The 103208-nt window shown below is 41.0% G+C and overlaps 1 protein-coding gene across 1 annotated transcript; it reads left to right on the top strand.

Annotated features, from left to right (window-relative positions):
* The first annotated feature begins 31905 nt into the window (after window positions 1-31905).
* On the top strand, window positions 31906-84640 carry TUBGCP3 (tubulin gamma complex component 3). The gene is made up of 22 exons (XM_068136758.1): window positions 31906-32098; window positions 42555-42662; window positions 44485-44552; window positions 49600-49677; window positions 50288-50505; window positions 51717-51889; window positions 54810-54928; window positions 58604-58729; window positions 62204-62272; window positions 66381-66513; window positions 67982-68148; window positions 69836-69946; window positions 70343-70451; window positions 75065-75254; window positions 76550-76685; window positions 77417-77485; window positions 78256-78391; window positions 81116-81204; window positions 81339-81470; window positions 81839-81979; window positions 82506-82622; window positions 83534-84640. The coding sequence occupies exons 1-22, from the start codon at window positions 32023-32025 to the stop codon at window positions 83690-83692; spliced, it is 2724 nt and encodes a 907-aa protein (XP_067992859.1). The 5' UTR covers window positions 31906-32022; the 3' UTR covers window positions 83693-84640.
* The last annotated feature ends 18568 nt before the right edge of the window (window positions 84641-103208 follow it).

Raw genomic sequence — 103208 nt, 5'->3', positions numbered from 1 at the left:
GCTGAGGGAGCTGGGATTGTTTAGCCTGGAGAAGAGGAGGCTCAGGGGTGACCTTATTGCCCTCTACAACTACCTGAAGGGTGGTTGTAGCCAGGAGGGAGTTGGCCTCTTCTCCCAGGCAACCAGCACCAGAACAAGGGGACACAGTCTCAAGCTGCGCCAGGGGAGGTTCAGACTCGAGGTGAGGAGGAAGTTCTTCACCGAGCGAGTCATTCGGCATTGGAATGGGTTGCCCAGGGAGGTGGTTGAGTCATCGACCCTGGAGGCGTTCAAGGGGAGATTGGACGTGGCACTTGGTGCCATGGTCTAGTCATGGGGTCTGCGGTGTCAGGTTGGACTCGATGATCCTCGAGGTCCTTTCCAACCTAAGTGATACTGTGATACTGTGATACTGTGATACCAATAAGTGTTTATCCAAAAAGACATGTTATGAGTGTTTATTTAGCATGCAAAGACTAGGAAAATATACCAGAAATTGCAATGGCTTCCTAAAATATGGGGGTGGGGGTGGGGGGGGGTGTACCATTTGCCGTAGAACATCTCTATGAGGCACAGAAAATATTTTCACTTCACTTGCTAAAGGAAACTGAGCACAAACATCCATAGTGCATTTCATGTGTCATCCTATGTCTTGATTTTAGCTCAGACTTCCCATATTATTTAAATGCAAGCATACAGCATGGCGTGAAATCTAGGCATGAGGTCTAATTTGCTCTAAGTGTCTTCATTGTAAGAATCTCCAACTGAACAAAGTGTCTGAACTCCTACTATAGTCAACGGAGAGCTGCTAGTCAGTGTAGGCAGGGAGCTCCGGGAGTCTTTTAGCTGACCAAATATGTTTCCTTCAGGATGAGATAAATTCTCCTCTACATGCTTTTGACTGACCTGACAAATCTTGGTTTTGACACCTAGATCATCCATATTGAAATATCACATTAATACTTTTTTTTTTTTTTTTTGCTGGAGAACATTAATTTAATACACTAACATGAGAAAAAGAAACAAAGCTTGAACTGGCTGTTAACTCTTTACTTCATTTTTAATTGAACAAGGAATCATTTTGGATTCTACCATTTTATTAAGGAGCTCTGAACTGTCAAAAAGAAAATACTGGGTAAAGGAGAGGGAAGAGAGGCAGAATTGTTGGCAGTTTCCGTTTTATTTCTACTGGAAAAATATCTTTTATATTGAACTTAAACAGAAGACTATTAGGATATACCTGAAATTTTAGAAGACATTGAGAAAGGTGGAATTACTGATTTGTTCTTAGTGATGTGTGATTTTACTACTTATCTGAACAAGTCTGGAAATGTATTTTAATGAGCTTAAATACTTAAAGCATTTCTAGTTCCTTCATTTCAAAAAGGGTATTAGAAAAGACCTAGAGAAGAGTGGCAAGATTGATCCGACAAGCCGAAGGGGCTGTGAAAACAGAGTAGGACGCCTCAGCTTGTGTGACAGATGACTGAGTAGTACATTTTTTTTAAATATCATGCTTGAAACCAATAATTTTATTCTTATCTTCTCATGATACAAGAGCCAGGTGACAGCAGATGACACTACCCAGCAGTGAGTTCAAAGCACGCCTTTTCACAAGGTGTATATTTTAACAAAGGAAATCATCATCACAGGCTGATGCAGAGACCAAAAGTTTAGATTTAAAAACTGATTCAAGAAGGATTTTAAAAGCATATGAAAATAATGGAAGAAAAATCATCAAGATCTGCTAAACAAAAAGATGCAAGTAAGAGGTACCTAACCTTACCTTACCACTGACATACAAAGTACCTAAGACTCAGATTAGAAGAAGTATAGGGTAGGACACTTGACATACGTTGCTGTGTGCACCACAGTGTTTGCATCAAAGATTTTGATTGAGTTTAAATTGACTAAAACATTGTGTTCCGTTTGTAATGCTTTCAGTACAATATAATTAGAAGAGACAGATGAGTGTTACATTCTTTATGCCCCTGAGTAAAGGTGCTAACTTTGCTCAATCTAGATAAAATAAGCAACATATTGTATCCTGGTTGTAACATAGGTAGACAGAAAGAGGGTATGCCCCTGTCTTAGGATGGGAGGGGCATGGAAAGATGCCTGTGAATGGAATGTGTGAATTCAGTGCAGAAGAGCACGACATGGGTGGTTTGTAAAGTTTATTTTGTATGCATTGTATAATGCAAGGCAGATGTAAAAAAGTTTCATGCTCTTAAATATGCAGCAATGTGGAGAGAGATTTTGGAAGTGATTTATTTGTGTTATTTTACACAATTTCTGTTCTCTACTGTAGTATAGTGACTTAGGGGCCTGCCTTGTTCTGTTTTGCCAGCTGTCTCTTGTTGGCCTTTCTGGATCCTACCTTTCCCTTCCAGGTGTGTGTTCCTGCCCCCAAACTGCCCCACAGCCTCCATTCTTTTCCCTTGACGCCCCCACATGGTTGTTCTACTGCTATTATTCCCAATGCCTCACCCACTGAAGCTGCTGCTGTGGTGGTGGCAGATTCTCCTGGGGAGTGACCAGCACTGGCCAAACCTGACCCCTTCACACCTCTGTTTCCTACCCCTTAGTTGTAGTGGCTAATTGACCTGAGTAGGCTCATGACTGACTGCGCAAAGCTTGTCAGCACACTGAACTCAGTGCATGCCCTAATCAATGATGACATGGTACTCAGAAACAACCAACACAGCTTGAAGCTGGTCCTGAGGTCACCTGGAGCATTACTGCAGGGAAAGCAGGTGGACAGTACCTGCTCATTAGAGGGTCTGACATACCTTGTTTTCTCAGCTGGCAACTGGGAGCTATTTTTCTCCCCCTCCTCCATTCTCCCTTTCCCCAGAAGTAGCATTCAACATGAGAGCTACTGTATGCCTTCAGCTGCCCCTGCTCACAACACTTTGTGCGTGTGAATCTGTCTCAGCATCCTCTATGGAACAAACTTAAACTTTAGTTTAAGGGCATTTTAGATCAACAATCTTACAGTCTGTCTTCGGTAAATACATTTAATAATGTATTAATGTCCTAATTATTGAGAGGTCTTCAACCACTCATAATATTTGGGTCTTTTTCCTGCACCTTTACATAAATGCATCTCTACTCTCCCAATCAAGTCTAGTTGATTTTTGTAGAAGAGGAAATATTGTCTTCTCTTAGCACTAGCACACAGAGTTCCCAGTCTTCAGCTACAGAAGACAAAGATGTGAAAACTATGATTTCCTGGGTTGTTTGCCTGGCTAGAACTAGAAGACCAAGTCTATCATATTTGCTCTGGCATTATCTTGGAAGGGGCTAAATCCCAAAGAGGTATGATCCTTCAGAGTAAGTTCAGGTTAAATTAATTTTCAAAGTAACTGTGCTGTTAGCATTAATTTTTCTGTTTATGTCAGAAGTCAGTAGATATTTAGATTACCAGCAATATGGTTTAAAATAAGTTTAATGTGATAGAAGCTCTATAATATGCATAACACGGTATTGCTATAGACTCTTGGACCAAAGCATCTGGATTTTATCTGCTATATTAATCACAAATGTTATTTTTTGTAGAGAACATTTATATTGTTGATAAAGGAATGTGTAATCTGGGCCACTGTAATGGCTGAGACCAACCATGTTACAGATGGATGAGTTTATTTTTCTAACATTTGAGAAGGATTATATTTGAGCTATGGTATGTAACAGAGTAGGAAATAATCTCATCTACTATTATGTAATGTACAATTACTTTTGTATCTAATATAAAATATAGTTCTCCATTAAAGTCAGGACAGTCCTGTACTATCAAATATAAGCAGACACTTGAGAAAGTGGTGTTTTTTTAAGGACAAATAAACATAGTTATTTTGAATCTTGTTTTTAACAAGATAAAAAGATCAATTTCCTCATCCATGATAGCAAGCTGGTATTATTTTTCTTTTATGTGATATACTTTTTAAAACCCATACCCATTAAACAGATTCTAAATCCAACCGAATGAATGAAAACTGCAACAAAATTAATAACTCAGGAAAATCATTTAAGTTTTTGTCCTGTGCAGCTCATATGCCGCTGCCTAGCATGAATAATATTCTACAGACATCTGTAGCAGTTTTTAAAAAGAAAAAAAGAACTCTAGGAATGATGACAGGTATGCCAAAGTGGTGAAATTAGTGGAGTCTGACAATTCATTTTATGTAATAATACAATGACAGGTGACTATTTGACTATGCTTTTTCACTGAGTGCTCATTTTACTTGTAATTTATTATGAATCTCCAGTCAAGTGTTTAAGTTAGAGTAGTATATAGAGCAGCCTTTAGAATATTGCTCTGCTGTAACTGTATTTTGAGGAGAATTCTTTTATCTTACATTTTATTTCATGCTAAATGCCAGTCTGTTCTGTGGTATTTTATCTGCTCTTTGCTACTTTAGCCTTTTTCCTAGTTTTAGCCTTTTTCCTAATATTCACCTTCTTTCCCCATGTAGCATCAAGATACATGTTCTGTATCACTGAGCTGCATATGATCATACAGATTTATGATCTACATATTGATTACAGATCAAATAGCTTTAAGTTATTGTCCTGACTCCACTTTATGATATGCCTCTGCCCTGGTGTCGTAGTTTGGGCTGGGTGCCCTCTGCTACAGGGGTGTTTCCTGTGTCCAGAAGTCCAGCCCAGTGGGTGGACACAGGAAGTTAGGTTATTTCCTACCATGATCCCTTGCCCCACTATAAGTTTCACGGCGGAATCTGGCACTTCCTCTTTCCTTCCTCTCCGCCACCTGGTAACTGGGGGAGAGATCTCCCGCCCATGGCCCTGCTTAGGCCCAAGGCCACGGGGGGGATGGGCAGTCTCAGATCTGGCCAGCTGAGACTAGCCTAGCAGTGGGGGGGGGAAGGAGGAGCCCTGGGGCTTTTGGGGTTTTGGGTGCACCCTCAGGTGGGGATGGGATCTCTCTGGGTCTGTTTTGGAGTTCTTCTTGTCACTGCGTTTCTAGTTCCCTGCACACACTCGCTGTTCTCTGTTTAAACTTTCCATCACTTTTGCAATCTGTTTGTCTGAGTCATCATTTCTGCGCGTGGTAGGGAGGGGTTTTGCCCCAACCCATTACGCCTGGTTAGTGCTCCTTCGTGATATTTCATGGCAACTTTTATTTCTTTGCCCCGAGAAACTCTTCAAATCTTGTTTAGCTTAAAGACTAATACAATTGAAGAATATTTCTTTGTAACTCCTACAGACAAGGCTGAGCCACCCTGGAATTGCACTAACTGTAATCAAATCATAGAGTCAAAGAAACATTTGGGTTGGAAAAGACCCTTAAGATCATTCAGTCTGTTAACCCAACACTATCAAGCCCAACACTAAACTGTGTCCCTAAGCACCATATCTACACACAGGGGACTTGGACTAGATGATCTTTCGAGGTGCCTTCCAGCCCCTAACATTCTGCGATTCTGTAATTCTGTGATTAACATAATATGGTTCTCTTTTCCCCATTTGCACATTTTCCCTGTTTAGTATATGAATCAGTATGTGCTGATTTGACAAGTTGTTTCATCATGTTTAACAGTGGTATTAAATAAGATAATTCAGGAAATGCACTTGTACTGGTGTTAAGGTAAGTTAACCTTAGATGCACACAAGTCTATGGGGCTGAATGGGCTACACCCAAGGGTGCTGAAGGAGTTGGCAGATGTGCTCGCCAAGCCACTTTGCATTATTTACCTGAAGTCCTGGCTAACCTGATCTCCTTCTGTGACTAGATGACCAAACTGTTGGATGAGGGAAAGGCTGTGGATATTGGCAACCTAGACTTTGGAGAAGCCTTCAACACTGTTTCCCACAGAATTCTCATGGACAAACTGTTTGCTTGTGGCTTGGGTGAGCACACACTCTGCTGGATAAAGCACTGGCTGGGTGAAGGGGCCCAAAGTCAATGGGGTTAAGAGTTAAATCCAGCTGGTGACCCGTCACAAGTGGTGTTCTTCAGGGCTCAGTGTTGGGACCACTTCTGTTTAACATCTTTATTGATGACCTTGATGAACACACAGAGTGTGTCATCAGTGAGTTTGCAGATGACACCAAGTTTGGTGGGAGTGTTAATCTTCCTGAGGGTAGGGGGGCTCTGCAGAGGGACTTGGATAGATTGGATCAAAAAGCCAATGTTAATGGGATGAGCTTCAACAAGGCCAAATGCCAGGTGCTTCACTTGGGTCACAAAAACTCCATGCAACACTACAAGCCTGGGACAGTGTGTCTGGCAAGCTGTCTGGCAGAAAGGGACCTGGGGGTTCTAATTGACAAGTGGATGAATATGAGCCAGCAATGTGCCCAGGTGGCCAAGAAAGCAAATGGCATCCTGCCTTGTCTTAGAAATAGTGCCTGGCAGGACTAGGGAGGTGATTGTCCCTTCGTACTCAGCACTGGTGAGGCCACACCTCGAGTATTGTGTTTTGTTTTGGGCACCTCAGTACGATAGAGATATGGAGGTGCTGGAGAGAGTGCAGAGGAGGCAAATGAAACTGGTGAAGGGCCTGGAGAATAAATCTTATGAAGAGTGACTGAAGGAGCTGGGGCTGTTTAGTTTGAAAAAGAGGCTGAGGGTAGATCCTCATTGCTCTCTGCAGCTACCTGAAAGGACATTGTGGAGGGGTTGGTGCTGGTAATTTGCAATAGAACAAGGGGGAATGGTCCCAAACTGCAATAGGGTAGGTTTAGACTGGACATTAGGAAATTATTTTTCACAGAAAGAGTGGTCAGGCATTGGAATGTGCTGCCCAGGGAGGAGGTTAAATCACCAACCCTGGATGTGTTTAAAAGTACTTTAAATGTGGTGCTTGGGGATATGGTTTAGGGGTGAGCTTTGTAGAGTAGGGTTCTTGGCTGGACTTGGTGATCCTGAGGGTACAAAAGTAGAAAAATTTTGTTACTTAGCTTTCCATCCTTCAATGTAAAAATCTAAAATCTCTGCTAGATTATCATATAGGAAGAACTGTGTAAGACATGTTACATATTTTTTTTCTATATTTTGACCATAAAATAAAGCTTTCTTACTGATAGGCTTTGTTCTGTGTATTTTCAGGCTGAGGTAAAAATTTCTGATTAAAGTGTGTGCGAGTGGCCAGAGCAGGAAGGAATACATATTTCAGAAGAGGACTTAACATGTCTTCTTCCAAAACATATGAAAGAGATACATGTTCCTTCAAAAATCCTATCATCATAGTAACGGGAAGACATTCAGAATTAATTTAATGCAAAATCTTTCTTACTAGTTTTAGACTTGTAGCAGCTGGAGCAGGACATTTTCATTTTATATGAGCAATTCTCATTCTAAAGGAATGGAATGTGGATCGGTGTTCCATATTAAGAGATGGTTCTGCCATGGCTCATTTTTTCCATGAATGATAAATACATGTCACCCCTGGCAGTTAAGAAATCCTAGAGAGACTTGAGACCTGAGACTTGAGCAAAGATTCTTCTGTTGGCAGTTTGCAGATGCAAGCATGGCATATTGTAAATACACAAGCATTTTCACAGTGTACTCTATTAATTCTCTAAGTTAGAGATCGTCTGTTCATCATCTGTCCAAAACAGATTTATTGGGATGGGCCAAAGTACTTTTAAGTTCTTTATTCTCTCCTCCCAGGCTACCCCGTTAGCACTATCGGCCTTCATTATAATGGTGAAAAAAAAAACCTCTATAATGTTATTCCCATCATGACAGATGAAATCTATCCATACAATGCCTTGCTTTTTCAAAACAATCTAAATTTTGTTCAAGCCCAGTGATGCTTCTCCCAGTCTTTTCTTAGCTCTGACAAGACAAAAGCATGACTACAGTTTATCAGCTGAGCAGTGTGTAAGGAATACCAGAAATTCAATCTTTAATTGAATTGTGTGGTGCTTTCATAATGCTGGGGAGGAATGGGGTGTGTTTATGACCATTCTAAGGCTGTTTTCTAAAGGGTTCCCAGCAATGTATAATTCAGAATCAGTTTTGCAAGCATTGTCACTGTCCTTGGAGTAACTACAGTGTTCTACCAGTGACTGGTAGCTAAGCAGTACTATCTGGGAGCAGCAAGGGCTGGACTACACAGAAGAAACATCTGTAGGGGCCAGAATGGAGGTGGAGACTCCAGGACACATGAGGTGTCCTTACAGGAGGAAAAGGTCACAGCAGAATTTTAACCAAACAGAATGACCTGTATCTGTCCTTTGCATAAATGAGAAAAACTGTACTGAAGTCCCATATGTAGTTGATTCAGGGTTAAATGTAGAATGTGAAATGCAATGAGGTAGAGTTCCAGCAGCATGAAAAATTAGAATAGACTTATGTGATATGTACCCAGAGTCTTTATGGTGGCAGGTATACATTCCTAGGAAAATGGCCAAGGACTTTGTAAGAACGGCTCTGACCTATGCAAAGCAGATGAGAACCTCTTCCTAGCAGTAAATAAACTTGCTTATTTTGTGTGTGTCATCAAAACTTGTTTCTCAGTGCCCTCTAGTTAAAGTACTTTTAACCCTCTATCCTTACTCTTGTCTACTTCTCCTTCTAGTGAAATACAAGTGTGTATATATAAGTAATTGCTTCAAGTATATATAAGTAATTCCTTCTGAGATTTTATCTGCAATGATACTGCTATTGGTCAGCTTTTTGCTTTTTCTCATGCATGCACACAACTGATCTTCAGAACATGATGATTTCAGATCATAAAATGACATTTCACCTATGTTATTCAGCACAGCAGTCCGAAAATTCATATGAGAATGCATTTCTAGTTATGTTGAATGCTGAGATAGTTATGCTATGTGTTATCATGCAAGTCAGAAGAAAGGGTTGCGAAAAACAAAAGACTCCTCTTGTGCGTTTAGATTTCTGAGAAACTATTTTTAGCCAATCCACTATTTTTGTATACTGATGTAGATAAAAGGTTAACAATACTTTGGCTGCAGAGATTAAGGGTAAAGACCTTGTGATGGAGAAGCTGATGATGGTATGAAAGGATATATTCTCCAACTCAAGACTGGCACAAAGAGACAGTATGTTACAAAAGATAACTAAAGTGTTCCTTTCATTCCTGTTTGCTTCTCCAGTTGGAAGCCAGGGTTGGTTTGCAGCCAGAAATTCTTTGCCTGCAGGGCAGTGAGTATGTTTTGTCTTGGAAAAAAACTATAGGAAAATGTATTACTTAAAATTCTTGAAAATGGTAATAAATTATTGTAACTGCTCTTTGAAGTTTTTTTTTGTCCTGGTCACATCACAAACAACAGAACGTTGCTGCAGAAATGCATACCTGGCAAATTGTCCAAATGTACAGCAAGCTTGTTGAATGTAAAGGAAATTTGCTGTCAGAGTCCCTGACTGTATCAAGTTTGGGACATGACCACCAGTTAGCCTGTGGGAAGCATGAGAGTTGCTGCTGGAGCTCGCTGTGATAATGCCTGTGCTGTCCAGATTTGCGATCTCTACTGAGATGCATGTAGCTGTTTGTCAGCACATATCGTGATACATACTCTGCCTTGAAAAATTCTGTTAGCAGGCAGCTGATCCGCATGCTTGCTACAACAGCTTCTCTGGCCAGAGAGAAGCTTTTGCTTGCAAGTAGCTGATAGAAGGATATAATCAGTGATTACTTGCAACAGAGAGCACAGCAGTCCACTGTCAAACTGTAATGGGGAAAGAAGATGGTATTTCTGAAGAGAAACAAAGTATTATATGGTGATTGTTCTCACAGGTTTAAAAAAATAAAGCAAATCAAAGTACAAATGCTGGTGGTGTTGCCTTTGACTGTTTTGGGTTTTTTTCCAGTTAGCATTAAGCTACATCTTTTAAGAAATGTATAGGAAATATAATTACAATGTTGTTAAAAGCTATTACAGGTTTTGCTTTGTGCATCACCCTGGTGAAAATCTGGTTCTACCCCTCCTAATAGGCAGTTTATGATTAAAGGCTCAGGGTATGAAAATAATGCATCATTTTTCAAAAGTACTTGGTAAATCAGGTATCACAGGGAGTCAGATAGCAAGTATAAACTGGAGTCTCCCCCTGTGTGTTACAGTCTGGGCTCTGTCAGAAGCATGTGCCCCAAACCTGGAACTCTGAATTCAGATACCATTGAATGTGAGCAGATTATGGTAAGACAGTTAAATAGTTTCTGCTTCTCTCTGTCTGTTCTATTTCTTTCCTGAAAGCTTATATTTCCATGATAAGGAAAGTAAAGAGCCTAAAAGTGCCTTTAAAATTGCATGGGCTAAAGACAGCTGAGGTGTCTATGTTCCGTTGTGAAATGTGTGTCACTAGACAAAAGCAAGGAAGCAAATGAAAACCAAACAAGGTCTGAACAGCCTTTATTATTAAAACTCCTGCTGAACTTCTGCAAATTGATAGCAGGAAAGAACATATTTTACATGAAGAAATGCTGTAGAGTATCAGTGAGGAGAATGTGACTGTGAATGACAGTGGGAGTGGTTTTATTTCATCCAACTTTGAAATACGAGAACAGTATAGACTGCTGAAAGCAACTCTAGCAATGCAATATCCAGTGTCAGGAGAACAAAATCCTTTTGTTTCCTGACCTTGGCCTCATCAAACAAACCAAGAGAAAAGTGTTACTGAGCTGGAGGAATCTGTTTACTACAAAGAATACTGAGGTGTTATGATGGCATCTTACAGCACAAAAGATGTTGGAAAAGAATAGATCTCTTCTGGAAAAGAGAAGCAGGAACAATGCACAGATGACAGGAAAGTCCATGGAAAATGAACTTGCATGAACTACAAAGTATAAACTGTCAATAATTTTGATTCCTTTATTTACCTGAGACCTGTACCTGATAATGATCTCATAGAATCAATAAGGTTGGAAAAGACTTCAAAGATCATCAAGTCCAACATGTCACCCAGCACCTCATGACTACTAAACCATGGCTTCATGTGCCATGTCCAGTCCCCTCTTGAACACCTCCAGGGAAGGTGACTCCACCACCTCCCTGGGCAGCCCATTCCAATGGCCAATCACTCCTTCTGTGAAGAACTTTATCCCTACTTCCAGCCTAAATCTCCCCCAGCTCAGCTTGAGACTGTGTCCTCTTGTTCTGGTGCTGGTTGCCTGGGAGAAGAGACCAACCCCCACCTGTCTACAACCTCCCTTCAGGTAGTTGCAGACAGCAATAAGGTCTGCCCTGAGCCTCCTCTTCTCCAGGCTAAACAATCACAACTCCTTCAGCCTCTCCTCATAGGGCTTGTGCTCAAGGCCTCTCACCAGCCTCCTTGCCCGTCTCTAGACACGTTCAAGTGTCTCAATGTCCTTCTTAAACTGAGGGGCCCAGAACTGGACACAGTACTCAAGGTGTGGCCTAACCAGTGCTAAGTACAGGGTGTGGTAGTTTGGCCCACCAGCATTAACAGAAACTTGGCTTACTCAGTCAGGGAAAGTAAATGGAAGCTATATTTATAAGCAATAACTACACTCTACAATGCAATGCAATGAATATGTACAAATATACAGTATTTACAGTATTATACAGGTATTTACAGGCAGAAAACAACACAGAAACCCCCCTGAATGGGAGGGAACTGTCCTGCTTCCCCCCAATCTTCCCCCCCTTTTCATCTAATTAAAAGAAAAGAGAAAGAAGTTAGGAGAGCTGTTAGCTTAAAACATCATTAGAGGTTAGTGTTCTTATCTCAAGGTCATTAGATAAGATCCTTTCCAGTGAAGCAGCCAGCCAGAAGAAAGGGAAAGGGTAAAGAATGAAGTGCAATGTGAGATTGCTAAGGGTCCCCTTCATACCGCTGCCCATGGAAATTCATTTAGAATCTCTTGTTTTCCTTTTTACATCCAACTGTGGATTTGTTTGTATTTATCCACTCTTCTGCTCAAAAACCTGCAGCTAACTTTTAAAGGCATGGCCTAAAACTGCCACACAGGGGCACAATGACTTCCCTGCTTCTGCTGGCCACAGTATTTCTCATGCAGGCCAGGATGCTATTGGTCTTCTTGGCCACCTGGGCACACTGCTGGCTCATGTTCAGCCAGATGTCAACCAGTACCCCCAGGTCCCTTTCTGTCTGGCTGCTCTTCAGCCACTCCAACCCCAGCCTTTAGCTCTGCATGGGGTTGTTGTGACCAAAGTGAAGAACCCGGCACTTGGACTTGTTGAATGTCATCCTGTTGGACTCTGCCCATCTGTCCAGTCGGTCAAGGTCCCACTGGAGAGCCCTTCTACCGTCTAACAGATCAACACCTGCTCCCAACTTGGTGGTGTCTGCAAATTTACTGATGATGGACTCAATCCCCTCATCCAGATCAGCAATAAAAATATTGAACAGGTCAAGGCCCAGAACTGATCCCTGGGGGACACCACTAGTGACTGGCTGCCAGCTGGATGTGGCACCATTCACCACTACTCTCTGGGCATGGCCCTCCAGCCAGTTCCTAACCCAGCACAGAGTGCTGCTGTCCAAGCTACGAGCTGACAGTTTGGCCAGGAGTTTGCTGTGGGGAGCAGTGTCAAAGGCCTTGCTGAAGTCCAGGTAGACTACATCCACAGCCTTCCCCACATTCACCAGGCAGGTCACCTAATCATGGAAGGAGATCAGGTTGGTCAGGCAGGACCTGCCCTTCCTAAAGCCATGCTGGCTGGGTCTGATCCCTTGGCCATCCTTCAGGTGCACAGTGATTGGCCTCAAGATGGTCTGCTCCGTAATTTTCCCTGGCACTGAGGTCAGGCTGACTGGCCTGGAGTTTCCAGGTTCCTCCATCTGGCCCTTCTTGTGGATGGGGATCCCATTGGCCAGTTTCCAGTTGTCTGGGACCTCTCCAGTGAGCCAGGACTGGTGGAAAATGATGGAGAGCGGCTTGGCCAGCTCATCTGCCAGCTCTCTCAGCACGCCAGGATGGATCCCATCTGGTCCCATGGACTTGTGAGTATCCAAGTGGCTCAGCAAGTCCCGAAATAATTCCTTGTGGATTTCAGGGGCTCTATACTGCTCCCGGACCCCATTAACCAGTTCAGGAGGACAGTTATCCTGAAGTCCTCCTGCCTTACTGTTGAAAGTTGAGGCAAAGAAGGTATTTAGAACCTCAGCCTTTTCCTCATCTTCAGTTACAATGTTCCCCTCCAGGTCCAATAAAGAGTGGAAGTTTTCTTGCCCCTCTTTTTAGCATTAGTATATTTATAAAAATGCTTTTTATTGTCTTTCACAGAAGTGGCCAGCTTGAGTTCCAACTGGGCTTTTGCCTCTCTAATTTTTCTCCTACATGATCTAACAACATCCTAAAACATATCACGAGTTGCCTCCTCCCTTTCCAAAGGTGATACACTCTCTTATTTTTTCCCTTAACTCCTTCAAGAGCTGCTTGCCCATCCAGGCTGGTCACCTTCCCCATTGGCTCATCTTTCGGCACGTGGGAACTGCCAGTTCCTGTGCCTTCAAGAGCTCCTGTTTGAAGTAGGTCCAACCATCCTGGACCCCTTGGTTCTTAAGGGCTGCTGCCCAGGGTACTCTCCAAATTAGTTGCTTGAACAAGCTGAAATTTGCCCTCTGGAAGTCCAAAGTCAAGTTTCTGTCACTGCTCCTCCCTATTTCCCTGCATATTGAAAACTCTACTATCTCATGGCCACTGCACCCTAGACAGCCTCCCACCAGCCCTTCTTTATTTGTGAACAGCAGGTCAAGCAGAGCCTGACCCCTGGTAGGCTCACTTAACAGCTGCATCAGGAAGCTGTCCTCTATATGCTCTAAGAACCTTCTGGACTGCCTCCTCTTTGCTGAGTTAAGTTCCCAGCAGATATCTGGCAGGTTAAAGTCACCCACACGGACAAGATCTGATGATCTTGAGATAGCCTTCAGTTGCTTATAGAATATTTCATCTGCCTCCTCATCCTGGTTGGGTGGTCTATAACAGACTCCAATCAGGATGTCAGTTTTATTAGGCCTCCCTCTGATTTTAACCCACAGGCACTCAATCCTTTCATTCTCAACCTCAAGTTCTGTGGTATCAAGAGATTCCCTAATATACAGGGCCACCCTTCCTCCTCTTCTCCCTCACCTCTCTCTCCTAAAGAGCTTGTAACCACCCAGTGCAGCACTCCAATCATGTGAATTGTCCCACCATGTTTCTGTAATGGCAATTATATCATAGTTTTCCTGTTGGACCAAGACTTCCAATTCCTCTTGCTTGTTACCCATACTGTGTGTATTGGTGTACATGCAAATCAGCTGGGCTGCTGATTTCACCACTGATTCTAGTTTATGTCCCTCTGTCTCCTCTCCAGAGAGACTGGTTTCCTCACCCACCCCCTTCAGACCTAATTTAAAGCCAGTTATGCTGGCATAAGATGTTTTGAAGATTGATTAATGGACATGTGGATTTAATTCTGTTTGACATGTTCCAGTTAAATATGCTTCTGACTTCGAAAATATATGATGTGGTTGAGTGAATAATGGTGAAATATACCTGTCCAAAATTAATGTTAATTTTCTATAGGGTAAGGTTAATGAGACTAACTGTTGCTTAGTGCTTTTCTGCAGTGAGCTCTGGAAGCTCCAGATTATCCTCCTATAGTATCAAAGACTTTAATATTGCTGCTTTATACTGCCTACCAAACAAGCTTTAGTATATGAATATTCTTATACTCTATATGTAATTTATCATCTAAGCTATGTACTTTGCCTCTTGACTGAATGGTACACTTTCAAAAAAGGAAAAAATAGAGAGCATCATACATAATGCATATTCATATTAGATTTCTGTATTAATTTCCTTCTTTGCATGAAACTTACAGATCAGTGTAACAGCAGCCAACTGAATTTTCTGCTTTTATTTAAAATCTCTTCTATTATTAGTAAAACTATAAATATATTTACTTCAGTACACTCCTGCACATCCTATTCCAATGTATTTTCAAGACATTTCCACAATTGTATTCGTGTTTCTAAGAAGTATGTACAAAAGGTACTTCTGGCTTATATCTTTGCCTTTAGCATGAAAAAAATCTATAAATTCCAACATGGAACTCCATCATCTGAATGCAATGATGCACTTTGACCTTTTATAGACCCATTTTGTCCTGTGGATGAGTTACACCAAAAAATCACCAACTTCAACAAAACACAGACAATAAATCATACGACCCTTCTTTACACCTGCAGAAAAGAGTTGGGTAAGCAGGTGAGTCCTGTAGGGTGTCCTGAAGGTTATCATCTCAATCTTGGGCTCCTGTGCACCAGAGCAGTGAAAGCAGGTGCCCTGCATACCTCATCTTGGTCAGTCTAATATGACATTGTGCTTTTCTAATTTGACATAGTTCCTTTGACGTGTCTGACACTGTCATGTCTTCTCCTGCAGTAAAAAAAAAGGAAAAGTGAAACATTTATTATCTATAGCACCCCTGAATATCCCCAAAGGGCTGGGACTCGATGCGGTCATAGGCTCAAGGGACAAACCCGGTCTAAGCAATATATAATTTTATCAGGCATCTAAGGAAACAGATGTAGGAGATATACAGTTTTATATTTTCTATAGATAGATCTGGCTTTTGCAAACCCTTTCTTAGTGTCTAAAATTGAACATCCTCTATTTAAATTCTGAATGTTATTGTGTCTCCTGGCCAGCACTGATGTCACAAACTGAGATCTCAGATACCTCCTAAAATGGCACTGACAGTTTTTTGGATTCTGAGCAAATTTTAATCCTTCAAATTTTATTTTTGTGCTCATTCTCTTTTCATAACCTGTTCTCCTCCCCCAGTGCTGTAGAGTCCTGTTAGTCTCGATTATATGTGTCAAAAGAACAAAATGGCAGATGAGACTGCTATGTATTTAATGCCTTTGGGGAGAAAAAGAATGCAAGGGAATGCAGAGCTCATGTGTGGTCCTACAGCAGTCAAACCCTCCGAAGCATGGGAAGCTAGGGAGAGTCAAACAGAACAGCTCAAAGAACCACACTTCTGGTACAAGAAATCTCACTATTCTCTCATGAGTTTATGAAGCATTCAATCTGATATTTTGTAAATCAGAGATTTTGCTCAGAAGGCTGGGAAAGATTTGAAAGACAAGGCATATGAAGAGGGATGCCATCATATCCCTGTTTATCCCATGATGGGAGGTAACACATTAGATGGGCACTAACAATACATAAACTGGATCATAGTTATATTGACTTTTTGAAGCTGTAATTCAATGTAATCTATGTACTCATTTACAGAGACACTGAGAGTAACACAGTTTGTACAATGATCTGCTTTGTCCCCAGGAGTCGTTTCATTGTTTAGTCATCAGCACAAAATCTGCCTTTTCCCGTGAAAGCAGTGATTTGGCTGGTGCGACAGGGTAATGAGAACCCTGATCAGGCTGTACACGTGGAAAACCTTTTCCTCTTCTAATATGTTCTTCTCCAACTTTCAAAGCAGTCTCACAGTCAACAGAACTTTTGCTGGTTTTCAATCTGCTCTGCCTGGCTAGCTTCACTCAGTGGGAGAAAAGCAAAGGACACTTAGCTTCCGGGCCAGTCATGAAGGGATGACATGTACTCCTCCCTTAGAAGACCGAGAGCTGAAAGGAAAGAAAAATATCTACATGTGTTGGGTTTTTTTAATAACAGCTGGGATAATTAAGTGTGAACCTGCAAAGCTAAACTGCTGCCGCTGTGGTTTGCCCAAGCAGAAGCATAAAAGCTTTGGAAAGAGCCCATGCCCTGGGGTATGAGTAGGGAGCTTAGTTTGGACAAGTCTGAACTCTCTCTAGAATAGGCAACAAACAGCAGCGGCCTCAAACCAGGAATGTGTGGTGAACAGTTGATGCATCCTGTAACAGCAAGGAAATACTGAGTAGCCTTCTGCCACGTGAGTCTGCTTAAAAAAAAAAATAAAAAATAATCACAAAAATCACAGAATGTTAGGGGTTGGAAGGGCCTGCAAGAGATCATCTAGTCCAACCCCCCTACTGGAACAGAATCACCTATACCACGTCACACAGGAACACATCCAGACGGGTTTTGAATATCTCCAGAGAGGGCGACTCCACAATCCCCCTGGGCAGCCTGTTCCAGTGTTCCATTTTTCCTCCTGTTTCCATGGAACTTCCTATGCCTCAACTTCTACCCATTGCCCCTTGTCCTTGTCCCTTGTCATTGGTCATCACTGAGAAGAGCCTGGCTCCATCCTCTTGGCACTCACCCTCTACATATTTATAAACATGAATGAGGTCACCCCTCAGCCTCCTCTTCTCCAGGCTAAAGAGCTCCAGCTCCCTCAGCCTCTCCTCACAAGGATGATGTTCCACTCCCTTAATCATTTTGTGGCTCTGTGCTGGACTCTTTCAAGCAGTTCCCTGTCCTTCTGAGGCACCCAGAAATAGACACAATATTCAAGATGAAGTCTCACCAGGGCAGAGTAGAGGGGGAGGAGAACCCCTCTTGACCTACTAACCACACCTCTTCTAATACAGCCTAGAATTGGCATTGGCCTTCTTGGTCACAAGAGCACACTGCTGGCTCACAGTCAACCTTCCATCCACTAGGACCCCCAGGTCCTTTTCCCCACCGGAAGGGTCATGGAGACTTTCTCAACTAAGCAGTACATGCTCTTCTCTTCATCTCTGCTGATCTGCAACAGCTGCTTGAGATAAATGACAAAGTCACTGATGGTGGTCACCGGCTGGACAGTATCACTGAGCTAACGCCCCTGTGTTTGGTGGAGGTTCCCTGTGCTGCCGTCAGAGGTGCCCCACCAGCCACAGGTGTGTCACCGACTGCTACGTTTTCTTCGCCTTCTGCAGTGCCACCTGGCGTCCCTTCCTTGAATGGTCATGAATTTCAAACTTTCAAGGCCCCTCTGATCTTGAGTGTGTGGATCTTTTGAAGGCACAAAAGATCGACCTTCTCGGACCTTGGGATACAAGCACCATTTCCTTCTGTTATTGAAGAGGCACTACTAGCGATTTCCAGTGTTTGAGGGAAAAGCACACGGTTTTGCTCCTTTTTGACAGCCAGATAACATCATCTGGGTATTTCAAATAAACCTGCTTTCAGGTTCTTATGCCATCCCCCTTACAACAACATTTTCTAATATTAACATTACAGATTTTACTGTTTCATGCTTTTAAGCAGCAGTTTGTAACACAGCTTACAGTAAGTTGCTTTGTCAAGCAGAAAAAAAGATTTTGGTGCAGACACGAGCTCTGATGTGGTTTAGAGTTTTCTGTTTCCTACAGCAGGAGAATATCACATTCAGATCCTTGCGCTTGTTTTACCGAATGTCACGTCTCAGTGTTTGTGTTTTACTTGTCCCATTTTTCTCGCTGCTCTGGTATTCTTGTGTTCTCAGGTTGCAGTTGTTCAGCTACATCTTCTGAAGCTAGTCTGGATAGAAATATAATCTGGAAAGCTCATCAGGAGAGCCCTCTCCCAACAATCTATAACTTCTTCTTATCATGCAGCCAAATAGTCCCATGTTTTTAGTAAACTACATTACAGAAGACACCAGAAATCAAGTTTGCTGATTATTTGGTTTTGCCATAATTTTCACCTGAAAATTGTAGTTTAAAAAATATTAGCTTTCTCTAGACAAATTTGCCTGTTTCCAAACAATTATTCATTTGTCCTTTAAATGTAATAGGTGATTAAAATGAGAGAAAAATTATGATTAGCAGATGCAACCAGACGATATTAGCTGAGTCAGTACTTATTAACATAGGAAGTTTTCTTATTACATTACTTTTTTTCAAACTGCCCCCTCAGATCTTCTTTCCACAATCTTGCAAGAAAATATGTGAAGTCTGTCATCTGGAGTTACAGTCACATTGACATATAATACCTAAACTCACTTCTAACAAGAATAAGCTTCCAAGTTCTCAACTCCATGCTGGAACAAGCCCTGGGTGCACCTCCTCCTATGTACGTAATACTGTGGTACATCACGAAGGAATAGGTCCCTTCTCCTACATGCCTAACATTTTAAAGAGGCAACACCAGTGCAACACAGGTAATAAATGTGGGCTAGATGAATGCAGTGGTGCTGTTGTATTGTCTTTGTTGAAGAATTGCTATAGCTCCATATAACATAGGGCCTTACATAATAAGACCAAATGGAAACTGAGAACCCTGAGCCAAGGATGAATGGGTGGCAGTACTCCTGCCTAACATATGCAGGGTACTCTATAATTACACGGCCGCAAACTTTCTTCTTTTCTCAACAGCTTCAGATACTGTGAAATCCTCCCACAATAAGCATGACTACCTTTCTTTCAGGCAAACATAACTAGGCAAGTGGTGCCCACAACTGCATTTAGATGCTTTACATTATATTAGACAATTCAGGAGACTTTCTGATTTCCAGCTAACACTGATTTATCAAGTATTAGCTCATGTGAGGTTTGTTGTGGAAATTCTTTCCCCATGCAGTAAAGTAGACTCTGCTGGAATTACTCAGTGTAATGTTTTCCATCTTAGCTGATAAACAGCCCTGTCTGGCTTGTATTGTGTTTCTGTACAGCAGAGGAAGCAACTGAGAAATGAAATGAAATGAACCTGCATGGTATCCTGGACCAGACTCTGTTTTTTTCTGATTATTTGATCACATATTTACTTGTTTCATAGTGTCTGTATAATGCAGGACAATAGTCCTTGTTATTCAGTTCAGCAAATCTCCTTTGTTCAAATTACCAGCAACTCAGTTTGGAGAAAAGATATTTCTAAACAAGATTATTAGAAGACTTTTACACAAAGCTTATGCCACTGTTTTTATGAACTTCCTCATAAAGTAATAACTGTAATAATAATTCAGTGAATTCCAATCTCCATAAGAAAAATTATTCTTTTAAAATTATTAGGAATGTGGTGTTCAGGGTGTTTTTCTTATGCTGAGGATAATAAAAGGGGGTTCTGACTTTTAAAGTGCTTTTAGCATTAGAAAGATAATGACTTTTTAAATGTATTTATTTTTTTATTCAGGTTTAGGAAACCTGAACAATCTGTTCATAACAAATGTATGTTGCTGGTATGCCTTCCAGAGATGTGCCAAGTACATATCCCTGTCTCTAAATAGAAAAGAGTCAAAGAATAATTGCAGTATTTAAAAACACTGAAAGCATTCTAAGTAGGAAGGAAATGTGGTTAGAGTATATGAAAAAGAGTATATATGGGTGATACTCCTGGGGTGGGTAGATATTTCCTTTATAACTTTGGACAGAAATATTTCATTTATGCCTGCTCACATTTCCATATTTTGCTCTGTATAAAATGGGAATGCTAACCCTTTTCTGCCTCAGACAATACTGAAAATGTTTTTCCAGCGATGGACATTCAGAGATGGAAGGTGTTATCTGACTGCTGTTATAAATGGAAACAGAATATGTCTATGTAGGCTCTCAGTTAAGAGCTATTCTAATCATACAGATGAAACCTGAGAAATAGAGTCAACAAACCTCACTCTCAAAGGCTCCAGTTACTATCTGATTGTATCTCTCATGTATTTATGTCTGTTTCTGGGAGCCTGACTCTCCTAGAATATGATTTTAACTGCTACAGATTTTCAGGAGAGAGGAAGTGCTGAGATCAGTTTCTAATCCAGCAGCTATTACATTCAAGAAATCTTTGAACAATATAACATGATAGAAACTACCTACAGAAAAAAAATACCCTGACACAGGACAAAGGAACTTTCCTGCAGTTCAGAACCAAACATGATTATCCTGCTAAATCATACACCTAAGAACTGTCAAGTTTTTGTAACTCCAGTGCTGCTCTTTTTGTCTCTAGCCTCACTGTTGCTACCAGTTCAACAGTGGCAATAATAAGCTGTACTTTGAAATTCTATAGTATCCTCTGATCTGTGCAGCTGGGACCATGTAATGTAGACTTGGATACATAGAGGCATTTACGAGCATAAACCCCACCAATTTTCTAACAGCCATGGGGTCATCCCTTTGTAAATTCTGACCCTAATAATCACTTTGTTAAACAGATTTATTGCACTTCTTAATAGAATATGGTAGCTTTTAAACTTGGCACAGCAAAAGGATTCACTAGTTAAATGGAGGAAGCAGACAACAATACTATATTCACAAATTTCAGTACAGGGGATATTAATCATCAGGCTAGAATGTGGCAGGCAGGAACACTAGGAATTGTTCTTATTCTCTTAGGGCTATGGATTGGAGTTTGTGTATGTATTTCCTTATAAATATATTGTAATATACAAAGACTCCTCCTAATGCTGTGAACAAAGTCAGTAATATTCAAGAACTGTACAGGAAAAAAATCGTGGACTTTGGGAGATGGACGATCAGCTTCACGAATAAGAATCACAGTATCACAGTATCACAGTATCACTTAGGTTGGAAAGGACCTCGAGGATCATCGAGTCCAACCTATCAACACAGACCCCATGACTAGACCATGGCACTAAGTGTCACGTCCAATCTCCCCTTGAACGCCTCCAGGGTCGATGACTCAACCACCTCCCTGGGCAACCCGTTCCAATGACGAATGACTCGCTCGGTGAAGAACTTCCTCCTCACCTCGAGTCTAAACCTCCCCTGGCGCAGCTTGAGACTCTGTCCCCTTGTTCTGGTGCTGGTTGCCTGGGAGAAGAGACCAACCTCTTCCTGGCTACAACCACCTTTCAGGTAGTTGTAGAGGGCAATGAGGTCACCCCTGAGCCTCCTCTTCTCCAGGCTAAACAATCCCAGCTAAATCCCAGCTAAAGTGAACAGCAATTTTTCTGTCAATATTTATAGGAAGACTAAGCTCAAGATGTATTCTGCAAGCGATATTGTTGCCTTGAAAGTCACTTTTGTCTGGAAGTATGGTGCATACTGTTACAAAGTGACTAACAGCTATACTCAAAATAAACCTGCATGGAAGAAAATGAAAATGTGTGTCTCTATTTTTAAACTCGTTTAGCCTATACATTTAACACCACTAGAGATAGAGCAGGTTTTTTTGTTTTTTTTTTGCTTTTTGAGTAGTTTGTTCAGTGGAAAGCAAAAAAGAGCATCAGAAAAACTCTCACTGAGAGAACAGAACAATCAATAAACACTTTAAAAACCATTACAGGGTGAAATCTTCAGACTGACCCCTTAAAGAGTAGACTGTCAGAAAACTGCATAATACAGCTAGTCCAAATGCAATCACAAGATGACATTTGCTTATCGGTTTATGAATATTTTTGGCATTTAAAACAAAAGCATGGAAAGACTCAGCTCCTCCTTTGCCAACTGGTTGCTGTCTCTTCTCCCCTGGGATGTAAAACCCCAAATCTTAATCTTCAAGCTTGCAGCTCACACAGATGTCAGAATTTCTATTGGGATGAGAAATATGTACCTATAGATGACGGAGATTGGAGTCAATACAGCTGACCAATATGATCGAGTATTGTTCCTTTATTGTTCCAGTATTGCAGGCCTATGGTGTGAGTATAGCACAGTAAAGTAAAGCATAGAAGAAGAAGAGATAGGAAAGGCAGAAGTGTGTAGCAAGGGAACTTCTACAACTTATATAAACTCGGAGAGCCTTGTTGGCATGGCTTCATTGGTTCCCCATGAGTGACCACACATCACAATATTACAGATTATTGGTCCAACTACTAATGACACAATGAGGCTGTTGATGCAGGTGCATGTCCTGCTGTCCCAAGATAACTTTCTATGTTTATAGCTACCAGTGTCCTGTTTTAGTTACATGCTGCAGGCACAGCACTGTTTTGCCACACTGCTAGCTGGCTCTGCACTTATGCTGAGCATGACCTACCACCATGTCAGGCTCTAGGCCTGCACTGGCAGATTGCTCACACTGCTCGTCACTGGCATTGCCACATGTACCTGGGGAAAAAAGTAAAAAAATAGAAGAGCAATACAAAATGTTTGTTTTTAAATTAAAAATCTCTGACCTTCTTGCTTTACAGTAAAGTAGCTAAAACAACACACACACACACAAAAAAAAGCCCAAAACTCCAGTTACATTGTCATTCCTCCCTGCACACTACTGCAATGATTTGTAGAACTTTGGTATTGACTTATACTACATTTGATGAATTACTTTTGCTTAGTGATACTATCACATTTCTAGAAATAATCTTACAAATACATTAGTGCATCTTTTTTTTAACTGATCTGCTACATACCATTTTTGTGTCTTGATAGTTCACCACTCTCCCCTTTTTCTAGGGTTGCAAAAGATCAAAAGCCTTTGCTCTCAAGTACTGAACCGAGATACACAGTCAAAACTCCTACTGAAAAACTGATGTTGTATACAAGATGAAACATATTAATTTAGTTTTGGTGCAGAGCTTCGTTCTCCAGGATCCTTTCCAAAATTATTGCTTTGTTTTTTAAAATTAAATAGTTGTTACAGTGTGGCTTTAAGTTTCAACAATATTTTGACAGCATTTTGAGGGATTTTGAAAAAACTGAAGCAGTCTTGCAAAACTTTATGGTAGAAGATGATTGACAGATGCCTAAACATGAGCCAGCAGTGTGCCCAGGTGGCCAAGAAGGCCAATGGCATCCTGGCCTGCATCAAGAATAGTGTGGCCAGCAGGAGCAGGGAAGTCATTGTGCCCCTGTACTCTGCATTGGTTAGTCCACATCTTGAGTATTGTGTCCGGTTCTGGGCCCCTCAGTTTAAGAAGGCCATCGAGACACTTGAATGTGTCCAGAGAAGGGCAACAAGGCTGGTGAGAGGCCTTGAGCACAAGCCCTATGAGGAGAGGCTGAGGGAGCTGGGATTGTTTAGCCTGGAGAAGAGGAGGCTCAGGGGAGACCTTCTTGCTGTCTGCAACTACCTGAAGGGTGGTCATAGCCAGGAAGGAGTTGGTCTCTTCTCTCAAGCAACCAGCACCAGAGCAAGAGGACACAGTCTCAAGCTGTGCCAGGGGAAGTTTAGGCTCGAGGTGAGGAGAAAGTTCTTCACTGAGAGAGTCGTTCGTCACTGGAATGGGCTGCCCGGGGAGGTGGTGGAGTCACCATCCCTGGAGGTGTTCAAGAGGGGATTGGACGTGGTACTTGGTGCCATGGTTTAGTCATGGGGTCTGTGGTAACAGGTTGGACTTGATGATCTTTGAGGTCTCTTCCAACCTTGGTGATTCTGTGATTCTGTGATGTTATTTCTTTACTGTAGCACCATGCATGTTACATGACTGAGATATTACAGTATTTTAGAAAATGTTGCAGGAACACAGAAAATGCCTGGTAGTTTTATTAAGCTTATTGGAATGCCTGTTTGTTGTCTGGTGTTATATTATTCATTAGAATCTAATGCTGCCCACTCCTGTGTGATCAATAAAATTTAATAATGAGTGGGTTTGAACAAGCATGTGTCTGTATATTTTCATATTGGAAAGAAATTCTGGACTAATAAAAATTAAGCTTACCAGATACTGGAGGCATCACTAGCATAAAAAAAAAAAAAGACGGCTGTTCCGAGAAGTAAAACATTAGTACTACTTGCCCTTAAATATCTTAAATTATAGTTTCTGGCATATCTCAAGTATTTAAAAACTAAGGTTTCATTCTTGATACACATGCCAATTCGACAGACTTTCTGTAGGTATATGGTATTACGGCACTCACTTTAGGCTTCTCAGTCAACAGAAAAACAACTTCAACTAAGAGTTTAGGAAAGTGGTAGTAGTAGTATGAAAGCTACAGGAAGTAGGCTGCAATGCAGAACTAACGCACTCAAGAGGGTTAAACTGTTTGGATCAAATTCTCTCTTCATTTGAGCCCTGCTTGTGCACAGAGATCAAGTCACAGCACCTCATCCTAAAACACAGGGCTTTCCAAAAATTAGATCTGAGGGCACCTTTAACCTTTTAGTACTGCTGACTCAGCACAGCAGGACTATAGACCATTACAGTGTTGCCTGCGTGGAAAATATATCCTCTAAAGCCAGGTGGTGCTGGAGCCAGAAGAGACCCATCTCTTGCTCCTTCTGCTGGTATTGACAACACCCCAGACACACACTTCCTAGGCCATATTAGGAGGATGGCTCCCAGGACACTTTTCTGTCCCTCTCCTTTTTGCTAGTCCACTTCATGGAGATACATCTCAGTCTACTTCACAAAATTGGTACTGGCCACTGTTATCTGTAAAAATGTAGGAGGATGGAATAGATGAAACTCTGAAATACAGAAGGCTGAAAGAGATATTGGAGCTGGCTGGGTAAGCCCTTCCTCTAACTATACTCATAAGTCCTGAATATCTTGTAAAGGTGTCAACAGAATACCATATCCTTCCACATATGAGCCCAACTCAACCAACAAGATTAATGGTCACCGGGTGCTGAGAGAGCTGGCAGGTGATCTGGCCAAGCCGCCTTCCATCATTTTCCACCAGTGCTGGCTCACTGGAGAGGTCCCAGACAACTGGAAACTGGCCAATGTGATGCCCATCCACAAGAAGAGCCGGTTGGATGAGCCCGGGAATTACAGACCTGTCAGCCTGACCTCAGTGCCAGGCAAGATTGTGGAACAGGTCATCTTGAGTGCAATCACACAGCACTTACAGGATGGCCAAGAGATCAGGCCCAGCCAGCATGGATTTAGGAAGGGCAAGTCCTGCCTCACCAACCTGATCTCCTTCTGTGATCAGGTGACCCACCTGGTGGATGTGGGGAGGGCTGTGGATGTAGTCTACCTGGATTTCATCAAGGCCTTTGACACCATCCCCCACAGCAAACTCCTGGCCAAGCTGTCACCCCATGGCTTGGACAGCAGCACTCTGTGCTGGGTTAGGAACTGGCTGGAGGGCCGAGCCCAGAGAGTGGTGGTGAATGGTGCCTCATCCAGCTGGCAGCCAGTCACCAGTGTTGTCCCCCAGGGATCAGTGCTGGGCCCCATCCTGTTCAATATTTTTATTGATGGATGAGGGCATTGAGTCCATCATCAGTAAGTTTGCAGATGACACCAAGCTGGGTGCAGGAATTGATCTGTTAGAGGGTAGAAGAGCTCTGCAGAGGGAGCTTGACAGGCTGGACAGATGGGCAGACTCCAATGGCATGAGATTTAATACATCCAAGTGCTGAGTTCTGCACATTGGCCACAACAACCCCATGCAGTGCTACAGGCTGGGGTCAGAGTGGCTGAAGAGCAGCCAGGCAGAAAGGGACCTGGGGGTGCTGGTTGTTAGTGTGCCTAGCAGTGTGCCCAGGTGGCCTTCTTGGCATCCTGGCCTGCATCAGGAATAGTGTGGCCAGCAGGAGCAGGGAGGTCATTCTGCCCCTGCACTCAGCACTGGTTAGGCCATGCCTTGACTACTGTGTCCAGTTCTGGGCCCCTCAGTTTAGGAAGGATGTTGACTTGCTGGAATGTGTCCAGAGAAGGGACACAAAGCTGGTGAGGGGTTTGGAGCACAAGCCCTATGAAGAAAGGCTGAAGGAGCTGGCTTAGCCTGGAGAAGAGGAAGCTTGGGGAAGGCCTTATTGCTCTTTACAACCACCTAAAGGGAGGTTGTAGACAGGTGGGGATTGGTCTCTTTTTCCAGGCAACCAGCACCAGAACAAGAGGACACAGTCTCAAGCTGTGCCATGGGGGGTTTAGGCTGGATGTTAGGAAGAAGTTCTTCACAAAAAGAGTGATTGGGCATTGGTATGGGCTGCCCAGGTAGGTGGTGGAGTCACCATCACTGGAGGTGTTTAGGAAGAGACTTAATGGTATGCTTGGTGCCATGGTTTAGTTGATTAGATAGTGTTGGATGATAGGTTGGTCTCGATTATCTCAAAGGTCTCTTCCAACCTGGTTAATTCTATTCTATTCTATTCTATTCTATTCTATTCTATTCTATTCTATTCTATCATCTCATGACACTATAAACACTGATCATGAGAGCTCTTCGGGATCTCAGTGGGTTGAGTTTCCATATCTCCCTCTGACTGTCCATTGGTAAAAGCGTCAAAGGGAAAACCAGCCAGCTTGTATTAAATTGGTGAGGGGGATCACAGTCTGTCTGCAAAAACCAATGAAGACCACCCACTTCAAATAAGCTGATTAAGGGAAATGTGAGTATTCACAATCTCTAGGATTTTTCAAAAATTCTCAAATCCCTTATCATCTGTAGACCACCAACACTTTCATTGTAGGTTAACCTCTACACCTGCATATAGTTCTGTGTGTTTGAGAGATTTTCTTATGCTTAGCAAGTTCTCTTAAAATCTTATAGGAATCACTATATCTGCTACAACTGGTTATTGATTTTTACTGATTACTTTATAAGTAACCATTATACATTTAAGTTGTTATTGTTTTAAATTGCTGGTATCCCTTCAAGTCACTGCTATCCCTTTAAACTGCTGCTACTTCAAGTTCACATAATTGCTGCTATCCCTTTAAATTACCTCTGTCCCTTTAAAACCTGCTGCTACTTGAAGTTCACATGAAATAGTCTCTGAAGTCCCAGTCTCCTTTTAGGCAGAAAGCTGTTGATGAAGACTGGGACTAGGAGCACATCTAACCTTTTTCTCTGAAGGAGTCTGGAGGGCAAGGGAGTCTAGTCTGAACCTCGTGACCAAATGGGTGGGCACTCCTTATCCCTTTTACCCTCAAGATTTTCTTATTACTTTCTCTCTATGCTTAGTCTTGGTATTGGTTGTGGGACATGAAAAAGAAAAAGAGTTGTTTGCCACAGTGAAATGATGGAGATGTCAGCATGATGCTCTAATGATTTTGGTACATCCCACCACCAGCCAGAAGTATTTGAGGTATTGTAAGTTACTGTCTGTACTGTGTTTGGCTGGGGTAGAGCTTGTATGGGGCTATGTTCTCAATTTGTGTTAGAAACAATGTTGATAGTTCAGGGGTGTTTTAGTTATGGCTGAGCAGGGCTTACACAGAATCAAGGCCTTTCTGCTTCTTACACCACCCCACCAGCAAGTAGCTGGGGGTGCACAACAAGCCAGGAGGGAACACAGATAGGAATGTTGACCCCAGCTGACCAAAGGAATATTCCATACCAAATGATGTCAAGCTCAGGATGTAACACTGAGGGAAAAAGGAAAGGAGGGGACATCTGGGGTTACATAATTTTCCTTCCAAGTAAGCATTTTGTGTGATGGAGCCTTGCATTCCTAGAGATGGCTGAACACCTGGGGTCAGTGATCACACTGGATGAGAGTGAGTGAGCAGCTGTGTGGGGCTCAAATTGCTTGCTGCGGTTAACCCATGACACCATCACATTATTTAGAGCATGTGTTTAACTATGCTAAACCTGCATGAGCCAGCAGTGTGCCCAGGTGGCCAAGAAGGCCAGTGGCATCCTGGCCTGCATCAGGAACAGTGTGGCCAGCAGGAGCAGGGAGGTCATTCTGCCCCTGTACTCAGCACTGATTAGGCCACACCTGGAGTACTGTGTCCAGTTCTGGGCCCCTCAATTTAAGAAGGACATTGAGACTCTTGACCATGTCCAGAGAAGGGCAATGAGGCTGGTGAGAGGCCTTGAGCACAAGCCCTATGAGGGAGCTGGGATTGTTTAGCCTGGAAAAGAGGAGGCTCTTGCTGTCTACAACTAACTGAAGGGTGGTTGTGGCCAGGAGGGGGTTGGTCTCTTCTCCCAGGCAACCAGCACCAGAAGAAGAGGACACAGTCTCAAGCTGCGCCAGGGAAAGTTTAAGCTTGAGGTGAGGAGAAAGTTCTTCACAGAGAGAGTTGTTAGGCATTGGAATGGGCTGCCCACGGAGGTAGTGGAGTCATCATCCCTGGAGGTGTTCAACAGGGGATTGGATGTGGCACTTGGTGCCATGGTCTAGTATTCATAAGGTCTTGGGTGACAGGTTGGACTTGATGATCTTTGAGGTCTTTTCCAACCTTATTGATTCTATGTTTCTAACTGATGGATTTTATGCATTACAAAAAATCCAAATAGGAATCTTTTCTTCTTGCTTTTCAAAAATGAAATAAATTCAGACAAGATTCTGCATGTCCATAAAAATGTGGCTATCTTAACCTGATCAGTATGATCATAGCTGTACTGGAGTTTGTAGAGCCACAATAACCAGCATATACTAGCAACCTGACTTATCAGAATTACCATATTTTAGACAAGATTATAGGATTATTATATTTTTTTTTTCATTAAGAAAAAAGCAAGGAGTTCTGTGAGCAGCAGAACTAATGAAGCCATGGTTTAGTAGTCATGAGGTGGGTGACAGGTTGGACTTGATGATCTTTGAGGTCTTTTCCAACCTTGTTGATTCTATGATACTATGATTCTTAGTTTCCTCTGTTTTCCAGCAACTGACATGTCTCCTGTCTATCTCTGACTACTTTCCACATTATTTCAAGAGTTCTCTGTCCCTTATACCTTCAGTTTCTGCATCATCTCTCTACCAGGCTGGGCAAAAGGTAGCTGATACTGTAGCTGTTCCAGAACAAGGTGTATACACATAGCCGTCCAGGGTGTACCTACCAATCATTTGGCTTGCTAACCTGGACTCCTGGCCACTGAATTCCATACACTTTTTATTAAGTTAATATCCATAAGAAATCAATCCCTCTACAAAATTTGTTTTGAAATGGTGAAGAGATTAAATAGCCTTGAGGTGGAACTGACACACAGGACAACTACAGAAGCCTCATTACCCTAGGAAAATTGGCTAGAAAATAAAGAATATATCCACAGTAATGTAACATAATGGTTAGCTATTGCAGGACTTCAGAAGCATAACGTAAGATGTGGTTTTGCTGATGTTGAAAAGCTTAGATTGGTTGCTGGCATGCACACAGGAGCGAGCCCATTTTAATGTCATAATGTCATGTTCTTTTTGTGCCGCTACACAATGTATTCTGGTTTCAGCGTGATGACAAAACTGTGATAGGTAAAAAGGCCAGCATGACCAGAAAGAATTGGTAATATCCACAGTAACAGCGTATTTGTGAGTGATTGAATTCCTTTGGAATATATAGATTTTGTAAAGGAAAAACACTTGCTCATATTATTGCCAAAGTTTGTTTGTTTGTTTTTTCCATGTGAACAACAATATTTGCTACCTGATAGATTAAGACCTTCCCCATCTGAAGTGATCATCAGCGGCTCTTTACAGGACAATGATTGTGATAGCTTCCAGTAAAGAAGGCAACAGATTCTTCTGTTGCTTGGTATGAAAAAAGTCAGACTATCTTTTAAGTCTTTCAGAATTAGTAAAGATGCAGCTTCCAACCTCCACTTATTCACATAAGATTCTGAAGATTCTGATAACTTTATTAATTTGAAGTTCTACCTTAATTTTCAAAAGAGACTAAAGAAAACATCACTAAGATTTTAATATATAATGACTATGATGGTTCTACTACAATATTCCAAATAACAAAACCCCACACACCCTCAATGACCTTCAGTTTTTGGCTCGCCATCATGATTAGCTTCTATCAGTAATGCGACATTGTTTACATCTATAATGTTCCCATTGTATGTATGTGTCTGTGGAGGTGCTGTTGCCCAGGGAGGTGGAGGAAGCCCCATCCCTGGAATATAAGGCCAGACCGGATGGGGCTCTGAGCAACCTCATCTAGGTGTCCCTGCCCATGGCATGGGGGTTGGAACTGCATGATCTTTGAGGTTCAGAATTAACCAGGTTGGAAAAGACCTTTGAGATCATTGAGTCCAACCTATCACCCAACACCATCTAATCAACTAAACCATGGCACTAAGCGCCTTATCCAGTCTCTTTTTAAACACCTCCAGTGACGGTGACCACTACCTCCATGGGCAGCACATTCCAATGGCCAATCACTCTTTCTGTGAAGAACTTTCACCCCACCTCCAGCCTAAACCTCCCCTGGTGCAGCTTGAGACTGCGTCCTCTTGTTCTGACACAGGTTGCCTAGGAGAAGAGACCAACCCCCACCTGACTACAACCTCCCTTCAGGTTTCGTCAGGTTCCTTCCAACCCTGACAAGTCTGTGAACGTATATACACAAAATCCTGGCCATGCAGAGATAATGAAGCAAACAAGGGCTGCCAGAAAGAAGTGTGTTGCACGTCATGAATTTGCCTACAAGCAGTAGTGCACTAGGCCCACCTAGCTGCTACATTGTTTCAAAACACCTGCCCAGGGTACTGGGCAGTGGTGGGTTAGAAAGAGCTCCAGCAGAACAGGGAGAACACTTGTTCCTTAATTACGTGTTTGGGGAAGGAACCAACCATGAATTTACTGAGTAAATTAAATGGAAGACAGATATCTGGGGAAAGTTGGTGACTGTGTTAGAGGGTGACCAGGGAGGAGCAGGTAACCACAGGCCAGCCACAAGCATGCTGCCTCCACACCTCACTCTGTCAGTCAGCCAGAGGCCAAAACCTCTCGAGACCGGGGCTGCCCAGCCCTGAAGCCCGCAGTGCAGGGAAGATTCAGCTTGAGGATCTTTTCCCAGATCCATACCGATTTCTAACTACTTTGTATAGAAAAGTTACCAACATGCTTCGACTCCCTGACACAGTCAATTACAGCCCGTGCAGCCATACCACAGATGCATATTACTTGTTCTTCTTTGAGGAGGAATGAGTCCCCCCGTTTTTGAGGGATGGGTGAGAAGGTGTGGGGTTTGTTTGTTTTTAATGGAAAGCTGTTGCAGGATGCAAATTATCTATTTCAGTTTGGGGAAATCTGGGGGACATTCGTGGGCAGGGCTGACATGCATCTCCGGCCTCGCAGCTGTGGCCGAGGTCTGGTCACCCTAACATTCCATCGGGACGTGGGCCTACCAGGATGTGCTACGCCCGACAAGAGGCAGAGCCGCAGGGTGGCGGTGCCTGAAGCGGAACCTCTGCGCAGGGATGGCGGCGCGGCGGAGGGTGTTCGCCGCGGCGCGCTCCGATGCCGTCCCGCGCGCAGGGGCATTGTGGGTGCTGAGCTGCCGCCGCTGCGGCTTTCGGCGGGTTGTTAAAATGGCGCCTTAGGCGGCGCGCGGCGGTAACGGTCGGGGCGGGAGGTGTTGCCAGGTCATTGGGCTGCTGCGTGGGGCGTGCTTCCTCTCTTCCCTTCTCCTGTCATCTCGCTGTGCCTCCGGCTCTGCCCGTCGCTCCCCGCCAACACCATCCCTGCCTTTTGGGCGGCGATGGCGACCCCGGACCAAAAATCGCCCAACGTTTTGCTGCAGAACCTCTGCTGCCGCATCCTGGGCAAAAGCGAAGGTAAAGGCTTTCTCCTGCCATTTCCTCCACAGACAGCAGTTTGATCTCGCAGGTGGAGGGGGTTGTGTGGTGTCGGGCAGAAGGGGCGAGGAGGGCGCGCCACCCTAGGGGGGCTGTCTCAGTGGGGCGAGGGGTTGCCGGGGAGGAGTGGCCCCAGTAGAGAAGTGCCGACCCCGCCGGATCGGCTGCCAAGGGCGTCCCCTTCGCCCCCTCGCCGGCGATTGTGTTTCCGCCCGCCCCGGCGGGACTTGAGGCGCGGGGCTTTGCATGGGGGCCGGCAGCCTGGGCGATCCACCCTGGCCTTCCAAGCAGCTTTGCTGCCGGCTGGGCATGGCAGCAGTCCGGTCGAGCCAGCGCCGCGGGCAGCCGGGGAGCCCTGCGGCGGGAGAAATGCTTCGTGTCCTACTCCGCCCCCGGACAGCCTCGCCGGCTGATTACCGTGCTTCCGTCATGTGGGGAGTGGGGCACCTCCCCAGGGGTGTTTGGGGCAAAAGGTAGCTCCTGTACCCGCTCAGCAGTCTCCGCCTTTCTCCGGTGTCTGATCCAGTCCAGCCATTGACATCTGCTAGGTCCTCTGCATCTTGATTCTGCTGTGATCCTCCAAGCAAGGGGAGGAATCTCTTGCCTGTTTGCATAAGTTTCTATTTGTTGCAGTCAAGGCAAAGACTGTTTTTAGTAAGCAGTTGGAGGATGGGAAAGAAGAGATGGATCTGCTAAGTCTCCTTTTAAAGTTTCTCTGTTTATAAGCATTGCTCATGAGACATTTACACTCTGGGTATTCTCATACCTGTTTTCTAGTATGAGAAATGGCTTTCTTCCTCCTTAGTAGCCATTGTAAATGTTTCATGTGTTCTTCTTCCACCTTGTTGTCTTCTGACAAGTCACTCCTGGTTATGTTTAGGTATTTTCATGGTAGTAACTAATAATTCAAAGTATTGTTCTATTGTAAACAATTGGGTTTAAAATGATGAAAACATGGCCTGGATGTGAATTACTGCTATCTTAGAAGTCTAGAAAATGAATGATAAGGTGCACATATATTTGTTCTCTCTCTTTCCCAAACTTTGTTTCTATCTATTGGAGGTTGCACCTCATAATCTCACACACCATTCTTGTCTCTATTTGGAAAGGTATGCATTTAATGGATGAACTATTCCATGGATAAGGAACTGGATGGATGGCCACATCCAGAGAGTTGCAGTCAATGTCTCAATGTCAAAACAGAGATCAGTAACAAGTGGTGTCTCTCTGGAAGCTGTACTGGAACTGATGGTGCTCTGTATGTTCATTAATGACATAGACAGTGGGATGGAGTGCATTCTTAGCAGCTTTGCAGATGACAGCAAACTGATCAGTGCAGCTGATCTGCGTGAGGGAAGAGCTGCCATCCAGAAGGGACTTCAGATGGCCTGAGGAGTGAGCTCATGGCAACCTCATGAGTTTCAACAGGGCAAACTGCAAGGTCCTGCACCTGGATTGGGGCAACCCCCAGTATCAGTACAGACTGGGGAATGAATAGATTGGGAGCGGCTTTGGGGAGGACAGGGTGGTGCTGGAAAACTGGAAGTGTGCTGTTAGTGTACTCTGGCTGCTCAGAAAGCCAACTGTATCCTGAAGTCCACAAAAAGAAATTTGACCTGGAGAGTGAAGAAATTGGTTCTTCCCCGTTACTCCGCTTTGATGAGATTCTGTATGGAATGTCCAGTTTGGGGTCCAGTACAAGAAAGATAGTGCCCTCTTAGGGCAGGTACCAGAGGAGTACCATGAAAATTACCATAGGACTGGAACACCTCTCTTATGAATATGTACTGAGAGAGTTGGAATTCCTTATCTTGGAGAATAAGGCTCCAGGGAGACATTATTGCATCCTTTCAGTACTTAAAGAGGGTTTATGATAGTGACAGACTAAACATTTTAGCAAGGCTTGAAGTGGCAAGACAAGGGGCTGTGGCTTTAAGTTATGAGAGGTTTAAGTTTAGATTGGACATAAAAATATTTTTACAAGGACAATAGTGAGGTGCTGGTATGGATTGCCTAGAAAAGTTGTGGATGCCCTCTCCCTGGGAGTGTTCTGGCTAGGCTGGATGGGACTTTGAGCAACCTGATCCAGTGAAATTATTTATTCCTTGTAGCTGATCAAAATCTGCATATTACACCACTACAGGTTCTTCTTGCCTGTATATTCCCTGGGTTTGCAGTTTTTAATGTTTGTTCTACTTGGATATGTTCCTTTTTTGCACCTGTGTTTTATTATGTTTGTGGGGAAACTGGCTTCAGAAGGAGATGAAGTATTCAATTTATATAATGTCTGTGTCATAAAGTGCACTTAAAGCTAATGTGGGACGAGTGGTATTACTCTGCATCTATGTCTGCATTCTGCAATCCCATTTCTGAACTCCTTCATAAACCCAGCAGACAACAAGCTTTATCAGAAATTCTTCTGCGGCCTGTGATGGCTGTAGAAGGCCTTCATCTTCCCCACTTGTTAAAGATTTATGTTTAAATGAATTTGTGCTGTGATGGAATGTGACTGCAGAGGCTCCTAGTGAAGGAGCTGTCCCCTCTCTTTTCCCCTTCTTTGGAGACCATCCACAAAGTGGATGACTTGCTTTGTTTCCAAAATCAGTCAGCTGCATAGGCCTAGTTATGGTGGGGCTTTTGTGGTGGTGTTTTTTTTTCCCCAATCAGTTCTGCCTCTGCTCAGCAAGGTCTGCTGAGTTATGTAGAACAACTCTATTTAAAATAAAAGAAAATAAAAATTTAAAGGTGTACCTCAACTATTTATTTATTTTTTTTTAACAGTAAGGGGCGGTCCAGTGCTTTTGCCACTTCTCAAGTAAGGGCTTAAAGCTGCTTTCCAATGGTGCTGTGTGCCCAGTCACCTGCAGTTACTTGGGAATCTCTACAGTTGGAGCCATTGCTGACTTTTCCTACATCCTGTCCTCACAGTGTCTAGGAAATAGTGTACTAGTTTTATTTTAACAATCTTTCTCTGTTTATCCATGCTATCCACCTCACTTTTACACCAGTACCCAATCTTGCAGGGAGCTTGACTGCATGTACAGTAATTTCTGTGAGCTTTTCTCTTACTTGTGGACCTCAGCAGCTATACAGAGTTGCATTCCCTTCTAAACAGAGAGTTTAATTGTTCTGACAAAAAGCTGCTTGTTCTTAGCTATCTTTCACAAACTTGTTGGATAATATTAGATACTAGCATAGTATCTACTGGAATAGTATACTGCTGTGCAAGCTTGTCAAGTTTTAAGAACTCTTAGTGCTTGCAATGGAATCAGATAGTATTGCTGTAAATATTCAAACTGTGTCTGTTTGCCTTTGAATCCCAAAAAGTTTTTTTGTGTGCCAGAGTACTTCTGGAGATGTGCATGTTCTCAAAAGTATTTCAGTCTTCAGAGAATATTTTGCTACCTGAAGCCTTAATTTAATCTCTGTGATGTCAGTGACAGTTTTGTTATTGATGTTTACTGTTTGTTTTTTTAAAAGCTCTGAACTATTGGATTAAATATTACAGTATGGTGGGGTGTGTGTTTGAAAACATGGAGTTAATTCAGAAGGTTGTATGGAGAGGTTTTTTTATATCTGCTAATAACAGAAGCAAATGCAAGTTGACGAGTTAGGCAAAAATTCAGTGGAGATTCCGTGATCAAGTTGCTGATAGTCCAGTGAGGCATTCCTCAAATCTGCTTGTGGTATATGTGAGAAGGTTCTCAAGTTCTACATCTTTCAGGTTTAGTTTCACAAAAGTGGCACATTAGGTGTTTAGCAAACACTTTGTTACAAGAAAAAAAAAAATGCTTTTACTTCAGCATGTGTTAGATGGCAGCAACTGTATCTGAATAGTTTACACAGTTGTTGTTAGCCAGACAATGTCATCCCTGGAGCATTGAATGCGGTTGAGAATGTCATTGTTCTGGAATAATTTTCCATCTGCCCTTAAGCAAAACTGTTGTGAAGGATGATGGACAACTGACAGGAAGAAGAGATAGTAGAGACAGTTTGCTAATCAAAGAATGCTAGGGGTTGGATGGGACTTCCAGAGATTGAATTCAACCCCCCCTGAAAAGCAGGATAACTTAGCGCATGTCACGTGGGTCCAGGTGGGTTTCGAAGATCTCTAGAGAAGGAGACTACACTCTCTGGGTAGCCAATAATCTCTCCAGTCTTGCAAGAGAGAAAGTGATTACTCTTTGGTTATGGTAGGCTTTCTTTGGAATTGTCCCGTAGTTTGGAAAGTATGCTGACAGACAAACTAAGATAACCAAATCTGTGATTTTCAGGAAACAAGGTTTCTCAAAATCACAGACATCAATGTTTGGAAATGGTTTCAATTACTGCTTAGGTTTTCAGGACTTTCATTTTTTGTAGTGTCTGGAAACTTCAATAGACCTATAGCCAATGGTGTTGGAATAACTGTGTAAGACTGAAAAGTAAATATCAGTTCACTTCCTGTATGTATGGGTAATGGTAAAGCTTCTTTTTTTGGGGAAAAAAAAAATATTAAAGAAATTGCTGAATTTTAGCATTTCCTGTGCTGCTACCTGCCTGTTGAAGTAGTTCAGTTTTAATACTGCGTTGTTTGTAGAAAAGTTTGTCTGGGTGGAGTATAGATATTTGAATTATTAGTATATTGTTCTGCTCGAAGGGGAGGGTTTAGATTGGCTGGTTTTTTTAGTGATTCACAAGTCCTATTTCTTTGTCTAGCTGTATACCTGCTCACCAGTATCATTAATTGTATGTGTACATTACTGAAGGGCTGTAGTCTGAGGGGGAGTGTCTGTTGCTCTCTGCATTCACTGCTCTGATCAGACCTCTAGAAAAAAGAAGTTGTGATCAGTTATTTCCCTTCCCTCCTCCCCTTCACCCCACAGCCAGCTGCATCAATTCCATGCATCAGATGATGTTGAGCTTGCTGTTACATAATACTTTTAAAAGAAGAAGGATGCACACACATGTAGATAGATAGCTGGGTACTTGATGCCCATCTGCTCTTTCAGTGATTGTTTTTTGAGACGGGGAGCAATTAAATGTGTCAATTAGTTACAACCTATGTGGATCATTATTTTACTGACAGGTATCCATATTAAGTTGTTTAATCCCTTCAGGCACTGAAATTATTTTACAGACTCATAGGAAATTATCTGCTGAAGAAATTCCTGCAGTGGGGAGTTTTCCTTATAAAAGAGATGCTGGGCTTCATATGAATAAAACATGAAAATCTGCATAAAATTTAATGTAAAAGCAGTCTTGCTACAATGCTATTCAATTGCCAGTGTAAATCCATATGTTTAAAGAGCAGATAACTATTCCATATTATTAGTAGTGTAACAGGTTTAATAATCAGATTTTTTTGGATGGAATTCTAGTCTTTCAACTAGAGATCATTCTCAGATACCTTGTTGTGGCAGTGCAGAAAGGACTATACTATGTTTCTGTCCTTTAAGCATGCTGTGGTTGGTGTTTTTATAGATGGTTATTAAAAAAACCCCAACCCAAACCCCTGCTGCTTACTATTAATAGTGTATCTGCTGTGTTTTTTGGCTAAACTGAGGACTGACATTTAAATTTTTAAGATTTATGTCCAGAAACTTATACTTTTGTGTCTTTGTCTCTCAGTCTTGTCATCATTATTTTCTTGTACTGCAGAACTAGATCAGAAAACACATGAATGACAGTCTGTGATTTTCTTCAATTATTTTGAGATAAATCCATCTTCCAATATTAACCAAGAAAACCCCACCCAAACTTGTGGCAGTGTCTTTCTGAGTCAGTTCTGGAGAAATTGAATTCCAGGTTGTTCCTAGAGATCCTGTACACCTCTCTGCTGGATTTTGCAATTATCTCATCAGGTAAATAAAGACAATAAACCCACTTGATTTTTCATTGTGTGGATCTTCGTTCATTTGAATTTAATCTAAACCCTTAAAACCACAGGGAGCAAAAGAGAGGAAATGTAGCACTTTTGAAACACTGATATGAAACATTCTGTTCATAAATCAAAGAGTATTTTAAAAATAACACAGTAAATGCAGCATTGCTTACAGGGAAAAACTGCATTACCATTCAGGGTACCTAAATAAAATGTGATGGTCTGATTGTTAATTTCTTCTCCAAGCTTACTGATGATTGCAGTATAGATAGATGATAGTGTATACTGAGAAGTTAGTAGAAGCAGCTGAATGAGTAGTGCTCCGTTGTCCAGGCATAGGAGAATTTTTTTTTCATCAACTAAATTTTTTTTCTTGTTCAACACTCTTACTAAGTTAAACGTGCTACAGTGCACTGCAAGGTCACAAATATAGAGGAAGCAAGTTCATTAGCTGAAGTTAAATGCCTTGTCCTGTGCATTTGACCTCATTGAAAGGTGGTTGTAGCCAGGAAGGAGGTTGCTCTCTTCTCCCAGGCAACCAGCACCAGAACAAGGGGACACAGTCTCAAACTGCGCCAGGGGAAGTTTAGACTCGAGGTGAGGAGAAAGTCCTTCACCGAGCGAGTTATTCGTCATTGGAACGGGCTGCCCAGGGAGGTGGTGGAGTCACCATCACTTGAAGTGTTTAAGAGGAGATTGGGCGTGGCACTTGGTGCCATGGTTTAGTAATCCTGAGGTCTGTGTTGATAGGTTGGACTCGATGATCCTCGAGGTCTCTTCCAACCTTAGTTACACTGTGATACTGTGCATTGCAAGTCTTTTCTGGAAACCCCCTGCATTCCTCATCTGCAATAATGCCTGCTTGTTTTCATTCCCTGTAGGTTTCTCTTCCCTCATCTTCAGGTTGCTGTTCCTTTGTGCTCACTGGCTCCAGTCTGGGGCAGGAAGCAGTACCTGATATTTCTCATTCTGCACATGCAGATCAGAGGGAATACCGAATCACTGAACTTTCCCTGCAGCCTCTCCCTCAGGGAGAGTTGTTTGCATGTTTATTGTACAAGTCCCCATTTCTATGAAACCTATTAAACTTAATATTTCTAAGACCTCTATCTAATTAATCAAAACAAAAACCAGAAGGACAGACACGTGATCCCTGAGGGAAAGGGTGATGCAGGTGGGCATAGAAGTTAATTTCAGAACATGATTTTCTTCATAGAAAGCAGGGGGAAGTTTTTGTGCCTTTGTAAGTCTGTATGTGTGTTTAATTGCTTCTTTTTACATGTTGCTATTTTCTGTAACTTGTGTTGAATTAGCTGACTGGAGACCCATTCTCTTCTGCTTTTTAGTGGCTAATCAGTGAGGGTATTTGTTATTTAACCTAGAAATTTGTCATAACTGGTACCTTGATCCTTCTCCTGACCGTAGCCCACACTAGATGCTTCACCTAGAACTCTTTCAGCAATTTTGTTTTTAATTTGTAGCCCATGTTAAGGCACTATAACAAACATGCCAAAAATATGTTGGAATTAGTAGGAAGGCCTGGTGCTTGTCTAACTGCTGCTAGGTACACAGTTGAGGTTTAATGAAAGACTGTTAATTGTTTGGGATAACTTAGTGTCAGTATTTAACTTTGATTGGCTTGTAGAATACTTTTGGAAATCTTGAGTTGTTCTTTAATGACATGCATTAAGAATTACTCAGAAACATTTACTTATAGTTAATTCTTCCCACTTGTTTCATTGGTTCCGTTTAAGCTGTCAATAGCTGATCTATGAAATTATTTTATATTTGTATTTTGAAGTCCTTATTGCAAATGAAGGGTTGCTTAGTCTAACAGTAGAACTCTTATTTATGAAAGGCATTTAAGCCATGCAGATTTATGATCATATAGTAGTCTGGATATTGGCATTTTCTTCCATGAAAGTACGATACCCTTGCTCTTTTTGCAGGCCATTCATGTCAAATACTGTTAAATGTTAATGATTCTCTCTGAGAATATTTTTGTCCTGATCATGTGGAGTACTGCTTCATGTGAACTGGTTACAGGTGGTTTACAGGTGTAGTAGATCAGAACTAATGGGTGGTGTTCTTTTGACAGTCTCCCACAGCATCCTTGCAGCTAAACTGCAAGTGTGGTCTGGATGACTGGGTTGGGAGGTGGATTGTGAACTGGTTGAAGGAACAAAGTCAGAGAGTGTGGTCAGTGGGACAGAGTCTAGTTGGAGGCCTGTATCTAGTGGAATCCCTTGGGTCAGTACTGGGACCAGTACTAGTCAATATATTCATTGACAACCTGGATTAGGGCACAGAGTGCTCTGTCAGCAGGTTTGCTGATGACACAAAACTGAGTGGAGTGGCTGACACACCAGAGGGTTGTGCTGCCATTCAGCCAGCCTCAAGACAGGCTGGAGAGTTGGGCAAGAAGAAATTAAATGAAACGCAACAACGGCAAGTGTAGAATCTTGCACCTGGGAGAACAACCCCACATACCAGTATAGGTTGGGGACTGACCTGTTGGAGAGCAGTGAAGGGGAAAAGGACATGGGGGTCCTAGTGGATGGAAGGTTGGTCATGACCCAGTAATTGTTTCTTGTGGCCAGGAAGGCCAATGCCATTCTGGGGTGTATTAGAAGTGGTGTGGTTAGTAGGTCAAGTGGGATTTTCCTCTCCCCTCTACTCTGCCCTGGTGAGATCACATCTGGAATATTGTGTCCAGTTCCGCGTGCCTCAGAAGGACAGGGAACCGGTTGAAAGAGTCCAGCACAGAGCTACAAAATGATTAAGGGAGTGGAACATCTTCCTTATGAGGAAAGACTGAGGGAGCTGGGGCTCTTTAGGTTGGAGAAGAGGAGGCTGAGGGGTGACTTCATTCACGTTTATAAACATGTAAAGGGTGAGTGCCAAGGCTCTTTTCAGTCATGCCTAATGGCAGGATAAGGGGCAATGGGTAGAAGTTGAGGCATAGGAAGTTCCATGGAAACAGGAGGAAAAATGTTTTCACTGTGACTAATGGAACACTAGAACAGGCTGCCCAGAGGGGTTGTGGAGCCTTCCTCTGGAGATACTCAAAACCTGCCTGGATGTATTCCTGTGTGATGTGGTATACGTGATCATGCTTTGGCAGGGGCTTGGACTAGATGATCTCTTGAGGTCCCTTCCTGCCCTTAACAATCTGATTCTGTGATATCAAAAGACAATAAAATACAAGCATTTGGAAAGCATATTCTTATTCCAGATTTTTTTCTTTCAATGAATTTTCATGCATTCCATCAGCAGTTGACTACTAGTATCTCCTAGGTGTGTGTTGTTTTTTTTTTTTCCAGTTGTAAATATTGATTCAAGAGATGATTCAATGTTTAAAATAGTTCTGCTATAGTGGCCATTTCCTTGCTCCATTTTTGTGTTGGTCTTGTATGTATTTGTCCAGGCCAGCATGCTATTTTTGATTGGCTGAACCATCGACTGCATTACTGTACAACTTCCTGTGAAAGTTGACTCCTTAACTAAAACTGGAAGTGTCTGATGTATTTCCACACACATATTTGTTACATACAGAATAGAGCTAATATGCAGAATTGCTTAAATGTTTGGGTTTTTTTCTGAAGTCAGGAAGTGTAAGGATTCAAGTAGCTGACATGATACATTTGCACTTACTTTTGCTTATATTCCTTAGGTTCCTTATGCATCTTTCCCTTTATGTTATTACTATATGAGGAGTAGAAATTTATCTGACACTTCGTAAGGACACTTGACTCATTTGTAGAGTTATAGTTTGATTTGATGGATTTTCAGATCAATAAGTGGGGACATGACTGTGCTATGGAGGCATTAATACTGAGCTGGCCCTGTCAGTGTTAGCAGACTGTTAATCTTCCCAAAAAGCAGTGATCCTTGCACTAAACTGGTGCTGTTCAGCAACAATATTAAAAATAGAATTATTGTATGAGGAAGGAGCAGTGGAGTGAGGTCATTCGCTTGTGACCTCTACAGTAGTGTCTAATGTTAGGCATTGGGATATGATGCCAGTACCTCTGAGCTAGCTTTGAACTTAAATGGTGAAACTATATATGCTATTTTACAAACCAAATCAGACCAAACCTGAAACCAACACACAAACTGGTAAAGCCAGTGTTGTAGAGATCTGAGTAAAGATCCACAGGTTGTTAGTCCAGTTTGGGTGCCTGGTGAACATAGCTGCATTGTTCCTATGTGTGAGCTGGTGCATGTGACTTTGTACCAAGTCCCACAGCACTTCAGACTCTGAGGAGAAGCAAAGTCAGCTGATGTGTGCTAATGCTCTCTCATGACTGGGTAGGCCTAAGTGTCTCTTCTGTCAGCAGAGGCTTATTCACAAATGTAAGCGCACTTATTTTATGGAGTGTATACACGTGAGTGTGTTTAATGTATGCCGCTGATAAGCTCATGGGTAAACTTAATTGCTGTCTGGTTAGATATATGTCTAGGAATTACAGTATAACCTTTTCCAATGAAAACGGTTCTATGATTATCAGATCTAAGCCAGGTACATGTATGCTGGATTCAGTTTAACCAAGTTTTCCTTTTTTCTTTCAGCTGATGCAGCCCAACAGTTTCAGTATGCAGTGAGAGTTATTGGAAGCAACTTTGCTCCCACTGTTGAACGGGATGAATTTCTTGTAGCAGAGAAAATCAAGAAAGAACGTAGGTGCATGTTTGTTTCTTTCTTAGAAATAGGAATGCAAGTTCTTCAAGAAGTTATTTGATCAGTTTATTCTTCTGAAAATGGGACAACTCTGCCTCACAGTTAGTTACCTAATCTGTTGTTAATGCTCATGCCCTGAAAATCTCATGGTGAAGATTCCATTAGTTCCCTAGTTGGTATTCTTGTGTGTCTATTTGTATTCACAGCTCAGATTTTTCAGAATTCTCAGCTTATACTTCCCTTGCTGCTGTTTACTTTGTATCTTAGCCACCATGAAAATAAAGAACAATTAATGTTGTACTTCCTTCACCTCAATAGCACTCAAACTTAATGAATTCATAGTTCTTTTTAGAAGACTGATATTTTTGTGATGTGCACTTTTGAAATATAACTTTGGCACAGTTAATTTCATGAGCACCTGTGTAAAATCTGCTGAATGAGTATCCAGGGACTTGATGGAATTTCTTGTGATTTACCTGGTATTTCTTGCCTTCAGTTTCTCTACAAGTTTTCTGCAACACCTTCTCAAAATCAAAACATTAGACCATGAACAGTGTAAGTTATGTTGCAGCTGCATTTCGTTGTGCTCTGCTGCCATGTTAAGTGTTGCACTGTGTGAAACCGGTGGGGATGTGATGCATTCTTCTTGGAAATCCAGATACTGCTTTCAGCAGTTGGTTTCCTGTATGGTAGAATGTCCAGAAACAGTTACCTGAAGTATAATAATTAAATTAAGGCTTTATGTTTGAGCTTTGACTATTCAGTCAGGAAAATTAAATCAGGGTACTTTGAAGTCAGTGGTTGTAACCGTTTTAAAATACATGTGTATTTTTCACTTACACAGAGCTTCCATGACACAATTTCTCTAGATGCATCTCCAAAACACTGGAATCTGCAATAATACACTTTCTGTGTGATGAATTTCTACATGCTTTGAGTACTATCAGACAGCACAGCATGTATTATTTGGGCCCGTTGCCAGGAGTTCTGAAGAGTGCCATCTCCCTCATCTTCCTTCTTTCCAGCTTCTACTTGTACAATGATATTAATGATCATGTAACAAGCGACTGGATATATCCTTCTAACTTTACAGTTATTTGGAGTTACCGTGCAGGAAGTGACTTACTTGGCAAAATATACCTAACTATGGCTTTTGATGCCAATTAACATTTCTAATATTTAACAGCAATGGATTTTATCATCAAGGTTTCTTCAGATTTTGCTAATTTTTTTTTCTTTTCTTTAAACATGGCTTTTTCAGATGCAACATGCCTTTTCTGAGGAAGTCTGAAAGCTTGAAGATGCTTTTCCTCTGATCTTCTGTAGTTTAACTGACAGTGACTGAGACTGGCACTTTTCTTAATGTGTAGAAGTTGTGTGGCCTTGGAATTCTGCTTGGCTTTGAGCAAGTGGCAGTACTGCTTTCATTTTTTTTGCTTTTTATTGCCTAAGATAGGAATAATTATTTGAAGTTTTGTGAAGGGCTTTATAATATTCATTAACCCATATCTACTTTCACTTATGTTTTAATTCCCTAAACCTACAGAATGACAGACTAGACTTAAAAAAGGCACTTATTTAGAAGGTGTATGTTTTGATTGCTCTAAGAAAAACAGGTACTTACATTTTGCCACTTCTGATGTGAGAATATTCAGGGCTGGAATGTAGATAATGAGAGCAGGCAAAATGATATGTGTAAATAGAGTGAAATAAGCATTATTAAGCTTTCTTCAGTATGTTTTTCAATCTATCACAGATATACAATTGCAGACATGACTATTACATTTCTTTCAATTTTTTTCTTTCTTTTTTTTTTAATAGTTGTGCGACAGAGGAGGGAAGCAGATGCTGCTTTGTTTACAGAACTCTACAGAAAACTCAGTTCACAGGTAGTGTAATAAATACATAAGGAGTAAGGAAACTAAAAGCACACATATGCATCCTTCTGATGTGATGCTTTGTTTTGGGGAGCACTCAGATCATTAACAATATTTTTACTGAGTGTATCAATCAATACTGTAATAGATTGCCTAAGAAAGTTGTGTAGTCTCCATCTTTGGAGACAGTCAAAACCTGACAGGGCAACCTTCTGTAGATGGCTGTCGTAGTTTGGGCTGGGTGTCCTCTGCTACAGGGGTGTTTCCTGTGTCCAGAATTCCAGCCCAGAGGGTGGACACAGGAAATTAGGTTATTTCCTACCATGATCCCTTGCACCACTATAAGTTTCACGGTGGGGTCTGGCACTGGCTCTTTCCTTCCTCTCCGCCACCTGGTAACTGGGGGAGATCTCCCGGCCATGGGCCTGGTTAGGCCCAAGGCCACGGGGGGATGGGCAGTCTCAGATCTGGCCATCTGAGACTAGCCTAGCAGTGTGGTGGGGGGGGGGTAGGAAGGAGGAGCCCTGGGGGTTTTGGGTGCACCCTCAGATGGGGATGGGATCTCTCTGGGTCTGTTTTGGGGTTTCTTCTTGTCACTGTGTTTCTAATTTTCTGCATGCACTCACTATTCTATTTAAACTTTCCATCACTTTTGCAATCTGTTTGAGTCGTTATTTCTGCACGTGGTAGGGAGGGGGTTTGCCCCAACCCATTACAATGGCCCTGGTTTGAGAAGAAGGGTTGGATTAAATGATCTTGTAATATTTTTGTTTTCACAAATATCAATCTTCAGTTACTTTGGGGGTTGCTGAGTTACTTTGGCAGCTGCTCACTATTAATTACAAATTAACTTGTAAATCAGAAGAGAATTTTTAGTTTGAGTCCAATTACAGAAAGGGCAGTTCATATTAAGGAAGGAATAGAAGTGTTCATGTTGTATGTAGAACTGCTGAATTTTCTTGTCATTTCTTTTACAGCAATGCCTTATGAGTATACTGAATCTTATTAGTCTAAGGTTCAAACAGTCCTCACACTTCTGAATTTTTAATGTTGAATCTTTGCTGACTTGGATGGTTCTGCTAACACCAGTGTTAGTCAAGGAATACTGCATATTGATGCTCTGACAAAAGATATTGGTGTTTAGAAAACCCATGTTGCAGGATGGTGGATCAGATGAAAGGGAAGAAAGATGCAAGGATAGAAATTTAGTTGAGGTAGATGAAAAATGATAGCTGCTAATTTGCTCTGGATTCTCCATGAGACTATTTAGAAGGTAGAATTACATAGAATAAACCAGGTTGGAAGAGACCTTCAAGATCATCACATCCAACCCATCAACCAATCCAACCCACCTAAACAACTAACCCATGGCACCAAGCACCCCATCAAGTCTCCTCCTGAACACCTCCAATGACGGCGACTCCACCACCTTCCCGGGCAGCCCATTCCAATGGGCAATCACTCTCTCTGTATAGAGCTTCCTCCTAACATCCAACCTAAACCTCCCCTGGCACAGCCTGAGACTGTGTCGTCTTGTTCTGGTACAGGCTGCCTGGGAGGAGAGACCATCATCCACCCGTCTACAACCTCCCTTCAGGTAGTTGTAGAGAGTAATAATGTCACCCCTGAGTCTCCTCTTCTCCAGGCTAAGCAAGCCCAGCTCCCTCAGTCTTTCCTCATAGGGCTTGTGTTCCAAACCCCTCACCAACTTTGTTGCCCTTCTCTGGAAATGCTCCAGCAAGTCAACCTCCTTCCTAAACTGAGGGGCCCAGAACTGGACACAGTACTTGAGGTGTGGCCTAACCAGTGCAGTGTACAGGGGCAGAATGACCTCCCTGCTCCTGCTGGCCACACTGTTCTTGATGCAGACCAGGATGCCATTGGCCCTCTTGGCTGCCTGGGCACACTGCAGGCTCATGTTCAGCCTACCATTGACCAGTACCAGTATTGGTGAGCAGTATTAAAATAAGATTCACAGGTGTCATTTGCACATTTTTGACAACAAAAATTAATATAGAAGACTGTTTTTGATGTAATAAAAAATTTGCCCTTGTTTTGCTCTTTGTGTTTGGGATAAATGTGTTTTTCTCTGTTCTACTTCTTCATTTATGTGCAGAGCACGGCTGAGTTTTACAGCATAATACAGATTTTCAAGATTTAATACATGTGATTCTGTGGGTTGTGTGACTAGCCAGAGCTTGATACTGCCCCTCTTCTCATCTGTGTTTCCCAATTAATTTGTTAGAGCTTGGAGCTAAAGCCACTCTTCTTTTTTTCCTTACCCTGTGGATTTTTTTCATTGGTTTGTACAGTGAAGGAAGTGTCACTGCTGGTTTGCAGACACCTGTTCTGATGACCTCAGCCATTGGTTTCATCCTCTTCTCGCACGTATTACACTACGTGATCTTGCTTTTTTAATACAGACCTTTTTTGGTATTACTTTCTTATGTGCTCTCCTCACATACCACTGCTTTTGGCAGGCAACATAGCTGCAGAGCATGATGACTGTAAACTTTGGAAAAAAAAAATGCTTTATCTGTGTTCATATCTGTTTGGTTATTCTACTGAGTGTAATTCAAACATATCGATTATATCCTCACATTTTGTGGCTTGCTCAAATGCTTGAGGTTCTCTTAACCTTTATTTTTGCCTGTACTAACATCTTGTGTACATGAAATGGTATCATCTGAATGCTGCCTTCTTTTAAAATTCACACTACCAATTAATTAATCTGCTGATGGTCCACTAATGGTGGACCATCACTTTTTTTCCATGAGCTTAGGGAAGGGCACAGGAGAAATATGTGTTTTCTGAATCTAGGAGGCTTTTTATTCCTCCAGCAATTCTCTTGAAAGCAACTAGGAGAAGGAGAAAAGCTTGTGTGAATCTGTTTTTAACTTCATTTCATCCATTACTCTGAAGGGAAAAGGAGGTTAGTGCTTATTTTAGTGGCAGCTTGCCAGTTGCGTATACCATGCTTTGCTTTTTGAGGCACCTGGACATACTCTATTCTGGCCAGCAAAAGAAGCAGTAATGTTTCTGTTCCTTCTTTCAGTTGTTAAGGGATTGCTGGATTAGTTGTGTCGTGGAAAGGAAAGGCCGTGCCTTCTCCCCCCAGTGAGTAGAGGGAAAGAAAATTGAAGGGAAAGGGGAAAAAAAAACCTCACAGCTGAATTAGCAAAGCAGTGGGTGCTGTATATTTACAAAGTGATATAGGATATGCAGGGGAATATACAGAATTTACAATATTTACAATATATACAAAAATATACAATAAAGTAGCACAGTAATGAGAGTTCCCCCCCTCTGCTGAGGGGGTTCCCCACCTCTGCTCCCCCTTCTCTCCCCCTTTCCCCAGAGAGGGTTAGAAAGAGAGAAAAGAGAAAAAAGAGCAGTGATTAATTAGAAGCAGTTAGGCCGTTACGTGTTAGAAAGTTCTTATCTCTTCCCAAGGCTGAGTCTGGCCAAAAGCCCAGAAGCAGTGAGCTGCTGCCACCGAAGGAGGGGGAAGACAGACTGACCAGAAAAGTGCAGGAATGCCCAGGATACTCTGCTGCACTCCCAGTTCAGAAGGTGCTTCCTCCCAATCTACCAATGAAATTAGTTTAGATCCGTCTTCGTTTACAAACATCTGACCACCATATTCCCTTTCTTAAAGGGACAGCCTCAAACGGTCACAAGTTGTTTGCAAGAGATGCAGTGCCTCTACTTTTTGCTTGCTGTTGAGATCAAAGCAGAAGTTAATAGACCTCTACATAACAAAATAGAATGTCTCCTTCTACTCTTATATAGCAATGTCATAGGTTTGGTTACTGGGCTTTGTCCTGTGACCAAAATTCTTATATAACATATGCACACAAACCACATAATTTACAGAGAGACAGGAAAAAATAGAAAAAGGAGAGAATCAAGACATGTTAAAAAAAGAGAATTTCAAAGTGACCTTTATAAAGTGTTTATAGCAAGACTGATAGCACTAAATTGCAGTGCTTCATAAGGAATGGAATCTTTGTTGAATCTTGGTGTGACTAAAGTTTCCTTTACATTCAACATTGCTTAGTATTCCAGACTATATCCTGATTGCTGTTGTGATGGAACATGTATGAGTTTCTGTGACTTGAGTCACCGTCCCTGGAGGTGTTCAAGAGGGGATTGGATGTGGCACTTGGTGCCATGGTCTAGGCATGAGGTCTGTGGTGACAGGTTGGACTCAATGATCTTTGAGGTCTCTTCCTACCTTAGTGATACTGTGATAATGTCCATTATAAGGTTCTGTGTCCCTGACTGATTCAGGTGTGCTAGTGTTGCAGAACTGCAGAGTAACATTTCTAGAAATACACACTTACCTAAACCAAAACATTTTAGCCTTTCCCATGGCTTTGCTCTTCAAAGTGTTATTTTTTTTCAACTTGGATTTTAGCATTGTTCTGTCTCCTACTGGTCAGCTTTCTACTGCAGTCTACAGCTTCTGCATGTTATTCTAACTATCTGTATGTCTGTCTATTTCTTAGAGACTATATTCCTTAAGTTTCATGTTAGTAGTGTCTCTATCTTAAGCTGTGAAAATTCTGGTAGCTTTCTTAAATGGCATTTAAAGTGATAGAAATTAAAATCCTCAATGTTTTGAAGCCTCCCTGTAAGGGAGAAGGAAATGGAAAGTGCAGAGAGAGATTTTGCTTAAAAATGTACCAAGAGATTTCTTTCTTTATCTTTAGACTAGAATAGCATCTGTGATGTTTTAAGCGGTGAGAGTGTGTGGGAATGCTGGTAAAAGTTAAACTGGATAAACCTCATGATAGCTATGAATTTTAAATTGAATGTACTTAGTTATTTCAGAGCAGATGAGAGTTCTTGGCTTGAACACAATGGAGAAAAATGAATAAAATACAAAGGCTGAACTGTATATAACCAGTTTGCTCAAGAATGTGACTTTGAGTTGATCTTTTTGTGTGGAAAAATGGTTTATACGTGTGCATGTTAGTATACTGGATGATTAAAAGAATATATTATTATCAAAAGAAGCCAAACTCATTTCAGTTTGTCTTCATCTTTTTTAAAGGGCATTTTGAAAAACAAATGGTCCATACTCTACCTCCTGCTTACCCTTAGTGAAGACCCACGTAAACAGTCTAACAAGGTAGGTGAGGAGACCTGTATTACTTCTGAGAAACAGTAAATGTGCCAAATATTTCAGATGTCAGTGAGAATCACTATCCTGACTTAAACAGTGCTTCAGGTTGTATTCTTGGTGTTTGTGTGTGAGGATGAAAGGAAGGGCACATTCAGTGCAATATCTGTGCTCTTTTTCTCTGATTTTTTTGTTTTGTTTGGTATTGAGTAAATAAAAATGTGAGGTGTCTGACATTTGTAGCTGAAGTTGTGACTTTATTAGATGGGTGGCTTTTTTGTTTGCTTTTTGCTCGATGGTTTAATGTTTGCTCATGTATTAATGAGTTTTAAATGGAATACGGAGAGCAAAATTAATTCTTTAGTTGAGGCTTTGCTGGCACCAAAGTGCTTTTTGCAGCTATTGCTAAAGACAATTCACAGGCAAAAGTAAGCTATATTGATAAAAGTACTTGTGCTTGCTGTGGGGGACTTCCTTTGTTTATTATTATTATTTTTTGCAGTCTTAGCAACAAATTTTTCTTTTCATAAATGTGGTCTTCAGTTATTACACTTCAGTTAGCTAAGCAGCTTGCAAATATTTTCTGTATTCATCCCTTATTAAATCCTTTCTTCTTCAGGTATCCAGTTATGCCACGCTTTTTGCTCAAGCTTTGCCACGGGATGCTCACTCAACCCCTTACTACTATGCCAGGCCTCAAAGCCTTCCACTGAATTACCAAGACCGCAGTGCTCAGTCTGCCCAGAGTTCAGGTGGCGTGGGGAGCAGCGGAATCAGCAGCGTCAGCCTGTATGCTCTGAATGGGCCAACACCAACTCCACAATCACTCCTTCCAGGGTAAAATAAAATGTTTTAACTTACAGATAGGTTTGGAGAAGACTGGAGAAGGAAGCCAAAAACTAATTAAGGGGTTGGAGTATCTGATATGGTAGAAGGCTGTTAGACCTGGGGCTGTTCAACATGGAGAAGCAAAGACTCTGTGGATCTTAACTGTGGTTATACCTGACCAGGGCAGTAGAAAAGACTAACCCAGCCTTTTCTTGGTAATACTCAGGGAGATAATTAGCAAAACTCAGAAGACTGGAAATTACAGTTAAACATAAGAGGAAAAAGCTTATTTTGCAGGGGGGTGGTGTGTGTGTTTGAGGGCAGGGGGGATGTGGGATGTTGTGAAACACTGAAATGAGTTGTCCGGAGAGTTTGTGTAGTCTCCATGCTTGGAAATATTCTAAATGTGACTGGAAAATACACAAGGTAACTTTATCTAGTTGGCCCTGGTTTGTGCAGGAGGGTTAGAGGAGGTGATCTCCAGAGGTCACTTCCCACCTTAAATGTTATACAATTGTTATATAGCATAGTAAGGTATGCCAATGAGGTTATTCCGTATAGCTGCTTGATTAAAAATATCAGCAGAACTTACCCTGTCCCTGCCATATTCTTGGTCTGACCTGTTTAGACTGTTCCATTTTATAGCAATTTCACTCTTCAGTCCTGTAGCTGAAGTCTCTTTTGTGAGAAGGTTTGATAAGTTTGAGACAAAGGGAAATCGGAGCTTGTCTACATGCTCCCTTCTTGATCACATCTTCAGGCACTTGATAAACAAGCAGGAAAGTGAACTTTTCTCCTCTTCCTCTGTTTTCTTTGGCATATAACTACAATTTTAAGTAGAAACAAACCTGAATATTTATTGTTTATTATGAATGTTTATTATTATTACTATTATTGTTGTTGGTTTAGAATCCATTTCAGTATATCTACATAGCTCACTGTATAGAAAGTCAATCTTTGGTATAAAATAATTTGCCAAATTTTTATCTCTTTCCTTTTCTATACCTTATTGAGTTTTTTTAAAGGGTAGGCTTAGAGGAAGCAATAAATCGCTTTTCTGTTATGCAGCCTTTTTAAGGTTCCTTTACTTTCAAAAAACAACCACAAACAAAACCTCCACAGAAATCCAAATTGAAGCTTGGCGTTTTTCGAAGTTTGCTTACAGGTGATGAGCATAGATACAGTGGTTTTGAAGATGTTTCTTCCTTTTGTCCTTTTAGACAATCCTATCAAGCTCCAGGCGCTGGAGAATGTCTCCGTCAGCAGTTAGGCTCGCGTCTTGCATGGACCCTCACTGCAAGCCAGCCTTCTTTGCAAAGCACTACCTCAAAAGGCTTTTCAAATGCTGTCTCCCGTGGTGTGCCAAGGTCAAGACGAGAAGCGGACACAAGTGGTGAGCAAAGATGTATTTGTTAAAGATAACTTTTTAGAGTTATCTATATCCTCCATTGTTTTTAAATGACTGTGAAATCGATTTATAGCATATTGAATTTCTTGGGGAGTGTTTTGCTAGAGTGTATTTGATAGGAAGATAAAAGCATATGTGCAAGACCACATTTGGCCACAATTTCTTTGTCTGGTTGTTAATTTGGCTTTACAGTGATTGGTTTGGTAATATGTTCTGGTCCTCTTAAAACACTGACTTGAAGTGTTTGTCAGAATCAAGTGACTGTCTCTTGTGAGTAATGATCACTCTTCTGATGATCAGAAGATGCTACTGCTTTTAGAAAGTCAGGACTGCTCAAGGAATAGAACTTGTTGGAATAGATTCATCCACTTATGATTTGTTCTTTCAAAGCTTGGAAATGTGCACTGGAATGTAGAGCTCTTAAAACATATTTTTTTCTTCATATTATCACACTATTTACAGTGGTTATATTTAGAGTAATTGACAAAATATTGTTAGTAAATAAAAAAAGGTAAACACTACTAATTTATTTCTTCAAGTGGCTATAAGCTTCACAATGATACCTAGGGGATCTATTCTGAATTAACACAAGTGTAACTTAAGGAGAAATTGTTTAACAGATAATCTTTGTGGCAATTGTTCAAGTTGCAGCTCATTCTAGTTTTACAGTAAAAGTGGGAGATTTCTGAATAAGAGAACTGGTGTCAGATGTTGTCATCCTGCAGTGCTCTTATTGTCTGGCAAAGAAAGATATGTGGAATTTTATGCTTGTGTTTTGCTTGTTTGGTTTGTTTTTTAGTAATTCCTGTATAAAGAAGCATGGATAGTTAGAAGATAAACTATAGTCTGTCTGCCAGCATCTTTCTGAGTAACAGTGTGCAAAGCAACAGGTTACAGACCAAAGAGAATTTCACTGGTCTATCTGAGGGACATCACTGCTACACATATAAGGCAGTATTATCAAGGGTGTTGTATGGTTGCTATTAATACCTGCTGTATTATTTACTAATTAAAGAAACTTGCACTTGAATCTTTACCATTTCACTAAGCATTCCTAAAAGGGGCTCACTATTCCCATGAACATGTTAGTATTATTAAGGGAGACTGAGGTTTAAACAGCCTATTGAGGTAATGGCTACTTTTGTCAAAATAAGATGATAAAATTTTTTTGGTTGCTTTTATTTTGGGAAAGTGGATTGTTGAGGAGGTAGAGTGACAGGAGTGAGAGTGCTGTCAAATTTGGAAGAAGCATATTGTAGCCTTTACATTTCTACATTAGTCATTGTTAAAATAGTTTTATTCTGGACATCTTAAATGAAGTTAAAGCAGATAGTGCTGTTTTTCCCAGAAAAAGAGGATGTAGTTGCAGTTGCCTGCACAACATTTTCAGTCTTCTGTTCCCTTCAAATCAATAAATATCAGAAATCTTAAATATAATCTAACCTCAGTCCAGAGACACATGCCAGAAGCAAACTGTATGTTGCAATAGCAAAAGCTTCACTAAATCAAATGTGTATCTATCTTCAGAAACAATATTTACACTTTACTGTTTACCTGCTCTGTAGCTGTTGTGCAGTTGATGGTGATTGAAAGCCAATATTAAACAAGCAGCTCTTCCTTCTGAATTAACTCTTTTGTTTTTCTAGCTGAATGTAGAAGAGGTTATTTTCTAAGTCTTCTTTAACAACTTAGTCATAGATGCATAGCATTGTTTGAGTTGAAAGGCACCCTAATGGTCATCCAGTTCCAACTCCCCTGCCATGAGCAGGGACACATTCTACTGGACCAGTTTGCATAAGCATCCAGCATGGCCTTGAACACTTCTAGGGTGGAAGCATCAGTGACCTCCCTGAGCAACCTGTTCCAGTGTCTCGCCACCCTTACTGTAAAGAGTTTCTATCTAATATTCTGTTTAAATCTGCCCTTCTCAAGCTTAAAACTGTTGTCTCTTGTCCTGTCACAAGCAGCCCTTGTTAAAAATTGCTTCCCAGCTTTTTTGTAGGCCCCCTTCACATACTGCTAGAAGGCTGCTATAAGGTCTCCCTGCAGCCGTCTCATCTCCAGTCTGAACAGCTCCAGCTTTCTCAGCCTGTGCCCATGGGGAGGTGCTCCAGCTCTCTGATCATCTTTGTGGCCCTCCTCTGGACCCACTCCAGCAATTCTGTGTCGTATTTATGCTGGGGGCACCAGAACTGGATGCAGTACTGCAGGTGGTGTCTTAGGAGAGCAGAGCAGAGTGGGAGAATCATTTCCCTAAGCCGTTTTTGAAGAACGGTAAAGTTGTTACAGTGCTTGCCTTGGAAGTTGCACTGATCACTGAATCAGAAAAGATAACTAGGACTAGCTGAAGTATCATAGTATCATTCAGGGTTGGAAGGGACCACAAGGATCATCTAGTTCCAACCCCCCTGCCATGGGCAGGGACACCCCACACTAGATCAGGCTGGCCAGAGCCTCGTCCAGCCTGGTCTTAAACACCCCCAGGGACGGGGCCTCGACCACCTCCCTGGACAACCCATTCCAGGGTTTCACCACTCTCATGGTGAAGAACCTCCTCCTCACATCTAGCCTGAATCTCCCCATCTCCAGCTTCATCCCATTCCCCCTAGTCCTGTCACTACCTGAGATCCTGTGTTGCTTAAAACATAAGATGGCCAGTGCCATACAAGCTTACCTGCTCTGAGAGAATTCCAGGTATCGGTAAAGGCATGTAAGGTGAATTCTTAGCTTTTCTGACAAGTTGTTAAGAGGACTTAAAACATTTCTTTACAGATTATAAACACGGGCTTTTTTTTTTTTAATCTTGGCTTCTAAACAGTTTTTTGAAGTTGTAATCCAAACTTACTGTCCTAACAAATCTAAATATTCTTGTGCTTGATTTTTTTTTCTTTTCTTTTCTTTCTAGGATCTGTTGAAATAACTGAAGCAAACCTTGTAAGAGATGTTTTGTATGTCTTCCAGGGAATAGATGGCAAAAACATCAAAATGTGCAATTCTGAAAATTGCTATAAAGTGGAGGGAAAGGTACTGTATGGTCACTTGTATTTCATATGTGAGCAGAGGGGAAATACAGCCATGAAAGTCATGTTGAAAAATAATAGTATCATCATAGATATGGATAGACTCTCAGCTATTAAGCCAGTACAAAGACTCCTAAATTATGGCTTAATTTGAGAGGTTTTATCATAATTTTTCTTCCACAGTATATAAGGATGAATATAAAGCAAGTACAGATTTTTGACCTCAATTTGACTGGACAAATTTAAAAGCCTGAGATGTGGAATGGAAGCTTGATGCTATGATCTTGATTACAGTTCATAAGTGATCAGATGGGATCATGCATATTACCCAAATAAGCACTGATGATAAAGATGGAGAAAGTGCTTTCAACTCCTGTTGTTGGTAGAAAATCCAGTTGATGTGGATTTGAAGAAAGTTCTCAAAAAGGGGTAGAGGAACAAGAGAGAGATCTTGCATGAAAGTAGTGAGGTGTTAAGCATATTTCCAATTAGGGAAAAAAAGCCAAGGGTGAGATTGAGTCAGCTAAGCAAAGAACAACAACAATAAAAAAAAAAGCACTAAATGCTTTAGCAGTATTCAGGCAGTGCTGCATCACAGCTCAGTTTCAGCTTCCTAATTGGTTTTCATGTTTTTGTTTAAATGGAAAGGCAATGCTTCAGATTTTCACTTGTATTAAGAACTTTTTAGGGCTATGCCATATTAACCTAATGGTAGGGAATTGATTTTAGGCCAGTTCCTTTGTCAAGAGCACAAATTTTGCTATTTTTATGTAGCAGACGATATGTAGTTCTCCCTGTTACTTTACAGTGACGTTTAGCACTGTCTAGTGGAGAAAAAAAAATGAAAAACATCAACATAGTTAAATCACTTAAATCTTAATCAGATTCTTAAAGATGTCATTTTCTGTACCTGTAGATATTGCAAAGTTTGTAATTCCTCAAGACCTGCACTGAGTTAATTATGCTCCATATATAAAGTTAGATTATATATGGCAAAAGGATGATAGTGTAATCGATTTTTCTGGAGGAACATGGAGAAAACTTGCAAAATCGGCACCTGTGGTGGTTTAGGCTGGGTGCTGGCCCAGATGCCACTGCACAGATCACACCTGGGAGGTCCCAAGGGGTGGGCCCACCCCAGGGGGTGGTACAGGAAACCAGGTATTCCATTTCCCATAACGCCCTACTCCCCTATAATAAATCAGCACAGGGTCTTCTCTTCCTCTTTCGTGCCCTGCTGCTGCCTAGGTAAAATGGCATGAGCTGCCTCCCTTGGGCCTGCCCAGGCCCAAGGCTGGGTTGGGGGGGGGGGGGGGAGAAAGAACCCTGGCGGGGGTTGGGTGTACCCCCAGGTGGGGATGGGATGTTCTTGGGTATGTTCTGGGATCTCTCTCTTTTGTCACAGTGCTTGTGGTTCTCTGTAAAACTTTCATTGTTGTTTTTTTCTTGTTTTTCTATTTAAACTTTCTATCCCTTTTGCAATCTGTGTGAGTCGTTATTTCTGCCTGTGGTGGGACGGGGGGGTCTGCCCCAACCCATTACAGCACCACAGGTTTAATTATTTTTCTGTGTAGCTTTCATATCAAATAGGCTAGTTGGAGGTGAAGAACTTTCAGTTTGAGTTCCTAATTCAGTTAACACAGGGAGTTTAATTATTCAGGTGGTTTGCAGTCAGTGATGCTCTTTCCTGAGAACTTTGTATCTTCATTTATTTTAGTGAAGTCTGTTGTCTTACATCCTTCTTCCTTATTGGAAGAGCTACTTCTAATGAGGTGCAGGACTCAGTGAAGAGGAAATTATTTGACTGACTAGAGCTGCAGCTGTAACTTTTTCTGATGAATAGAGAGGACCAAGAACATACCTCTTTTAGTTGTGGTGACTGCATGTTAGGCAAAATAGTAGTCAAAGCATTTTTCCTCAGCTATGGAGGAAAATGTAATTGTAAACAGTCTGTTTTTTTTTCCAGAAAGTAAGACTTTCCATGCTGTTACTCTTGCCTGAACGTTTCTTAATGTCAGTGTTAAGTCTGTTGGTGATATTCAGCACTGTATAAGCTAGCAGCTTCTGACTGGGTCTAGGAGATACAAATATCATGACACTAAACCAATTTTGCTTGTTCCTTGTTTGAGTCAAATGAATGTGTGTTGTACTGTCATTGCAGTCTTCTTAATAGTTCATATGTTGTCTTTTTGATTTTTAGCTGCAGATAGAGTTTCTAACTCTTAAATTATGCTTGTTTGGTCTAGAATTTATCCTATAGAAGTTATTCAAGAAGTTAAAGCTGTGACTCTATATCTAAATGAGGACCATGGGCAGAATTCTGGTCTTAAAACTAAGTGCTGCTACCAGGTTCAAACCCACATTGCTGTGGTTAATACTCTGTAGTTGATTATTATTTTTCCTTAGAAAATGCCTGTAGTGCTAACTAAAAAGCTTAATGAATGAGCTGGATTTCCAGTTTTCTCAGTCTGTTTAGCTTCTTAGAGCACTTCCTTACTTTGGATTGTTAGGGGACAGTCTCAAGCTGCACCAGGGTAGGTTTAGGCTGGATGTTAGGAAGAAATTCTTCATAGAGAGTGATTGCCCATTGGAATGGGCTGCCCGGGGAGGTGGTGGAGTCACTATCACTGGAGGTGTTTAGGAGGAGACTTGATGGGGTGCTTGGTTGCATGGGTTAGTTGATTAGATGGTGTTGGATGATGGGTTAGACACAATGATCTCGAAGGTCTGGTCTATTCTAGTCTAGTCTAGTCTATTCTATCTAAGTTAAAATTGTTTATAGAGGTGAGATAGTCTCAGTCACTGTGGTCAAAAGTCAGTATCTGTCTCTTGGCTTAGTGTATTAGTCAGTAAGATTATTTGGTTGGGTTTTGTGCATTGTGGTTTTTCCAATTTTAAAAACTTGATAGTGTTTTTGAGTAGTGTGACAAAATGTGGTAGAAGCAAATCTCATGTAGGAGCAAGAGGAAGGAGTGTCCTACATGTTGGTAATTTAAAGGAAAAAGTGTGATGATTCAGATTAAAACATTAATAGGAGTTTAATTAGGATGTGGGAACTGGGGCAGGCTTGCAGAGTGAAGTAAGAGAAGTAGAAGCAGAGTAGCAGCAGATGATTAAATAGTTTATAAAAGCTGTTACTGCTGGATTAAACTTAAACTTGGAATTTAGATTCTCCATGTTAGGTTTTTCATGTCTAGTTTGACATTGGGTTGTTTCACATGTAGTAATAACTACTTTCTTTAGGTTTCTTCATTAGTTTGTCATTGACTGCACTTGTAGAGCTCTTAATACTTTTAGTCCCGTTGTTTATCAGGGTAAGATGAAGTGTGGTTATACATCATAAAACTTCAGAATTCTTCCTCTTTTCTGAAAATCTACTGCCAAAATTGCCTAATGTAAAAGCAGTGTATGAATACTGCTACATTAAGATTTCCAGAAGTGAAGGTCACAAAGTTGCCAGTAATTTGTTTCTGCTGTCTTTTCACCACTTGTGCATATAAATTTATGCTAATTACATGGTTTTCTTATTTTTTTCTTTTAGCACAATCTCTGCTGTGGAATGTGAAATAATTTTCTGAACTGATTTGTTTTATGAGATGGAGGGGCTTTTGTGACGAAACAAGTATTGGCATGGTAGATTTGACTTCATTGTGAGTTATTGTTTCTGCTAAATTTGTAGGTGAGCTTGTCCAAATCTCTCAGGGATACTACAAGCAGACTTGCAGAATTGGGATGGCTACATAATAAAATAAGAAAGTACACAGACCAGAGGAGTTTGGATCGTGCATTTGGCCTTGTGGGACAGGTTGGTCAACTGAAGAATTGATTTTGCTACAACATTTTGGTCTTTTTTCCTTAGAAACTGCTGAGTAAATGCAGTCCTTTGGAGCTTGGATAATTCATTCTGTGATTTGCTCCTTTTATAGACTGCCTCTTTTGGTATGGGTTGTAGTCTGAAGGCAAGGGAAAGGCATTTGCTCTTGCTGATTATAAGTTGTCCTGTTATTTGTAGCTGGAATGCCTCATGCATAGATTCCTTTTCTCTTAAAAAAAAAAAGATAAACATTTCTTAAGTACTCATGCAGGTTTACAAACAAAAACATTGTCTAAATTCTATGGTGGCATCCCTGAGCTAATTCATCTCCAGTTTGTTAATGAGCTATGCAGGAGACACTCATCAGCGAATGTTGATGTTCATGTGTTAACACTACGCTGCCTTACATAAAATGCAAATAGCCCATTATCTTTTGCCCTTTCTTTTGAATACGGCATCAAAAGAATATTAATTTTTGTTTTTATAGGTTTCATCATCATGGTTTGTAGTCTGCAGTAACTTCACAGCTGCTGTAATACCCAAAAGCACATTTACAGCTAAAGCATTCCCGTTTCCTCTCACTTGCTCCCTCTGTAAAACTGGATATTATCCCTTCTGAGTCAACAGAAATGTTATTCTTGCCTCTAGCCATAACATCCTACCTAATCTGCCAAGAAATTGAAGTGCTTCTCCCTTCAATCTAATTTTTCTTAAGAGGTCAGTAGAGACACTGTAGTGCTTCCTATTTTTCTAATGTTTTATTCTGTTCCCTTCTGTCTCCTATTCTAAGTAACCCTTCTAGTTACGTAATTATTATTCTAGTGATCCAATGCTAATTTCCATGTTTTATATGGTAGTGCTACTGTATATGCATTTTCTTCAGATTCTCCCCCTTATATCTGGGTGAACTTTCTTTTACCTTACCTAGTAACTTCCTCCTTGTACTTATTTTTACTGTTTCTGGCTTTAATCTTCAAGTTTCCAGCAAGGGGAGAACTTTAGTTCTTCAGTGAATTTAAATGTGCAATATTTTAGCTACCACATACAGGCTTCAAATGATTTGCAGAATGCTGTGTAGTTAACTAGCTTAATCTGCATCTCTCTAATGCTGTTAGTTTTGCTTGAGGCACACTTAAATGTATTTCTAGGACATAAATGTGGAGATAAAAACATTCTGCTCCTGCTGTCAGTATCTGAGGAAAAAGAGTATATACTGTTGCTCTTCAAGGCTTTTATAGCTGACAATTTCAGGTGCTGTACACTGTGCAATTTAGAATTTAGCACAAGAATATATTGTGCATTATAAAGCATCTTTTGCTTACTGCTTTCAAAGAATGCTTGTGTAAAGCACATGTAAGATAAGATGTTTTTACCTCTTTTATTATGATTCTGGTGACTGGGTTTGCCATGCAAAATGTCAGATATTGACAATTATTAGGAGTAACGATGTAAGAATATAATATACTTTAACATTGTTTTTTTCTGCCTTTGCTGCTTAGTATCTAATTATTACTTTGTCCTTAGAAAGCAAAAAGAATAATCAGCAATTAAATAGAACTTATATTTTGACATTTTGCCCATTTAGAGCCAGTTGAGATAGTGGGCTTTTAGGTTTTTTTCCTCTTGAGCTGCATTTTTTCTTTCCTGAATTCTCTTCTACTGCACACCAAGTGACAATTCTAGGACAGTGTCCAGTTTTCTGTAACAGTTTGGGAAACAAAAATCTGTAGTTCATGAAGCAAGAATTGGCAAGGGCTGTGAATTTTAACACCTAATGCTCCTGTGAAAGGTTGATGGCCAGTTAGATTCTAAACCCTTTTGTCTTCTAAAGTCAGTGACTGTTGTTCTCACTTTTTGAGTAGCTGTATAGTGCCTTCGAATGTTTTCTTGGAGGCTCTACTCTGCCCTCTATCTTGACAAGTGCAACTTTACTAGGTTCAAAAATATACTGAAGAAGCAAGTGAGAAGAAATGAAAAGGGGAGCTGCATAGGGGATTCTTTTTGCCCTTCAGTTTCCTCTGGAATAAAATTAATCTCAAATTTCTTTCTAATTTATAATGCAGCATTGAAAAAAGCAACCCTCTTTCTTGATAAAAGATAAAATGGCAGGATTAATGTTGTTAGTTTTTATTTTTTCTCTTTGGTCTTTTTAGCCTCCTAGCAGGTTGGCCTCTTAACAGGAAAGATTTATTTTCTCCATGTGCATGTAGTAATGATTGCTTCCTTGTACATACTCTAGTGGATAAATTTTTTACTTTGAGATCCTGGGTTCTTTTTGTGAGATTTTCCTTATCTTTTCCGAATAGATTTTGACTGTCACAATTATAAAGGACCTGAGGGGAATCTCCTGGGGGATCCCCATTTTAAAAAGTCCATTTAAAAAAAATATGTCAAGATCATTAGCTGAGAATTGGTTAAGAAATCAGCTCTGAAGAACTTGTGTGTCTGTATGGAAATAGTCTTCAAACTAAACAATTTTATAAAAACACCAAATATTTGAAGTCCAGAATCTTTAACTCTGTCCCAAATTAATGAGCCATATAGTAGATTTGATTTAGAAAGTATATTGCAGGATATTTTCAGTCTGTATGTTAGGTTAAGAAAATCGCAAAACTCCAGTAGCCCAAACTGTGGAAAACTCTCCATTACTAAACAAATGTCCTTTCAGGAATTGTTTTTAAAATCTGCATTTATGCATTTATTTTTAAACCTCCCAAAGCAGCTGTGCTTAGAGTTGTTTTACACAGTAGAGAATCTTTACTTTGGTTCAGGCCTGCCTGGTAACATCTGCACATTTTGCAGATATTTTCTCTTTTTTTGAGGATATATTTAGCATTCATCATTCCATCTGTGTCAAGTGAAGAATCACGTATGCCTGTCAACTGTGAAAAAGCAAACATTTGAAGTACTTGATCCAGTATCACCTACTTGGAAGTATTTTTTTATGAGCATTGTGTTTTCTTGGTAGTGTTCTGCAGTCTATAGGACTGTAAATATAATGATGATTGCCTAACTTCTGTGCTCTGTTATTAGAGGCTTTCTTGAACTTGAAATCCCAGTAATTGACTACATGCTCTATTTTATATCATTTACTAAAGAAAATTTCTTTTGGATCATGTTATGACTTGCACATCCCCATAGTCATTGTTGACGTCTTTATTGAGAGTTAAGCTTATCATAGTTTCTGTTTCATGCTGTCTTAATTCTATCACCATGAATTAAAGTCACTTGACAGTGTGTATGTATTCTTGGAAAAGGTTTGTGCATCTCTTAGGGAAGCACTGAAATGTTGGCCACTTTTCTAAGAGTTGCCTTTTGTGCTGAAACTTGTAGCTTGATTCCTTTTAGGAAATTACTAACTTCACAGTGTGGTGATAGGGTATGAGTTGTTTGAGGTTGAACAGAAAGTTTTTTTTTTTTTTTTTCCTGATTTCCTCCCCCCCCTTTTTTCTTTTTCTCTTACAGAGTTTTTGTGCAGCCTTACATCAGGAACTTAAAGAATACTACCGACTTCTGTCTGTGTTACATTCTCAGGTAAGCTAAGTGGTTCTTATTTCAGTTTCTTATTTTGCTTTACATTATCTCTTAAAGGTTATACCTTGGTATCCTGTTAGAAAGAAAAGGATGTACCACAGTTTTTATTCATTTCTCTGTAATTTGTACTACATTTCTTACTCTTGGATGTGTGTAACAATATTGTTCTCCACTGTTGTTTGATGCATTACATAAGGAACATAATGCATCCTTTTTGTCAGTTTCATCTTACGTGATGTCTTGATCATTCAAATCCCAAACAGCATGACACATCTTTGAAAGAAGGGGGGGGAAAAAAAATCTTTCTGTACTTCAAGCATTGCATGGTTCAGCAACTAGTTACAACACTTCCAAGTTCTTGTTCTGTCTGGGGCAGTATGTGTGTTTTCCTTGTTCCTTCTGTTGTATTGAGTAAGATGTTTCAGTGTTTTGTTATTTTTCTGTCATGTAGAGACAAACTCAGTACCAATAATCTTGAAGCCTGTCCACAAATCTTTATGGGTACATGCACCAAGAAAATAAAAATTAGATTATTTTTTTTTCTTCTCAGGTTTTTGGGGTGTTTTGGTTGCATTTGTGGTGTTGTGTTTGGTTTTTGTTTGTGGGGATTTTTTTGTTTGCTTGATTTGGTGTTTTTTTTTTTTTTTTCCAAATGGGAGTTTGAAGCAGTTCATTATTTGTGATTGAGAAAAGTTTATTTTGGGAATTGACCTAAAGTTAAATGAAAATGTTGTTTAAAATTCCAACTTAAAAAAAAATAAATCTGTAGTTTAAGTTGCAGATTCTGTAAATGTTTTCAAAGCATCTATTCCTTTTGACTCAGTTGCAGTTCTTTAACTTTATTAACTTTTGGACTGCCTGTCATGTGTACTTTTTACTTGTGTGGTGTCTTTTTTTTTTTTACTGGCTTACTATTCAGTTAGAATTTTAATAATTATTTCCTGCTCTGTCCAAAATATCTTAGTTCTCTCGATTTGCTGGGGCTTTGATTTATTCTAACTTCTAAAACTTCTCAACCATGAAAATATTTATGATTTCTTTGAAATGGAGCTCTCTCTGCCTTTGACTGTTGCAATAAACCTTTCACAAAGAGATGAGTCTGGTGGGAGGGGAAGTTCTGACATCACTTACTTTGACTCTGCATTTGCTTTTGTGGTGGGTTGACCCTGGCCAGTGGCCAAACACCCACCCAGCCTCTTGCCTACCCCTGTCTGTAGGAATGGAAAGAAAATAGAAGGAAGGCAAAAAGAGAAGTCAATCAAGTCAGTGACCGTTTAATAGGGAAAGCAAAAGCTGTGTGTGCAAGCAAAGCAAATTAAGGAATTCGTTCACTACTTCCTATAAACAGGCAGATGCCCAGACACTTCCTGGCTGCAGAGCCTCAGCACACTTAACCCTTGCTTTGGAAGATAGACTTCATCACCAAAAATGTCTCCCCTTCCTCTTCTATTCCCTGAGCTTTTCTTCCTGAGAGAAGCTTTTTGTCCTCCTTATGTTCAGAAATGGTTTCTAGAATTCGTTGCTGTGTCACCATCCCAGAGAATGAGTCGAGTCTCATTATATGTAGTTCTTCAGATATTCCTTCTTGAAGGAGTGACACTTGCTTTTCCTGGTTGTCAGGAACACCCTCTGATTGTCATGAACTGCAAACATAATCAAACCTTAAAGTGGCACCAGTTGCCTCAGCACTATTGAGTGCATCCCATCAGGTCTCATAGACTTTGGTATACCTAGCTTGTCCCTAACTTAATCTTTCTCCACTCGGAGTAAGTCTCTCTTATTACAGATGTTCCGTATGATTTCAGGTGAGGTCTGGTATTCCCAACAGCAAGTCATAACAAAACCCACAAGGGACAGAAATCATAAAGTACTTCAGCCTTTTCCATTTTTCCTCTAGCAAGTAGTTGGACCCATATTTTTCTTGCTGCTCTTAATGTTCCTTGCCAGATTCATTTCCAGTGGTAGAGTGCATGAGTGTATTGAGCTCATCGATTAAATTCGTTCTGGTAGGGAACAGTCAGTATGTTGCCTGTAATGTAAAGGTTTGTTGTGCTAACAGATTACAGTCTCTGGGAATGTTCCTCTGCACCTCACTGAAGGGGATCCCAGAGGCATGTTGTGTTTAGATTTTTTTTCAAGAAGCTCCTGGCAAAATTCTCCTCAAAGGCTGAAAGAAAGGAGTGGAGGAGAGATTTTTCTTGTGATTTAGAGGTTGGGAAGCATAAGGTCACACTGCTGGCTGGATGAGGATCATTAGGTGCTGGCACTGGTTGTAGTTGATGATCTGGAGAAGGTAAGGCAGAGTGGTATAAAACAGAAGAGTAGCCAACTTTAAAAATTAGTTTCCTTAGGATGTCATGGCAAAAAGCTCAAAAATGGGATTATACAAAGTTGTAGAAGGTAGATTTGTAGATGCCATTAGAGGAGCTGAGCGAGGACGCATCCTCTGACATTCTGAATTCTACAAATGAGCTGCAAGGAACCTGAGTGGGATAGACTGCAGAGGGATGGTCAACTTTGCTTGCTCTTGTACAGCACTACTAGAGCAGGGTTTTGTCAGTATGGCCTTTCTCACGTTCATAACTGATGGAGCAGAGATCTTTGGTCAGTCAGCATTCTCAGGACTTGTACCAGATTATCCTAGAGCTGAGCTTGGGGGCTTGTTAATTTTATTTTTAAAAGTGATGGGGGGGAAATATTCTTGTTTTGAAAGACATTTTCTTTACAAAAGGGTACATTTCACTTACTTGAAAACATGTAGAAAATTGTGTCTTGAAATCTAGTGCATGCTGCATTCTTGTAATTGGGAGACCATAGAATGCGCTGGGTTGGAAGGAACCTTTAGAGATCATCTAGTCCAACCCTTCTGCAGTCAACAGGGGCATCCCCAACTAGATCAGGTTAGATCAGATCATACAGGCTGCCAGTTCAGGAGTAGTTAGCTGCAGTTCCTGTTAGCAGTTCAGGAACAGTAGTACACAGTAAGAATCTCATTAAAGGATTCTCTGCTGTCTTTCTATAACTTTATATTAGGTCTTCACAGTGCTCCCCAAATGTGTTTCTGCCTCTGAGTCATCCTGACTGTACTGTGTAAAATTTCATAAGCTTTTCAGGTCTTTTCCTTGCAGCCTTTTTGAAAATCAACTTCTGTGAAGAAGTTCTAAGTTTATGATTTCTTCCCTAAAGACAAAGGATAGTTCTTGTTCATACATCTCTCATTATTACCAATTTCTGACCTGAACAAACATGAACCCAGGACCATCCTGAAGCTAATGAATATAACTGACTTCAAGGCTGAGCTTGACATGGATGACAGTAGTCTTCAATTTAACTGCAACATATGGAAGCACAGAGTGGGATTTGTTGTCACATACAGGAATCAGAGCATTTTTTTCTAAGAATTTATCTCCTTGGGCTGCTCTAGGAAGTTGCTTTTGTATTCTTAGGTTGTGTTCTTGTCCTGCTTACCACATCTGTACTTGTGCAAGCTAGGCATTTGCAACTCAGATGCAAATATTTGGCTTTCATTTTCCATGTGATGGATTCTTCTTGTCACAGCTTTTAATGTGTTGTGGTGGGCTTTTTTTCCCAATGGTAGCAACTCCTTAATCTTACTATATAGATAACTTAAGTTATGATGGCTTTGGAAGGAAGCCATTAGACAGAATCTGTCCCATGTTGAACTAAAGTTGACTGTGCAGTGATAAAAATTTTGCCTCCTACATCCTTCTTTTCCTTTAGATGTTTTTCTTTACTCCATTCTGACCATCTCTTTGGCTAGTATTTACTGTTTTTCAGGATCTCTGCTCCCTTCTACTTTGCTCTTCCCTCCTCCTGTGACTGTCACCTTGGCTTCCTTTAACTTTCTTGGTCTTTGTGCTGTGTCTACTTCTGCTTGTCTCTGTCCTTTAACTTGAGCTTGATTCTCTATTTCTGCTTGTGTGGCTCTTGGATTTTGACCTAGTGATTTCATGAGAGAAAACATAATGCTTTGTATTTCAAGTGTATTAGTAAAAAGTTAACTTCAGAACAAGAACTATGAAAGAACACTTCTTCAGTTTTGCCAGGTGTGTTCCTTGATATGTCTTTCTGTTTCTGATTTGGTCAGTTGCAATTGGAAGATGATCAGGGCGTGAATCTGGGACTTGAGAGTAGTCTAACGCTTCGCCGCCTTCTAGTCTGGACGTACGATCCTAAAATAAGGCTAAAGACCCTTGCAGCACTTGTTGATCACTGTCAAGGTCTGTTTAACATTAATTTAATATTTCTGGGGAAGTTACGTAATTTTCAGTGGTTCTGCATGCCAAAAGTGGATTCAATAATATTACTGTTACTTCTTTTTAGAAAATTAAGCTAATCCAGAGGGTTCTTTCTCTTTTAGTTTAAGCGAATCTAAGGAATCGTAGTGCTCTTCTTGCTTTTTTAAAAAGCTAGAATCTGCTTATGAAATTCTCCATTTTTTTAGCATGCACTTTTCATGTTTTCAGTTACTCAATTTTAGTCATTTTTCAGAGAATGCTACACTGGTAAAAACCCCACTAATACATTATGGAATGGTTGGCTTGTTCTCTTCACTATGTAAAGTATACTGTTCCTCTCTGTATGGTGGCATATCGGAGTCATTTGTCACTTGTCTGCAAATTCACATGGAACTGCAAAACTTTACAAATCTGCAAATAGCACATGGCTGTCTTGGCAATCCACAAGAAAATTCCCAGGAGTGCTGTTGGTGTAGACCAAAACTTTGGCCAGTAACTTAGGCTGTACTTCTCCCTGAGGGTACTTCAGCTTTGCTGTCTTTGAAAATAAACGGAGATTGTGCTCCTCTGGGAAGTGCATCTTCAGAATAGCTTACATCATCTCTTTTATCTTGACTGTTGGAATTGGTAATGATTTTGAAAAAATGTGTGCTTGCTTTTAAGACATTCTTAAAATTTTTGAGTGCTACAGCCTGTGCTGCAAGGAACCTTGAAACTGTGCAGCATAACAGCAAAACAATTACTAGCTCTGGGTGGGGTTTTGTTTGGTTTTGGGGGTATTTTTGGTCGGTTGGTTTTTGGCAACCTCTTCAGTTGCAAGACAACAGGAGGTAAGACTTAAAGGGGGAACTGTAACCAAGAGGCAGGAAAGATGAAGTTTTGTTAACTCTGTTAACATTAGAATATGTAGTTTTGCTGCATTTTAGAGCTGCTGTGCAGCAAGCTCTGAGACACACATGACTAATCAACTCACTGCAGCCACACAAAGTTTAGGTAATAGGAGGCTCAGTGGTGACCTCATTGCCCTCTACAACTACCTGAAGGGTGGTTGTAGCCGGGAAGGGGTTGGTCTCTTTTCCCGGGCAACCAGCACCAGAACAGGGGGACACAGTCTCGGGCTGCACCAGGGGAGATTTAGACTCGAGGTGAGGAGAAAGTTCTTCACTGAGCGAGTTGTTCGTCATTGGAATGGGCTGCCCAGGGAGGTGGTGGAGTCACCGTCCCTGGAGGCGTTCAAGAGGGGATTGGACGTGGCACTTGGTGCCATGGTCTAGTCATGGGGTCTGTGTTGATAGGTTGGACTCGATGATCCTCGAGGTCTCTTCCAATCTTAGTTATACTGTGATACTGTGACTAGCTAAAATTAATGCTTGCTGAATTTAAATGTTTGTATTTTTTTTTTTTTTTCCTTCATACATTTTTGTTCCTCTTCCCTATTGGAATCTTACAGGGAGAAAAGGTGGTGAGCTAGCCTCGGCAGTTCATGCCTATACTAAAACAGGAGATCCCTACATGAGATCTCTGGTTCAACACATTCTTGGTCTGGTGTCCCATCCTGTGCTCAATTTCCTGTATCGCTGGATTTATGATGGAGAGCTGGAGGACACATACCACGAGGTAATGTGTCTGATAGGATAAATATTTTATCTCTGTTCATTTGGTTTGTGGGAGTATAATTTCTGGGAAGCTCAGAGGAGAATTTGAGAAGCAGGTTGTGATGGAAATGTAAAACATGTGAGTAAGTAATACATACGGTAACAACAAGAAATATGACTCTCTGTGGACTCAGTGTGATGTGTGAAGATTGCAGTGCTGCAGTATGTTGTCTTCAGTGACTTGTATCCTGGGTCTGTTAAGTAGAGGCAGAATGATGGACTAACGCTAACTGCTTGTTTCTGAAGAGAGATGGAAGTCATCTCTCTATCTTGTCTTGCTTATGAAGAGTTCTTTGTAACTGTTTAGAATGCAAGCCTTATATTTCAAATAATGGTCAGATTATTGTACTCTGATGACGTAGTGTTATCCTCGATTTCATAAATGACTTCAGTTTGTCGAACTGGGTACAAGAGATGTATGGTTCCAGAGTTCCTCTAGAAACTCCACAGAGTTATCTGTTGTGACTTCTGTAATGGCAAGTTCTAGTAACTGTCCTTTTTCTTAGAGATGTTTTAATGCTTTTTTAAGCTCTCTCAAATATTTTTTTTGTCTCCAATCAGTACAGTCTTATTAAACTGGCATTTTAATTTTATTCTTTTTGGTTCCGAGAACCTGAAGAGACACACCTGAGTAACTTAACTTGAGACTGAAATATACTGTCTGATTTCTGATACTCTCTGGGTCAAATTAAAATGAACACACATGTTACCCACAGCTGATCTTTGTCAGCATTAGTAGACTTGTGTGGAGTCTGTTGAATCTATATGACTAGAAGTGTAAAACAGACTTCACTTTTTTCCTCGGGTATTGGAGATGTTGGGAGTTTGGGGTTTTGTTTAATACATTCTCTTTCATCCCTTAAAAAAAAGGTACGTGTGCACTCCATGTTCTTAATACTGAAATTCCCTGTTGGATGTGATATACTGAAAGTTAACATTTTCATACTACAGACATGGTCTTTGACCAAATGTAATTGGAAATGGTATTTGGAGTCAGAGAAAAAAATTTCTTGACCCAAAAATGGCTATCTTGGCTAAGAGGATGAGGACAGAGCACAGAATCTACCCACAAAGCATTTTAACAAGACTTAGTGTAGTTTTAGTTCCTTGTGAATGAAATTACTCTGTGTGGAGTTGAGACCTTTGTATTTAATCACCAGTTCAGTTGTATGATTTCTTGGTTTTTTTGGTTGCTTGCTTGCTTTTTTTGTATTTTTTTTTCCCCCTTACAGTTCAGTATCTGTTAAAACAGGAGGAATTCCAAAGGGGCATGAGTAAAATAGAAGCAAATGAGTAAAATAACGGCAAATTATACTTATATTCTGAACTTTATCTCCTACCCTAACTGTATAAATAATTGCTGGAAAATGCTGTATACTTCTATATTTCATAGTGAATGTTTTACAGATGGTAGACTTTGCCCTGAGGTAGGTAAAGTTTCATAATGTACAGAGGAGATTAAATTACATGGACTGCTCTGTAACTTTTTTTCTTCAAAGTTTACATATCAGTGGCTAGGACAATTCTGCATGCTAGCTATGAATTTTTTTTCTTTTTAAGTTAAAAGAACAACTCAGAATATTTTTAGCTTTCTGAATACTGTGGGAGACGGTTTATATTCATGTTTTTTGTTTTATTTCACTCTACAGTTTTTTGTAGCTTCAGATCCTACAGTTAAAACTGATCGATTGTGGCATGACAAATATACTTTGAGGAAATCAATGATCCCCTCTTTTATTACAATGGAGCAATCAAAAAAGGTATGAAGTCAAAAGTTGATCTTTGGTGCTTTATTTTGCCCCATTCCGCTGTTTAGATTTCTAGTAAGAACATAGAGACAAAATTTAACATTAAATAGTTGTTTTAAGAATTTTAGAATTGTTTGTTGAGGAAGACTATAAGACTGTTGATCACTTCCATTCTCTAACTGATAAACTGTGTCTAAGGAGATCTGAAGAATGGAAAAGAAGGTTGTTTTGAAATCCTTTTTGTGATAGCATTGAAGTTCTGGGTTGCTGTGGCTGGGATTGTAAAGCTAAAAGCTCAGAAAGATGACACAATATGTTGTATTGGTGGTTGAGAGTGCCTTTTTTTGTTTGGTATTTTTGTTTTATGCAAATCCCTATTAAAAAAAGAAAAAATCCTTTCTTGTTCAGGTCCTTCTCATAGGAAAATCCATAAACTTCTTGCATCAAGTTTGCCACGATCAAACTCCATCCACAAAGATGATTGCTGTGGCAAAATCATCAGAGTCTTCAAAAGATGGTAGAGTATCAGCGTTAGTCAGCTTCTTGCCTTTGAACTGAGTTCTGTGTAATAATGTGGGTTAGACTACAAATTGATGTGTTGGATAATGGGGTGGAAAGGAATATGAAAGTCCCCTCTGCCCTAAAATAAAGGTAATTCAATGGATTCTTGCATCTTACAGAAGATGTTTGAAGATGCATATGCATAATTTTATTTTCTTGATTTAATAGATTTGCTGGATGATTGTGAGTGTACTGGATTTATAAATGAAACCATTCAGAAACCACTCTTCAACTGACCTTTGTTGAGAGGTCTGGAGTGGGGACAGGGACATTCTTGATTGTTGCAGTAAAAATTTAGTATTTGTGGCTTCTCATCAAATATACTTGAGACATTAATCTTCAGTAATAATACTGAATTAATTCTACAATTTAAAAAAAAAATCAAATGCTTGTAAGAGAAGGAGCAATGAAACCAGACAGGACAGAAACCTTTCTGTAAATGCACTTTACTGCTATAATATGTCCAAAGAAAATTGAGTGTGTGGAAAACTTGTCAAATTATTTTGGAAGATGACTTAAAATTGGATTTGCCAGCTGTTGAATGTTAACCCAAAACTTACCTGTCAGAATACCTTCAGGTTCTTTCTATTTAGAAGAGATTTAACTGAATGAGAGCTTACACACCATCTGCAGTTATTCTGATATAGTGACACTGTGACTCTCTTTGGTATATTAAATGAGTTCTAAAAAAGTTACGGTAGTAAGGTATCACCTTCACCAGAAGAAAGCAAATAGTTCTCTCCCCCAGATGTAGCAGCATCCTACACATAGTATCATAGTATCAGTCAGGGTTGGAAGGGACCACAAGGATCATCTAGTTCCAACCCCCCTGCCATGGCCAGGGACACCCCACACTAGATCAGCCTGGCCAGAGCCTCATCCAGCCTGCTCTTAAACACCCCCAGGGACGGGGCCCCGACCACCTCCCTGGACAACCCATTCCAGGGTTTCACCACTCTCATGGTGAAGAACCTCCTCCTCATATCCAGCCTGAATCTGCCCACCTCCAGCTTCATTCCATTCCCCCTAGTCCTATCACTACCTGAGATCCTGAGAAGTCCCTCCCCAGCCTTCCTGTAGGCCCCCTTCAGATACTGGAAGGCCACAATTAGGTCACCTCGGAGCCTTCTCTTCTGCAGACTGAACAGCCCCAACTCCTTCAGTCTGTCCTCATAGGAGAGGTGCTCCAGCCCTCTGATCATCCTTGTGGCCCTTCTCTGGACACATTCCATCATGTCCATATCCCTCTTGTAATAGGGGCTCCAGAACTGGACGCAGAACTCTAGGTGGGGTCTCACCAGAGCTGAGTAGAGGGGGAAAATCACCTCCCTTGACCTGCTGGGCATACTTCTCCTGATGCAGCCCAGGATCTGATTGGCTTTGTGGGCTGCAAGTGCACATTGAGAGCTCATGTTGAGCTTTTTGTCCACCAGCACCCCCAAGTCCCTCTCCTCAGGGCTGCTTTCCAGCCAGTCACTGCCCAGCCTGTATTTGTGCCTGGGATTGCCTCGACCCAGATGCAGGACCCTACACTTGCTCTTGTTGAACCTCCTGAGGTTGGCTTGTGCCCACCTCTCCAGCCTGTCAAGGTCCCTCTGGATAGCCTCCCTTCCCTCCAGCGTGTCTGCTGCACCACACAGCTTGGTGTCATCAGCAAACTTGCTGAGGGTGCACTCAATGCCACTGTCCATGTCACCCACAAAGATGTTGAACAAGACAGGTCCCAGGACTGATCCCTGAGGGACTCCGCTTGTCACTGGCCTCCACTGGGACATGGAGTCATTGACAGCCACTCTTTGGGTGCGGCCATCAAGCCAGTTCCTTATCCATCTAGTGGTCCACCCATCAAACCCATGTGTCACCAGTTTGGAGACCAGGATGTGGTGCGGGACAGTGTCGAAGGCTTTGCTCAGGTCCAGGTAAACGACATCAGTTGCTCGCCCCTCATCTATTAATGTTGTGACCTGTTCATAGAAGGCAACCAGGTTTGTCAGGCAGGATTTGCCCTTGGCAAAGCCATGCTGACTGTTCCAAATCACCTCTTCACTATTCTTCTGCGCCAGTAGTGACTCCAGGAGGATCTGCTCCATGATCTTTCCAGGCACAGAGGTGAGACTGACTGGCCTGTAGTTCCCTGGTTCCTCCTTACCCTTTTTGAAAATGGGAGTAATGTTTCCTCTTTTCCAGTCTGTGAGGACTTCCTCAGACTGCCATGACTTTTGAAATATAATAGAGAGGGGTTTAGCAACCTCATGTGCCAGTTCTCTCAGTACCCATGGGTGTATCCCGTCGGGTCCCATGGACTTGAACACTTTCAGGTTCTTCAGGTGATCACGAACCTGATCTTCACTTACAATGGGCAGTTCTTCCTCCCCGTCCCTGGCATTGTCTTCCATAACATCAGGAGTGTGGCTAGAGGCCCTTGCAGTGAAGACTGAGGTAAAGAAGTTATTGTGTACCTCAGCCTTTTCCTCATCACTTGTGACCATGTCACCATTTTCCTTTCTGAGGGGGCCCACACCTTCCCTAGTTGTTTTCTTCCCATTAATATACCTGTAGGAGTTCTTAGTGTTCCCTTTAACCTCCCTGGCTAGATTTAATTCAAGCTCTGCTTTGGCTTTCCTAACCAGGACTCTTGCTGCTTGGGCAGGTTCCTTATATACCCCCATTACCTTGCCTTCTTTGCTTAGCATTTATACCTAAAGTCTCTTTGCTATGGATGTTTATTATTTGCTATTTTTCATCATAACAATGCTGTTTCACTGCAAAGAATAACTGGAGATGGTGTGTAAGCTCTCATTCATTAAAACTGAGTAATTGTTAAGATGGAGATCATTGAGTTAATATCTCAGGATTTTGCACATATTTTCTGGAAGTATAATGATGTCCTACTAATATATCCAGATTTTGTCAAGAAAAGAATTATGCAAATGTTTGTTTTCTTGTCAAGTTCTTGACTTAGTGAAGAGTTTGGAAACTTCAGGGAATGTCACTCAGCCAGACTTTTTGTGGGGTTTCCCTCATTAAAATGTGATTTTAATTGTTTTTTTTTATTAGACCCATTGTTTATTTCTTCAATTCAAAATTTTCAATTTTATTAATTGAGGCTGCATCTCATCAGAACTGTCTGCAGTACAGATTGAAACTAATGTTGGAGCCAAGCAGTGCGCTGTCTTACACTAATTTGGTACTTGTATCTTAATTTTTTACCTTTACAGCAACAGCTGTGTAATTGAAAATTGTGGGAGTGTACCCTTTCAAAGTGAGAAAGATCAGAATCTTGGCATAGTTGTCAGTCCGTGTGGCCTGAAGAGGCCACACTTCTTGCTATCTCGCATCAGCCTTACTGAAGTCCCTTAATTAGTTTGTAGTTGTAGAAAAAAGTAAAATATGCTTCCTACTAAATGGCAGTGTCCTTTCTTCCCCCTCCCTTAACCGTGGAGAAGAAAACAGGTTCTAAATGTTGATTGATTCTTTGATTGCTTTTCCCTCTCTCTCAGAAGTGACTTCTGATTTAGTTTCCCCCTACAAGCTTCTCCCAAACTCTGAGCTTTTACATCTTCAAATGGATAGAGAACAGTCCTGAGGAGGGCAGCTTAGGGGTGCTGGTTGAAAAGAAGCTGGCAATGTAAGCTGGCAGTCCAGAAAACCAACAGTATCCTTGATGCATCAAAAGTAACATGGACGCAGGTTAAGGGAGATGATTCTCCCCTTCTACTCTGCTCTTGTGAGACCCCACCTGGGATATTGTGTCCATCTCTGGACTCTGTTAGATAAGTCCAGAGGCGGGTCACTCAGTGGATCAGAGGGCTAGATGACCTCTACTATGAAGACAGGCTGAGAGAGTTTGGGTTGTTCAACCTGGAGAAGGCTCTGGGTAGACCATATGGCAACCTTTCAGTATTTGAAGGGGGGCCTCCAGGGCAGCTGAAGGTCTCTTCAGGGACTTTTTACAAAGGCATGTAGTGACAGGATGAGGGAGGGGTAATGGCTTCTAAGTGGAAGAAGCTAGATTTAGATTAGACATTGGGAAGAAATTCTTCAACACGAAGGTAGTGAAGCACTGGATGATTGCTCAGAGAAGCTGTGGATTCTCCAACCCTGAAAATGTTCAAAGCCAGGTTAGGTGGAGCCTTGAACAATCTGGTCTAGTGGAAGTGTCCCTGTGTATGGTGGGCAAAGTTGGAACCAGATTATCTCTGAAGTCCCTTCCAACTCAAACCGTTCTATGAAACTATTTGATTTGATAAATTGGAGTATTTCAGCAAGCAAGAAAACAACAACAACAAAAGCAAACCCAAAACATTACTGTCTGGGTAAAATTGATGAAGTATTTTGAGCTCTGACTGGAAAGTACAAGATGGGCATAGATTAATAATAATAATGTGTAAGTATGGGCTGCTGTGTACTTGCTTTTACTTTGGCTGTGGCCAGTGTATAACATGTGGATCAGAATAAATAGCAAGTTCTATTCTTTTTTTTCAACCCCAAAGCTTCTTTGCTGCAGTTTTGGAAAAATACTAATTTAATTTTAACTACTCCTTTTTTTTTTTTCTTTCCCCTCTTAAGCTGCTGATCTGTTCACAGATCTGGAAAGTGCATTTCAAGAGAAAATTGATGCAGCTTATTTTGAGACCAGCAAATACCTCCTAGATGTTCTCAACAAGAAGTACAATTTACTGGAACACATGCAGGCCATGAGGCGCTACTTACTGCTTGGTCAAGGAGACTTCATCAGGCATTTAATGGATTTACTCAAGTAAGATAGTGGGAAGAGTAGTTATGGTGAATTTCTGATGATCAACACAGGATCTTTTTGTACGGAATCCACTTTTAGAAGCAAACTCTTTGAGTATCTTAACTACTCAAAGTTTTAATTTTAAACGATATCTAAATTCTAATTTGGGTTTAGTATCTTTAATCCTGAGCCTAAAACTTTGTTTTTCATTGTTCTAGAAAGTGTATACAGTGCCATTTTACAACACATAGAAAAGTTGCACTTACATAGATAGCTTTACTTTGAGACTGTGACAGCCTCAAGGATGTTAGCGTTTCTTTTCACTCTTCTGAGCAAATTTAAGCACAATAGTTCTGTTACTCTTGATACCATTAGTTAGCATTGCTGTGAATGTTTGGCTTCTGTATTTTGAAAGTGTTTGGTCCAAAACACTGTGATTAAAACCCCTCAGTGCATTTTTAAAAATTTAAGTGATGCCTCACCAGCCTCTTCTAAGCACTTGGGTGCTCCCAGAGTTCTAAACTTGCAAGTTGCTTATATTTGCAAGCTCACTACTTTTATGTGCTGGTGCTACCCATAGAGTCAAAAATGTCCTTAGCAAAGTTTTGTTTGGGTCTAGAAAGCAAGCTTGTAGTTAAGCTACTCTTAACTTGTTTATAAATCAAAATCAACATTGTCTGGTGATGATTTGTATGTGACCATGTTGGTTTGGAGTTTTTCAAGTGAAAATTAGTGTGAAGTAGAATAAATCTGGTTTGTGGAGCCAGTATTACATGTGAGGCAGAAGTAGCAAGGGGCTTTCCAGTACTGATCATGGCAGGGAACAGTATTGCAAGGTGCTTGTTACTTGCATGATGCAGCTCTTCAGAAAGGGTAAGTTACACCAAGAGAATGGGTTTGTGTGCTTCTGTCAGCACTTCTAAGTCCATGAGATGGCTATCAGCAAGTCTCTCAAAACTGAAATGAAATTATTGTTTTAATGTGTAATGATGTAATCTGCCTCATTTTAGATGTGACTGCAACTCAACTTACAAAATAGTTTTGCTAGCAATTCTGGTATTTTCAAATTACTGGCTTTAAATGAGGATAAAGTTACTCCTTATACTGATGTTCAGGTGTATAGCTACATATGAATAGGTTTACTCTGCTCAAATATTTTGCTCATTGATTTGCTTCATGGTTAAGACCGAAAGAGTAATACGAGAGGTTTTGAAAGTCTGTCAGAACATGTTTCATTTTGTGCTGCAGTTACTACCAAATTGCTGTTGTGGAATATCTCAGTAATGTGCCGTGACTGTTTGTTTCATAACCCCCAGGCCAGAGCTTGCACGACCAGCTACAACCTTATATCAGCATAATCTAACTGGAATCCTTGAAACAGCAGTGAGAGCAACTAATGCCCAATTCGATAATCCTGAGATTCTCAAACGATTGGATGTTCGACTTCTGGAGGTCTGTTGCATCATAGTAACTCTGACTTGAAACACAGTTTGTGTGTACATGCAGATATCTATATGAAACAAAATTTTCCTCTGTGTATATAGTAGACAAATCCCAGCCCTCTTTCTTTTGAAGCCCATTTTTAATTATTTGAACCTCATTTAGTATGTCATCTTTTCCCATTTTCTACCTGTTGTCTATTTGTATTTCAAGATGTGGGTTTACAGCCATATCATTGACAATATGAAGTTGAATATTTGGGATCCAATTGTAATTGATTCTTAAGGTTTATGCGAACAGCTCCTACCACTGTTGCAGGGTAGTCTCTTTGTCACCTATAGTTACAAAGCAATGTAAGTGCCTTTCATGAAGGAGAACTCTGATAAGAAACTTGAGTTAATGAGAAGGCTCCAGTCCCAGAAGTGGGAGTTAACTTGATGGACTGTAGAGTCTGAAATAAGTCTATAGTTCAGACTGACTCTTGCCTAACAAGATTTTCTTTTCCGTCATGTCCTTTAGTAGCTCCAAGACAAAAATATTGACATTACAAACATTTTGGTGAGGCAAATCCCACCCTTCTGTCAAACTTTGATTTTGTTTTTGACGAGAAACTTGTGTCTTGTATTGATGTGGTTGCTTGTTTTTTCATAGACTCTGAAGGCTGGAAGAGTAAGCAAGAATTTGCCTTCCAGTGCTAGTGTGCTCTGATAATACACTGGAAGTAGCATATCTTTTCAATGCAGGTATCTCCTGGGGACACTGGATGGGATGTCTTCAGTTTGGACTATCATGTTGATGGGCCGATAGCAACGGTAATGTTATAATATGCACGTCTCAGTTTCTGAGTTGAATTGCGATTTTGTTGTTGTTGTTGAAATAACCCTTTTTATTTTAGCGTGTAAGATCAGAGAGATGACATTTTTGCATCTGGGATGCACTCACTGCCAAAACAGTTGAGCCAGAATCTCAATTCTTATGAATTAACTGGGAATGCTGAAAAGCTACATTTAAGACAATCATTACTGAACCTTAGGAATTCATTTGTTCCAAGCAGAGATTTTAGCAAGCACTTAAAAGGAGTGCTCTTCTTTTCCCTTATTACTAGTCTGTAGCTGCTAATTTGGGATAATTTGTAAGGAACTGAAGAGTGTATATGAAGAGAATCTACTTATAATGTGTAAATGAGGTGTGGTAGTTAGTGTTCATTGGAACTACCGAGACAATAGCCACACTATTGATCTATAAAGAACTCATAAACAACATTTTTCTTTTAATAGGTCATCAAAGTATAAATCTGGTTAGCGGTAGGAGTTTTCATATGTGGTTTGAAAAGAGCGAACTGTTAAGGCTTTATCCACTTCACCTCTTAAACTTCTTGATAATTTAGTTCAGCCCTTGAAGGCAGATCTTTTCCACAAGCTCTGGGGTTTCTAGTTTTTGAATTTGTATTGTTGCTTGGGTTTTTTTAACAATATTTACCAATAAACTTCATGGGTTGGATAAGAGGGACTCTGAAGATGTTCTCAGTCCTTCAGGACCCCCAGTATGTCTCTTAAATTAGTACTGATACTTTGTTTTACAGGTATTTACACGCGAGTGCATGAGTCACTATCTAAGAGTATTTAATTTCCTTTGGAGAGCAAAGCGTATGGAGTATATCCTTACTGACATATGGAAGGGGCACATGTGCAATGCAAAGCTTCTGAAAAGCATGCCAGGTGAGAGGCCTAAATGAATGACATACTTGTAAGCTGGATTTAGATGACCATATCTTATGTTAAAAGGGAAGAAAAAAAGTCTGTTGGGATAGATGAATTTCATATTCTGTTGTTACTCTTGACTGTTTAATGGTAGATGATGATCAAGATGAAATAACATTGTAAATGTAAGTTTCCTGTTTGTTGTTTTACTCGATCTTTGACTGAGGTTTTGTAACAGTGAGCAAAAGAACCATCCCCATCTCTGGAAAAGGATTGTCACTCTTCTGTCCCCTTTTATTCACCTTTCTATCTTCTTCCTATCTGTTAACTTCTGTATCCCTCTTTCTTGTGCTGGAACTAGTAAGTCTCATACATGCTCCCTTGTAAATTTACTAGTTTTATCGTCACTCATTCCCTGTGCTTTTCTTCAGCTAAGAACAGAAGAGGCGAAGAGGAGAAAGAGTTGCTTGAGAAGAAATAGGGAAGCTCTTAAGTGTAGTGTCTCTGGTGTATGTTTAATGCACTTCAACCCACCCCACTAACAGGAGAAACCAGCGGCAGGGTCTTTTGCTTTTCAGCCCCAATGAGGTAGTTTTGACTTTAAAGAATAGCTTCATCCACAATTCCCCAGAAGTCTTAAGAGCCAGGAGTTTTCATGCTTTGAGAATGAATACTTCTAGATAGCAATGTTGAGCTCACTCTTTTCTTGTCAGTAGCTGGAAGAACACAAATGTATTCAACTCACCAATGTTGAAGAATTTTTGTTTAGACAACTCTGGAGTTTCTCTTCATTTGTCTTATTTAAAGTTGATGCAACATAGAATGGTTTGGATTGAAAAGGACCTTGCAGATCCTGTAGTTCTAACCTCTCTGCCATGGGCAGGGACACCTTCCACTGGACCAAGTTGCTCAAAATCCTATCCAACCTGGCCTTGAACACTTCCGTGGAGGGGGCATCCACAACTTTTCTGGGCAACTTGTTCCTGTGTCTCACCAGCTTCGTGGTCATGTTTCTCTTGATGTAGTCCAGGTGCAGTTGGCTTCCTGGGCTGTACATCCATGTTGCTAGGTCGCATGTTTTCATCCACCCATAACCCCCAACTCCTTGCCTAGCCTATATTGACACTGGGATTGCACCACTCTCTTAGATGCAGGACCTTGCACTTGTCCTTGTTGAACTTCATGAGGTTTGTATGGGCCCACCTCTCAAACTTATGATGGTCCTTCTGGATGGCATCCCTTCCTTCCATCTTGTAAACCACACCACACAGCTTGGTGTCTCTGGAAGACTTGTTGAGGGTACACTCAATCCCACAGTGATTCCCACACCAAAATGATGTTAGAAAACACCAGTCACGATACCACCCCCTGAGGAGTGCCACTTGTCATTCAAGCCATCAACTACAATTCTTCAGAGTGCAATGCAACCAGTCATCTAATTCTTTATCTACCAAGTGATGTATGTGTCAAATCCATATCTCCAATTTAGAGACAAGGATGGCATGCAGAGCAGTGTCACATGCTTTGCACAAGTCCAGGTAGATGACATCAATTGCTCTTTTCTTGTCTGCCAGTGCTCTAAACCCATTGTAGAAAGCCACTGACTCCATCAGGTGTGATTTGCCCTTCACAAAGCCATGTTGGCTGTCACCATTCACCTCCTTATGTTCTATCTGCTCTGGCATGGTTTCTAGGAGAATCTGCTATGATCATCCGGGGCATAGAGGTGAGACTGACTTACGTTTACCCTTTTCTAGCCAGTGGGAACTTCACCAGACTGCTGTGGCTTCTGAAATATGATGGATAGGGGCTTAGGAACTTCATCCACTAGTTCCCTCAGGACCTGCAGATGCATCTCATCAGGTCACATGGACTTATGTACATTCAGGTTCTGTAGTTGCTGTTGACCCTGATCTTCTGCTACATAATGTATTAGGGATAGTCTTCCTGCAAAGGCATAAGAAATAAAGAACAGAGTAGCTTGTTGTAATATCTGTTTCAGATCATTGGCTGTTTCTTTAAAATCACAAGATATGAAAGTACAGGATTCTTTTTTCAGTAGTCTCATAGCTTGTCTGCAGTGGCAAATTACTGTGGCAGCTTTTTAGAAATGACTTCCTCTTTCTTGATTCCAGAAGGCTGAGTGTCTTCATTCCAGAGAATTTTTGCAGTTGATGGTAATCTTGATATTGCCCTTCTGCAACAGAGGTGAGGTCATTAGTGACTTACTTATGGGGTTCTGTCATGGATCGGGGAATTGAACCTGGACCATGTGAGCCACAAAGTCCCTGCCCCTGTCACAACCACCCTCTCTTTTGGTCTCAGCATAGTTAAATAGTGCAGAAATATGCTGTCTGTGGTTTGAAGACTAATGTAAAAGCTGTGAGGCCCTAGCAGCAACTACAAATCTGTGGTGCCAGGTTTTCAACCAAAAGAATTCACTAACTGTGTTTGGCTGTCTTGGGACTGGCAGTTTGTTTTTTTTTTTTCACTTGTGATACTCGGCAATTTTCCAGCACTGTCTCGAGCACACAATTGGCATCATCTTTGGCTTACATTTTCTGAGTTTACTGTGCCATGTTCTTTGCTCATCTGTTACCAGCCAGTATTGCTGCTACCATCCAAGATTTGTGACTGTTTTGTGAAGTATTCAATTTGGTAGAAAAAAATTTACCAAGCTGCTTTGATGGCTGTGCCTGTCCTTGTGGTCTTTAACCTGCCATCTCTTTGGATTTTTTACAGAGCTATCTGGGGTGCTGCATCAGTGTCACGTTCTGGCATCAGAAATGGTCCATTTCATTCATCAAATGCAGTATTACATTACATTTGAGGTATACTTTATCCACCCAATTAGTTGCTTGAAAATTAAGTACTTTCAATATTTTGTATGTGTTGTGTGTCTTAAATTTCAAAGAGCTTGTCATCTAGCAAAACAAAACAGCCCAATCCTGAATCATTGCTCCAGGTGCTTGAATGTTCGTGGGATGAGCTCTGGAACAAGGTCCAACAAGCACAGGACTTGGATCACATCATTGCAGCTCATGAAGTTTTTCTAGACACAATCATAGCTCGGTGCTTGCTGGATAGCGATTCCAGGGTAAGTCTTCTCCTTTCCATTAAACTGTAGTTTTGTGATCTTGGATTATGCATTAGGAACCACCTTCTGTGTTGTAGGAGCAAGGGGAAAAGTAATTTTTCTTCCTCTGATATCAGACCTTATTATGATAGGCTTCATACACACTCCTCTGACACAAGTGACAAATGCTGATTATAAAACTTGTTGCAGTGTGGCCTATTAGTTTTGGTCCTAAGAAGCCGTGGGATGATACAAAAACTGACTTGGGACAGTCTCTCCATCTGTGTATAAAACCCAATTTACTCATGTTCTGAAGACTGGTAGTAACTTTAAATGCTTTTGCTGTACAACTGTTTCATTGTTTTGTTGTTTAACTGCATGTCTCACAGGTACTTCTCAACCAGCTTCGAGCTGTTTTTGATCAGATCATTGAACTCCAGAATGCCCAAGATGCAATGTACAGAGCTGCTTTGGAGGAGCTGCAGCTGAGGCTGCAGTTTGAAGAGAGGAAAAAACAACGAGAACTTGAGGTACAGTAAGGATATTACTAGAATGTGAAAATTAATTGAGGCAGATATACTTACCTGTTTATATATACAGGATTTTAGATACCAGGTAGAGGTGCAGCAAAAATGAAAAACTCTGATAGGGGCAAATATAAAGGTTGTTGTTAGTAGCCAGTGAATTCAAACAAAACTGCTCAGTGGCATTTTTCATTTCTGTCTTGCCCAAAACTTTGAGGTGGTTATGTTTTCTAGTGAGCTTTGGAGGAGCTTTGGAGCTCTTTTAGGTGAAGTAAAGGGAAGAGGCCTTAATATTCTCAATGTTTTTGCACAAAATACCATAGCTCCATGCCTACCTCCTTGCTGTCAGTCTGAGACATGCAGTACTGATGTGAGACACATCTCAGGTTTCTTTCCTGTGCTGTACCACCACCAAAGGGACTGGTAGTTTTGGTATTTGTATAAACATGGTGGTTTATCTGGGCAGAAGGTGGCCTGATTAGCAGCTTTTGTCTTGTGATGCTTGACCTCAACTCATTTGGTCTCTGTGTAGGGCAAGTGGGGTGTAACTGCATCAGAAGATGAAGAAGAGAGCAAGAGGATTAAAGAATTTCAAGACTCAATACCCAAAATGTGCTCACAGCTGCGAATACTCACTCACTTCTACCAGGTGCCCCTTATATATTATATACATTTTTAATATAGATACTGAGCTGTGACATGTAGAAATCAATTTCAAATATTGAGTGGCTTTGTTGTATTTACGTGTGCAGTTTGTGGATCTAGGTCTGCATTTTTTGCTTCTCTACTTAGAAGCCTGTATTCGATGTTCCTCAGCAAATAGTGGTTTTATGATCATGCAAAGGGGAATAGTCTTCATGTAATTCTCTTCCTTTCTCCAGCAGCAGATGTAATAACTATCTTCTGGTGTCATCTGAAAAAAAAAAACCCTCCTTCTGCATTCCATTTTTTTCTTGCCATCTTTGCAAGTCATTGCTATTTAAGACTACAGAAAGGATCCTTATTAATGGCCTAACACTTGGGTTTTAACAGACTGGGATGGGCAGTGTTGGGGGGGACACATGCACAGGTATCTCTTTTAATGGGACATATTCTGATATTGTCTTAATTTGTTATATCTAATTTTAAAGCTCCCATTCCCCAGAAAAATCAGCTGTTATATTTCAAGGAAGGTGTTCCAGAAAGCAATGAAAGGGAGTGAGACAGCACTGTGTGCCATGGCAGCTTTTTAAGTGCCATATCCATGTTAATGTTCAATGGAGATCAGGAAGTGAGTCTTCCCATCTTCCCAAAGTCCTCTCCTTGCCTGCATGCCGTGGAGCTCCTGCAGTAACTTGCAGAGAGCTGAATGGGAAGCTGGACTCCAGAAGCATGCCTCTTACATGGCAACTGCAAGTCCCGTATGAAAACTACCCCAAATGTGTAGATTCTTGCTGTTGGGTCTGTAGTTCTGACTGCTCTCATGCTCTTGCCATGCCTGGGCATCACCTGGCATCTCTGTGGAAAAACATATCAGAAATGTCTTCATAGCTGTCTGTTGGATTTTGCTTTCTCCTTCAGGGAATCGTCCAGCAGTTCTTGGTTCTGCTGACAACCAGTTCTGATGAAAGCCTTCGATTTCTTAGCTTTAGATTGGACTTTAATGAACATTATAAAGCAAGAGAGCCAAGGCTTCGTGTATCATTGGGCACTAGAGGCAGACGAAGCTCACGTATGTGAAACAACTACTAAGGACTGCACCTCAGTATCCAAAGGATGTTGAATCTCATGTTGGACGAGGCAGTCGGTGTTGACATTATACACCCCAATCGTGCGTGATTGGCGTCTACCATTTCTGCAGACAACATGTTTCCAGTCCTGTGATCGTGTGACACTGTATAGCAGAAAGCAAAACAAGTAGGAATTTTTTACACTGACATTTCCAGAATTATCGGACTAAGCAAGCTGATTGAAGCTTCTTCCGGTCAGCCTCTCCAGTCATTCTTTGAAACAAATGCCAATTTTGTTTGAAGCTTTCTGAGCTCTCCCCCTGTAACTTATATCTGTGTCAAGCAAATTGCATCTTTTGTTTATAGAAAGCACCATTTCTTTTTTTAACAAGAAAATAAGAAGGTTATTTTTTCTATATGTACTTGTTCTATTTGAAGAGAGAGTTTTGTTAAAGCCAGACCTAATATCCCTGTTAAGAAGCTATACGGCATCTCATTATGCTGATTTTCCAGTGTTGTGATGTGTTTGACTGTGTGAGAAACTTTGTTATCAGGAGACATAAACTTTAAATTTTTTGTTGTTTTTGAATTTAAAAATTGGTAGGGAAAGTCTATGGCTACTGTACAGGAGAAAATGACAGAAGCAGAGCAGGAGGGTCTCTGTTGCACATCAGGTCTAAAAAATGAAGTTAAAGCCTCAGTGCTGTAAGGAAAGTATTGGTTAAAATGGAATTAAATTAAATAATTGATGTTTAAAATCAGATGTGTAGAAACAAACTGACTTGGCTAATGTTGACTTAATTCTCTTCTCTATTTTTTCATTGTAAATATTTATATATTGCTGTCCAGATGTTGGGGAGAGGGGGATTCTTCTTTTGCAAGTTGTCATTATATCAGGTCATTTATTATGTTCCACAAGTGCAAGCTTAGGAAAATAAAAACACAACTATCTTTCAAATGTGTTCTGCTTTTTGTAGTTGAAAAACTATGATTTTTTCCACAGGGTAAGAAAGCAGAAGCTTGCAGTTAGGAGTGTTTTGATTTACAGATATCTGCACACTTGTGTGCAATTTGTAATGTAACAATTACCCTCAGATCAGCCAGATCTGTGGCCTGCTTTGCCCTTACACTGCTTGAATCCCTGAAAGCAGAGATACCTGCCAGGCCAGGCTGGTGAGGCTATTGAGCCATAATGGAGGTGAACTTTGGTGGGAACAATGCACTGTCTTGCAGCCCTAGACTAGCTAGTTTGCCCTCTGGATGGCATGATTCCCATTATTGTGCCGGCCTGGGAGTCCTTGCTTTTGTGAAATAAAACGTGAGGCTTTTAACCCTGTACATTTACAGGACCTGGTAGCGCAGCTACCATCACAGGGTTACAGGCAGGCAGCATTTCAGCTGTAAGAAAACATGGATTCTGAACCCAGGGATTGTGTGCTAGAAGGAAAGCTGAAGGATGCCTTTGTCAGGCAGGAGTACTCTGGTTTTGTGGAATTGTTGTTTACGTAAAGTCTGAAAGAACTACAAAGCTTAGGTGAATGTGTTTTGGCCACAACTGTTGGGAAAAGAAATAACAAAAAGAAGCCAAACACGTTAGCTGCACAGGCACTCTTTGGTCATTGCCTTGAGAAACATATTGTGTGTTCCCATCTGTCATTAGGCAATCCACAGGCCAGAGAGACATTCAGAACTAGGGGACAAGTTTCAGAGGAAGGTTTAGTTCCCTTTGCTGCTGAAATAAATCCAAGAGTACACAGGAAACCCACAATGTGTAGCCTTGGTGGGAACTAACTCTGAGCTGATTCTGTAGAAATCCATTGATCTGGGAAGAGTCCTCATTGCTGCAGGTGTTGCTCCAGCTGCTAGGCTTAGGGGTACGTTTTGAATGCAAGGCGCGGAAAGCCTGGGTCAGTGGGGACCTGCCATTGTCCTCAGTGCTCCTTTGTGGGTGGAGACCAGTCTTTTATCCCCTAACCCAGCAGCTGTCATACTTATTTCATTCTACATGTTTTCTGTGCCTACAGTTAAAACTGATTGGTTGTGTACCATAACGTAGCTTTAGGATGCCAGTGATCCCCTTTCAAGTAAGATGGAGCAATGACAAAAATATGTGGACAAAAAGAAGAATCTTTGTAATGATCTGCTTGTCCTACACTCTTAGGGCCAGATTCTCATCAAAATAGTGGATAAAAAGTTGAACAAAAAATATTTCAGATTTTCCTCTTGGCTTGGAAATAACTAAATTAACAGTGTTGTCAGAATAAATTATTGAAGAGTGCCACCACTTCAGACTGGAGCGGAAAACTATGACAATGCATGAATAGATATTTGAAAGGTGATGCGTAGGATAACCTGTCCGTCTTTGCAGGAAAATCCCCTGGAAGTGTAGGGAAACTGCTCCTGAGATCTTCAGTTTCTGAGTCAATGGCATCCATTCTTCTCTGATTGCTTTTTAGCCATGCCTCTACCTGGGGAAGTGCCATCACCACTCTCAGACCCTCTCTGACAGCCAGGCTGAGGGGAAGGCTCTGAATCCCTGGCGCAGAGTAACTGCATCACCTCTGCTGGAAGATACCCTGGAAGTGGATGGGAGCTAGAGATATTGTCTTCAATTTTTATGTCAATTTCAGCCTATTTTTTACTTTTGCTGGTTTTGCCTTCACCTGCAGCTGAGCCTTCCCACTTTGGATACTGTTACTATTACCCAGTGGTGCTTCTCTGCAACACAATATATGGCTCATGTGAATCTTCTTCAGTATAGGAGTCTGGCATTTATAAAGCTCTCACAACAGAAATGCCACACCTAACTATGCTCCAGGATACTGTCCCTGGAAATGCTTCAGAGTGTGGTGCCAACATCCAACCAAAAATGTTGTGAAAAGCAACTTGCAGAATGTGGGAAAATAGTGGAGTAAGCCAATAAGGAGGGCTGATTGTGTGTAAATAAGGTGCTGGTCAATGTTTTTCTAGCCTTGCTCCTCTTTCAACCAGAGCAGCTACTTTTACCAAATTCCTTTCCTGTGCGTGTGTGATGAGGATCTGAGTGCAGCCAAGGGAGTGTGATCACAGGTGGGAGGTGTGCCTGTGGTACCAGCAACTGCAGACAATGCAGTGAGAGGATGGGTGTTTCTGGAGGTGATAGGGGACTGAAAGGTCGAAGGATCATCTGCTGGCTAGACCACATACATAAGCCCATCTGCTGGAGAGATCCATGTTTGCATAGGGACCTTTTCAAAAAGTGTTGCATTCCAGGAGTTTGTGATGTTCAGCAGGTGTCTCTGCTGTACTAGGCCTCAAGCAGCCTGAATGTCACCATAATCAGTCACTGTATGGGAACCTGATGAACAATCTGTACTCACCCATCCCCCATGCCAGGGTATTAGAAGAAGGACACCCTCTATGGATGGGACCTGTAGAGTGCACCATGAGGCTCCATCTGGTGCTGAACAAAGACAGAGTGCACACCAGCGAAGTGGAGTAACTTTTACTTGATACCTGTATGCCACTTTTTATCCTATTTATATTCCTGGGTTTATTCTGTTGTATTAAAACCGCTATTATATTAAGACATTTGTTGTCAAGTCTTTCTTACTATATTAGTGGGAGATATAGGTAATATATGGATCTTCTACTAATACTGTATCTTTATCTCCCAGTAATGGACCTCCATCCAGCTCAGCCAGAGAAAGGAGCAGGGTGAGGCCATTGGTGCTGTCTGTTTACATGAGCGCTCTGTGTGTCTGTCTGCATTGACCTGTGTGGCCAACCATGTATCTATATACATTCATGGTGTGTATGTGTGCATCCTGGGTCTTGCTACTGATTGGACCTGGGGCCATGGTGTTGTGTCAGCCTCTCTGCTGTCAGACTGTTGAATTTCAGAAATTCCTAACAAAAATGAGAGAGAAATCTTCTTGCATTTCATTTGTGGCTGGAGACCAATACATAACTCTACATAAATGTGCCTACTTAATGTAAAAGTTGACAACTTCCTTCTGCCCAGGTGCAGTAGGTGTATTTCTAAGGAGAAACGTAGAAGTTTTACTTTCTTTTTTTTTCTTTTAACACTTATCTAGTGCAATCAATGCTAAAGATTATAATTCTTAACATCACACTACACAAGGATATTTTTTATTTTGTAAGGAGGATAGTGCAGGCTTCTGGCAGGTAATGTCAGTGTTTTCCTATTAGAGCTACAGTGTCTGGAAATATAGGTGCATCTGTGGGCCTAAGCAGCCATGTCTCCATGGCCCAGCTCCTCCTGCTCTCTGCATCCTATCCCAGAGCCATCAGTAACTGACTCTCCATGCTCAGCCACCTCATTTTCAGAGTTGTCAAGGCCCAAGGAAATTTCTGAGAAACTGCAGTACAAAGCAAAAATGTAGAAACCGAAGACAGCATTATCACCCATGTTGTCTGTGGTGGGCTATGCCCATCCTGAAAACAGTGGGGGAGGGCTTGTGAGAGTGTTTTGCCCTCCCTGGAGAGTGTTTTCCCCCTGAGAAACTGACTTGGTCTGTTCTGATCTTCCCCCACACACACCTTGTCCAGCAGGAGTATAAAAGGGAGGACACTGCTTCAGGCTTGAAGCCACAACCTTCACTTTAAGAGTCTCGTGCTCTACTGACTGAGCTAACTGCCCCCCTCCCCCACTCCGCTCCAGGTATTAGGCCTGGCCAGGCCCTAAGAGGCCTCAAGATGACTCCCCCTCCATTACCTGATCTCCATAGGAGCAGTGAGGGAAGAAAGAGGAAGTGTAGAAACTTGCTGCTGATTTTATAGGGAGCAGGCCATTATGGGATAAAATACGTAGTTTCCTGTGTCCGCCTACTGGGCTGGACCCTCAGGACACCACAGGTGTGGCTTGTGTGGTACCAGCAGGAGGCACTCAGCCTAAACCACCACATTGGCATAAAACATGACATGCACATTTCTTCTTGGGTAAAGGGCTACCCATGCAGTGCTGCCACTATGATAAACACATTAAAAGGAAAAGCACTGGAAAGTATGTCATCTTTTCAATTACAAAGGACAGTTATTTTGGTATTTGACCAATATGAAGGAAAAAACATTAAAAGCCAGTCCCTGAAAATGTAATCTTCCTCTTGTAAGTTATAACAGCTTGACTGTCTCTTGGGTACAGTAAGATACAACAGCTTGATTGCCTCTTGGTACAGTAAGATGCAATTTAATATCTTAGAAACATCTACTAATAAAAGCAGAAGCCCATGATATAATGTGTTCAGGGTAGGTATATAGGTTTAGGGTAGGAGATCAAGGACAGAATATAATCATCATCCAGTTTTATTTTAGTGATACTATTTTTCTTTCAAGGCCCTGTGCATTTTTTTTTCTCTTATACCAGATGCAGTAAAAAAATGTCAAGGTCTTACCATACAGGGATATATTTCTTTATAAAAACCCTTTTTCCTTAAAATTAGGTGTGGAAGGAGTATGTGTTCATGTCACAAAGGTAAGATGTCCATTTTTTGGACAAGAAAAGGACAAGTGGCTCACCACACTGTCATTTACCAGTAGTCCTGGTTAACTGGGGAGGTCCCAGATGACCAGAGATTGGCAACCATAATGCCCCAGAAGGGCCTGGAGGAAACCTGGGGAACTATGGCACTGTCGGTCTGACCTTGGTGCTGGGGAAGGTCATGAAGCAGATCGTTATGAGTGCCGTTATGCAGCATGTGCAGGGCAACAAAGTGATCAGGCCTGGTCAACACAGGTTCATGAAGGGCATGATGAACCTGATCTTCTATGACAGGGTGACCTGCTTAATGGATGACAGAAAGTCTGTGGATGTTGTTTATCTGGACTTTAGTAAGGCATTTGACACTATCTTCCACAGCATCCCTATGGAGGAGCTGCATATGGCTTGGACAAGTGGACACTTTGCTGATTAAAAGCTAGCTAGCTGGCCGGCTGGGCCCAAAGAGCAGTGGTGAATGGAATGAAATCCAATTGGTGACAAATGGTGTTCCCCAGGGCTCAGTTTTGGGGACAGTTCTGTTTAATATCTTTATTTGGACAAGGGAAATGACTACACCCTCAGTAGAACTGCAGGTGACAGTAAATTGGGGTGTGCTTGAGGGTAGGAAGGCTCTGCAAGGAGATCTGGACAAGCTGGATCAATGGGATGAGGTCAGTATTGTGAGGTTTAACAAGGCTGAGTGAGAGGTGCTGCGCTTGGGCCACAATAACCCTATGCAGCACTACAGGCTTGGAAGAGAGCTGCTGGAAATCTGCCTGGCAGAAAAGGAGCTGAGGTTGACAGCATGAGCCAGCAATGTGCTCAAGTGGTCAAGAAGGCCAAAAGCACCCTGGCTTTTGTCAGGAACAGTGCGGCCAGCAGGACCAGGGAAGTGATGGTGCCCCTGTACTTGGCACTGGTGAGCCTGCACCTCAAATACTGTGTTCAGTTCATGGGCACTCACTAAAAGAAGGACATTTTGTGGCTGGAGCATGTCTGAAGAAGGACAATGAAGCTGGTGAGGTGTCTGAAGAACAAGTCTTATGAGGAACTGGGATTGTTTAGTCTGGGGAAGAGGAGATTGAGGGGAGACCTCATTGCTCTCTACAGCTACCTAAAAGGAGGTTGTAGTGAGGCAGGGTCTCTTCTCCCTGGTATCAAGTGGCAGAATGAGAGGAAATGGCCTGAAATTTCGCCAGCGGTGGTTTACATTGAGTATTGGGAAAAATGTCCTTACTGAAAGGGTGATTTTATATTGGAATAGATTGCCTAGGATGGTGGTGGAGTCACCTTCCCTGGTGTGGCCGGTTGACGTTGCCCCCTTAAGAAAGGGAATATGGTGGACGGAAGTTGGTAAACGGAAGGAATAGTCTAAACTAATTTCATTGGACGAGTGGGAGGAAGCACCTTCTGAAGTGGGAGTGAAGTGGACATTTCCAGCACTTCTCAGTCAGTCTTGCTTCCGTCTTTGCTTCGTGCAGCAGCTTTGCCTGTGCTGGGCTTTCTGCCAAGGCCTCGGCCTTGAAAACCAGATAACAGGCCTGTATACTAACTCCCTTCCAATTAACATGAACTGCTTCTAACTTTTTTTTCCTCTCTTTCCTTTCTCTTTCTATCCCATTCTGGGGAAAGGAGGGGAGAGAGGGGAGAGCGGAGGTGGGGGACCCCTCTCTGCCGAGGGGGGTTACTCTCATTTCTGTGTTACTCTGTTGTATATCTTTGTATATATTGTAGATATTGTAAGTTTGTAAATATTTCCCTGCAAAACCCTACATTGCTTTGTAAATACAGCTCCACTGCTTTGCTAATTCAGCTTGTGAGGTTTTTTTTTCCCTTTCCCTTCAAGTTTCTTTCCCTTTACCTTACAAGGGGGAAGGGAGAAGGCTTCTTTGGCCTTACCCTTCCAAACCCACCACACCTGGAAATGTTAAAAAACGTGTAGATATGACACTTCAGAACATAAGGTAATGGCCATGGTGGTGTTAGGTCAATGATTTGACTCAGTGATCTTAGAAGTCTTTTCCAGCTGAAACAATTCTATGATTATATGATTCTGTGACCTTTTTTTGTTTTTCAGCCTTTAAAAATAGATATTTTTAATTAAGAATGGCAAATTATCTTTGAGCAGTGTGAAACTTAACTTCCAGTATGCTGCATCTAACAATGATTTTCAGAATTATGGATACTCTTGAAGTGCACATGTAAATTTTTGAACATACTAAGAGCTGAAAGGCAATAAATTATTGGGAAAAAAAAAAAAAAGGGCAGGTATCTGGGTATGGGTGCTTACTTTAAAACTTCTAGATTTAGAAGTCTGGAGTGCTCTGTGACATTTCATTAATGTTTCCTAATGCTGGCCTTAGAAACCAGCTGTGGGTGCACGCATTTGTACTCATTTCAATTTCCACCCGAATGAACAGCCTCAGAGATGACAGAGTGCATTTGACACACAGTAAAAGTTCTCACAGGCTTCTCAGAAGTGCCTAATTAATTTTGAAAGTCATCTTTTGGCTACTTGAACCAAAAATATCACTTTGACCTCTAGTAAGATTCTAGTAATTGGAGAGAGGAAGAAAGAGTTGGTGAGAGCTGCAAGAGAATTGCAAAGATTTGTAAGTAGGGCAGGGAGAAATACAAGAAACTGTTGTTTCAGAAGTCAGAGGAAATAATTCTGTATGATTTCTAGAAGGGCATGTTAACCATCACCTGCTCTACCCAATGTAACCTACCAAAATTACTTATAGTTCCAAGGATAGCAATAAACAGTCATGAGAAAGATATGATCTTTCTTAGACTACAGTTGCTCAGGGTGAAAAGCTTCTGTCACCATAGATTTAACTAGTCATATGTGTCACTCTGAGGGCTTTCTGAAACACAGTTTTAAACTACAATGAAAATACATTAATTTTATGTTAAAAAGGCTTATGACAAACCCAGTGTATGAGCCATTCAGACATCTCCTGTGCAGCCTGCTTTAGGTGAACCTGCGGTGGGAGTGGGGATGGACTAGATGATTTCCAGAGGTTCCTTCCATCCCTATCATTCCATGAGTCAGTGATTCTCTAAAGTATTAAGCCAGACTTCCTGATATGACATTCTAATTAGTTTGTGAATTTAACAGATTGGAGTAATTCATAAGGGTTAACTTAATACTTTCACTAGAAGAGCATAAAAAGTGCCTCAGTACTTATTTTCCTTCTTTTTGTTCCAAAGTTCATCTTGGTACTACTATGTGACCACCCAATATTGTAAATTCTCTCATAAAATCATTGGGCTAGAACCTGAGCACCACATGAGTGGAAATACAGACTTGAGCCCAGGTGAAAGGACAGAGGTGAGCAGAGGTGTATGGGGTTATAAAGAACACAGGGGTCAGGCAAGTTAAAGAAACTGAGATGATGGATAGCTGCTTACAAAAGGAGAGAAGGGCAGAGAAGAGAGCAGGGGTTCTGAGTGACAATAAATTGTGAACAAAGAGATGCCAAAGAAATAGTAGACAAAGAATAATATACAAAGAAAAACCTGAGGAGTGTAGGAGGTGAAATTCCTATTGCTGCAGTTAATTTCCTTTAGCTCTTTGTGGAACTAATTCTGTTAAATGTTTTCCTCCAGAAGTCATTAGAACAGCAATTAAGTTAGCTAAACATTGGAGTACAGAAGATGCTATTGGAGTGATTGTTACCATCAGTCTGAACATTTAAAGATCCGGTAAGAAAAAGCCGTTGCAAGGTAATTACCTGGCGTATGAAATCTTCCAGTGCAATAAACAATGAGAACCGATTCTTTGCATCTGAAATACATGCCACAAGAACGAGGTAGTTAGGCATCTAGGATCCCTACACAATGGGAACATTCCCAAAATACCACTTTGTTGCCCTTTTAAATTTTCTAAAAAATGCCAAGAGAGAGGCAAAGAACAGAGTTTTCTGCTTTGCTTTCCGACCAGGAACTTCATTCACCCCTTAAAAGAGTGTGTTTGTACTGAGTTTTACCTCATTTCTCACTGAACAGTCCTGAAGGGTATAAAGAAACAAGAGAGAAGATGCAATAGGCTTACAATGGCAACTAAAAAAGACAAATGGGAACTTTCCTTAAAAAATCCAGTTCATATTATAATGAGAATGAAGAAAGCAAAATTCTTTAGAAAACAAGCAACTAAACTCTCAGATGCAGAGGAATAAAATTGCACTGTTTACTGGAGAAGAGAAAGCATAAAAAGAACAGAAAATGTGGAGTGAAAATGATATCTGATAAATAAGACAAGTAGAATTCCCATTCATTCCCACAACTAAGCTTTAAGGCAAGACCAGAACATATTTTTGACAGCTGTGATCCAGGTTATTAAAACATCCATGAATAAAATGCATAGGTAATTTCTTTTCTTATTAAAAAAATTACTACTGCTGTGCAATGTTATGCTACTTGTGTACAAACATGTATAAAATACATGCACATAATTAATACATTTACTAGTAGACAAAGATAATTATTATGTAATTTTATTTGGTCAGGAAAAAGATATGACACAGATTTCTCAGCTACAACAGCGTGGATGAGCCAACACTATTTTTGTCCAGTGCCGATAGGGCTTTGGATGCTACAGAAAATGGGTTTTATAAGCACTGCAGACAAAACAAGTTCTGCAAGTGTTGCAAGAACAATTGGAGATCAGTGTTTCTCAGAAGAACTCAAGAGGAAATGTTTACTGACTTTTCAAATCTCTGTCATGGTTTGAGCCCACCCCGATGGTACCAAAGCACCACACAGCCCCTTACTCACTTGTATTGCCTCTGGTAGGGAGGAGAAAATACAGCTAAAGGTTCGAGGATTGGAAAAAAGGACAGAGAAGTCTCACTTACAAATTATAATTATGGGCAAAAGACAGATTCCACTTGGGAAAACAAAATCAATTTAATTGAAATGAAAGCACTGCAAATTCATTAATCTGAGCAGAACAGTGATAAATGCAAATGGATCTTAAGAGCATCTTTCCTCCACGTCTCCTTTCTTCTTGGGTCCAGCTCTGTTACCTCCTCCCCTCCAGCAGCACAACAGGGTAAGGATCTGGGGGTTGTGGTCAGTCTGCATCCATTTCCATATTCCTGCCACTCCTTCCTCCTCAGGACGAGAACTGACAGTCCTCCTCTCCTGCAATGTAGAATCTCTCCTATGGAATACAGGCTTCTATCAATTTCTCTAACTAGCTTGGGTCTCTTCTCTGGACTGTGGTCCTCCCAGCAACAGATTGCTCCAGTGCAGTCTTCCTTCAGAGTCACAACTTTTCTTTGGGAGCTGTCCCCTGTTCCAGCACAGGGTCCTTCATGGCCTGAAGATTCTTCTCCACCATTGATCTCAAAAGCCTGCAAGGGGTCATCCTGCCATCTCACCACAGACTAAAACAGAATTAGTGTTCTATGGTGCCTCCCATTCCTCACTGACCTTGGTGCGTCCACATGGTCGTCTCTACCATATCCCACTCCTCTCCAAAACAAACAAACAAAACCTCTCTCAAACAAAAGAATCCAATTAAACAGATTTCCCCCCCCTTCTTAATTAAGTTATTGAAGTGATATTGATTGGCTCAGCCTTAGCCTGAGGCTGATCTGACTTGGAGTTATGGGAACTTCTCAAAGCTTCATATAAGAACCATGCTAGAAATCCCCTTCCCCACTGCCAACCCCTCCACCAGGCACAAACTCAACACAATCTCTCTTCATTGTTTTCAAAGAGGACTGAGAAATCAAGAAGATGGATGCATTTTGAAAATAAATCATGACACAACTTTGCTTCCACCATGGTTTCCTACCTCACCAGCCTCATTTCAACCTTTCAAATATCTAGGTGAGTTCTAGGATTCTTGATACAATTAGGAAGGACAGTTTAAAGGATGTAAATACTGTTCGTACAGATGAAGCTAGTGAAGAGTTGCAGGAAAGATGAATCTTTTAGAAAACCATAAATAATCATAACCACAGAAGTACACAGACACCCCCTTGAATTTCCCAGAACTCTGTCCTAATAGCACACAAACACTGAAAAGTTGCCTTTGTGCTCCAGTGTTACATGGTATAGGCTTTACAAAAAGCATGCTCCAGGTCTTTCATTATTCCATCAGCCAGGTCACCTTGTTGCCCACTGGACCAATTACTCGATTAGATCTATTCTGTAACTTGGGCAAAGAAAAGAGATATGCATTTACATATAGTCTTCAGGGGACACAAAAGAAGCAGGCAAAAATCAGTTTGGGCATCGTGAGGAGACAACTTTATTGGCAAGATGTCCCACTTTTATGAGAAAAACAGTAAATCAGCTATAAGAGGTGGAGTAGCAGAGGAAAGGTATCTGTCAGATCTACACTTACCCTAGTGTGAATCTGTGCAGAGGCTCCACTATGTCACGGGCAAAAAGTTTTGGAAATCAAAATAAATCAAAGCTCCTGCAAGCCAAAACCAGCAAAACAGGCATTAATAATAGAATAGGAAATAATTAGCAAAAAAGGGAAAAGAAAAAAAAAAAAAAAAAAGAAGAATTGGATAGTTGCCAGGAATTATAAGAAAAGAAAAATATTACCATTTCCTTAATTAAGACGATTAAAGGGCAATACTGTGACTCATAAGAAACAGCTGCATAGAAGAAGTTTACAGGCACTTGTGACTATAGGGTTTCTTAATGGGCAATTATGTAATTGTAGGCCTATTTTAAGGCTTGACCTTTCTATATTATAAATAAAGAACTCCTCAAGAGCACCTTATAAAGGCATTGGTAGGTACCAAACAAGATCAGATCTTTAAGTTCATCCTGGTAAGCTGGTTTGGACGCACATTGCAGCATACACCTCGACATGCTAAGGCAATTCCAAGCCTCACCAGCCCACTGAACTGTATCACAATTCAGAATAATATAAGTCCTGATGATCCCATCACTTGCCAGAGAGAGGATCACAGCAGCACAGTATCACACACCTCACAGATGTGGTCTCTCCTTGACTGGTCAGATCCATCTCTGGTAGTGACTTGCAGAGTTCCAACTGAAGCTTTACCTAAACCTCCACTTTTCTTCGACCTGCTAGCCTGCATTCTAGTACATGGACACAAAGCAGAAGCCTCAAATCCAAGGCTGAAATACCTGAAACAGCCTTTAGAGGACAGCGAAGAATTGCAAATGACACATTTTCAGCTCTAGTCTCATAGTCCATGATCGTTTGTGGGTTTTATATGAATTATGAGTTCTGATTCAAAGTGCAGATGATTTGCAACTTCTGTATTAATGTGTGCTGTTTATGTGCTATGGTTTTCTAAGAAAAGATTGGGAGTCAGCTGTGTATTTTTAATTGTAGTTTTTTCTATTATTAAGAGTTCCAATTTCCATCCAGCTAAGCTATAGCTTTTCAAAGTGAATGGCCAAATAGAGATCAACGCCTCATGTTTAGGTCTAATAGAAAGGAGAACAAGCTCCCCAGATGAAAAATACTGGTGACCCTTGCTTGAGGCTGATGTGGTTCTGGATTTTGACATGGGGGCTTTAAGTATATGAGAAATCTGCTATCTGAGCCTAAATGTTGCCCCTCTCGTTCTCTGGGAAAAGTTGGGCCAAATCTTTTAAGATCTGCTAGCAAGGATTAGGCTGTAGTTGGATTTTGCTCTGAGATGTCTGGGTCAGCAGCACCAACTACCCTACTGGGCAGATGCTCTGCCATTCTGGGGTGCCACTTGCTGCTGTAGGTATGGCCCACATGAAATAAGTGGTTTTAAACCAAAAGGTGACCCATTGTTGGCCTGGCCTGCCCTGTACCAGCAACACAAAAGCAGGATGAGATCTCCTGTTGACCTGGGTTGGGTCCTGAATGGTGTCCCAGGTATGGCAAGGCTGCCCTGAGAAGTCCAGGGCAGTGGCACAGGGCCAGATACCCTACAGCCTGGGATCCTTTGGACAGATGGAGGGTGCCAGCAGGGCATGGAGGGAAAAATGTAATAGATCAAAGTGTTTTCACTGGGGACTCTGAGGTGCATTACAGCATTTGAAGATAAAACTGCTGACAACTAGTTCTGACCAAATATTTCAGATTCTTAGCTTTAGATTGGACTTCAATTAACATTATAAAGCAAGAGAACCAAGGCTTTGTGCATCACTGGGCACTAGAGGCAGACAAAGCTCACATATGTGAAACAACTGCTAAGAAGAGTACCTCTGTATCCAAGGGATGTTGAACGTCTTGTTCGACAAGGCAATCATAGTTCAATACTAGTGCAATACAACCAAGTCTTGCATGATCAGCACCTGCTGTTTCTCCAGGCAACATTTCCATTCATGTGTTTATCTGACACTGTAGAGCCAAAAGCAAAAAAAAAAAAAAAAGAGGTATTTTTACACTGATGTTTCTAGAATTACCAGACTAAATGGGCTGATTGAACCTCTTCCAACCAGCTCCTTAAATCATCCTTAATTAATACAATATTTAATTTGGAGCTGTCTGAACTCTCCCCACTGTAACTTGAGTCTGTGTCCAGCAAATCACGTTCTTTTGTTTAAGAAATCGCCCTTCCTTTTTTTAACAAACTAACTTCATATTATTCTTCTATATATACTTGTTCTATTTGAAATCACTTTGATCGAAGCCAAAGGTTTTGGACTCAGATCTAATATTCTTGTCAAGAATCTATATAAGGCACGTAATTATGCTCATTTTCAATAATGTGACATATTTATGGCAAACTGGCATACTTGACATCTTTTTTTTCTGCTTTTGTTTTCAAGGTTAACATTACAAATAAAAGTAATTTAGCAGGAAAATTCTACAGTTACTGTACAGAAACAAACTTCAGAAGCAGAGCAGGAATTATCTTCTTGCATATGAAATACCCTAAGAATGTGAGTTAAAATCTCAATACTGTCTAAGTGTAGTTTATTTTAAAATTCTCAATACTGTTAGAAAGTGCTTAAACAAAAAATCTGTTATGCCTCACTAGAATTAACCAGGTTGGAAAAGACCTTTGAGATCATCGAGTCCAACCTATCACCCAACCATCTAATCAACTAAACCATGGCACTAAGTGCCCCATCCAGTAAATGGCTTGGGTAATCAAGGCTATTTATTTTGCCTGGTTTTCTTTTATAAATATTTATATACTACTGTGCAGATATTGGATGGGGTGACATCTCTTTCTATTTGTCTTTGCAAGGATGTCCTCATATCATGCAATTGAAGTACCCATGTAACATTTTCCACAAGTGCATCAGACCCTTAATGGGAAGGTTGTGAGTTCAAGCCTGCAGTGGGCAGTAGTGTCCTCCCTACTCTAGTCATGAGGTCTGTGGTGCCAGGTTGGACTCGATGATCTTTGAGGTCTCCTCCAACCTTAGTGATACTGATACTGAAGTACAAATTCAGAAAAAGAGCTATATTTCAAACAATTGTTTAGCCTTTTGCAATTGAAAGACTAATATTTGAGCAGGGTAAGCAAGGAGAATCCTCCAGTTCAGAGGGCAGTTGTTTTACAGATCTCTCTAGCAAAACAAAGCAAATTTAGAAAAAAAACCCACGCACAACATTGCAAGGCTCTGGTATTAGCATAAACTACAGTTACAGTTGTGTGAAATTCATTGATTAAATATTGTCCTCCAATAAACCATGTCTGTGACCTTTTTTTGCCCTTTGCCCATACTCTGCAGGCTATGCAGGAGAGGCTGCTGGAAGTCATGAAAGAGGTGAACTTTAATGGGGGTGGTGTTTCAAACCCACTGTGATGTTTTAACCCATCTACATCAAACAAAAGCTCAGCTGAATTCAGTCAGAGAAGCAAATGAAGCTTTATTTTACAAGCAACAATGGAATGCAATGAATATGTACAAAAATATACAGGATTTACAATATTATACAGGTATTTACAAAAAGCAAACAACACAGAAATCCTCCTTGGGCAGGAGGATTCACCTCACCTGCCCCCCCAACTTTTCCCTCTAGTTAATTAGAAGAAAAGAGAAAAGGAGAAAATGTTAGAGGGATTTTTAGTTAGCTCAAAGCATCATTAAGAAGTTAGTATTGCTTATCTCAAGGTCCTAGATAACTCCTTTGTGAAGCAGACATGCCAGCAGAAAAAAGAGAAAATGGAATGAGAAAAGAATGTAAGATTGTAAAACTACATCCCACTCATCTGACCAATGAAATTTGTTTAGAATTATTGCTCTTGTTTTCCTTTTTATACCAAACTATTCAGCTGGAGAATTTGCAGCTATCTTTCTTACAGACACAGCCTGAAACTATCACACCCACATATCTAGGCTAAGTGGTTTGCCCTCTAGATAACCAGATACTGCTGGCAGTTGAAGCAGTGCTCTCCAATATGAAATGCTTCTCATGTGGGAAGGACACAGACTTTTCAGTTTCACTGTGTAATGAAAAAGGGATGGACTTGTAAACAAGAGCTAAAATTCAGGTTCTGAGCAAGTCTTTGGAACATGCACTAAGCAAGTCTGGAGGGAGGGAGGTGGAAATTCAGTCATGATGACATTTTCTTTCTGGACAGTTAGACATATCACTCTCAAGAGGAAGCTATTTAAACTGAAATCAAAAGGGACAGACTTAACTTCTTAGCAGGATGACAATCCCTTGAAACAAATCTGCTGACTAAGACTTTGCCCATTTTGTAGTTGAGACAATGACCTTTTTTTGCCTACTCCCAGCTCCAGTGTAATGTGCCTTGTATTTTTCACCAAAAGAACCTGAATGATTCAACCTGCAATTTACAGTGCTACTCTGCTCTTCCCGTTGTTTCGCTATATCACACAGGAGGGTAATCTCTCAGCACTGAGCTGCTGATTTAGCCAGCAAGGAACATCTCCCTGATGATGCAGATGTCTGGCGTCACATAAATCTAGGTTAAACTGGCATTAGGCTTCTAAAGCAGTCAAAGGTCACCCTCTAAGGTTACACAAGCAGTTTTACTACCAGGAAAGAAGGGTGCCCTATATCAGCTTCTTCCTCACCTGCATTATGGGATGGGTGAGCTCTGTCCTGACCTAGGTAAGCTATGCTGAGATTCTGAACTTCACTTGGAACCAGTTATTTTTAGCAAGATAAAAAGTGAATCTCCAAGTTTTGCAACAGAAAAAATCCAGTATGGCAACACATTTGATAAAACTAGTTGTAACCTGTGTACATCATGGAGACCTGTAATACTAAATTGGTGGTTTTCCGGGTCACTTGCTGTTCACATACATGTTTAATAAAGAGGCTTTGCCTTGTTTTGTCTCCCACTCCTTTCCTTCTGTTTTGTCCCCTCTTCACTCTACTAAGCGAGTGTTAAGTGAATTCTTGCCATGTCTTCCCTGCTGCAGCTGTACAGCCTTCTCCTCTTCCCCTACTTCTTGGAGATCTGTAATGAACTCCTGGGACTTGCTTGGTACCTCCCTGAGCCTTTTTTTAGCTAAGACTTGGGGATGGACTTCAGAAAGTCAGACTTTTCTTTCTCCTCTGGGGTCTATTTTCCTTCCTTTTAGCTATAGTTAAAACAATGTTTCTTCTTTAAAGTAGAGTCAGGTTTTTTTCCTCCTTCCCTCTCCTCTCTCCAAACTAGCAAAACTCTTCATTTTTATTGTTATTTCAGCAACTATGGCTTTACCAATTGCAGTTAGAGGTTCAAACATGTTTTAGGGAATGAATTCTCCTCTCCCGTGAAATAAAATATGTAAACTTTTTATTTATGTTCCACATAAGGGACATGTCAGTGCAGTTTTGTGGGATCACTTGCAGGCAACATTTCAGCCAAAATAAAATTTGGCCCATGAGGCAAGTGGGGGTTTCGTGTACAAAGTGGAAGGTGAAGGATTCAGAGAATTCTAGTTTAAAGAATTGCCAAATTAAGTTGCCTCTGGAAATCCAAGTGCATTTACAGATGTCTGGCAAGCAATCTGAAGGGCTGGGTACTGGAACACACTCCACTACAGCCACAGTGATTCTGTGAATCACTACAGTAACTGTGCTGTCATATTAGCTCTGGCCATCACTAAAAAAAAGCACTCATTTAAAGATACGTTTAAATAGTTTAATTATCTCTGAATCTGCAACTTTAGCTGTTACAGAAGTGTTTCTGAATCCCCACGTATTTATTCTATGTGAACTGATATCACACAGCTAATCCTTGCAACAATTACTATGTTGGTGAGTGTGACCGGTTGACGTTGCCCCCTTAAGAAAGGGAATATGGTGGACGGAAGTTGGTAAACGGAAAGAATAATCTAAACTATTTCATTGGTGAAGTGGGAGGAAGCACCTTCTGAACTGGGAGTGAACTGAGCATTTCCAGGACTTTTCTATCAGTCTTGCTTCCGCCTCTCCACGGTGCAGCAGCTCTATCTCTGCTCGGCTTTCTGCCAAGGCCTCGGCCTTGAAGACAGATAAAGGCCGGTATTAACTCCCTTCCAATTAACACGAACTGCTTCTAACATTTTTTTTTCCTCTCTTTTCTCTCTCTTTCTATCCCACTCTGGGGAAAGGGGGGGGAGAGAGGGGAGAACGGAGGTGGGGAACCCCTTCTCTGCCGAGGGGGGATTACTCTCATTTCTGTGTTACTCTGTTGTATATCTTTGTATATATTGTAGATATTGTAAATTTGTAAATATTCCCCTGCAAATCCTACACTGCTTTGTAAATATAGCTCCACTGCTTTGCTAATTCAGCTTGTGAGTTTTTTTTTTTCCCTTTCCCTTAAATTTTTTTTTCCCTTTTACCTTACAAGGGGGGAAGGGAGGAGGCTTCTTGGCCTTACCCTTCCACCCACCACAGTGAGCACCAAGTTCTGTGTTGGCTGCAGCCACCAAGAATGTGCTCCATTTTAGCCGGATGTTTATTTTGGAGAGAAAAAAGGAGATTTGGTTAGTTAATTTCTCACTGCTACTTAAGATGCTCTTAATAGGCAATTAGTTTTGGCTTGGGTTTTTTGTGGTGGGTTTTTTGTGTGTGTGTGTTTGGGGTTTTTTTTTACATTGATATGATCACAAAAGAAGACTTGACTTTTACTACTTGTAGGACCAAGCCACAGTCACACCAGGTAAATTATTGATGCTAAGCTCTCATAGTATGAAACAACTAATACTAAAATGATTGATTGAGATTGCAACTTCCCCACTGTTGTGAGATAGGCACTGTGGTTCTTGGAAGTTTTAATTTCTGAACAGTAGCTGTGGACAGTAGGTGTTTGTGAAAGCTGCTCAGTGTTTTGGGGTACAAAAAAATTGCAGAATTTTTGGTCTTCTCATGATTTCCTTTTGTTGCTGAGTTAGCATAGGATGTCTCATAAGCAGACTTCTCTTCTGAAACTGCTCAGTTCATATCATCGCCCTAGGATTTCTCTGTTGGCAGTCACAGATAGTTCATTGCAGTTATTGATGAGATGTATGGCAATCACTTTTTTTTTTTTTTTTTTTTTTTTTAATAATATTATATTCCAGAGTTTTGCATGTGCTCATCTGCTTTTGATTCTCTTCTTTTACAATATTGGTATTAGTTAACATTCATTCTCTGCGACAACAAAAATGTTTCAGAAAAGGACACTCAGATGAATTAAGAGGCCAATTGAAAAAAAAAAACAAAAAAACACCCCCACCTTACAACAGAGGTCTCTTACAACAGAGAGTATAGTTGACAGGTAACTTCACACACCAGAGTCCAGCAGTGAATACTGTAACTATAAACATTTAATTGTTATTGTCAACCATCTAATAAAAGAATTCTGTGCATGGGGAAGAGGGCAAAGCAACTGTTTTCTCCATCACTGACATTAACTACTGAAATCAACACTGTGCCAACCAGTATGAAACCAGAAACTGCCACAGAGACAATTAAATGGTGTTTTCCTACATCTTTATGATCTGTAGCCTTTAAGTTCCTCTTATTTGGAGAGAATCACACAATCCATATGTTAAAGAGGGGGATCCTGCATTGTTGATAATCTCGCAGAGTGACACTCATGTAATCTTGTGTAATCTGTCTCAACATTGACAGGAAATTTTCTTTTTCATTTTGTTAGTGTCTCTGAATGAGTGGAAATGC

This window comes from Melanerpes formicivorus, unplaced genomic scaffold (assembly GCF_026170545.1).
Source record: "Melanerpes formicivorus ecotype bairdi unplaced genomic scaffold, bMelFor1.0.p_v2 SCAF_1, whole genome shotgun sequence".
NCBI classification, from domain to species: domain Eukaryota; kingdom Metazoa; phylum Chordata; class Aves; order Piciformes; family Picidae; genus Melanerpes; species Melanerpes formicivorus.
Note: the sequence above shows the minus strand (reverse complement) of the source record. Positions and strands in the feature narration are given on the sequence as shown.

Bases quoted from the DNA above. Each gene is read 5' to 3' on its own strand.
- TUBGCP3 (XM_068136758.1), top strand. From the start codon at position 32,023: ATGGCGACCCCGGACCAAAAATCGCCCAACGTTTTGCTGCAGAACCTC. The intron at 50,506-51,716 runs GTAAAATAAAAT...TTGTCCTTTTAG, and splicing joins CCACAATCACTCCTTCCAGG to ACAATCCTATCAAGCTCCAG. The intron at 58,730-62,203 runs GTTGGTCAACTG...TTTCTCTTACAG, and splicing joins CATTTGGCCTTGTGGGACAG to AGTTTTTGTGCAGCCTTACA.